Genomic DNA, 129,526 nt, shown 5'->3' with positions numbered 1-129,526 from the left:
CCAGTGGTGGCTCAAGCAAGTATGAGAGTAACCGAGCAGAGATTTCTCCTTTAGTCTACGCACCCTGTGATTTTGATCCCTGCTGACAACTATGAAAGCTATACATCCTCACAACTGCATACTATGGATACATTATCAAAGCCCAGATCTGCATTTAGGACCTAAGTTTTCCTTCTGTTTCTCTCCCTTTCCCCTCACCCCATTTAACTCTTGAGTACTGATCATCCACCGGAGGGGACAATTAGAGAACAAACAGCTCAGAAATCAAAGGGCTGTCGTGTTCCCCTGTGTAGAAAACCTTTCACAGAGCCTCCCCCTGCCTTTTCAGTGCCCCGGCTGCCCCCCGTCCCTCCAGCAGCCAGCCAGCATGCTGCTCCTCTGCTATTCATGGCCAGCGTGCAGCTGCAGCTACTTTCCTCGGCTGACACAGCAGCAGCTGCTACGTGTGTGCCAGCTGGCCAGCCGCTCTCCAAAATCCTCTTGTCCACCCCACTCCCCTTACTTTCCTGCTTCCCCACCTACAGACCTACTTCTCTTTTCCCACCACGTCTCCCACTTGCCACAATCTGCTCCAGTTTCCTATCTCCCCACTGTCCTGAGCCTACCCCTTGCTGTCCTGATTCACCTTACTTGCTCTCCAGGAAGCATCCCTTTCCCTCTTATCCCTCCGGAGCTCAAACAGGAGCTCTCTGAAGTGGAGAGGTGAATATTGCTTTTAATTATTTTATGTGTCCTCTCTTTGAAACTGTGCCTCCCAACATAACTGCATTCAAGCATTTTTTTGGTTTAGATAACCTTTAGGATAACCACCTTTAGAAGGCGGTAGAGGGAAAGAGGGGAGAGCTGAGGGAGGTCTGTCATGGTGGGTTGAGGTGTTATTTTAACATTGCTACATTTTGTTAATCAGAAACTCTTCTGAGCCCATGCTCTTTGCCCAGCTGAGCTGCTTGCTGGCTTCCAACTGGACAGGCAAATGCTCTGGTTTTTAACTACTTTTTCTGGTGGCTGAAGGATAAGAGTTTCTTAGACAAGCTTTCTGCCTAAAGATTATTTTGTGGTGGATGGCAGCCAAAATATTTTGCAAGACAGGTATTTTGTTTGCATGTAGCATCATAAACAAACATAAACCCTCATCATCTACCTTCAGCATTATGCGGTCAATATGCCTCTGGAGGAAGACATTTTTATCACCAAGCTAAACAAATCTAATACACCAGAAAGATGATCCAGTAGTCACAGCATATGCTCAGTCTCTACAGAGCCAAGCTCGGTTACCTGCTGTATCACAGAATTTCTTTGTTACCTTGAGCACACTGCGTGCTCTTTTTGTGCTTTGGTTTCACCTTTGTAAATATTCTACAGTACTCAAAAACTCTGATGCCATTTTAAAATGCCTTTTCTTGCTGTAACCTAACTTCACAGGAGCAGAGATGGGAGGTGCAGCTATTTCCAGGCATTCTCTCTGCTTGGGAAAATTTTCATTTTATTCTTCTCAGTGCCATTGCCCCATTTTCAGCCTGAATTCCTTAGTCCTCCTACTGTGGATATTATTTTTCAAGTGCTGTGGAGTTTCTCTCTATTCTTCTTTGGGTATGGAAAGTCGTTTCATTACAGTTAAGCACAGATAGTGATGGTTTTCAGGTAATGCAGCAAAAAATATTTCTTAACAAATTAACTTGGAGCTTTTAGAAAAGTCTGGTGGCCAGATCTGAAGGTGAATGCTCAGTAAGGCTAAGAGGAGCCATACCTTGTAGCTTGGACAATCTACAATCAGATGAGCCCTGTGTGACCAGCCCTGAAGGACAGGTCAGCCTCAATCACAGTCTTGCCTTCCCACTACCATTTGGAGGCTGGTAAAGTTAGGTAAGATGAAAAGCAAAATCCTGTTCAGCCTTTGGGTGCACTCACTTCCAGGAGGTCACCAAATTTCCGCATCCAGGAATGCGGTGGCAGGATTTGCCCCCTTCTTCCCCCAGCATTTTGCAGGCTCTGGTCCCCTGGTGCAGGACAGCTTGCAAGACTGGGCTTTCCCTGCTCCGAGCAAGCACGCTGGAGGTGGCTGGCTCCATAACTCATTGCCAATCAGCTGCATGCTCCATGGCCTGCTTGAGGCCCCGGCTGCCAAGTGTAACGTGTCTCCTCTTACACCCACACCTGCAGCCCAGCCTGCTGTCACCCAACCCGCTGCCTCTCCTGGCCGTCCTGCATCTGGCTGCACTCTGTGCCAGCAGACATCCTTTTTCCAGTGGGGAGGCCAAGGCCTGCCCTTTCCTGCTGAGGGGACATCCTCCCTTCACCTTCCCCAGAGAAGGTTCCCTGTGCCTTTTCACTGAGTCACAAGGCTGTCTGTGCAGGCACCTGACTACTCTTCGGAGGCAGTTGATATAAATTTCCCTATGCTTAGTACAGCTTTGAGGTACTTCTCTTTTGCTGCCTTCTCACCAAAACAAGTGCTGTCAAGATCCAGATAAAAAAAATCATAAATATCCTCCTCTTGCTTCTCCCTTGCTTCCTCCTCCTGCTGCTGCTCCTTCTCCTTTCTCTGTCAACCCGTGCTCATGGTAGCAAGTGGGAATTGGGGGTTATGCATGAAAGAAGGGTGGAAATAGGGCAGAGAAAACTCATGCTAGACTTTAACTGGGGCTTGAGCTTGCAGCCAGCAGTTACTCATCCTGCACAGGGGACATGACTGGAGAACATCAGTCCCTCTGGCAGGGGAGGGATGCGCTCACCGCCAGTCTTAAGCAGGGTGGAGTGCCGGCATCCTGTACCTCCTCATTCCCAGCCCTCTGGGCGAGAATTTTTGCTGTTGAGCTCTGGCTGTGCACTTGTGCTAAGTTTATGCCTATATGCAACCCCTTTGCAAGTATGCTCATTAAATCATTTGCATAAAATATCCCTGGAGGATCATAGCATGGGAAGTGGCAGGGTTCATCCATGTACCTTAGGGAAGGCAGAGGTATGAGGATGTCATTTATGTGTATGCATATTGATATGGACATACATCTCACTTACACAGGCCAGAATGTGTCCACTTGGGAAAGTTAAAGGCAAGAAGATCACTTTGGATGTTGTCCATGTGAAAATTGGCAGGGTGGGAGTTAACCCTCCCTCTCTGGCCAGAAAGGCTACAGCTGCCTGTCGTGAGATCAAGACATTGCAGGACAGACCCAGATGTGAAGAATTAATTTCTCTCCTTCCTCCTCCTAGAGAAGCTTTATGGGCCAGGGCTAAGAATGTAGATGGAGAACACTATTCAGAAACAGAGCTAGAGGGTAACCACAGAAGAAGGATTTTTCTTTCTTATTTGTGAAACTTGGCCGGAGCGAGGTATTTTGAGTTTTGCTATGGACTTGGCAGGGTAAAGACATGTCTTGTCCCTTGCCTTTGACTGAAATGTTGTATTTGTATGGGTCATGAAATGTCTTTAACAAGTGTGTACCTGCATATGCTTGGTCTTCATGGAAGCAGAGCAGATTTGAACTGCAAAGATGTTTTAAAATACCTTCCAGTATGAGACCAGGGAGTGTTCTCTCTTATTTAGGATTGAGCTATTGGTACAGCCCAAGAAAAGATCAGGTGGAGAAGGCATAGGGTAGTGCTTATGTTTGCCTTCCTTCCCAGCTACTACTAGGAAAGTAAAGTTATGCTTGATGGAAGCTGTGCCAGGAAAGAAGCTAAGATCTTGGCACCACCCTTTCCTATTTCAGTGGTTGCCCAGCTCTGATCTGGCACCAGTCACTGTGGGCTTTAGAGGTAAAAAAAAAAAAAAAGGTGGTTTCCTATCATTCCAGCTTTGCAGCCTGGCATGCTTTCTTCTCGTGGGGCCTGGTCTTCTGCCAGCAGAAGCATATGTTGAGTCTGGCCAGAGAAGACAGTTGGACTCAGTTTGTACAGCTGGGTGCTAAAGGCCAGCAAAATTGATAAAGTGAAGGAGAACCACTGAATGCAGCCTTTGAGAAAAGTTCCTCCCAACTCATCAGCACCTGCGTTTGAGCCCTGCCTAAAATGTGAACACCTGGGATGAGGGTGGAAGTGTTAACTGGTCACTTGGGGGGGGAGGGATATTAGAAAGCCAGCTCAGCTGATCTTACTTCTGACACTCAGTTTGCTCCCTTAAATGTGAAGTTCTTGCACTCTTAGTGGCCTAACTTTTTTGTGGGTTTTCAGAAAACAATCATCAGAGAAGCCTTCTCAAAAGTGACTGAACCATGCTATGTCTGCTATCCAAAACCAGCCTTTACTCCTCAGGTTCATGGTAGTCAGCCTCAAAGAAATCTCTGCCTATGACCTCCCTGGTGCATGAATCACAGAAAACAAGGTCAGATCCAGAGATTGTCTAGTTTATCCCATTCCACAAGGAAGGATAAACAGTGCCTGTTTTGTGCATAACCTGACCTTTTTTAAAAATATCCCCAGATAGAAATTTCCTAGCTGTAATAACCTGTGCTACTGTTTAACCATCAGAACCTGTACAGTACTGCATTACAGTGCTTTGATCCCGCTTCTTGACCTGCTTTCCATGGATGGGGAGCACAGCAAATTCCCTCCCTCTCTGCCATTACCTTTTATGCATATGAAGACTACTGTTGTGCCTCCCTCTGATGACTGTTCTTTACACTGGGAAAAAGAAAAGTATCTTTCTGGTCTTATATGATTGTAGACCCTATTTTCTAGACCCTTTATCATTTGTGTGGTCCTACTGTAGTCACTGTGTCCTGGTTCCTCAATTAACTTGAAATCCAATGTCCCAAAATGAACACAGAATTCTAGTGAGACCTTAGCAGCACTGGATGGATGAGATGAGAGGAATGCATCACAAACCAGGCAGAAGTCACTCCTGGCTATGCACACAACATTTTTATTTTTTTCCTTCTCTTCTCTTTCTTGCAACAACATAATATTATTGACTTCAGATGTTTCTAAAACATTTCTTTATTTGTTCCAATTTTTGCTGTAAGTTCCAATGACATTGGCTTGTGCTTTATTCTTCAGCTCCTCCCTTTTCCAAAGAGGAGTTATGTCTCACTTCCCCAGTATTCTGACACCTCGCTGGTTCTCTGTGGGATCCCAGAGACTGTTAACAGCCATGAGATTGCTTTAACAAGCAGTCTAAGCACATTATATGTAATCTAGGCAAGTATTCTTTACTTATTCTTTCTTCTTTCTAGACTGAGATCTTTCCCTGTCATCCATGGCACTAATTGTGTTAATCATTTGGGTATAAGTGGTTTCTTTACTCAAAGCTGTGGTGAAGAAGGCAAGTGCTTCCACTCTCTTTATATCATACATTGCTACTTTTTCTTCCCTCTTAGTTCTTCCATGACCTTTATGTCACTGATAATCTATTTTATTGATGTGTTGTTGATTCTCTTGGTTGTGTTTCTTTTTTCTATCTTGATTTTTTTCTTTTTTGGTCCCCGTATCTATGTATTTACATTCCCATGCAAGTGAATCACTTTTCATTTTCTGAATGTACTATTTCTCATGTTAGAAGTCAATGAAGTGGTCATGATTTATGTAAATATTCTGTCTCTTACAACAGTTGTTTTCCCTCTTCTGCTGGGATTGTTTGTATTGATGTCCTTACTATTGTTTCTTTAAGGTGCCGCAAACTTTCCTGAATTCACTTTTCTCTGAGACTTGTTTCTCATAATTATCAGTTCTGGAAGGTTTTTGAAATATGTATTCTGGAAGTCCATTGTGTTAATTTTGCTGCTTTCCTTCATTCCTTTCCTATGGCATGTGAACTCTGTAGTTTCATGGTCATTCTCACCCGAGCTGCATTCCTCCTCCTATGTGTTATAAGTGGTTCCTTCTCTTTAGTCAAACTTAGTTCTCATTTGGATTATATAGTGAAGTTTTAGTCTCTTCTTACTTATTTCTTATGCTGTTTGCATGATCTCATCAGGTGATGTCTTACCCTCTTCAGCATTCCTCCAATGATTTTTCTAATGAATAGGGGTATTTCCCCTCATTTATAGTAGCTCTGCCTGAGTACTTGATGCTTGTATTTACCTGTTCACTTTTGAAATCGGTCCTTGTGCAGTAATTCAGTAGGTCAGGCACAGTGATGCTCTTCCTGTCTTGAATGATAGCTCTGATCATCAGTTCTTTTTCTTGAAAAATCCATCCAGGTTCAAGCAAGTCAAAACCCTCCTGATGATACCACCTGTACAGCCATGCATTCATTTCCAGAAATAGTTATAAGTAGCTGATGCCACTCGTGACCAAAATAGCTAGTGCTTTATTCATGGAAGGAATTTTCCCTTCGTCCTTTCATACATCAATTGGCCTCACCAATGCTAAGAAAACCCACTCTGAATATGTTGAATCCAGCCAAATGCCAACACATCAGATCTCTAATTCCCATGGAAAATTCATAGTGCAATTAGCACTTTATCTAATAGAAGCCCAATCTAGATTTACACTAAGTCACTGACATCTTTGATAATCTGCTGTGACATGAGGGAGGCCTGACATCTCTCTCCTACATCCGAACCACTTGGCAGCTGTTGCTGACTGGAAAGTACTGTTTTCCTGCTAAGAGGAGGTGGCAGAATTCAGGTGCAATAAAATATCCAGTGAGTAGGGAAGAAAGCAGAGATCTTTCTATGCAAATTGCTATGGTGTGATGTATTGAGGTATCAGGTGTATGCACACAGATATAATGGTACTTTTCTCTTCATACAAAGACATTCTTTTCACCACATTAGCCATGTGGCTGGTCTTGACCAGCTTGCTAAACTTAAATATGAGTAAGATGGAGAGTATGGTACATGACAGAGGAAAAAATGAGGTAGTTAAAATATTATTCCATCTTTGTTATTTGAAAGCATCCTACTCATTGTCAGTAAAGCAGGGTTCATTCACTCCCTGCTGATATTAGGCTCTTGCACAGCAGCTTCCTCAGCTGATACTGCCCATTATTTCTGATGACCTGGAAAACCTTTTCAGCATTGGAGAAGGAGGGGTTGTTTTTTGTTGGAGTCCTCTGTCACATAGAGACCACTGTAATACAATGTGCTTTGTAGCAAAGCAGTCAGACCTTAAGGAAGTGCAGAGCTGTACCTGGCACTGCTGAACACAGCATAGTGATGTACCAGTGTGAGAATCATGCCAGTCCAGCCTCTGCAGCAAAGAGGCACAAGAGAAGCTCTTCCAGGGCAAAGACCTGGTATTGCATTTACATGGTGACACTGAGAGAAAAAAGAAAAAAAATATGGGGGAAAAAAGAGGGAAAAAGATGGACAGTAGATAGGACATTCCTATAGATTCTCTTCAGTTATGAATGTATTTATCTCAATTTCTATTCAATGCACAATTTGATCTGATGTGCATATTCATGCAATCTTCCTTCACTCTCACTGACACCTCCAGCCATTTATATTTTGATAAATACAATCAGGTATCTTTCTAAAAAGTTCTCTCTCTGGGCCTCTGTATGGATGAGGTTGTCACAAAAGTGATTGTCCACATCATAGCTCTTGAACTAAAATACTTGTGCTCCTATCTCCATTAACACTTGGATCTTGGTCTTTGACTTTTCTTTCAGCCAGTGCCTTCCAGCACTTTCCGTAAGAAGGCATTGTGCAGGAACAGACCTCTAGCTTGCAGAAGACAGCTCAATTCATTTGAGATAAGTGACTGGGAGCCAGGACCATGCCATCCACTGTGCTGGATCAGAGTCATATTCACAACTCATCTGTTTATGCCACAATTAACCATTCAAATAAAATTTTTTATCACTCCTAGTTAAAAGCAGACATAAATGAGAGCTTCCTCTTCTGAACAAAAGGCCTTGCTCCAAACAGAATTCCTTCTTCCTGGAGCCAGGCAAAATAACCAAGTGGGGTGACAGATGATTCATTTACCAGCACTCTTCATCAAAAACGGTAGCTAAAACAAGATTACTAAGAAGAAGAGTGCTATTAAAGGAGGAAACTGCTGCTGTAATTTTGTTAAGGAACATGAGATTATTTAAAAGCCTTTTTAAAAGTGTGTTTGTTCCGGGAGAGGAGGGGTGAGGGAGGATTTTAGAGGAAAGGAGAAGGGAGATTATTAGTCTTTCTTACCTATAAAGATTCATGCTGCCTCCCTTGCCCTAGTCAGCAATGGTAGTAATTTCAAGAACCTTTTTAAGTCATTACTTCAGCCCTAATGAATAGGGGACAAGCTGCACCTTAGCTTTGCAGGGGCTGAAAGCACAGGGAAAAAATGGTTGTGGGATGTAGAGGATTTGGAACACTATACTGCACATAATTGCAGGTTAAGATTTTTTTCCAGCCCGTGTTTTTGTTCCTGATGGTGACAAGCCCTAGAATTTTCACACGGCAGCAGTCTCATATTGTTCAGTGGCTTTATAAACTCTCAAAGCCATGAACAAGTGAGCCTCAAAGCGTGTGCTTGACTTCACTCACCGATAACCAGGTTTGCACCTGCTCAGCACACAAAGCAGGGATGAAACAGGTACGGAAACAGGCTCCCACCACTTCCAGCAGGCTCCACTGTGTCTTGTTCACAGTGAATTACACAGCACACACATGTTAGTGCAGGACAAGGGAGTGCAGGGGCAGAATCCCAGAGCTTGGGGAGCAGGGGTGTGGGTGATTTTATAGGGAGTGATCTGGAGCTGGCTGCACATGTTAGCTGGGCACTGCTCCTGGATTTGGTCTGTCCCCAGTCCACTGGGTTTTTCACCAAGCTAGGCCAGCACAGCTGTCTCTGGCATTGAGGGCTTAACATTAGTCTGGAAAGTTCAAGATCCTATTCTGATTCTTAATGGGGCTTCTTCAGGTACCAACTGAATGTACTATTGGTATTATTAAGAGAGACAGGAAGAGGATTTCTGTGCTGCAGACACAGGTCACTGGCCAGGAGTTACATGTAGTCTCTCCAAAAGGGATTCTGCATAGAGGAACCTAAGGCACTAAAGGCATCCATATAACCAGATACATCAGTTGTACAAAAAGCATTTTGTGTACAGTGTCAACTTGCAGTCAGAGCTGTGCATTTTGATCAGGTTTTCAAGGTCAGATGGAAACTTGGTGGTGATCTGGTCTGACCTCAACTGGTTTTCAGGTTTTGCTCTGTTTGCTTTTATTAAAAGAGAGGCTCTGCACCAGAGTTCCCTGTGATCGGATCAGGACGGGCTGCTCACAGGGCAGAATTTGGCTCAGGGGATGCCTAAAATATTGAGAAAACACTGCTGAGTAGCAGAAAGCTCTAGGACCCAGCAAAGGTTGTGTCCATCCATTTCTCCCAGACAACCGAGGAGTGCTCTGGAATGGAGCTGATACCTGTTCATTCATTGTGCGTCAAAGATGCACTGCTGTCATAAATTAATGGTGTGTTTTAAATGCAGAGCCCCACTGAGCTGAATGCTATAAAACTTTGGCTTTGTGATGTGTCAGGATAGGAGGGTGGGGAGAACTGCAGTTCTGGACTTCAAAAAAAGAAATTTTACACAAAGGAATTTGGAAGTGAAGAGAGGTTCCAGTAGTGAACAATTTTGGATTTATGCTGCAAAAAAAAGATTCAGGATGTGGCTTGTTTTCTGTAGTTAATCCCTTCTAAATATTTAAGGGAAAAAAAAGAGGGAATGGAAAAGTGGTTTGTTTAAAAACAAGATCAGAGGTTCTACTAAACACATGAAGCTTAGGATCCCCTCCCCTCAAACTGGCTCACCCCACTCGATGCATCCTGGAAGAGCCAAAAATGAGTCTGCATTTTTAAAATGGACATCTAGGATTTGGTAGCCTCTAAATTTGTGTTCAGACCTCAAAGCATGTGTCACATACAAGCTGTGATGTATGCATGCAATGAAACAGGGAATCAGACCTGCTGTTACTGTAATGCGCAAACTGACCTGGGGCTGGTGAGAGATCCCCAGCTCCAGCATCAAACCCCCTGTATGACTGCCACAGCCTCCCCTCACTGCCCTGACTTAGGAAATATCTTCACAGCCCAGCAAGGTACCCAAGGCCTCTGAAACCTTGGATCCATCCAGCATGGACCAAAACACATGGAGCTGGCTGCACGCCCAAACGCAAGGATTTGTGGGTGTATTGTGTCCTTGCATACATTTCCAGGGAAAACATATTACACCTAGCTTCAGATGCCAAACTTTTCCAATTATGAGAGAAATGTAATTCACCAAGGAGCAAGTATTCCTTCAATTTCCTTTCCTTGGAACTGATACTGAGAATCTGTTCTGAATGGAGGCAGATGAAAAATGCTACATGTTAATGCATATTCTGGGTTAGCTGTCTTTGTTAAATTAGAATGAATGCTGCTCATTTCCCATCTGGTCCTCTTTGACATTACTTCCAGAATATATTCACAGCTCTTATTTGTACAGTACAAATGGCTGGCTGTAGTACCAACTTTACCTTTTATAGACTGCTAAAATGTTGGTGCCAGATCACAAAATAACGTTCTACTTCTAGGAAGCATCTGTGGGCATTGCTTGCTCCGACAGCTTTCTTTTTTTCATACTCTTATTTTCTTTAAATGTAACCATATATGTGAAGTGAGTTTGTTGTCAAACCAAGTGAAAGTTGACGGTTTGACAGGCCTGGAGCCTGCAATCTTCCTCGAGCAGTGAGGATGCAGCAGGCAGATCAAGCAACGTGCTATCAGCTCTCTCATCTCTTCTGCACAGCCTTCCCCGAGGGCTGAAAGCGCAGATATTTCTCCATCTGCAGCTGCCGGTTGGTGCCTTTGCTGGCTGCTGTGCCCAGGGATTTTTTGCTCTGGATCCCTGCGTGCTCTGCATTGCCCTGAAAAATACCAATGCAACAGCAACAGAACAGCTCTCAGCCAGCGCTGAATCCGGCGCTGCCGACCTGAGCTGGTTTTCTGATTATTCTGAAATCTTCCCATCCGGGAGTGTTTGTTTCTGGCAGTTTCCTTAGCAGGCTCCCCGTTCCGGCAACCTCTGCCCCTGCCCTCCGATGCGTTTCAGACCTACCTTGGTAAACAGAGTGTTGTGATCTGTAACGCCCACGTTTGTCTGACTGGAGTGACCGAGGGCTGCGGCGTCGCGCCGGGAATTCTCACCATAGCAACTACCGGCACTGACAGAATTTGGTACTTATTAAATAGGCTGTTTGTTTACCTCTCGGGCTGCGAGAACAGACTACAACCTGCGCTGAAACACCGCCAGCTGAACAATGCAGGGCTGCCACTGGAAACTTCACGTGTGAAACAGATAAATTACTGTGTTCTGTAAATGAAACAGATACAGAAAGCCTGCGTGGGGTGGGAGTGTTGAAGACGTAGGGTGACATGGTATTATTATCAGAAGATCAGCGAGCATTCTCGTCAGATGCTGCTAGGTGCTCTCGATGGATCCAGCAGAAAGTGAATCCTTCTGGTCACATCCCCTTGACAGAACATCTAAATGAATGTGTTCCCAGAGGTCAGTTCATGGACTTAGCAAGTAGCAAATGCACGGGGCAGGGAGAGAGGAATAAATTATCGGTAGCCCAACAGAAAATACTCAGCTTGCAGACAGAAGCTCAGCCTCTCAGGGGTCCTACGTGTGAGAGTGGTTTTTAAGATGGTTGTCAATGCCCCAAATGCAGAATCTGCAAAAGCGATTTTCAGAAAACATCTCCTGTAATTTGTGCAACCATTTCCCTACCAGCAATGTGGCATCTGCCAGCCTCTGGGCAACTCTCTGCTTCCAGTGGGACATAACCTGGTGCAAGGCTGCTGTCAGCTCCATTCAGCAAAGCATACATGTGATAAAAATAAGAGCAAGCACCACAGTTGAATCTCTTCCACCCACTCCAGAACCGCCCAACCTTCTTAGCAGTGCCTCTGTCAGGGCAGAATCTTTCAAGGACTACACAGGGGTGCCACTGAATGGGTGAGAGCAGGCTGATGATCAGCCTTGGCATGAGATCTCTGAGCTGTGCTGTCTGTCCCATCAGTGCTCTGTGTTGGGTGTAACTGGTTGTGCTGCACCCTGTCAGCAAAGCCTTGAGGCAGTCCTGTAAAATCAGTCCCCAGCACAGCCAAATCCATGGAAAGGAGCATGTGTGCACATTGCCAGAGTACAGACTGGGAGCACTGAGCATCAAGCATCCCGTGGCACACAGCCACAGTTTCTGTCCAGTGTATGAATGCATTGACCTACAAGCCATCCCCTACAAGTCTCCAATCTGAGTGGGAATTCCTGCTTGCTGCTACCTGCCTGCTGCCTCAGCACCACTGGGGTTTAGGATGTTGTCAGCAATGAGGGGCTCAGTCCAGGCAGCAGCTGCAGTGCATGGCTGTAAGACACTGAAAGAAGAAACAAGTCATAGTGCATACCCTCAGCTGGCATTCCCGTTTAAAGGGTCCAGGGCTGTTGCTCAGGTCCCTGCCCCAGGCAGGGAGAGGATAGGAGGTGGACTGAAGTCACTTTCCATACCATCACCTAATTAGAGCATTTCAGTAAGAAGGACAGGTCCAAGCACCATTCCATTTGCCTTTTGGGGAGTACAATAGGTGTCCGGTCACACATGGCATGCTTAGGACTTTGTGCAGGCAGGGGCTTGTAGGAAGGGAGAGCAAAGGGGAGAAATACCTCTGTGACAAAGGTGAGCCTGGAAACCAGCCTCCATAGCTCTGCTGGCTGCAAAAGGCCAAGGATTCTGCAGGCTTTTATTAATACTTTTCCTCAGGTCTTACCTTGAACTAACCTTTCTCCCTTCCCTAGGCAGTAATTTTTGCCCTTTTTTTTCCCTTAACCTTATCACCTTCTTAATAGTCCTCCCTTCTGTGCAGGTGCTAACCCTTCATTTCACTTACCTTAAGTAATTAACAAAATTAAACTCAATAAATTGTACTCAGATATCCCTAGGCTGGAACTGACTCTTCCAAACCCAAAGAAGAGATTTTAGACCTTTAAACTTGCCTGTTTTCTCTAACCATGTGAGCTTGTCTGATGAGGGTCATTATACCTCCATACAACCCTTGCCTTGCTTAATGGCAGGGAGTGGAAAGCCCTGTGCATTTATACCTGTCCCCCCAACTCTTTGAGCATCTGTTCAATTTTAAATGCACAGGGTTTTCCTTAGTGGTGCCTCAAGCATGAGGCTAGAGAGCTGTTTCCACTCTCCACCTTCTGGCACAGTTTTCTTTGTTTCAGCATCACTGGGAGGAGGGATGGAGAATGCTGCTGCATCCCAGCCAGGTGTGGATGCCGTCCTGGAGACTTGCAGTGGGATTGGCTTCTCATCTGAGTGTGCCCATTCTGGGAACCAGAGAGGCTGATCCCCACATCTGGCTCCTCCCTGCTCACAGCAGCAAGGAGAGATCCCAGAAGGCAGCAGGGAATAAATTGCTACTGCAGCAATGATTTCAGCTACCTGGGGCTTGTGAAGGCTGGGCCACCACAGTGTTGGTGCCATCACCCAGGACACAGCTCTGAGCCCAGCTGATCTCAACCAGACCCAGATCTTGATGCAAGGGGTGCCACTCAGGTTCACTTGAACATCACAGCCCCTCACAACTTCAGCATCCTCTGTTTCTGGGTGCTCAACTTTAGATGGCATAGATCTCATATTCCAAGATGTCAGACTCTCCTAATTCTGCTGCAGAACATAGCAGAAGCGTCAAACTGAGCCTCTAGTTTGGATAAAGAATGGGGACAGCAGCAGCATGCCCAGAGGGGAGAGGTTATTGCTCTCCTTTGAAAAGACAAGGATGGAGTTCAGTGAAGGTATGAGGATTAAGCAAATGTTAATGGTGAGCAGGTAAATGGGTGATCAGATTAGAGGGAGAGCTGCAGGCCCTTACATGTGGGGATAAACAGAACTGTGGGGCAGCTACTGGCCACAGGGCTCTTCCTGTAGGTGCTCCTGCCTCTCAGAGAAGTGGTGCTGTGCCTTGTTTCCAGGCTGGTTGTGACAGGTTTGTATGCTGCTCTTGTAACAGCCTTACTACTTACTATGACCAGGCACATTTCATATTTTAAGGTAGCTTTCTACTGACTATCCTGTAAGCAACTGTATCACCCAAAATGTGGCCTTGAATATTTAATGGTGATCATAAGAAGATCTTCAACAGCTAAAATTTCTTTGGTGTCAGACATTTGGTGGAAGTTGAAGATACAGAGATGTTGGAAGATGGTTCCCTGCTATTCAGTTCTGCAGGGAGAGGGATGATGGCATGTGTCAGGCACTGATGGGGTAGTAATTCCCCAATCTCCTGGGGGACTGTTCAGTCATCCTTGCGTGGGGCTTCCTCAGTACAGGACAAAATTGTGGTCCTTTAGAAATTCATGAGTTCCCATGGACAAAAGGAGTCTAAGAAGGTGTATCTTTGCCCAAGAAGTAAACAATGGGCAAAATTAATTACATAAAACAGAAAAAAATAGTTGCACATGTCATGTTTTAGCCTAGGATAATGTGGATTTGTACATGAATTAGGTAAGAGGGTGTTAGGTTTTTTCTCCAGAGTATTTCTTTTTGCTCTCCTACTTCCATGATTTCTGATGAGCTGCCATTCCCCAACTATACTTCAAAACATTGAGGAGAGCAATTGTGGGCAGTGTGGAGTTGAACACCAGAAGAAAACTGGCTTGTTTTTCTCTGTTCAGAAGGGGGTCCTAAGCTGAGTCTTTTGCTGGACTAAGACCATCCCTGAACACCAGCAGTTGTTTCTAGTTACTGCTTCAGAATAACACCAGTGGCTTTCCTGGGGCCCTGTTCAAAGCAAGGGCTGCTTGGGGTTTCTCTGTGGGGAGGGAAGAACCTGACTTGGTGCACGTTAACCCTGCTGGATCCTTCCTCCCTGGCTGCTGGGCTGGGCTGCCTGGGAGGCAGAGTTTGGGAGCCTTTCCTCTCCCAAGCCCTGAGCTATTGGACTGCTTGCACATCCACCTGCCCCCTTTAACTATGTTCTTTCCCACTGTGCAGCTGCACATCCATGGTTTGGGCCTAAATTGAAGCTGGTCTTCAAGGGCAGCTAAGCCCAAACGAGACCTGAAACCCCCAAACCTATCCTGGTTCAAATACCTGGGAGATGACTGCTGTGAATTAGACAATAAGTCCCTTTGTTTCCCATTTTTGACTCATCCTCTTTTACTGCTTCATGTTTCCAGCAAAGAATTGTTCCAACTGCCAGTTTGGAGAATTATTTTTGTGGCAGAGCGTGCCTGATGGAAGAGACACCCATTGCTATCCATTTCCATTAGCAGCCTGTCAATAGAAATTAAATTCCATGAATAAGGCACTATCAGTGCCAACATCACTGCAGGAAAACATTAATTAATCCTCATTTACATTAGTCAGTGCTACCATCAAATAGACTCTTCTGTTGCTACAAAAGACATTTCCACAAATGATTGTGGCTGTCTGATAAACAGATTCACAGAACCTCACTGACTCACTTGTTGGGCACTCGCCATCATGTTCGGGATCTGAACAAAGCAAATGCTTTGTGGGACTCTATTCAAAGCCCAGGTTGAACACTGGGCCTCTGAGTCCTATTCAAACTGACCCAGACACTGAAGAGGTGGGTCTTTGGGCTTTAAAGGAAATAAATCCCCAATTACCTTAAAACAGTCAAAGCAAATTTATTTTTCTAAGGAGTTCATGGTGTGCCTGTCACTGGTGTATCTAAACATCAGCCTTTCAGAGAGTGCTGTACAATAGGAGGAAAATGGAGGGGACTGATCCTTGCCTCTGGCTCGAGGAGGAAGGATTAAAAGCTAAACTCTTTCCTGAGTGAATGTTTAACTCAGACATTTAAAGTCAGCCTTATTTAAATCACAGGATGGCTTTGGGATTTTTGAGCCCTGCTGAAATCCAGCTCTGTCTTCACTGCAGACTGAATGAAGCTCCTACATGCAAACACTGCTGCCCTCTGAGGGCCTCCAAGCTCTGGCGTTGCAGTGTGGCTCACCTGGGAGTGCCCAATCCCCGGCAGTCAGCCCTCTGTCCAGGGAAAGGAAATCAAGGAGCAGTGCAGCTGCATCAGGAAAGCTGTCCCTTGCACCCACCTTTTGGGAGATAAAGAAGACATGGCACATGGTCAGATTCACATCTGGGGCTCACCCAGTGCAGGAGAAATGGTCATAAAGAGTCATCATAAACCCAGACTTCCCTAATGCTCTCACCATCCCATTCATCCATTGAGCTGGCACAACTGACCTCACCACCAAAACCATGGATCTGTAGCATAAGCAATGAAAACCCTTGGCTTCCCTCCAGGGAACTCCTGGGAAGGGAGGGTCTGCAAATGGGGATGGCTCTGAAAACACTTTGGAGAGGTCAGATGCTTGCTTTAGGATTGTAAGCCCAGTTTCTGGATCTGAATACTGGACACAGCAATATTTATGCTATTTCCAAGTCCTCCCATGACTGTGCAGGAAAGACTGAGACCTGATGGAGCAGGTTGTTTCCCCATGAGCTGTGCAGGTGTTGTTTCAGGCACACCTGGTGACTGTGGGTGTTTCTGCCTGTGGTGGAAGCCAGAAACTAAGACAGGAGTCCTGGTGACAAAAAGCAAAGAGATGAAGAAGAAGGAGTGAGGGAGAAGCAAAGAAAACACTAGAATATCTCTAAATCACTACAATGACTTTCTAAACGAGCTGCATTGCAGGGCTGGCTTTACCTGCCACTGAGGTGGCTGTGTACCAGCGCCACAGATATTTTATTCCACTTTGCTGCAGGAGCCAAAATGGCCTAATAGGAGGTGGGAATGGGTGGAAATGGAAATTACAATAATCAGCAGCTTTCGCCAGAGATAAGAAATGCCATTAGCAGCTCTTCTCCGTGGCGGATTGCTGGGTCATGGGTGCTGCTCCTCCTCCCTGAGCATTCAGGAGGGCGTTTCATCCAGCCACCAGCACCACCGGCGACCTGCTTGGAAGCAGAGAGTGCAAATTCTTGTCTCCACTGGAGACTTCTGTGCTTATACTCAGGTTCTTTCTTTTAACCCATGTGCAAAAGTAGTGCTGGTACAGGTCTATACACTGAAGAGCACTGTTTTGAGACAGTAATGAGGGATGGAGAAGTAGCAAAAATCAACCTAAATTCTCTAGGTTTTGGTAGGTTTTTAAATTGTATTCAGTGCTTCAGCTATATAGTATCTGGCACAAACTGCTGGTTACTGTAATAAGTCTTTAAATCTACTTTAAGTGCCCTTCCACTTCTTTTCTTCCTTCATAAGGCATATGTTCAGCTACGAAATGACTGTATGGGGATATATTAAGCAATAAACAGAGGAGTCCAGATAAAAAAGCTTAGCTGGGATGAAGGTAAGGCAGTATCCACAACACCAGTGCATGCATGGGCAAAACTGAGAGGAGGAAATGTGGGATGCATCTCAAGAACACTGTGCATGAAAGAAAAATATACCTCATAACCCTCCTGAGATTTAGATTGGGGAAATGGAAACGTAAACAGCATTTATGTATTGGTCCTGCTCCTGCAGCTGTCCTGGGAGGGCAGGGATGGGCAGCAGTTTCGACCCTGGGTAGGATATGCTTCAATGGGGCTTTGAAGTTTTGCTGGTCCACAGAGGGACCTCTTGCCAGGGGCTTCTTGCAGAGCTCAGCCTGGTCCCCCTGGGTGTAGGTGTGCAGGCATCGACCTCCTGCTCCATCTCTCTGTGCATCTCCTCATCTAAGGGGGAGAGAGTGTTTCGGTGCATGTTTCCCCGACACTGATGTCGGAAAAAGTCTCTGCAGGACCCGCAATGAAAGCTAAATCTGACTCCCAGGGATCACTTGAAACGTGTTACCCAGTCATCTGCTACCTTGCACCATGTGCCAACTTTACTATAATGAACTGCTGATTTGCGCTTAATAGCTACAGTGTGGCTGAAAAGCTGGGGACTCCCACATCATGTAAATTTGCCTAGATTTCCTACGCCTACTGCTGACCTCCAGTCCCTTTCAAAATGTTTTAGTTCCTTGGAATAGAATGGATGTAGTCTGGGTTTTTTGGGTTTTGGTTTTTGGGGTTTTTTTTCAGTGAGATAAATGAAACAGGAGTTGGGTCACTAATTTTATTAAACTGAATTGAAATAGCCATGTCAGAAAAATCTCAGCTCAGGTAAAATGTCAGGTATTTAAAAAATTTAAATGCTAATCTCTAGCTTTCCTTGCATGAACTGTTTTATTTGATTGGGTTTTTTCTTCCACTAAATAAATTTTTACTCACTTTTCCAGATAATTAACCTCTCTGCTTCAAAGCCAAGGGTGAAGATGTGAGGGCTGATCCTCCAGGGGATTTGTAGCAGGTGGGACAAGTAAACTTAGAATCACAGAATAACAGAATGGCTTGGGTTGAAAGGGCCCTTAAAATCATGTAGCTCCAACCATCATGCCATGGGAAGGGATGTCTGAGTAGATGTAATCAGATAAAAATAATGTGGCACCATGAGAGACTGATAGTGTCAAAAGCAGAAAAGAAACTGTGGATAGTCTTACCTTGGCATGTTTAACGAGCAGTGATTTAAAGAAGCCAAGTGCAGTATGTGCTTAGAAATCAAAACCAAAAACCACCTTCAAATTACTCATCACCTTAGAAAATGCCCATTTAATTAAAACCCACCTCCTTAAGTAAGCCTATAGACTGGTTTCCATCAAGACCTTGTGCTATCTGGCCAAGACTACATTCAGCACACAGCTGGAATGTCTCCCACATGGCCAGTATTCCATGGAGTGGTGAACAACTTGGTGTCCATGTGCCATATGCTCCCTGGTTTCTCCCACAGCCTGTGGATAGGCAGCCAAACAGGGTGCAAGGGGCAACCCCTGCTCAGTGGCTGTGATAGAGGTGATTTCCTTCTGCTTTGCTCCTGGACCTGAGGTGAATCCAGCTGGCTGGAGATTGTAAGAGAAGGTGGGAGACTCGCCTCCTGTGCTGTGTGCTTCTTCCCTCCAGCCTCTATCTTTGGGCTCCAGGAGGGGCCGGGGGCTCACTGAGAGCACACAGGGCTTGGAAGGGCTCTTTCAGTGGCTCCTGAAGAAAGCAGGTGGCGGGTTAGATGTGGGAGAACAGATGGTCTGAGGAGTCTGTTCAAATACCAGGCTGTAGAAATCATTTCTTTCCTGTGCCTCCCACCAGGCAAGTTACAGAAAGTATGAGGCAAATTACTTGCATGCAATTTTTTTAGTATATTCCTCATTTTCTCTGTGCCCAGCACGAGACATTCATTTTACTGTGATACATTGCCACCACACTTTATAGCACCTGAGTACTTCCCACATGGAGAGCCAATGTGAAGTCCCTGGACATCACTGATCATTCTGTTTTTCTCTTGTTTGTCCTGTCCCTTTTTGGGTCTGATGAACTGCCATGTACACATGCACCTGGTGAGGGAAGAGAGGGGAGAGGCGGGAGATATCCATTGACTTGGCTGTGCTTCAGTAGGGATGTAAGGGCACAAGCACTGCATTAATACTTCAGATTTCTAGGTACCTGAATGCTCACAGGCAGTGCAAAGTCTTTATGTTCAAACCGCAAAGTCTTTATGTTCAAACCACAAAGTCTGCTCGGTGCTATAAAACATGGAGCATTCAGAAAAATCACAAGCAGAGCACTCTTAGAAATAGGGAAAGTAGCAGTTTTGACCTTAACGTCCTAGTTCCAACTTTTTCCAGCTCTCCAAAAGAGGTGATGCCACCAGGTCTCTCTGGAAGTCATGCTGGTGGACTCCTCAATGCTGGCAACCTGCTCAGCTAGTGCAAAGAGCAATTGTTATGAATGAGGCATGAAAACTGAGATAATCATGTGTTTAAAGACATCTTTAATGTGGCTGACTTACCTGTGCAGCACTTGGTTTTCCAGTTTCAAATATATACAGTTGCTTAGCACTCTATGAGAAGTAGAAGGGGGAAAAATAAGATCATTCTCAAACTGCAGTTTCATGGTTTGATCTTGGGACAGTTGTTTGGACTCAGATAAAGTAACTTGAAAAGTTTTCTGTCTTAAATGTGAGCTACATCTCAAATGAGACACAGCAACATTGTGGGGTTAAAGCTTCTGTAGAAAGGAGGTGGAGAATGGCCAGGATGGTGAGATACCAAGTCCATTTGGATACATTTCTTAGCTGTGTTGCTGTAATACTTGGAGTCCTAGCCGTGGTCCAGCACTCCATTTTGCAGAGTTCTTGTTGGTTCTCCTTCTCTGTTGTACATTTGCTTTGAGATAACAGGTAATTGCATAGGAAGTAGAAACTGGGCAAGAGACCAGGTGGGGCTTTAGTTCTCAAAGGCTATGCAGAAAAAGCGAGGCATTTCTATGGATAAGTACATGTCAGACATCCCATCAGGATCGTGTTTAATCAGTCAACAGTGATGACCCCCTTAAAAATTGCCACTTGCCTTAGATAAGACATATCTCTCTGATAACCTCAGTATTTGCCTTGTTCAAGATAATTCCCATAACAAGTACAATGAACTAGGTGCTATTTATTCAAGCAAAATTATTTATGAAGGGAATGGCTGGTGCTGTGACTCTCACACTCACAGGCACTCTCAGACAGGTGATGGTCACAACAATGGCCAGCCTGGGGCAGCAACCACAACCCCTGTGGCTCTCCCCATCCACTGCCCCTGGGAAACTCACTCAGATGTCTGCCACAGCCATGGAGAGACTAAGCAAAGGTGTTGTTAAAATTTTAGTCAGTGCTTTCAATGCCTTTTTTCCGTTTTCAACCAAAGTCTCTCCTGGTTTCCAGGTGCCTTGGTAGCTGTGGCCAGGAAGAGGCAGTGGGCAGTGAAGGGCAGTGGACGAAGATGTGACTGGGTCCATTGTCTGAGGGACACAGAGGTGGACTGGAGCTCACATGGATGGGAAGGACAAGATTGTGTTCCCAGCTAGGCATGATGTGTTTTTTTTACCTGATAAAACAAAAGGGAATGTAAGAGATAATTCTGTGCAAGCCAAGAAATGGATAAAATAATAAAAAAAGGGAAATAGAAGAGAAAATCTCTTGAAAGCAAGGCAAGCTTTCATTCTTAAGAAAATTTTTGCAAATGAATCAGCAATGATTTTAACTTTTTCACTCTAGTTTATAAATATATCTATCTATCTGTATCTTCATGGATGTGTGTGTGTGCCTATGTCAAATCTCCCAGCCCAAGCCTGGTATGCTGACCATTTGATTGAACCTGTGAGGAACATTATACAGACCTACAGACCCAGGAATGACAAGGATTTTACAATGGGCATATACACACACAGGACCCTGAAGCCTAATAAGGAAACTCTTTACCATTTGTTTAAAGACTACATAATTTATGTTTTTCATCATCTCACAGATGAGAGAAGGTTGTTTACTTTGATTTGTTGATGCAGCAATTTCAAACATACTGTATGGTATGTGGAAAAACCCCACACCTTATTGATCATGGTGTATCCAACCCAAAAGCCATGGCATGTAAAGAAGGAAACTGAGTGTAAAGGGTAGAGAGTGCAGGATTCTCCATCATATTATACACCAGAAGCCTTTATGTGATGTTTGTGATTGAAAACACCTTGCATGACAGGAAAATTAAAAAGAAAGATTAAAAATGCCAGATTTGAGATGTGCCTCGGGGGCAGAAGGAGGAAGAGGTACCCACAGAGTCACCCCAGACTGCACAGTTCCCATAAGCTGTGGGTCGAGGTATGAGCTCTTTGGGGGCAGGCAGTTGTGGAACCAGAGGAATAACAGTGAGGCAAATCCACAGAAAATGTGCAGTGATGAATTGTTTGCTCTTAACATAAGCAGGTTCATAAACCAATCTGATCCCTGAAGCTTGATAGAGACCAGAGACCAGAAAGCACATTTTCAGCTGCAGAGCTGGCAGAAATTCTACCTGGGATCCTGACCCAGGTATAGCATTACATGGTGCTTCAAGCAGGTTTGATTGTCCTCACTAGGTTACCCAGTGCTGTCACGTGCAGTGAGGCTCTCAGAGCTAAAATAAACTTTGATTTTGTCGTAACAGGTAGAGTGCTGTGTCTTCAGTGTGCACAGTCTGTCTGATGGTGCTTTGGGAGTGCAGGGTGCTCTTTGGGATGCCAAGCCAAAGGCCCATCAGGTGTGGGGCTGAGCAAGGTCCATCACCGCTACCTGCAGCCCAGAGCAGGGCAACCTGGACAAGCCCCTGGGATGGTGGGATGGGGCTCTCCCTCCAGCTGCCTCATCTCCAGGGAAGCCTGGCCTGAAGGTCCCCCATTGGTTGCAGGGCAGGTGTAGCAGTGATGCCATGGGTACCATGCCAAAGCTGGGGTGGCCCTATGATTTTCCTCTGTGCAGATCTCATCACCCCATCCTGCCCTCAGCCCCTGCAGCGAGGAGCTGAAAGCCCCTCCCTTTGCTCCGGTATCCTCACATCTCCTCGTTTTCATTTGCAGTACACAAGCACGCTGAGGATCATAAGTGGGGAGAGCAGACCCTCAATTCTTCAAACTTTTTACAAGAAAAGAGTGCACTTTGCCTAATATGGGCTGCTCCCTGGGCTCTTTGCTTACATCTATAATTTTAAACAGAAGGAGTGGGTTTTGCTGGTGGCTTTTATTCCCTCCTTTTTCCCATTTGTTTTACTGCAAGGAAGATGTAGCCACATAATTTTACTTCTTTGTGCAAAGGGTTTGCATTCAGACATCAGATGAGAAGTAACAATTTAAGTTTGATAAAACTTTTTCATATACCTGATAATCAAAGGGTAGGTGTACAGTGAAAATCCAGATTCTGCCCTCAGTTTCTGAGCCAGATTGAAGTGGACAAACCAAACTAAAAATCTAATTCAAACATCTAGTTTTGTTTACAGCAACAACTTTTTTTTTTTATCCTCAATGGTCTTAACATAAATTGTTACTCTTTTCTTTTTTTGTTTGGGCTTTTTTGTTTTTATTTTTTTTTTGGTAATGCTCATCTTTTATGTTTACATCCTAATGCAGCTGGGAATTTATTGACAGTATCTCTTATCTGAACTTCCTGCACTGTGCCAAACATTTACTGAAGCATTTTGTTGAGACTGAAAAAGTAATTCTATCTTGCAGGGACTCTTCCTTGTCCTGTAGCTTAACTTTTTATTAGAGGTCATGGAATCAAGATATCAAGCCACAAAGTGGCTAATGGCTAGAGCAGACTAAGAAAATCCTCGCCTTATCTCTTCCTGCCCTTTTCCAACCAAGATATTTTTTGACAAAATGAAGTTTTAGCTGCAATGAAGAATTTCAGCTTTGCTCAGGAAAACCTGTGGGTTTTTATACAGAATATGAATAGAGAAAGGCTTTTTATTGTAAAATTTACAGTTTCTGCCAGCAAAATGTCTCAGCAGACATGTTTCAACTGCATTGACTAATAGCAGTGTGCCTCTGATCCTATCTATTAGTAAGATATATTCCAGACAGAACTTGAAATTAAGTAGACAGCTATTAATACAATATAGTTTCAGCTTGTGAATTTTTATGTTCAGATGATTCCATCTGGATTTTCTTTGTTCATGCAGTAATCCTTATTTCCCTCTTCGGGACATGGACTTGGTTTACCTTTAGTGTTCATTTTGCACTGAAGTTGCCAAATGTGAACAGCATAAACATGCAAATGCTTTTCAGCATCTTATCCCTCTGTTACTTTGGTTTTCACTGGAGTGGTACTCTGGCTGTGACCTGCTGTTATGATAAACAGTAACAGCTAAAGGAGCATCAGGGAGTGTGAGGGAGGGGACGCCACCACCGTGCTGTCTCTTTCGGAGTCTTTGAAGGCCTGAAGGTGATGCCTGCATGGATGAGCATGGTGAACCCAGGTACCAGAGTGTTACAGGGTGGTGTGACAACCAGCTCAGATGCAGTGGCCCAGCCCCTTCACATCTCTGGGCTCAATAGCTTCAGCCACACTGAGTTTCAGCCAAACCAACCCTTCCCACTCCTCCCTTCTAATAACTTGCTCCATCCTTTTGGCCATGCCTCCAGCATGGAGTCTGATGAGGACAACATCAGAGATCAGAGTTGGTTGTGGGGAAAATAGAAGTTTTCTTTTCTCCATCCTTGTGCTGTATTCCAGCTGGATCACTTTCCCAAGCTGGTGCATGGAACCTGCATGGGCAGGTATGTGGCAGGAGGGTTTTTCCCTGGTGCTGGCATGGGATGAGGTGTGGAGAGATGGAGGGATGCTAAGACCAGCCATACTATTAAACAAGACCCCCTCACCCCCACATTTTGGCCCAGGTGGCTGGAGCAGCCTCTGGTGAAATGGAGCCCAAATGCCTCCAACAGGCTCTTGATTAGGCCATTATGTTTGTGACTAATTTCTTAAATATCTACTTTCCTTCTTATGTTCTCAAGAGCCTCCCGCCCTGCTGTTGACTCACACGTGAGCAGGTGCTGCTGGCAGAGCCAGCACATGCCGGTCCCTCCACCCCTGCCTCCATACCAACCTCCAGCACTGCTCCTCTGGTATCCCCCATTCCCAGCACTGGGGATGGGTTCCACCTAGACCTGTCTTGCTGCTGGTGGAGTCAGGGAAACGATGCCATGACATAGTGCACAACATTCATAGACCCATCTAGCTTGGGAAAAAAAAAGCAATTTTGCTGCTTGCTTTACTTTTTGATGAGGAAGAAAAGGGTTCTCAGTGCACAAGGTGGGTTCTGGAATAAGAAAAAGAAACATTTTCCCTTCAGAAACTGTCTCATAATTTCTGCGATGCATCCATGTTTCAGAAATCTCCATTTTCAGTGCTGAGTACTGCATAGAGCAGGTGATGTGATTAGGGCAGGACAGTGAACAAGCTGGTCAGCTGCACAGTGGGGATGAGAACTGGGTTTAACTGCAGCTGTTACACCACTGACAAATGAACCTGCCCTCATCACCAAGTTAGTCTTTCTTAGGGGAATGACAGGGGGGGCCAAACTCACATGATGTTGTAATGAAATAATCTCCAGAGCACTTGCTCAAAAATTGCAGATCCAGCATTGCCTGAGAATAAAATAATCCAGCAGCCTAAGGCCTGTGGGTACACATCACCATGTCCCAAGAAAAGGCATGGACACCAGAGCCAAACTTTGCTTTGTGTTTACCAAAACATCAAGAAGGAAGGCAGTTAAAGGAAGGAATTGCATTTCTTTGAGTCAGGCATGAAAGGAGATTTGTGTTGCGGTGCTGCTACAGAATGCGTCCTCTGTCTTCCGGCAAAGCCCTGTCATGATTAAGGCACAATTTGGGTTGTTGTGGGCTGTGGTAGAGGAGAGAAGACACTTGTGTGTCAAATGTCCTTTTGCATAGAGGTTCCCTTGGTGGCCCATAAGTCACATCCTGGTGCAGCAGCTCAATCCATCTGGAGAAGGCAAGGAAGGGTTGTGCAAGCAGTGAACATTGCCCAGACAGCTTCCCAATTGCTCTGCATAAATGCTGGGTTTGGCCAACTAGGACCAAAATGGCAGAATCCAACTTTTCTGGGATCTACAGCTGCTCCTTTGCTCCCGCAAGCCATTTGTCAGCCTTGCTCTGCCCTCTCTGCTGCTGAAGACTCAAGGTGGTGTCAGCATGGGCCATGAAAACAAGGTGTCTGTCCCTGCAGCAGCAAAAAACATCATCTCAGAGCTCTGTAGCAAGGAGAGAAAGGGCAGCAGTTGCTTCTCTGCAAGGACCTCACACCACATTATTAACGTCTGGTGGCAAGAAAAACATCACTGGGAAACACTTCCCTCTGCAGCGCAGGGGCAGGGTTGAGCTCTGCATCGACGTTGTGCTGAGCCAGCCAGTGGATCTATACAATTTCCAGACCCCTTCCTTGCTTGTCCGTAGCTTGGGAGAGCAGATGCAGCACCACTGAGCTCATTCCTGCTTTTTCTTCCATATTAGGCAGACCCCTAAGTGTCGTGCCCTTCACAGAGCTAACATGATCTCCAGATAGCAGCAGATGGCACTCGACGGCTTGTGTTGTGTCCGCAACTCCTTATACGTGTTTCACCCTTCTCTGGGCTTCAATTCCCTCCCCCAACATTGTGCCCCATTACATCATCTCTTGGGGGTGCAACCACTGGAGCATGTTCTTTCTTCTGTTTAAAGATATTCAAGTGCCACCAGTGGATGTGCGCCCCTAAGGAGCTGGTACCACTTGGATTGAGCTACTGATGCTGTGGAAACACGTTCCCCAGAGAGGTGGCAGAGATGTCTCTTTGCCTTCACCAGTGGCCGGCCTGTGACTTGTATCAAACTTGGGGCCTTGTATCAAAGGCCCCAAGAGTACTCCCATAAATAGAGAAGTCAGCACCAAGAGAACTGACCCCATCTCACAGGAGGAGATTTCAAGGAGTGTCATGTCACCCAGTTTTATATTTGCCAGGGGTTTGGGGGTGGGGGGCTTCTGTCTGCTTTGTAAAGGGGGCCCACTCCAGAGAGGTGGGTCTGCATTTTGTGGGTGTTGCAGCTTTGGTTGCCCAGGGCCATTATGAGTCGCTGAGCTAGGATGGGGATGAAGGGGCAGGGCTGGCCCAATGATGTGAATAATGAAGCTGGAAATGAAGAAGGTGTCCATATTGATGCAAATGAAGAACACAACGATGTAAAGGAAGTAAAATAAGGCAATTAGGTTGCAAATGATGCAGAAGCAAATGGTGATGTGAATGGGGAGGAAGACAACCATGACAATGAAAATGAAGAAGGCAGCAAAATTGACACAAATCAAGAAGACAATGATGGAAATGAAGGAAAAGAAGGCAATAAAGTTACAAATGATGCAAAAGTAAGCAGTGATGTGAATGTGGAGGAAGTAAAGAATGATGGTGGAAATGAAGAAGGCAGTAACATTGCAAATGAAGGAGACAATAATGTTGGAAATGGAGGAAAAGAAGGCAATGAGGACGCAAAGGAAGAAGTAAATGACAATGCAAATGTGCAGGAAGACAATGCTGTTGGAAATGAAGAAGGGAAATAAGACCCACATAAAGACAAGGACCATGGTGTTGAAAGTAAGTTTGGAAGGCTCTTACAGGAGCACATACAGTGGCCTCTTCTGGACCTGGACAGAGCTTGTGTGATGATCTGTGACCTGATGTGCCTTTGGACACCACTTGCCAAACTGTTTCTACCTGGTGGCACAACAAGCCATTGGGGTGGAAGTGCATTTGAAGGTTGGAGTCCCCGTGAGGAGGGTGTTGTGTACTATGTGGTTGTACCCCTTAGTCCCACCCTGGGGCATGCCTTCCACTTGGAGCTGCACACTGCAGAAAAGAAGATGCTATGGAAGAGCCCACCCTCCTACACACCCTCTGCTCCTGCCTAGATGTGGAGAAAACTGCCCACTGGTTCTACTGACTGGTGAAAGCAGACTGGTTGTTTTTGCCTCAGTCCTGCCACTGACATTTAATGTTGTTGCCCTCCAGCTGCTCCTGCAAATTCCACCTGACCAAAGGCAAGGAAAGCTTCCTGGTTGAGATGCTGTTTGGGGTGCAGCAAGGTGACTCAGACATCTTTCGGAGCAGCAGCCTACAGAGGTCCACTTCATCCAAAACACAACATGGTGGAGACATAAGCTGTGGCTAAGGCAGAGCTCTTAAGGCACATCGCCAGGCTGGCCTTCCATGACAGCTAGCACTGCAAATACCTGAGATCCTCAACCACAGCCTGGTGGGTGTAGGCTTTCCCACTTATACCTTGAAGACTTTTCTGATGCACCTCCTGAACCCCACACCCCTGTCACAGTGGCACAGGAGGGATTTCCCGCAGCAGCTGGTGGATATCTTGGAGTACCTGAGCTGCTCCCTGGAGAAGAAATGCCTCAACAACTTTATCATAGGCAACAAGAGACTTCATATGGAGATAATCCTGTCCCCAAAATTCCACATGGTTGAGGCATCCAACCTCTTCCAGCACTTGGTGCACAATCCAGAAGCTCTCACAGGAGCCATTCAGGAGTACACTGGCCTGAGACATTGGCTCAAACAACTTCTGCTTGCCACCATTGACAGTGGTCCTTACACACAGAGCTGTGCTTGTGGGACTCACATCTGAGGATAGACACTGTAGATATTAATGGTTGTTAATATGTAAGTAGTTAATACATAAGTAGTTAATACGTAGTTAATGCATTGATCCCCAGTAATCCTGAACCTGCTTCCCTGTTGTTTCAATAAAACATACTGTTACAGAATATGGATTGTGCAAGTTTTTGTTGTACTTCACCAGACCTATAGCATTGAATAGGTTCTAATCAGAAATTAAACCTGTTTGCACCCAGCTCGTCTTATCTCAGAGGACAAGCTGGAACTCAAGGAAATTTCTGCTAAATTTTTGTACCTTTAATGCATCAGACACCCTACACTCTCTCAAGGAATCTGGTGCCACCTTAGTGGGCATGCTGGATACAGAGAAGGGGCTGCTGTATCAGCAGTGGGATTTGCTGCTGCATCTTTCCTCCATAGCAAAAGCAGACTCTGGGCAGTCAGAGCCAATGCAACTGAGGAGGTCATGGAGAATGACTTGAATGTAGATGCTGTGCAAGAAGAAATAAGTAGAAATTTGGGAGGGCGTTCAGACATTTTATGGTTTCCCTCTCCTTCACATGCTGCCTTTGCAGCCAAGGCAAGAAGGTGTACACTTAGCTCATAAAAATAAACAGTGTTCTTAGCTGCATTCCTGGATGTAATGTTTGCAGATCTGATTTTCACTTGTGCCACTCCGGCAAGCATTAGTTGGCTCAAATACTAAATATTTACATAGTGTGTGTCACGTGCAGACTCTGAGGAGGGAAAGCATCATCACTCCCACTTACAGGGGAGTTAAGTGACTTTTTCATGACTGCTCTGGAAAGACCCTAGCAGGACCTAAAATCCATCAGGGCCCTGGGGCACAGGTCTGCTCTCTTTCTCTGGGACTCTAGGAGACATCCCTTTGGGAAAAGGTGTTCCTTGACAGGGGAAAAGGAGCAATAGGGAATTCAGCACAGGCAATTAGACAAAGTTTTGGGTGCCCCTGGAAAAAATCAGGCTGCTGTGTACACTGCAATGGCATCACTGAGACCAGGCGGCTGGACCTCATACACAGCTTAATTTCACGCAGGAGATGATGCCAGAGACTTTAAAGAAGCAGCTGTACCCTAATTCCAAAAATCACCCAGCCTTCTGAGAAAACTCATCTCTTCCAGCCTGCACACCAAACAAATTGTTGTTCTTTCTATTGACAAGCTATAAATTATCCCCTTGTAACAGGGAACAGCAGCCAGAGGAGCTGTGCTCAGGCCAGCTAGCAGGCGTTTTGTTTTAGCAAGGAAGGGCAAAACCATTGCATTTAAGGGAGATGCCTCCCAGTTTACCCAGGTTGCTGCCCAGTAACCTGCTGGCTTCTATAAGTTCCTACAGAAAAGGTCGCATAGATGGCTTGGGAATAATGCATTCCCCTTGCTCAGAGGGTGTCAGGCGGATGGAGCTGAAAGTCCCTCAGGACTGGTTGTCTCCTACATGTTTATTTTATTCAGTGGTATCATGTCAGTGTGTCTGCCTAAATATAGCTTCTGTGAAGAGCATTTCTAAGTTTCCTGTTACAGTTTCACTCGCAGTTACCTTACAGTAAATGGAGGAAAATCAATGTAATCTCCATTACATGCTGCCTCTAAATGTGCCCTGCTGGAAATTCTGCCTGGATTGATTCTCCTCTCATGTAAACTGCCCATCCTCTCTGCCTCTCTCGCTCTCTATCCCTCCTTTTTTGTTGGAATAAACTACAATTTTATCATTTAAAACCCCCTCACTCTCCTTTGTCTGATGTGCCCTACAGATAAGGCTTTCACAGGAACTGACAGTGCAGAAACCATGGAGTCCCTGGACAGAGTTGCAACTGCAAAGTCGGGATTAATTGACTCTGTGGCATTTGAACATGACAATTCCAGCAGCTTTGACAGAGTAAATTGAGCAGAAGGGTCAAATTCAAGGTAATCTCTGAATGGCAAACATAAGCCTAGAGATTGCTTCCTTTGTCTTTTACAGACAAGGCGATCCTACAAGTAGCAAGAAAATTATTGATTTAACATTTATTCCCTTTGCTGTGGAGTTTAAATACAGGTCTTTGACCCATCCCACTGACTTCCAGTAAAATGTATTCACAGATACACAGAAAAACTACTCTTATCAAATCCCTGCAGTGTCAGTGTCAGCCGGTCACCAGTAAACAATCACAGCTATAAAATGATCCAGCAGATGTTATGCTGGAGATGAGTAGTCTGAAATAGAAAGTCTAAAAATACATCTCCAGGGCCAAATCACACCCTCTTTTTTTATGCCACGCTCTGCCATTTTTGGTCCACAATTGGCACTTTGGTTACAAATGTAGGTAGTCCCATAGACACCAGCACATGCTGGGATGAGGCAGGACAGGGGGATGTTTTCCTGTGGGACCCTGCCTGCAGTGACCACACAGAGCATAGCCATTATCCTAAACAGGTTCATTGGAGATTTAGTATTATTGTTATTATTATTATTATTATTATTATTATTATTATTATTATTTACCCCTTAAATATCATCGTAATCCAACATCAGGGCTTTTACTGATGCAAACAGACCCTCAGAAATGATCCACACTGATACATATTTTTAAAAACTTAGACCCGAAGTAGGATTTAGTTCTCAGTGGGGTTGTGTTGGTATGTGCAAAAACCAAAGCATGAAAGCCTCAGCTGCTGCAGGAAAGTGGAGTGGGGTTATGGTAGAGACAGATCAAGTCACAGCAGGGGATGACACCACTGAATGCCTAAGGCAAGACTGGGGCTGGGGCTGGGTGTCCTGCACTCCTATCATGGGTCCCCAGTCCCTCAGTCCAGCAGGGATGTTTCATCAGGAGATTTTGTTTTTATCTTGCATCCACATCCCTAGACTCTGAGCCAAAAGGAAAGAACAGATCCCTCAGGGGCTACGCAGCTGCTTTACATTATAGTATCTATCAAAGGCTGGAGATAAATTCAGGGTTGTTTTGTGCTTTTTTGAAAGGAGGGACCTAGAAGATGTGTCAGCAACATCCTCTCTGCAGAGAAGGATCCTACAGACAGGAGGACCCCAAAGATGCACCCCACAGACCTGCCACCATCAGATCATTGGGAGCTTGTTTCTACAAGTGAGGAGCAGATGACACCAGTAATTTTGGCCTGCGGTTGTACTATCTCAGGCTCTGATCCTATCAGACCTCATGAGCCAAACAAGACAAGGCCACAGCAGCAGCTGGCTGGGAGATTTCCAGGAAAAAGAAGCAAGCAAGCAGTCTTTTCAAATCTGACTCTCTATTCAGTTCAGGGCCCCTGCAAAGAGACTGGGATATGAGGCAGAATGGGGCATTAAAGCCTCACATCCAAGGTCAATTCAAAGACCCAGTCCCATCCCCACTTTGTGATGTGGCCTGGGCAGGGGGTAGTATTTCCCAACTCTCCTGTGCTGTTGATAGTATTTCTTTGGCTGTTTAAACATTGTATCTTCAGCTTTGGCCACCATCAAATGGAGATGGATGGACACAACACAATACCTGAGCAGAAATGAAACTTACACAGCCAGAAAGGGGGGATGGGATCAGAGGAAGGTGGAGAAGCAGGAAAGCTCCTGGGAGAGAATAATGTTTGGCTCTCACCTCTGAAGACAAGTGACCAGCTACCTACATAACAAACAGCCATGCCAGAGAAACCCTGGCAGCTTCTATCAGTGCCAGCCTCTACGACAGGAAGGATGATCCAGAGGACACAGACAACACAGGGGGTGTCCCAGTGCCCAGGGATGAGTCTGGCTGCCCTTCCAGTCTGCTTAGGTGTGCAATGAGCCTGACCCACCAGGCACACTGGTCCATGCCAGTGCAGCACAGCCATCAGCTGTGAATCCTTGGGGCAGATGCCCTGTACCAGCTCACACTTAGCACGCTGGTAAGACTGAGCTGAAAGAATCTCTTGATACTCTTTCTTACTGGCTACTGAGTCTGATTGCTGCCTCTATTGCCTGCTCCTGGATGGTCAGAGAAGAGCACTTCCTGCTCATCCCACCTGCACAAAGTACTGGGCAAACCCTGCCATGCCATACTCCTGTTTGCTGCTCCCTGGGTCGCCTGCACTCCCTGGAGCCATTTAAATCTCCCTCAGATGCTCCTGGCACCGCCCTCTCCTTGCTTTTTGGCTGCTGAGAGCTGCCGGATCCTGACGAATCTGGAGTTGCTGCTCACGTGTCCCCAAGTTCAGGAACCCTCTCGTACAGCTCGGTCTCACCCTGTCTCGATGACTGAGATTGTCACTGTTGCTCCTCCCAGTCTGTCATGGTGCAAAGACAACTCCCACATCCCCAGTGAGGTGGGGATGAGACTGAATGAGATGAGGGCCAGAAACTTAGCAGCTGTCTACAGGCATTGCTCCAGAAAGTGCTGATTACTCATGTCAGAGCTTGAATAGACAATTCAGTGTGATAACAGCATCCCCCCACCCCATTCTCCATTGCCTTTGCCACATGGTGAACATGCTTGTGGCCAGTCCAGTTTCAGAGACTGAACCATGGGATGCCACCTCCCTGTGGCAATTGTAGGAGCTCCCAAATACACAGAGGTGGCTTTGTAATGGAAACCAAATGAGATGTCTTCTAAAACACGGTGTCTGGAAAGATCTTGGATGAGTCTCAGGACAGGCAATGGCCCTTCAATGCTGCCTGGTACAGGCTTTACATGAGCTCTCCCTGCCCAAAGGACAGTGGGCTTTGGCTGTCTGCATCTCCCATTCAGCACCTTCTCGAGCTGTTAGCTAGGATGCTCATATTCCTCTATAAAAGAAAATAATAAAACCAGAACAAGTGTTAAGGGATGTCCAGCCTGTGTTTATTTGCATCTGAAGTGGCTCATGCATCTTTAACTTTTCACAGATTAGTTCTTGCTCCCCGTGTTGTGGGGTTTTTTTTCAATTTTACAGAGACTTGAAGCTGAACTCATTTACACTAGAAAGAATGTTTCTTGCTTCAGCTTCCCGACATGGCTTAAAATCAATAACATTAAAGTTTATTTTAAACACTTTAGTTTATCAAAGCAATTTTCTCAGCATTCCAGCCTGCTGTCAGTTTTTTCACTGCTATTTGCAATGCATTAGGTGTAGTGAAAGAGTGTTTCACAATCCCATCTGCTTTCAGACACCTTTCTAGCAAACCCTGCAATGAGGATATACTTCACTTGATGACCTTGGTCAAAAACAAACACAGGCCCCAAGGTGCAGCATGTGCAAAGGGGTTGATATAATCACAGGTTTTGTTATAAAAGAGGTTTTATGTGTCACTTTCTTGCCAAAGCTGTCTGGCCTTGTGCACACCCAGCAGCATCCCTGCTGCTGGCCAGGGAGCTCTTCCTTTGTCTCATTTGGAAATCCTGAAATACAATTTATGGTTTTAAATAAATCTCATAGCCTGGCAAAGTTCTGTGCCTGTGAGCTGATGTTTGTAAATTCCCCCTGCCGTTACCTCATCAGCTGAATAAACACATGTGCAATGTTGTTTAACAGCAGAACTTAAAAAGGATGATCAGCTATTTTTGTGAGTGAGAAGCATTTGGAGGATTCAAGGTAGGAGAATAGATTTGCCACAGATGACACACCTCTGCAGGTAGGTCCCTTCATGAGGGGGGCAGTTGGGTTTTCCATGCATGGAGTCCTTATGTGCTGCAGACCTGCCCGACTGGTGCAGAGTAATGTTTAAGCAGCTGAACCAGAGCAGCTGCAGACTCAGCTGCTTCTATGGAGCATCAAGCCATACATGGGTCAGGTTTTGAAATTTCCCCCCTTTTCGGAAAACCAGATCACCTCTTGGGTGCTGGCAGTGGTATTAAGTCTAATTTTAGGCTCTTGGCTGCAGTGAGCATCCCTGTAAATGCTCAGTTTGTCTGCCAGGCTTCTGTAGGCTGGAGTGGAAATTTGCATCAGGGAGGCTTTACTGTCTGAAGTCCAAGCAGGAATAAGGAAAAAAGACACAGGAAGACCATCTGGATGGAACAATCTTTGAGAGGGCAACACAAGCAGTAGAGAAAGAATTAGTTATTTTGGTTTTCAGCACAGTTTTAGCACCAAATTTATGACTTTTCCCATCTTTCCACCCTTCTCATATCGGTTGCTGGTGCCACTGCATTGACTGTCCCCTGGAGCCCCTGGAGAGATCCATGCTCAGAACCAGTTACATGCAGAAACAAAACTGGACCAGAAAGTAGCGGTGAGCAGCATGAGATGCCATTGGTTCTGTTGTCCCATCTCACATCTGCTGCACATTGGGAAGGAGATGAGGACTGCAGAAAACTTGTCGATTTGTGGGAGGAGGTTGGAGCAGGAAGGGATGGTGGAGGCTTAGAGGAAGGAGAGGACGTGGTTCCACATACATAACTGATACTCTGAGGTGACCCCAGGGTTATCTGAGGATTCAGATTAGCTAAGTCCTTGTTTGAAAGGACAGGTCTTCTGCAGTGGTGTGAGTTATCTGAGATGCAGGCTATATGCATGAAAATACAATACTTGGAGCTCCTCAATTCAAAGCACTGTGATGTGATAGTGAGATACATATTATAGGGTCTTAAATCATGTCTACAGTACTGATTACGAATTCACATAGTCCTGTCTCAGCATGTACCAGTATCAGAGTCAGACCTGGAAAAGATTCCTTGAGGATGGACTATTCAAGTGCTCCAAATTCCTGCTCAGTCTCTGGGAGAGGATACTTCATTTTCCAAGCCTTTCAGCTTGCAGAAAGCCTGTGCCACTTGCAGAGAAGATCCTGCAGATACGTGGGGTACAGCAGTTACATCTAGCCACTGCCATCCTCCTCACACAGAATTACATATACAGGTCAACTGGCAGAGAGTCAAATCCTGCCCTTACAAAAACTTGTGGATTGACTTGCATAGGTCAGAGTTTTGGCAGCCACATTCCTGTTCAACCTCCTACCTTTTTAAATTGTTCATTAGAACTTAAAATTCAGCTGAACAGACCAGCCAGGCACTAGTCAGAGAAATGCATTTTCCAGTTTCTGAAGGAACAAGGATGTTTTCCATGTCCCTTTGTCCTGGGTCTCTTGTGCCCATTTACCAGTCAGGATCTCTATAGCTAACTACAGCACTAACTGCCCTCCAGCTGTTTATTCCACATGTCACAGGGAACATCTGGACCACTCCTGCATTTGCTCTCAGTCAGGGTCTTGTGCATTTTCAGGGATTCTGGAGGATGAGCCTGCAACGGAGCTACCTGGTATGAAAGGGTGGGCTGGTTTGCAGGGTAGCTTTTTTTTTAATACTGTCTTTATATTTAAATGGCAATATCAAATTTTTTGCCATAAGTTCTGGTCTAATATGTCATATCCAAGGGTCAGATCTTTGAGGCAACCACTCTGCCAGAGGATCCAGAGACAGCAGGTAAGGAAGGTGCTGTAGGTATATGAAGAGAAGTTAAACATCCATCCCGACCCCTCCCCTGTGTACACCAAAGCAGACCCCTGAGCAGGGATTGCTTTCAGAAGCTATGTTTTCCAGGACATATTTCTAAAGGCAAGAAAAGCACTCAAATCTAAAGACTGTGCCTTAAGGGCAAAAACTTTTCATCACCTCAAGCCTCTTTGAAAAAACTTTAAATATGTGAGACTCAGTGCTGGTAATGATGCTTTTTTAAAATGAGCCTTCCTTAAAGAAGCCCCAGTTAGTGTGCTGAAGGTGACTTTAGATAGGGGAGACAATTAGTTTGCAACCCACAGCTGTGAATATCAAACGCTGGGAAAAACTTCTTGTTTTACTCAACTCTGCAACTCTGCAGAGGAAATAATGGTCATGCATTGCTGGGGTAGCCTCAAGCCAGAGCTGCTGATAAGCAGCAACACTAGGAAGGCAGACAACATCTTGAGGAGCCCTAGGGCAAGACCTTATGGGGAGCAGCCACCAACAGATGCTGAAGACACTTTCCTGACTGGAAAAAGGTCCTGTGGGGAGCTCAGAGACAGGTATGGCTCTGGAGGGAGGGAAGAGTAGTTTCTCTGCACATTTCCATCCTCATGTCCTTTTTCTGGTAGGCTCTGTGGTCAGAAGTCCTGCAAACCCTGTGAGTGCTCCTTTTCCTCAACAGCAAATCTGGATGTCAGTGTTGACAGTTCCTAGTAAGCTGGACACATTGCTCCCAGAGCTGTGCCAAAACAATTAAGGCAAAGAAAAGTCATTCTATCTTCCTGTGTAATGTAAGTCAACAGAGACCTTTTCTGGCAACAACAGAGCTATATTTATTTGCATCCAACCTAGTTTGGCCCCAAGGTGGCAAATAAAACCATGTAATTTCTGTTAGTGAGGAACTGAAAATTCTGCTTTGCTTTCACAGATCTCTTGAAGTGGGGATGCCTCATGTTTCCAAGAAAATTGATGAAAACTGAAAGGATTAAACCACAGTCCTTAATCATCACAATGTGGGACACTTGGGCTTCTTTAGGGGGTGGCAGAAAAATGTTACAGTTGGAGAAGATCAGAAATGTGACCATAGTTGCTAAGATCACATACTTGCTGCAGTCAAAGATGTGGGGGCAAGCCTGCACCAGGCTCAGGCCATGTGGCCATGTCTGTGCTGGGCTTGTGGGATCCACCAGCCCCATGGTTGCCCCAGCCTGGGCACCTCCATCCTGCAGGAGCCACCCTGAAGTAGTGTTCACTATGACACTGTGAGAGTGACAAGGCACTGGCACAGGTTGACCACAGAAGCTGTAGGTGGATATGCCAACCCTGGAATTGTTCAAGGCCAGGTTGGATAGGACTTAGAGAAACCTGCTCTACTGGAAGGTGTCCCTGCCCATGGCAGGGGGGTTGGAACTAATTGACTGTAAAAGTCCTTTCTGATGCAAACCATTCTAGGATTCTATGATGATATGAGGATGGAGGAAAGGTTTTCATGGAGGATATTTATAGAGTAGTGATCCTTTCTGAGGCCCTCAGGGGTGGGGTGTGCTTTGTGCTGTGGCACAAGTCCATGTCCTCTTGAGCACTCCAGGGTGATGAAGACAGAGAGTTCTGTGCCTCCAAGAGCTTTCCTCCCATCCCTGCTTGAGCAGACCTGATCCTTTGGGATTCTGCATCTTCTTTTGTAATGATTTCCATCAGTGCTGAAAAGCAGCTTTTCAATTAATTCAGTGTAAAAACATCCCCTTAGATGGGTACCAACACACAGCTTACTGTGGAGAACACCTTCCTGAAAAAGAGCCTTGGTTTAACTGCGCAGCAGTGAAGCTCCCACTGATGGCTGTGAGCAAAATTAAGAGCTATTGGCTTGTGCATCTATAATTAGACTGAGCAGAAGGCAAAATATTCCATTATGACAACTTCAGAGTTGAAAGAAGTAGGTCTGAGCAGATGTTGATTTGCAGGATAAACAAATTAATTCAATTCAATTTAGCCCCCCTCTACTGTTATAGTCCTTTGTTCCTCAATTTAAATTGTCAAATACAGCACTCATGCTGTATGCATGACAAAAACCACATGCCGGGATAGACACATAAATCTGAAAATAGAAAATATATCCAGTATCCTTTAGGTCTGCTGTCTTTCTCTATTGTCCCTTAACCTTCAGGATCTTGGCTGTTAATCCAGAGCTGGTGTCCCACAAAGACATACTTGATTTACAAATCTTTCACAGCTTGACAATGAAATTATTGCCTTTGATGCAGGGACCTGTAAGAGCACAGGGCTGCATTGGGTTGGACTAAATAAGCAGACCGAACCTCTCAGTCTGCAGGTTTTCAGGTGAAAACAATGTTGCTTGTAAAAGGCTGTTTCATGGCTTGATGCTGGGAGGGCATCAGACTGACCTGCACACACAGGTCTGGGCGCTGAGTCTCTCCCTGCACATCCATCTGTTACTCCCTGGGATGGCACAGTCCTTTGTGCTGGGTCTTTTCTTGACACTCTGGAAAGTTCAAAACCATAAAGGGTGTTAATGCAAAGCACTTGAAAATAAGCTCGGTTGAAAACACACACACAAACAAACAAACAAATGCGGGATCTCTCCTGAAGCTGAATGCTGTATCTGAAAACTTTAGTTTAAAGGGCTTGACTTCCTTCAGGGGTCTTAGAGAGGTCTGTGGTTTCTCTGACTTCCAAGTTTAGACTGAGACATAATTCATCCCTTTTAATAATTGAAAGGCATTGAGTCTTCTTAGTCTAGAGGAACAGATAAGCAGCTTTCTGGGTACTCGAACTCAGGCCGGTTTTGTAAGGGGCATTAGTGCAATAGTCTTTCTGTGCTTAATAATATGTTTTGCAGCCTAACAGGAATATCAGTGCACACACAGGCTTAGAAGAATTGTCTAATATTTTTATTGTTGGGCATTTATGTTTCTTTAAATGGTAATGCCAAACTGTTGTAAGATAAGACAGCATTATAAGCTGAGATGCACAATCTTTGTTGTGAGTATGTGAATACACTAAACAGCAACAGCTGAATGGTGTCATTTGGGAAAGAAGAAGTGAGCACATTCAGTAAGTCAGTGCTAGATGCCATGGCAGAGTGTACATGGATGGATCAAAGAAATGAGTAGAAAGGAAACTGGGATCCCAGCCTTCCTGCTACAACACAGTTCCTGAAATCCTGATTTATTTTTGCTGACTCTGATTCACATGTTGGACTTATGTACACAAATGCTGAAAATTACTGAAATTTTAGAAGAATTCATTTGATCTAGTGTCTGTGATCAGTATACAAATGGCTGGTGGGTGAGTTGAGCACTGCATCAGTTTAATGACCTGGAATGATGTTAATTGAGCTGCTCTGTATCAGATGCTGTTACATGGGATCTAACACCTCTGAGAGACACAAAGGGGCAGGCACACTTCCTTGTGCCTCAGAAGGACTCAGCTGGCCCAAAACTGGTTAAAGGGAAGGAAATAGTTAGTTTCCAACCTGCACAGATGGCTCCTGTTCAAACTCCTCTGTCTCATCCCTGTGGCTTAGCCTGGTGTTAACAGCAGAGCTTGTGCTGCTTTGCTGGTTCAACGAGAGGGGCTGCAAAATGGCCCAAGCTCCCTTTGATTGCTGTTCTGTAGAAAAGTACTTAGTTTTTGTTCTGAACAACGAATAGGATGGGTATTTGCAGTGGAGGATGGCTGTAGTGGTCAGGCATGTTGCACAAGGCACCAGACTACTGCCCTGACAGCCTTGTGGGCTCTTCCCAAGCACTGAAGGCCTCCTCATGCTGGAATCTTTGCTGGAGGTGGGTTCTGAGCCCCATGAAACATTTAGAGTGGTCCCACCTGGCTCCAGACTCCCCTCCCAGACCTTCCTGCTTCCACTGGCTTAGCAATCTCTCCTTTTCTTGAAAAAAACCCAAAACCAAACCTAAATTCTTATTCCACGAAAAATATCTAAATATAGTACCTGAAGAAAAAAGTTCCTCGTTTTTGTATCAAGAGTAAGTGCTCAGTGTTAATTCTGCACTGCTGTATGCACATTCTGGATGTGCTTTATGAAGCCAGTGAGGCAAAACCAGCCCTGGGAGCACCAGCCTTGCAATGCTGAACTGCCATGCTCAGCTCCAACCCACAAGACCCTCTCTCACCTTGTCCAGAAACAGGGCCTTACAGAACAACACGTTTTATGAGAAAACAACTTCACTACATAAAATGAGTAATTTTGTTTACTGTTAACCTAGTTGTATTTCGTGTTTCCATCTCCCCTCTCTCTTTGTAGGCTGGGTTGGGTGCTCAGGTGCAGATGGGAGACGAAATGCTGGGAGAAATATATCACCCTGCAAGTGGCAGAACTTGTGGTCTGGCTCTGTGGGATGTTCCTATTGTGACTCTGTGGGCTTGCCCTCTCTAGTAGCATTATTAATCCCATCCTGCAGCAACTAACCCATCCAAGAGGTGGAGTTGCTGGGATGGGCAGTAGCTGGAGTCCCTGAACTTGCAGGCAGGCTGCGTAAGTCTTGTTTCTCTGGAAAAGCAGCTAAAAATAGCTGGAGGAGTGGGGGGAGAGATGAGCCACAGGCTGCATGCTCCAAGTGCCAGGTTTGTTTTATATTGCAGCAGTGCTGGGACTTGATCCCAGGACGTGCACAGTGCCTGGGAACCAGGGCTGGGGATGGGAGGGGCAGACACAAGCCAGACAGTACAGCTGGGCTGGGGCCACATGAGATGTCCTGTGCTCTGCTCCACTTCCCTCAGAGCCACACACCTCTCTGGATGCCCACCCAGGTCCTGTGGAATCCCCGACCACAGTTCGGGGGGTTGCTCCAGACAATCATTAGGTCTGAGGAGGTAATGAGGAGGATCAAGGTTGTCTCAGTTTCTTTATCTCCTGTAAGAAGGTTTGCACTATAGGATGATACCTTACTCCACAGCAGCCCGGTCAAGTGGAAATCAACACTAGCTAAGTAAATGCTGATGATCCTGCTTAGAGACTTGAATTAAAAGGTTTGCCAATCAACCTTGATTGACAGAAAAAGGACAGGGCATTAGGATCAGTCATGCTGCTTTAGAAGGCAAGACCTCCACTTCAATCTTTTTGTTTCCCAATTTATCAAACTAGTAACAGATCTGTACCATTAATAGCAGAATATTTACACAACGCTTTTGCCAGTAAGAAAAACAAATCTACGTATTAGAGTCCATCTAGGAGCTAAATCCTGTACCAGAGAGAGCTGTCGCTCTGCTGCGATCAATAAGCCCATTGGCCTTCACTCAGTGCCTTGGCTCTGAGAGAGCCCCTGAAATCAGATCTGATTATTGTGATGTATTGGTGTGATTTTGCCTGTGCTTGTCTGAGAGGCTGGGATCAGATTGCATGGAAGAGCAATAAAAGAAAGAAAAAACAGAAGTAAAATAAAATATCCTGAACAAAGACATTAGAGGTAAAAGAAAACCATTTGGGAAAATGAAGCTGGCAGCATGACCAGGAAGATGCAACAGACGAGAACATTGGGTACAGAGCTCGTACCTGTCTTGGCTGTCTCCTGTGCCTTGCTCTGGCTCTGGGCAGCCCATAAACTGCACAGCATGATGCTGCTGCTGCAGCTGGGACAGTCTCCATGCTTCCAAAATCAGCTGGTTGGGGATGCAAAGGGTCAAGGGAGGGCCAGTGTGAGGCTGTGCAATTTTTATACACACCCTGCACCAGCCTAACCCTGTTCCTTTTTTGTCCTGGGAGCCTGTTGCAAACCCTGCTCCCTGCTCTTTACAGATATTGCATAAATATCAGACAAAAGTATTGGAGGCAGAGGTTGCTCATTCCAGCAAATGGGGTTTTCTGAAGCACTTCCATGACTAAGCACAAACCTTGAATGTGATCTCAGCTGCTTTGCCCTGATGTTTGCCTCCCAACAACACTGACCACGATAGGAGGAGATGGCACAGATCCTGATATCAGTCCTAAAGACCCAGGAGACATGTTGTGGATGTCCCCAGCCCTCTTCTATGGCCTCTGGAAGGTCCCAGCTCCGGTGATTTCATTTAGTCCCCCCAGGCCAGGGGCTCCCCTGTGCTGTTGACACCCTGCTAACCTGCCATAGCAGGAACAACTGGGCTGCAGACCTGCCCTGGGGCTCTGCACATGATTGATAGCAGGACTGAGCGGAGGGGCTGGCAGAGTGGATTAGCAGCTGATGAATTGCTGTAACTCAAGCCTTTGCATCTCTGCTGCACCACCAGCTCCGGGGTCAGCAACACTTGGGCTGTGCTACAAACCTAGCCGGGCCAGCGAGCTTCCATTGGAAGTCTGCTGAAGCTGGAAATCTGTGGAGTGGCAAACCCCAAGTTCTGTCTCTGGGGAGACCCAAGAGGAGTGCTCAAGTCCTCACAAAGCCCCTTGCTTTCACAATGAATAGAAAAGAGGCGCTGGAGATAGCATGGCGTGGGCTTGCAATACCTCTGGTTTTGTTTTTCTGATCTTATTGCAAAAGGAGGACTCTGAAACCCCAAAGTGGGAGCAGGGGGAGCCTGAAGGACCAAACGAAGGAGGTTACAAAAGGAGTGGAGTGGGTTATCGGTGCAACTGCATTCCTGTGGGGCTGGGTGGGCTGGCAGCCGGGGCCCCTTCCACAAACCCCAGGGACCTGTTTGCACAGTGCCTGCTGTTTGTCCCAAGAACATTTCTTAAATTGTTTCTAGCACTCTCAAGCACATGATTATGCCTTGTCCAGTTATTTTAGCAATTGCTGCAGGAGCAAGTTTTACCCAAACACCCCATCCCCACAAGCCAGGGCAGGGCTGCTGGAGGGACCCACATGATGGGCAGGACTTGAGTGTATGTTTTATTCAACACCACCTCCATTGGCCAGGCGCATTGGAAACTCAATGAGTGACTCTGGTCCCAAACCCCATCCTCATCCCCAGCCTCACAGGAACAGCCAGAGCAGCTGCAGCTCCATAAGGGACCAACAGGCTGGAGCACAGCGATTCTCATGGCCCCAGCTCTGCCTTGCAGCTCCTGGGTAGGCTTTGGAGGTGGTGGCTGGGCTATGCAACTCACAGGGCACTGAACCCAGCTGTGCCTTTCATCACCTGTTGAGGACTTTGGAAAGGGCTGGGTATGGGGCCAGTTCTGTGCCAAACACCCCATAGCACTGGGTCAGGGCTCATCAAACATGTTTCCATTGCGCCTAGAGCCAGGTGGGATGTTGTCCTCCTATGCTTATTGTCAGAAGTACTGATGAACTGCTCTTTTTTTTCCACAAGCACCTCTCCACATGTCCAAAGGAACAGGCTCAAATTCAGGCTGTGTTTACAGTGTAGTGGACATGCACTCAGATGGCATTGTTTGGAGGGGTCAGGCTCTCCATATGCCCCCCCACATACATACACACTGCTCAGGGCTCGCAGAGCACCTGGTCCACACCCAGCTGTTTGAAGATGCCCAAGCCTGGGACGACTTCTGACTGCCACAAGCATGTTTGCAGTCATCACAGCAACATTTTGCTCTCACAAAATGATCAAATCATGTTTATCTTACTGTTGAATGCTCTACCCATCACACCCATGCCCTGAGAACTGACCCACAGATGGGCACAAGAGGAGCCCAGACATATTTCTGCTAATGAGGCTGGGGCATGAGGACAGCCGTTAATGATGATGGGTGACAGCCATTCCCACATTGCCCACTCCCAGCCCATTTTCATCATAACCAAATGCCCAAAAGGGGTTTCTCAGAGCACCACTGCTTTTGAATGTTTTTTCAGGGACCAAAGCCAGCACAGGATATTGAGCACTTCAGCAGCAGAGAAATACAGTGCATGGTTGTCAGGGCTTAATATGTATCTGATTGTATTTCCAATTACAAGAAATGTACTGAAGCCAGTCCTGAGGCCAGAGAGCTCTGAGCACCACAAATCTGGGCCATTTAGCTGTTATGAATTCTCCCTCTCTTCCCTCATGATTCATCTCAAGAGCATTTAAAGTCCTTGTAAAAATGCCTTCCCAATTAAAGAGTGAGACTGGCTCTGAAGGACTAGAGAAATTGAAGAGTACCTTTTGCAGCAGCTCAGGATTTGTATGAGCATCCCTTTTTTTGTTCATATCAAGCAAAATCCTGTGTGAGCCAGTGGGAATGAAAACTCCTATTGAAAACCTGCTCTAAAATCCATTATGTCTTTAAATTAAATTCTAGTATTGACTGGCAATGGGGGTTTTGGAGCTCCACCCTATTCCTGTGCTGTGTGAGATGTAGCATCCCAAAGCAGAGAGAGCAAAATCCTTTTCGGAGAGTCTGAGCCCAAACAGGGGCTCGATTGCAAATCACTGGTACCTACTGGCAGGGCCACTCAGCAGCACCCCTGGGGTTGCAGAAATGGGGACCTGCTCTCGGACTGAAACATAGAATGGTTTGTGCTAGCAGGGATCTTAAAGATGACCCAGTTACAACTCCCCTGACATGGACAGGGACACCTTGCATCTGCTCAGGCTGCTCAGGTTGCTCCTGTACCATGTGCCTGCTCAGCTTGTTACCTCCACCTCAGCACAGACACCGAGACAGAAGCTGCAAATCCATCCTGTGTGCACAGGCCTTACTCTGATCCCCCCGAAGCCACTGCAAGCTTCAGGCGGTGGCTCCCAGCAGCTTCAAACAACCGCATTAATCTGTGACAGCCTTCCCTGCCCGGCTGCAGCACAGGGCACACAGCAGGGGCGGCCCAGCCAGACTTTTATGGCCACAAAGGCCACCTCGCACCTGCTGGCGGTTGTGAATAGACTTGCAGACAGCGCCAGGTGTGCCACTGCAACAGATTGCACAACTGGGCGTGCCTTTCATCTATGTATAGAGCCCCGGCGAGGGGATGAAGCTGTGTTCGGCAATTGTCCTAATTTAGCAAAAATCCTGTTTGTCCAGTGGGTCCCCCTGCTCGGTCGGCACGTGTATTTCAGGAGCAATTATCTCGGTTGCCCTTGGCCTGGCCCCGGCCGCAGCCCTGTGGGGAGTCGGGGACGTGGCTTTTATGGCTGGCGGGGAGGGATGGAAATGAGGGAGCGGGAAAAGGCAAGCGGCTGCCTGCGAGGGCAGCGCTTCCAGCAGCACAAGGAGCATCCCTGCCTGGCCAGGGGAGCAAGGGCAGCCAGAACCCGCGCTCCACCCCTGTGCCTGCCCCCACCAACCTCACGGTGTAATCCAGCACGTTTATTTAGTGTTAGCCCTTTAGACGAGACGTTTTAATCATATCAGTGTTTGGTGCTTAATAGCATGAGACCCGGGAGCAGCTCAGGGCTTGCAGCCGCTTTGCAAATAGGGTCGTAAAGAGCGATAACAACCGAGGCCCATGTGCTTGCAAGGTGCTGGTGATGTCTCTTGTGCCACCTAACAGTGAGCCCGACAGTGACACTGCATTCAAGATTTTATCACTTCATGCCTCATTAGAAATCTGAGTCATAATTTCAGGTTCATTAGATTTATTTTTATATCAAAGTCACATCATAAAGATGACAGACATGCACAGATCTGTATTATAAATGCAGACCACTCGACTTTTACTCAATGAAAGACACTGATCTCATGGAGATGGTGGGATGAGATCAGATCAGAGCTCTGCAGGCTGGAGCCAGTATTCATTAGCGACAAATAGGAACCTTGCTTTGTGCTGAACTGTCCACTCTGCATGGATGTATGTGCGGTGGCACGTCTAAAGGATGCCTCTAAAATGCAGATGTGATTTCAAGATTCCATTAGATGAACTTTTTTTCTGCCTAGGCTTGGCCAATGTATATTGGATTTGCTCTAATTATGATTTTTGAAATGAGCCCTCACAAGTCTGAATTGCTCTGGGTTTATTTTTGTAAATATGAATCATCTACTGTTTTTGTAAAAAAAACAAAGTTCTATCCCTTTCTCACATATTTTCAACCCCCCCTAATTACTTATAAGAATCCCCACCAAAACTAATAGGGAAAAAGTAAAAGATTGAAGATGTGTTTATATTTAATATGGCAAATTCAAACACCAGACACCTCATTGCTTTATGTTCTGCTTTTGCTATACTGTATCACTATTTCTGTGGAAAATTCCAAAATTGTGGAAGAAAATTAAAGTAATCCCGTGACTGTTTTGTTTCTGCAGTCCCCAGGATTTTGTAGGTGTGTGCCGAGCAGACCCCAGGGGAGAAGACTTCTTGTCTGGCCTTCCAAGGCATGGAGAAGTGCTGAGGGACTGTCCAGCTCACACAGCTGCCCTCCATCACCATTATCCACAAGTATCAATTGCACAACAGTCTGAAGGCTGTAGTATGCATTGGTGAGGTTGCCTTGGAGCAAGTGGAGCACTGATGCCATCCTGCCATTCATGTACCTTCACAAGAGCTGTTCATTTCCTCCCCACACCCCCGCCCCCCTCCATGCTGCTGCATCATGTGCCCCCCTCTTCCCACACTGTGACCTCCAGCTTTCACCCCACCCTTGGAAAACCTCTGCTGCTGCTCTGGTGGTGGTGGCTCCTCTCCATTGCCCTGCATGGCCCCAGTGCTGGACTGTGAAGAAACACCTCTCAAGCAGGAACAGCTTGCAAACCCTTCATCCTGCTGAATGATGGGGAAGTCTGCTGACCAGCAGCCCAAGTGTGAACCAGATTTTGGCGAGTCCAAAATCCCTTCTCTCTTGGGAAATTTTGGTACATAATAGGTACAGGTGCAGCGCCTTGGAGGGGACAAAATATGTGTGTGTTTCAAACGGCCCAGCTCAAAGATGTGCAGCCAAAGCATGACTGGCTGGCACCAACTGTGTGATGCACACAGAGATTTTAGGACTTCCATCCTCCCTGTCCTTGCTCGGTTTATCCATGTGCTGTCCCTGGCACTAGGCAGCCCATGACATGCACCTTGTGTGGTGGCACAACAGACCCAGCAGTGGCTGACCTGCCTCCCCAGGAGTGCTCTGATGACCCCAAACTGAATACAGGTGCTGGGATTTGAAGGCATTTCCAGATGGAGTAATCCATGAGCTGTGTATTTAGTCTGAGGAATCACACCCTGAACACCTGTCACACACAGGGGTGGATCAAAGCCACGGGCTCTCACCAAGGTCATCACAACAATGTGAGTGCACCTTGTGAGGCATCAGCTCTGGCTCCTGGATACAGCAGGAGAGGGAATGTCTGACTGGGGGAAAGCTCACAGCACCACATGAAGAGCCTCATGAGAAGTGGAGTTGTGCTCATTTGTTAACTCTTGTGCAAACAGTATAAATAAACAAATGCTGCTTTGAAAATAATCAAACTCTGACCACTCCACTGCACCAATTTATTTTCCCAAATTACTGCACTGTACAGAAAGAAAGTCTTTTGACATGTATATGCTCACAGTTATTAGGTTGACACAGACTGGATAACAACGTGCTGTGCAATTAATAATTGCTGATGAAGTCAAATAGATACCTTGGTAACTACAGCATGGAATAAAAGGCATTATTTATTCTACAGACTCAGGCCTCAGCAACAATCAAGATATACTGTACTAGACATAGCAGTGGAGACCCTACCTTAAAACACCTTCCAATGTAAATACATCAGACAGACAGAATTTATTTGCCTCTCACAATAACTCAGCCCTTGACTCACCACAGACCAGGCCCAACTCAACACAGCTGTGTCTGAACTTTCACAAAAAGTGTCTGACTCCACAGATGAAGGCTGCTCCTTCCTCAGTGGCTTTCCAAGGACCTTTTCTCCCTGTCAGCAGGAGAACCAGCAAGCTGGAATTCTAAAAGCTTTGTTTTAAAAAAAACATTATTGATTTATACACCTATTTAGCTATGTAGTAATTTAAAATCAGCCACTGGACACCACCAGGCACCTGTGCTGCATTTATTCCAGTTGCTAAATTCAAGCTTGCATTTTTGCAGTCCTCACCTTCCAAACACACTTAGCACCTAAGTACTCCTGGAGGCACATACAATATAGGCATGTTGATTAAGTCAATGAATAACATAAACCAGTGCATAATTAAATTGCCAGACTTGATTTCTTTCATGCTCTTTAACAGTTTCACATGACAAATAGTCCACATCTAAACTATGCTGATAGAACAAGTAATGTATGTTCTAATTAGGCCACTTTATTAAATCAAATTGTGTTGCTCAGTACATCTGTGCAGGTTGCACAGACTTCTATCTAAACTGCACAAATCATGATAAAATCACAATAAAGCACTTCCAATCATTAGATTCCAAGAGTGTTATCTGAGGGGTAAGTCCCAGTCTTCCCATTTGGGTGATAAGGAAACTAAGACCACAGAAAACCTCAGAGAAATCAATTGTATTAAGTCATGTCAGAGTCAAATTAAAAGAATTTGGCCTCTCTAGTCCTGCTCTACAGGACAAAGTTTGATCTCAATAATCAAGTATTACCCATAAAGCAAACAAAGGAGCATGTGTTCCAGCAGAAGCCCCCATCCTTCACCCCTCTATCACCATCACTGCTGCTCAGCATTGTAGTGGGAACAAACAGAAGGACATAATCTTACAGCTGCTCTATTGTCAAAATGACACATTAGCAGAAGGATTTACAGACATGTTTGCTTAAGAAATAAAGGTTTGCATGTTCAGAAATGCAAACGCCTCCTCTGCACGGGAGCCACTCTCCACAGAGAAAGCTGCTCCCTGAAAGCTGTGCTGAACTCAGGAATATAGGGTATCTGTGACTATTGAAGTTTGCTGCTTTCCTCCAAGAAATATCAAAAATTACAGTGAATACACAGTTGCCAGTGTGTACAGACCACAGTGACAGGCTCAGGTGGCAGATGCACTGAGGGCCTGAGCAGTTCTTCAAAATAGTGCTGTGGAAAAGCAGAACTGGACCCATTTATGTTTAACCTTTGCACAAAAATCAACATTTGCCTCTCAAGGCTAATCATGGCCCCAGCGATATCACTAAGTGTTTTGTTAATAATGGAGATTGGGTCAGGATTTTAATTCAAATTTTACTTCCAATTTATTTCAAGAAAGATGTGCTTTGTGAGAAGTTGAGTTGATCAAGGCAGGCAGCTTTGCAGCTTTCTGTATCCACAGAACCAGTAGGAAAGCTTTTCTTAAAATCATGGTGCTTTACTTTTTTGGTAGATTGGGTGCTATATTGTTTTGGAACCACGTAAAGCTGAAGATCACACCCATGGTCTTCGGGAAAGTCTCATCATAAGCAAACTTCATGGATTCTTCTAGAGGTATTTCCACAACTTCAATCAACTCTCCTTCTTCGGGCTGGCCACCTCCTCCACTGGTTCTCATCTCATCTGTTACTTCTGCATAAAACAGTGTCTGCCTGGAACCTGTCACACCAACTCCAGACCTGGAAAAAAGCAGAGAGGAAACTCCCTTTTAGATAAAAAGCAGGCAGCAAAGACTTGGGAATGAAAACCTGGGTCCTTAACCTGTGTCACTAAGCAACATCAAAATGCTTGTCCTTACTCTCTGCTAATGACAATTAGAACCCATATTTTCAATTTTGTTAAGACAGAAATTGATTGCAACTTTCATGCAGAAATATCAACACTTTTGAATACAGCTGCATGTGAAATGGATTCATCCTCCAGTATATTCTGCAATACAATGTGAATTTGTGAGAATGATTTTGTATTGGTGAACTGCTGTTCTACAAATACTGAAGTCAACAGAAGTTTTTCCAGCTGACCTCAGGGGAAGGGGAACTGCAGGATGACTCACAGAGATGCACAAACAAGAGGATGAAGCTCCCCAGTGTATCTGTGTGCTATCATGCCACATTTGTTTGCTTGTTTTTACACAAATATTTAGCTGTTTTACTCTTAAGAAGATTATGTCCATTCACAGCTGGAGTCCTCCACTCATGGACTGGATAGGTACAAGGACAGAAAGACAGTCTGAGACTCCTTCTCTATCCTTCCTGAACTTTAGCCTTGACCCAAATGGACCACTGTAAGCACGCACATATCCCAAGTAATTCAGTCTCCCTGCTAAATTTGCTTCAGTGGATTTAGTTCAGGATATTTTAGATTATGTAGTCTTTCTTCAGCTAGACTGCTTGCTGTGTATTATACTTCTTATTTGTTAATCCTCTATTTCCTTAGGACTATTTAATTTCGGTATTATTAAATAAGGGATAAGAACATAATCCACTCATTTAGTCCTTCCAAGAAAATATTCACATTATAATCACAAGTTCTTCATTTCACATGATTACAAGCGACTTTTCACATTAAATCTGAATCCAAAGTTCACTGAAACTATGAATGAGGCATTAGGGCAAGCTGAAAAATTAGCTTCCACATTATTACACATACAGAGGATTCTAAGATTTGTATCAGTGTTATGATCTTTAGAGTGTATATCCAGACTTATCCAACCATAAGTCAACTAAATCTTTCAGTTAATCCAGCACATATCACACCCCACAGCAGGAATTAATCAATTGTCTCTCAGTGTTCTAAGAACACTGGCAATTATTTTGAGGATTAATAGTGACTATTGAAGTTGGTTTATTGCATCTATATACACTCTTTTTTAAATACTGAGTAGGGAGCAAACCAGTGAATTTATTTCCTAAAATTACTTCTGATTCACTCTGTGACTTTGGACAAGATGTTTCAGCTCTCCAGGATCATTCCTGTACATATAAGAGGACAAACTTAACCACCTTCGGCACTTCCACATAAAAATAAAACCCCTATGTTAATATATACTGTAAAATTTTTCAAGACAAAGAATGCAGCTTGGTGGTCTCCAAAGGGACCATAAAACACACAGGACTGAGGATAATATATTTAATGTTCTGTTATTTCTGATGAGTGTCAAGCCTGAGCTTCATCTAGGATGCCCCACCACCTGGAGAATGAAAATGATCCTAAATTGAGTACTTCCGTGTCTGCTTGATATTAAATAAAGGTTATATACAAAAACATAGAGAGTTTAATTAAGAAGCCCTTCTATGAGAATGTTGGAAAAGAGTTTCTTCCCCTAGAGGGTGGTTGGGCACTGAACAGGGTCCTCAGGGAAGGGCTCACAGCACCAAGCCTGGCAGAGCTCAAGAAGTGTTTGGACAACACTCCCAGACACATGGTGTGATTCTTGGGGTGTCCAGTGCAGGACCAGGAGTTGGACTTGATGATCCATTGATGGGTCCCATCCAACTCAGCATACTTCATGATTCTGATTCTAAAAGTTTATTGCAATGGTTTCAGAAAGTAGAAAAACACAGAAATACACCTGAATTCATAAAAGAGGCATATTTTTTCCTTTTTTAACTTGGTATTTCTCTAAATGTTCTGGCTTACATTGACAGTTGATCATTTTTTGACAGATCCACATGAAATGCCCTTTACTAAATTAAATAGTCTTCAATATTGCTTACAGTTTTCTTTGATGACATTTCCAGACTCCTAATGTATCCTGCTTATCCTTAGAAAATTTCGCCAAAATCAATGCTATTCACATTTAATCCGTATTAGTACCTTTGGTTTGTATAGAAATCAAGAGTTAAGTTCGTTCCTTTGAAGCTGTTCTGGCTGGAGTAATAAAAGTGTTTTAACACATACCCTTGGAAAACCTACATTTTAGGTGATTTTGGGCACTGGAGAAGAAGTGGAAGAAAACAGAGAGGGAACAAGTGGGTCTGACTGGTAAAGAGGCACTGTGATGTTTGCAGCATCCTTTCAGGTTTATCTGCCACTATGAACTTCCTTTTGCACAACTACCTGTACTTTCTGAGTACGATGTTTAAGGAATTTTGTTGTGGCTTTTAATCATGGTTATATTCCTTTTTCTGCTACCCTTTTGCCTATCCCAAGTCTGTGATACACTTTTTCTTACCCCAGTATTTCACATTACAAATAAAATGCTTTTGCCATGGTCTGAAATGAGTCACCTATTAACAGATTACAGCTATATTCATTAGCTTTGCATCTGTGCAAATCACAGGGGTCAGCACACCCGAACTGCAAGTGATGAGTTTCACCCTGGGAAAACCACCTTTCTGATAAAGGTGCCTTCCCAGGACAAGAGGGGCTTGGTTTGGGGGAGGGCGAGCAGGGTCTGAACTCACAGCACCAGCCCATGGTGAGACTTTGGGCTTCAGTGTCAGCCCAGTGGTTTAGCACCGTGCGTGTCATGGCTCATACTGACCCAGACCTACTAAGCCTGGCTTGACCCAGCTGATTGTTCCAGATGTACTTTGATGTGTCTGTATGGTGCTTGGCTCTAATTTAAAACTGTAGGGCATATGCAAATAGTTTATACAAAACACAACTCTGTTTTCCACCTCTCTTTGAGGATCAGTTTCCTCTGAGAAGTTTATAGTTGTTTTAGTTAACAGTTACATAGTTGACAAATATCTTTGTCAAATCATTACAATTTAAGCTCACAAGCCCTGTAACTTCAAGAGAGATATTTTTAAAACCAAAAGTCTTTTAGCACTGTACTTTCAGCCTTGCTTCAGACACAGTTTGAAACCTTCATTACCTTTGACAACAGCAAGTCTAGGAATGTAAGCATGTCAAAGTAAGATACCAAAGTGGTATGGTTTTCATCTCAGTAGTAACTTAAATATAAGTTTAACACATCAAAACAAGATTGTATGCTGCCTTCCCATGTTTCATTTTAAATAAAACACTCAAATACTGAGATTAAATCATGCAATGGCTTTCAAAGCCCTGAGCAACACATTTGAAGACAACACCACACCAGAGAAGGAGTTTCTGCAGAATGGCTGAGAAGTGCTTCTCCTCACCTCTTACCTGGGAGTGGGACTGGCTGGCAGCATGAGGCTGGAATTAGACTATTTCTATCTACTTCCTTCTTAGACCAGGGAAAACACAAGAGACAGATTGTCACTCCAATCTGTTTTTGAAACATGGCAATAGCAACTACCACAAAGCCTTTGTTCAGCTCTTCCCTTTTATCAAATGCATGATGTAATAAAGAGCACATGAAATGGAGCTCACAAAACGGGACTTTTCACTGGTCATATCTAAGTTCATAAGCATAAAGATACAGCACAGACATTTTTTTATCCCAAGTGCATAACAGTTTCTTATTGCTTAAAAAAAGAGACTCAGCAGTGCCTAAAACCCACAAGTGAGATTGAGTCCATCTCATATGTTTGCCAACACTCGGTAACAGCGAGTTTCTTCAAACCGAGTGTGTGCACACGCAGGCACGTTTGTGAGCAGGGTCAAATTCAAAGCATGTATTTCAGGTTATCTTTGCTTTTTTCTCAGGTCTGGATGCTCACACCTATGCCAACCACTTATTGCATTCATAAGCACCACATTCATAAATACTACATTTTTAATTAAGGAACAAGCATGTACAAGAAAACAAACAACATTTTATACTCTTCTGCTGCAACATGGAGAAGAAATTATTGACTTATCATTGTGAAGACTTATTAGTTTAACTCAGATTTCTGACAGAGAACAATTAAAAGCTAAACTTCTCATAATTTATTTATATTTAACAAAAAATCTATAAACAATCAACATTCGTCTCAGCCCAGAAAGACATTTTTTGTTCTAATTTGGCATAGTTAAAGTGCAATTTCCTTAATGCAATATATACTATCATAAGATGTAAACCATCTGAATGCAGAATTTGGGTATATAGTGAAGATATAATTCATGTTTGCAAATAAAAATGACATAAATCTCTGTTATTTATGCTGAAATCAAGATCCATTTAGGCATGCAACATGTAAACTGATGATCAGTGACATGCAAGTTCTATTGTCACTTCTTAGGACCTTTGTATGGTTCTGACATTATAAGCAGCAGGTGCAGGGAAAAAAGCATAGAAGTGATTAACATAAAATTATATTACTTTATACCCTCACCCAACAGGTGTACTAGCAGGTGATCTTTCTAATTATAATGCACTCCAACATTTTCAGGGCTATTATTCCTTCTACATAAAAACCTATGAATACAAACTATTTTTACTTCATTTCACAGAGGGTAATAGCCATGGCACAGTAATTGAACATCCAATATTAATTCTCTGAATGCTCTTCTTTGTTGTACACTTTTGGGAAAAAAATCAAATGTAGAAAGATTAAAGTAAGTACCTATGTTAATATAGTTAGGCCTTTAAACTGATCCATCTGATTTCTTTACAGCAGGGCTGATAACCTACAGCTCCTGCCATATCCGGTTCATAGCCAAGAGTTTTTGACAACCTCTGATAGAAAATATAGAAGGAAGGGAAAAGGAAGTTGAACCAGAAGCTCTGGTTCAACTTTACTGTGATGCTCTGAGGTGCTATTGAAGTCCAATTAATTTAGTAAGTATTCTTCAAGAAAACCAGCGTTTTCAACAACTAAAAGAAAATATTCTGGCAACAGCTTCTTCTGCACCTTTAAAAACAGTGACAACAAATTACCCTGCCCCTGTCTTGTAAGGAAACAAGTCTCAAGGAAGACAGCTGGAAGTACTTCAACCTAAGAAACTAATCCATAGTTGAATTTCACATGGGATTCAATCTGAACACTGCTGGGATACCATGAGAGCTAGAAGATTTGTTATATATAAGTCCAAAGTAATTAATTCACTTACAAAATTTTGCATTTGGGAAAAAAACAAACAAGCCTTGACAGAAGCTCACAGATTTCTTCTAGAGCTTTTAAAAACAGACAATTTAACTGGCAACATTCAACTTTCGTGAAGCCTCAGTTTACAATTATACTGCCACAGAATTAGTTTCATTTTATTGTTGAGCTAAGTAGTTTCTTGACACCGCTCACCACTACTATCTATGCTATTTTTGACTGATGCCATGAACACAGCTGGCAAGAATTCAGGACACAAGTAGGCATCAAAACTTTCAGAAAGCCTCCAGAAGTGGATTAGCTGCTGCCAGAACAGAAAACAAACTTTTTGCAATATCAGAATGAGGTTACTTACTTAATGCCCAGCACAAAAGTAACAATTTTTGTAGTGATGATGAAAGAGGAAACTCACCAAACAGGATGCAAACAATACATTTTTTTTCAGAATGATCCCTGCCTCTGTCTGCACAGCAACATGAACCAGCTGCATTTAAATTCATTGTCTGTCTGGCATTTTTCTATAATAGGAGCAAATGTATCTGGTTTTGAAAGTGAGATTCCCATGTCCTCCTCCAGTCAAGTTCCTCTTAATAGCTTTGAATTTTTTGTTATCTCCCCCAGTCCAGCCTCCTTCATTCACCCATGCTACACTGTCCTCCTGCTGCTGGAATAGCTTCTTCCAAAGACTGACTCAACTGGTGTACATTCCCCAATTCCTGGCTTCTTTCCTAATTCCTCATTGATTCCACAGCTACTCTGTGGATCATTCGAGGTAAGTCTGAGATGCTAATTCAGTGCCTGACTTCTATCTGAAGAGCATTATGTCACAGGAGCTTTGACAGAGCTTAATCATGGGGTCCAACAGGCTACCTGGATGTGTGCATGAATTACTTGTGGCAATAGTGTGGCCAAACTTTTCTCGCTAGCTGAGAAACATAAAAAAAATTCCCCCAAAACCACTGCTACAGGCCTTGATAATAAAGGAGGAAAACCCCCACTATCTTCAGATTACTCCAATCTATACTGCTCCCACTGCTTGAGAATGGAGCAAAGTTCTGTTGAATGTAGTCCAAGTACTTTCCTCATTTCCTTACAGAGAATTCTTCTCCACCACAATGAATGTATTTTCCCCAGGTCCATTTAGTTCCTAGCCCATGATTTTTCCCTGCATTGTTCCTTCATCTCTTCTTCCTCTTTTTCCACTCTAGGATTTTCTATTCCATTTTTTCTCATAGTCTGAGTTCTCCCTATGCATTGTCCATGCCCTCCTGTTCTTACTTCACTAGCCACAGAACTGTATTGACCTTCCTTCACCATTTCTCCCTTCACATTTGCTGGGTCTTCTGCTTTCCATGTCTTGTCAGATCTAACTCAACTCCTGCTTTTATTCCAGGCAGGCAATTTCCTTCTCCATGATTCCAGAAAGTGGTTTCATTAGGAATAAAAGACAATTCCTTGCTTTCAGACCAGAGGCTGTGATGACACAAACCCCCTTGTTTGTACAAAGCCTTTTCATTGTGCACAGAATAAGGAGTTTTTAACTACAAAAATTTAATAGACTTCACTCTGTAATTATTAATCACAGTTATCTAAGTATTTTAATGTGGTTTTATTTGTATCAAGAAAGGAACAACAGCTAACAGATTTATCATAAATAGATCAACTGCAGTCAAACATCAGCTATAACTGGATAACAGGTCTTGTTGATGGGACAGCAACACAAACAATACAACTTCAGTTTACTGAGACTGAACCCTCTAATGTGACAGGCTCATTAAGAAGTTAGGAGATTATGATGTACTTGGAAATTGAATAAACTGTGAAATATGTGCAAAACTAGTAGGAAAATGGCACCCACAGAATGGATATCAGTGTCAGATTGGAAATAAACAGAATTCCACCAAGGACTATCCTTTGTTCAATATAATTCAATATTTTATCTTAGGACTTGTATGTTGAAATACAGACTGCAGGTAGCAAAGCTGAGACAGATTATATAGATGAAGCTAGAGATGAATGATATAATTCAAAATCATCCCTACAACTTGGAGAAATGGTCTGAAAAAAACTGTAAGCAATTCAGTAAAGGCAAGTTCAGGGCTGTGTGTTCAGGCAGCAGTAACAAGTGGCACAAATACAGACAGGAGATGAATGACAATGCAGTACTACAGAACCACAGATTATTCTGAGTTGGAAGGGACCCACAATGATCATCAAGTCCAACTCTTAGTTTTGAGATAGGGGAGGCATTGTGGATGATAAACACATCAACAATGTAATGCCTCTGCAAAAAGGGCAAAGAATATACTACAGTGTAAAAGAAAATGCTCTGTAAGACTAGGGAGATAAAGCTTCCACTCCATCGAGGAAAGCCTGAAGTACAGTGCTCCACTTTGGGCACTAAGTTTTTAGGAAATGTGCGGACCAGATGGAGAGAAAGCAGAGAACAGCAGAAGGAATGATCAGATATCTAGAAAACATGATCTAGAGAGAAAGCTTAAATCAACTAACACGGTTTGCAAAGGCAAAATTAACATAAAGGGGAGATATGTTGTAACCATAGATGGAAGGTGCAAAAGTACTTCATGCTCACTGAAAACAGGGTGGTAGGTCTTGGACTTAAAGTAAAGAAAATTTAGGCAAGATATAGGAAGAAACTTGCTCATAGTACAAACAGATAAGACACTTCAGAGAGAATGCTGGAAGTCTCCAGGAGAGGCCATGAAATGATTAGATTTTAGAGGAATCACAGATACATATTTGTCATAATGGATGTCCATCCAGCTGAGACTGAGTTTTGAAAGAGGAGCAGTCTAGATGAGAGCCCCCTAAATTCTTTCCAGTTCTGTTTTCCAAGGCTTGTTTCTGATCCAATGCACTGGATCAATAAATAATAGAGCACAACTATTATACAGATTGCTGGAATGGCAGGCATATGAATTAATTTAATGCTTCATGCCAATGCTTTGTATTGACAGTCACAGCATGAAACAGCAGCATAAACCATTTGGAAAAACCTGCTAGACTTGGGAAAAGCACATAAATTCTTAAATGTAATATAGACATCACAGAAAAAAATGTCCTTAGCAGACCATAAGTGAACCAATTACTTCCTGTCTTTGCATCAGATCCTCAAGGATGAAAAAGATATGCCAATCCTTGACTCAAGAAAGAAGAACAGGACACTCCTAATAGAAAGACAGTTAGAATAAAATTCTAATACAGAGCATGGGAAGTCAAACAAAAGAAACAAAAAAATAACCATCTTTCAGGCTTCAACCTTTCATATTAATCTAAAAAAGTGAATACTATACAGGCCCTTCTGACTTCAGCGTGGATCTCCATGGGCAGAAAGCTGTGTCCACAGAGACAATGGAGGATTAAAAGCCCTTTGCATGGGTCTCAACAAAGAAAACTCCAGTTGTATACACTCTTCACAAGTCAGTGCAATTTAAAAAAAAAAGCCAACTGAAAGAACAACCACCTGTAACACACATTTATCAACACCAAAACATAGAGTTTTAGACACATATAAATCATTAATATCGAGTCAAACTTCTACACTAAAGAGACAACCTCCTACAGCTACAGAAATTATACTCTACTTTTCTTGTTTTGCATTTGTATACATTGTTTTCATTTGCATACACATACATACATATACATATGACCTGCTACAGCCTGTCAGTGTCACCCAAGCTATGAAATTCTATAGACAGCTTTTGCTCATAAATCTAGAAGACACTTTGTCTTTCAGCAGAACAAACCCTTAATCTGGTTTCAATGAGTTGTAAAAGGCAGCTCCTGTGATTCACCCCCTCCCCTCAACAGAAGCACTGGTTGTTAATCCATCAGGAAATAACATTTGCCAGGATTGACAGCTGTGGATTTGTATTCAATTCCCAAATTAAAAACCAATGACAGGGCCTAAGTTCAATGGATATGTCAAGCAAAATAAAGAAAGTAAAAATCCTGCTGCTTTCTCTGTAAAATACAAACATACATACATTTTGGATAACAATACTAAAAGCTGAGAATGAGATATAATAGGATTAAAGCCCCGTGCTAAGTTTCTCTTGAGGGTTTTTCCCCCTCAACAACAACTCACATTTTGCACTTTTCCACTTATATATTAAATTCTCTTCTTACTCCTAATAAATGTCTTAAAACATGTTAAAAAATCTATTTCAGTAACTATTGGAAACCCTGCAAAAATATAATGTAAACATTTTCACAGTCAAATCAGCGAAATCTTCATATATAACAACTATTGTCCAGTTCAAAGAAGGTTTAATTACAGACTGAATATTATGAAGAGATCTAATGACCTGGTTCTCGTGGTTAATCACGGAGCATCTCAGGCAGTTTCTATTGTTAATCAGAAAAATAAGAATCAGAGATGTAAAACACCACATATAGTAAAGAAGGATTGTTTCCTAGTGCTGCAACAAAAGGATTTGAAGAGCCCAATGCAACTTTTCCCAGTTCTTGGAATAAGTCACAATAGTATGATTCTTCCTGTGAATTCAATTCCATAATTATGAGTTTATAATACCTTAAGTCTCTGTGAATACTCCTCTCACTCGCTGAAAATTACACCTTTCATGTACTTTCAGAGGTCCACGTTCCTCCAACACACTGCTTAAAAAAGGGAAGAGGAACACTGAGGCCACTGCAGCAATCTGTGAAACAATGAGATGCTATTTACCTGTAGGAAGTGATCCTCCTTAGGTCTCTAATGGAAATACGATAGCCACACTCTTCCAAGACTTCCTCACATGCAATTTGTTCTAAAGAAAGGTTTGGTTTGTCCACAATGCCAGCACAGAGTTCATAGGTCACTCCAACCACAGCAGGTAAGGGATCCTCCAGGCAAGGGAACTTCTTGTCCTCTTTCTGAAAGACTTCAGGATGATGCCGTTCTACTTCACACATATAAACAGCTTAAAAAAAACCCAAAACACAAAAGAAAAAGAAATGGGAGGGGGTATGTTAGTTTATTAATCTTAAATAGAAAACATTTGCCTGGAAATTTGTAACTATGAGAGCACTTGAGAGTAAGGAATTCAGCTGTGTTATCTATTAAACACTGCAATGGGAATTTTAAAGGTTCTCTTGCCATGTTTGTAAAATTATTCTTTAAACTCTATTTGTGCTTACATCATCTGGAATGAATTCATACACACCTTAAAATAAATAAAAATTGAAAAAGGAAGCTAGTTCATCCAAGAAATTCCCCTGCCAGAAATACCATACAGCTTCCATTTGTTGGGCAATGCGGAAACTGGGATTTAATTTAACCTATGCAGTTATCTTGCAGGAAAGTTGGGTTGCACATTAAGTACCATGGGCACAATGATAAGTCTTTCAGCCTGTCAACTCAGCTGTTATTTAGAAAGGGTATGAAAAGCATGTATGTTTGTTTGAAAAAAAAAATCCTCTTTTGAACATAGAGTTCTTTGCACAGATTCCTGTGTGGAGTCTGAAAAAGGTTTCTTGAATTAATCTACAAACAGCTGCCACTGTAATGCACTCCTAAAGAAAGTGCAAATGCCAGATTTCAGTCCTTATTTAAGCAAAACCTCTCACTGATGTCAACAAAAATTCTGCCTGAGTGAGAACTGCAGGGCTGGATGTTAATACACAAAGAATCCTTACTGACAATTCCAGATAATTGTAACTTTAATTTACAGCTATAATCCTGCTTGTTTCTTCTTTGAAATTCTCTTATGTCGATTCCCATGCTTTTCATGGAAGCTGACTATGAGAGTGCTATAAACCACCCCGAATAAAACTATTTTAAACTTTGAAACTACTTTTATTCCATTAAAATATTTTATATGCATATTTCACATACACATAACATGGTTTTCAAATAAGTTTATCTTTTATTTCCCCTTCTAAATCTCATAGAACTGGTATATAAAAACTCAGGTTGAATGGACAAGGTACTGGATTTAGCCTGTTATTTCTAAAAACAAGGTCTCTAGAGAAATGCAGTTGCATATCAGGAAAGTACCACAGTGACTTCCTAAGCTCTTGGTCTCTGAGGCAGAGTCTACATCCCAGAAATTCGTCTCTGGGCTCCTTCTGCAATGCTTGTTTTGACATCTCAGAAGTGGAGAATAGCAAGATCAGTCCTTGAAAGGGAGATGTCTGGATCAGTCCATTGACCAAACCCTAGTCTTTCTCCAGAAGTTAAAACTTTCAAAGCTGCTTGTCTTAGGTACATCCAGGCCTTTGAGAATTGAACAGGTAAGCACAGGAGCCTCTATTTTTACTTGGAAGACATGAGGAGAGCTCAATTTTCTTTTTAAAATGCAGCATGAAGGGAGAAAAAATATTCCCTGTCAGCTCTAAGGGACAGGTTCCTAAAGGGTGTCTATTGTCATTATTCAAAAAACTTCTAAAAGCTATTACAATAACCATAAACAACAACCACATCCAAGATTTTTCTGAGATGAGCCAAATGCTCTCTAAGTTTTATTTCTCTGTACTGATGTATCCATATCAGAAAATATGAAAAGGAACAATACATTCATCTCATTAAAGGCCTTGGGCATCAAAACATGATGTAGGTAAATAGTGTAGGGTACAGAAATATGAAACTGTGACTGAAGTAACCCTCTGTTATAAGTCTGTTGAATCCCTGAAACCCATCCTGTCATTCCATAAGGCACCTGCCGTTCTCCTTCTCCCTCGGCACAACTGGGCTCCACGTAGATCAAAATCTGCATTCCCAGAAGGACCTAATCCAGCAACCCCCTTCAGAGCAAAGTCCTGTGATATGCCAACACTCCAAGCCCAGTAACAGCTTTTCTCTGTAGATAAGGAAGAAAAGAAGCAGTACCAACCACTTCTGTAAGAGTCCAAATATTAGAGCATTCACCAAGGAGTCTGATTATGAATTTAATATCACTTGGCTCACAAAGTTTCAAGCTCAATTTATCTCTCACAGATAAGCAAAGCCTAGAAAACCAAGCTGCCTGCCTGCTTGGGAACAGAGAGTCTCCCATACCTCTCCTGAAGGTGTAAAATGGACTGCACAAGTGATGCACCATATGGATAAAGAGTTTGGAAAGCAGAAATCAGAAGTGAGAGCTCAGCTCCCAGCACAGTCACCCACCCACTAGTCCCATGTCCAGCTGCTCTCTTATCTTCCAATGGCTTGTGTTTCTTTGGGAGAAACTGCCACTTCATCATCACTGGGCAGTTTCATCCATCATCAGATGGACACACACCATAAGCAGCAGGATGGTGAGGAATCAAGCTGTGCTAGAGAAGGCTCAGTTTCGACATCAGGAAGAATTATTTAATGGAAAGTGTTGTCAAGCATTGGAACAGACTGACCAAGGACGTGGTGGAATCACCCTCCCTGAATTGTTCAAGAAACAACTCAACAAGGCACTCAGTGCTATGGCTTAGATGATAACGGGATGTTCAGTCAAAGGTTAGACTCGACAATCTTGAAGGTCTTTTCCAACCTTCCTAACTTCATAATTCCACAAGTCAAACAACTATCTAGTGCTTATTAAACATCTTGACAAATTAGTCTGGAGCCACTCAGCTGTAAGAAGACTCAGAGTGGAAACTCCAATTGACTTGATGTTCTTGCTTTCCTGTGTGAAAGCTCCTGTCTGATGGCTCAACCAAACTCAGCAAGTAAGATCACAACTGTTATTCAAAGCAGCCTTGTTAGGTGACTTGTACAGGGACCTGTTTGCTATCCATGAGAAAGAACAGTACAGACTGAGGGGTTAGTGTGGTTTGGCTCACTGGGGGATGTGCTAGCTCCTCTCTGAACTTCTGACTTCTCTTTGATTACAGTGGTGTTTTGCACCTCTTGAAATGGAACATGGCATATGATTCAAATATTTGATACTGTTTATTTTAAGTCAATGGAAAAATGAACATCACAACCCATTGAAAGGTCATTATAGTTACAGCGAAAAAAACAGGGTGCGTGTTCATAGGTGCTAACCCCAGCCCTCCCCTGGAACATATCATTTTATTGTATTTGAAAATGTGTGGTTGACTGACTACCTAAACAAGCATTGCCCAAGACCTTTGCCAATCAGTCATGAGTGAGGAACTAATATGGAAACTACTGTAACATTCTCTTCTCTGCTCCACCCAACTGTGTGACTTCATAACCATTTAAGATGATCTAAGCCCAGAATACACTGAAAAATATGGTCCTGCCTGTGTCACTGGTTGTGTGCTCCTGCTACCCCTCAAATCAGCACAAATGAACTCCTTCAGGCCAGTCAGGTGAGCTGTCTAACCCCCAAAACTTTGTCTGCAGCTATACAGGACCTCTGCTGTCACTGCGTAAGGGCTGGTGCTGCCAAAGGGAATGAGGTGGGAATGTTTGGGCAGGGAGGGATGACTGCCGTTACAAGTAGCAGAGAAATCAGTGGGAAAACCTGATCATGACACCACAGCCTAAGGAAAGGGCAGCACACGTCACCCAGCACACGTGCAGGGGACATGCCTGGGGAGCAAGCAGCAGCTGTTTGCTGACAAGCAACAGCTTTCGCCTTCCTAGTGGGACTCTGGTGGGATCCAGCCATGAGAAAAGCCTCAGTCTTTGCTTTTGCTTTGTGGAACAGGCACCAAGGCAGACAATAACCATTGAATGGAAATATAATTAAAGGGATTTGAGTAATGTCAGGGCATGGTTGTGATCACTGAACTGCTGTGGGGTGTCTGACTGACCACTGTCCCTAAGACCAGGTTTTTGAGCAGCTCCAGCCTCTGGAATGGTTAATCTCCACAAACAGTCCAGTCCTTTGAGGTTGATTTGACACTTCTATACCGATAATGTAATGAATGCTTTGCTGGTTAGTACACACATGTATATCTATATATGCACATATATTGAAGGCTTCTGCCTAAGATTGCCTCAAAGAGAGCAACATCTATAGGAGCCATTTTATTCAGCTGGCAAATAAACAACATTGGATTATTGATAAAAAATAAACAAACACTTTATAACAGTCAATTAGCACATCACGAGAAGCATGCACTGTCAGAGTAACAGTGCTGCACAGCACTGGAGAGCCTGTCAATCGCTGACAATAAGAAAGGGCAGCGAGACACTACCCTAAAAAGTTTCCTATAAAGTCTACCATGAACAGTCTTGAAATGGTTTCTTAGCAACAGCCAGTGAAATACCTTGTGATTTCTTTTAATTAACATGCAGGAAATATGCATTTCTTTTAAATTCCATAAATTAATTATTACTTTGAATTACAATAACAGATATAAAAACTCAGGAAAAAAGGCATCTTAACCTAAATTCATAATAATAACTGATAAAATGAAGCTGTACACTTGCTGATGAAAAAGCATAGAGTCTTAAATTTCCCTCATTTTAAATTCCCAAGTATACACTGCACAGTAAGGCAGTAAAATAAAAAGGAATATTTAAGACAAAATAAAAAAAAACAAACACAAACCCCCCCAAAATACTGTGCTTCTTCACAGAAGCTTTAATTTGAAGGAACTTCAAATTAAAGCAATTTCTTGCATCATCATTGTAGAGCTGTTTGTAAAAGAGGAAAAGAACCAGTCCAAAAGCAGAATCTAAGGCTACCCTGATCATTCGTTTCATCTGTAATGGAAATTTCCTGTTAAAAATTCTGAACAACTGAAAAGGATGGGCTATCATACAAAGAAACAGAATACAGAACAAAGATTTTATCACCACAGATGCAGCAACTTTTAACTGCTAAACCCTTAAAAGCCTGCTTCACTAGAGAGCAAAAGTAAATCTAAAAAAGAGGATTACCTGGGCGGAACTGCTTCACCACAACAAAGCACTGCCGAGAAGTATTAAAGATCAGGATTGACACACTGAGAAGGAAGACAAAAAACCAAAAGATCAATGTTTTATGAAGGATTAATGCAGAAGTATTAAACTTACATCTCGCAAATTTAATTTTAACTACATAAATACATGGAAGATTTATTACTAAAGATGTAATGCAACAAGATTTTTGTCCAAAATCCATCTAGAGGGATAGATAATGGGTCATGTTTCCAAAGCCCATGAGAATTTACTGAAAATTAAGTCCCTTTTGTCTCCTGCCATGCAAAATAAGCACCAATTAACTCCTTCTTCCCAACAGCAAAAAAACCCCCATCCTTCCAGCCTAAGAGCATAGGAAAAAACCCCTAAAATTAAAAGGATTTTCTTTTATGAGTCCCAAATTATGACAGTCAAAATCTTAGGCAGAGTCTGGTGTCATTCAGAGCCAGACACTTCTGTATAAGCACAGAGGATTTCTCTGCAGCTACTTCCTGAGCTCAGGTCTTAAAGCAGACACTATCCAAGTCCAATTTTGAACAAATTTTAACCAGAAGTAGTTTCAACTGCTACCACATCAATTGTTCTTTCCTTGCTTGAAATACTTGTCATTGGGAAACCTGATGGGCTGTTTGGAGATGCTCTATAAGTGTGGAGCACTGATGTTCTCTGCACACTTTCAGTACTCTCAGATTTTACTATTTTAAGAAAATGCAGGCAAAGACTCTCTCTTTAGCTGGTAGCTCATTGTCATCTGCAAAAACCAGTGTATGTTTTGCTCATTGCCATGGCAGCATTCTCTTATTTGTTATGCCTCACTATATGCAACTAGAAAGTTAATTCATTATTCTATTAATTCTACAATGGATTAGACTAACAATGGCATATTTGCAGGGTTGAGTCAAACTTTCAACTTTCCCTGTAAAAGAGCTGGATATTTATTTTCACTATTAGATTTAATAATGAAGTCTCCAGCTGCCAGAGAAACTGCTATTTGATGATTATTAAAAATAATGTTAATGTTTATTATAATAATATATAAAAACCAAAACAGAAGGGAGAAGTCCAGATGTTAACATGTATATTCATGGTTGCTGTTCTCACAGACCTGTACTGCATATTGATGTCTTCCTGCCCCAGAAGGTGCCATTTGCCAGCAATTTTAAAGCAAAGGTTTTAGCCTTCCGAGAGGCTGGAGGAGAACATTCACCCTGTTTACTGACACAGGGGTTCTTTCTGGCCTAGACTAGAGTATCTAGGAGTTACAGTGTAGGATGTTGGAAGAAATGAAGTTAAACCATGGACTGCATTATTTTTAAGCTTACTTAAATATTATTCTTTTATTCTTTGGTATTTTCTTTTCCTTTGCTTGATGATCCCTTCCCCAAATCAGTACTATCTGAGGGCAGACGCATGAAATAAAAATGGGAAAGGAATTATTGCTACTGAACCTTTGTTGTTTTGTGCATGGACCTAAGAATGTGCCCTGTCTGAAACTGGAGACAGCAGCAGCCTAAAGCTGTGGATGAAAAGTGAAATCTTCCTGAAACATATATTTGCTCTTTACCTTTCTTTACATCCACCACGCCAGGGCCAATCTTCCCCTTGGCTTGCCTTGTTTCGGCATGTCTCATTAAATAACTCATAGCAACTCATTAAAAATGGCTCAGCTATTAGACATTATTTTTTCCTAAGAGTCAATCACTTGAGATTTTTATGGAACAGATGGGAAAATTAAAAACAATCTGTCAGAAATAAGGAACAAGATCAAATTAGCTGGAAAGGAGTAGCAGCAAGTTATTTCAATTGTCTGCTTCTCACACCATCTTGAGATGAGAGGGTACAGAAATGGCAGAAATCTGTAGAACTTTCTATTTAATTACTTCTAATTTTCTGAGAGACTGACAATCAATTTTGAACAGAAATTTACATCTTTTAACAAACCACAACACACAAGTTCTAATACTGCCTGTCAGAGTTGGAGAGTCATGAAGGAGAAAGTTCAGAATTGCACCTTCTTAGGAGGCGTGTGACACTGGGAATGCCATTTTGTGTTTCTTACTCCACAAGAAAAAATACAACATGAAATACTTTCACAGGTCACTGGCTCTGTAACTTCTGAGACCCCATCTCATCTAAGGCAGCCTTCAGGACAGTTACTTAAGTATTACAGAAAGTTAGAGCAAGTCATTCAATTGATGTAAGTGGAGGATCCCCTGAGCCACTGCTTTCAACCGATTTCTTATTGCTGCAATGACCCCAACATGTGTGTTCAGCTGCTTGGTCTGGTTTATAAGATAAGGGAAGTATTTATCTTCTGGAGTTCTAAACTATTATTTTTAAAATTCACTACAAAATTAGTTTGAGATTACTACTTTTACAAATGATACAGGCTACTGAAAAGAACTATTACAAATTCATTAGTAGATTCAGTGTATCATACCACAGGACATTACAAAGGTATTTGATGTTTCAAGGCACTAATTACAGTAGAGTTGTTCCCAAAGAAAACATGCAGGTAAACAGCTTACTGTGAAAAAAATGCAGGATGCTGTTCTTTCTATAAATACAGGAACAATTAGGGTAGCCTTAAAATATTTTAAGGAAGATACTTACCTAAAATGTCAGAAAGACACATCCACAAAGAGCAGCTAACCTGCACCTGAGCTTTTATTGTACTCAAGTTTTCAGTTAAAGTGTGCCTGGTCTTCATACCTAACATCATCTTTTCTGAAAGGGATTCCAATAATTCAGCCAAGGCCCTCATGTAGCATTTAACCATTTCAACTTCAACCTTGTCTGAAATAGGGAAGTATTAGGATTCTCTAATGGATATTTGGTTTCGGTAAAATGTCTAAATCTGCAACACAGCAGTCGAGAAGCTTAATTGCTCCTCCACCTCTAAGACTTTTACTGAAGGAGAAAATATCCACCTGACTACAACCATTACAGTTAAAAACACTTCCTGGAAGAGTTTAGAAAATTACTCCATCGTGTGTCATAGAAGACTATTTCCCAACATGGCACAGCTCTGTATTTACTGAACTCACACTAACTGATGCTTTATCATATTCCAGCCCAGCAGACGTTCACACAGAAATACTGTTACAGCTTCACACTCTCAAACCTGAGAAGGGAAGGTGGTGTTTCATGGAGCAACATAAAACATTTGACCACAGCAGTTACGAGGTAGGGACAGATGAAAACTGACATCCTGTTAAAATGTGCACCACACACACATATGGACACATGCAAAGTTAATTATTTGGAAATACATCCTAGCAATTAAGATCAGCAAATGAACTTTACCACAGCTTCACGAACACATACTCTTATGGAGCTCCAATGCATGAAGGAAGGTTCTGGGGGTGGGGAATAAGGGAGTTTGATTGGGGTATTTTTTTTGTTTGTGTTTTGGGGTTTTTTTGTCTGAGGGTTTGGGGTTTTTTGGTTGTTTGGGTTTTATACAGCTGGAGATATAATTTCACCTTTTAGTCATCAGTTTGGTAATCTGACTTCATGATTTGTCAGTTGTTAACCTGAACTACAGTTAATTCACAAGTAACTGCTGACACTTATTAATTGCTTTTCATGACGCAAACTTTTAAAATCCTTTAATAAATGAAGATTCAATCAGCCTTTCGTGATTCTTAAATGTGGCCTAATGTAGAATTTAAAAAGTTGAATTTGTAAAACTAAAAAATAATTTTAAAAAATCTCCCACAGTACAGTAATAGCAAAGAGTCATATAAGACTTTCCTGTGTTTCTGACAATGAACTAAGAGTCTCAAGGCTGGAGATGATGATTTGTAATTACAATCGTATACTAATAACTAAAATCCTAATATGCTAAGTAATTGATGAGCTAACAGAGCCAAAGAAACGGACCTTTCTTAAATAATTGTAAGAGCAACTCAGGATCTCTTTGTGGCAAGCATGGGTACATGTGTAACACACAAACTGTGATCAGAATTAAATAATCGAAGCTAAGCACCTAAAAAGAGACTGACAGCAACAATGAAAGCCAAGACTTCTCAGCTATTAAACTCAGACACTTTCACCTAGTTTTAAATATTAAAAAGTATCTCAAAAGTAGTTTAAAGCCTGTAATACTGTTATGTGATACTCACAAACAACAACCTCAGCTCTACAGGGGAGACTTCAGGAACTAATTATATATATGATTTTTTAAAAAACACAAGAAACAAACCAAACCAAGCTCCCAAAATCCTTGCAACAATGTCAGAGTGTGCAGTAGTTCAGTAACCATTCTCAAGGACAATGAAAAAAAAATGGAAGACAAAAATGGCATGCAGAAATAAAAGCAACTAGTTGATTTAATGAGTTCCCTTGACTCTCAACAGATATTTACCTTTAAAAACCCCTTTGATACAAGCAGAAGAAAGTAATCAAATGTACTGTGCAATCACAGAAGCATTTAGAGATGCATTCATTTCAGCTGGAGAGCATACATACAACATACAATATTTTTGCCTATATGGCTCATAAAGGAGAAAATGTCAAGGCTTAAAAATTATATTAGAATAAAAGTTAGTAATAAAGTAAATAAATCACTTAGAAGTCCTATAATTGTTTTTAGCTTTAACGTATATTTTTTCTTTTTCAACATCTATGAATTTGGCTTTCTTTGTTCATAGTGTTGACAAACTGATTTTTCATTATGTTTTCCATGTCAAGACTATAATTCCATCTAGTTTTTTCTAAAATACTATGGTTGAGAAACACTCTAGGTCAGGATTAAAGTATGTTAGTGAAGATGTGTCTTTTTCTTGTTCAAATCTAAAATTACTGTTCTTTCAATTTTAAAGTGATAATCAAAAAAACCCCAAAATTTTTGAGAGTCAACATTCCAAAATAATTCTCTGGGAGGAGTCATCCTTCAAGGGAGTATACTTCATCTTATTTCAATTATTTTTGATGTTTGTAGGAAAGAATTGCATGTGGACCCTGTGTCACCTCGGTATTCAAATTAACCATCCATTTCACAGCTGGACATGTCCCTGGAAACTTCTAATGTGGTCTCTAAAGTGCTGTCTTCTTCCTTTTATCAGCACAGCACCCAGTACCTTAAGCCAGGGAAAACAGTCCCTTCACTTTCAGAACAGACATGTAATAAAGCTGTACCCTTTGATTACTCTCCAGTGCAATTCCTTTCGTTTCCCAGAGCTTTAACTATAATGTAGATAGTCCTGAGATTAAATGTGTGTGCTTGCACAATAATCTTTGCTGGTTCATTTAAGTCTTCCTTCAAAGCATTCTACATTTTTCAAAGGACAACACCAATCCAACTGGCTGTTTAAAATGCAGCCTATTACAAAAGCAAAGCTATAAGCTCCTGACAAAAACATTCACCCTTTCATACTAATCACAGATAAAGTGGATTTGGCAAAGATAATTAGAGACATCTAGAAGACTTCTGTATTCTGATGAAGTTTGAATGCTTTCTCCAATACAATGTAAATATTTAATACTGAGTAAAACTGGAATAAATGGTGAGCCATGTATGCTTAAGAAAATGAATATTACTTTGGAAAAAATCAAGAGGAAGATTGGTTTCAGTAAACTGAACTGCAGCAGGAAGTTTTTCATGACACCCTAAGTTTGGTTAATCATCAGACCAGTGCAAGAATGAATTAAGAAGTGGTAACAAACCCATGTATGTGCACTTCTAAAACATAGTTTACATCTACTTGTAAAGCAGCAATTTGTACCCAACCAGAGAATATGAGCAGGACAACTTCTTTGGAATAAACAATCCTTCCAGCACCCTGTTTTCATGTAACAAAGAAAGTAGAATGCAAATTCAACTGCAAAATAAATGAGACATCAAAGCACATTGCTCTCAATAACATTCCTTAAGTGTCATATCTTGGCCAGTATCCCAGGATACCCTTGGAAATGACACATTGCATCTCAATGGGTTTCTTTCAACAAAATATTTTAATAAATAAATTCAGGTTTTATGCTAACTTATTTGATTAAATAAAGCTTTGTGGGCATTATGTGCAACAGATGTCAGAGCCTAATAAGCTTTTGTTCCAACTCCTAATTATTTGTGAAACTGCCATTTATAAATGCTATCACACAGTAAGACCAATAAATAATCCACCTAAAAGGCCTAAGTATGACTCCATTCTGAAATGACAAAAATCAAAGATTTAAAAAAATACCAGGTTTCAAAGACAATTCATAAAAAGTTCAAGTGTTCTGCCCTAACTAAGGTAAGGAAAACCATCAACTTCATTTCTCACCTACCAAACCCCACATATGATGTGACTAACACAGCCTGTAGCCAGGTATAACTGCACAGTCTCAGTACCCATCAGAGAGAAACACAGACTGAAAAACTGGCAGCTGTTCACATTTCCCCCAATTTTCCCATTTCTAGAATAATAAGTTTCTATAGTTTTCTTTTTCCAAGAAATATTTTCAGTGGAAATTGTAAAAATACATGCACTCCAATTACAGAATGTTTCTTAGTTTTCTTAAGATTATTTTTACCAATCCCAAATGCATGTCCTGACCATGCTACTGTCTCCAGGCCATGTAAAAAAACTTTTGGCACTCTTCAGACAGAACTAGTTTATTTCAAAATCACCTGGAAGGAAAGGGAAGACTCTTCTTGATTGCAATGACTATAAGAGAATAAACACATCTTTTGCATATTATTGCAATTACTAATAGATTAAATCCCTAAAAATGTAAAAAAACAAGACACTTGCAATCTGGATACCAGAAACCTGTATTTAGAAATTTATGAGTAATCAGCCAGAACTCTTGTGTACCTGCTTAGCTGTAAGAATTTTCATGGATTCCAGCCTTAAAATTAGACAATTAACTTCCCAATGAAGCAGTGCCCTCAACAGAGACGTTATTGCCCTTTTATCCTGTTTCAGTGATACAGCAGAGAAGAGTTTATATGCTATAGGATACTTTCATATCAAATACTTAAAAAGGTGAAATGAGAATCTGAAAATTTGGCTTTTGATTTTGTTTTTCTCTCTGATAAGTTTACAGCATCAAATACATTTGTGTTTGCCTCATTGCTATGCTTTTATTTAGATTGAATCCTAAGGTAACAACATAATAAGACATTTTAAAAGACAGTAAATACGCCTGCAGAATTCCTGGCACACAAGCAAAGGATCTGTCAAGTCTTCACTTTAAAAAAACCCCAAAAATGAACAACAGAAAACACAGCATTAAGTGCATTTTATTTGCAAATATCATATGCAAACAAATAGTGTAATTACTTGGGTTGAAGGAAATTATTAGGCTACTACATTTTTTTCTTTCTAATACCAGAAAAATTATCATTATCCTGATAGCATCCTTGATAGACAGATATCAAGCCTAGACCTGAGCGTCTTCAATGACAGTGATTACAAAACCTGCCTTCCCAGATGGTCTTATTGTTTATTGGTGGAAACAGGTTCCTAGTGTTTAATTTAAAAAATACTTTCCACATGATCCACATTTCTTCTTCTGCCATTGATCACTGATGAAATTAAATTATTCCAGCCTGCTCTATAATGTTTCTTTACATTTTTGTGCTAAGTAGTAAGTAATTTTTCTCCTCAGTTATGTTATCCTTTGCATGAACATGCCCAGCCCTCATTACATTCTCTCAGCTATTATTTCCCTAAACTTTTCACGATTTTTTTTGTTTGTTGAACTACATCCAGTTGATTTGAAACAGTGCATTATCTTCTGCACCATCTTTGAAGATAATCAAGAAAATTCCACATCATGGACACCCCAGAGGAGACATTACAAAGACAGACAAGGTTTACAGCACAACAGCACATCACTGCATGTAAAAGGCACATGCCACCCAAGAAAGACTTTTTTTACCTATAAAGATGTTAAAAAGCTGGTTTTCAACCATTTTAAAGCTCCTGTGATAATTCTTGCACAACAGAAGCATCTGAGTTAAATTTCACAGTGTCTTATAATACACTAGGACATAAACCAGAAAAATACATAGAGGATTAAGTTTCCATAAAGCCCAACTGATCTGGCATATGAAATAGGAGAAGGAATTTAATCCACTCCCATAATGTGGTCAGGGCACATGACTTCCACCCTGTCTCCATAGCTGCCTGCTACAGCCACTGAGCCAGAATAGCAACCCTGGCTTCTGCAGGCCACTCGCCCGCCAATAGTGACCCATCCCCTGGCCAGGGCTGGGATGCAGGAGGCTCCAGGTGCAGCTGTTGGGCAGCCACATTCCTCCCTCCTCCTGTGCAGCCACATCCCCCGATTTCAGCAGTTTGCAGCAGCCAGACCTCGGCCAGGTAACTTCAGAGCACAGAGGGAATGGCTGAGTCTATTCAGCCCCTCGTTCTGAGTTATGTTCTTTTTTAACTTGCCTCAAGAACTACTTTCTGTTTGCCCCCAGGAGTGGTACCTGCAGGAGTCAACAAGCAGAGGTGCTGATTGCCTCAGTTTCCTTCACCCTGATGGAAAACTCCCTCCTGATGGAAAACTACACTTTTCAGTTGTCTTTGCAATGGATAAAGTATTAAACCCCTTTTCTGAGCAAACTAATTAAATTAGCAATCAGCTTTTTAAAAATGTGAAATAAATTAATCTCTTTACTTAAAAGACGAAGTCCTATAAGGCAGAAATGCTATTTCCGTCCTCTTTTTAGAGAGATAAGAAAAGATTTTCATTAAGAATTTTTAAGTCAGGAATTATTACTGAGGTACTGTGACATGTTTTCTAAGGTAAAAACACGACATAAATAGGATACAATGCATGTGCAGAGTTTTCAGCTTTTTAGTCCAAATGCCTTTTCCTTGTCATGTGATTATTTTCAGAGTTGAGAAGGACTCGCATAATAATCTTGCACACAATCAGGTCTCCTCAAATTTATATTCTTGTAAATGTAATGAACTTTACAGTGAATTCTTCATACTTTTAAATGGAGAAGTAGCAATAATTCTGCTTTATATCCATTCCCAATGCAATTGGAAAGCTGTCCTTGTACTTGTCAACTTGCAAAAGGTACAGTTGTGTCCCTGTTCTTGAGCATTATTACTCAAAGCACAGAAGGGAGCACATGACTGTACATTGACCTTCATCTGTTCCCAAATTATGTCTTTTAAGAGCCTTGAATCTGTTTAAGGGAAGCTGCTGAAACCTGAAACGAACTTGGTCTATTGCTTTATAAAGTAGATGAATGTAAAACTAAAGGATTACATTTCAGGCTCTTACTGTACTAAATATAGCAAAATTAGATGAGGGAGAATATAACGGTAACCTGAGTCTGGTTTTAGAGAATAATTTTTTGTTACAGGTATTGATGGTTACTATGTAATAATTGGTATGTTTCTATTTCCAACAAAAAACCACCACAAATTTACAGAGGGAAAATTCCCCCTGATCAAGATCTTTATTTTTAAAAGCAGAATCCTTAAATAAAATTAACAACTTAAAAAAAATTAACCCCGCAAATCACAGCCCCACAAATTGCTAACCAGTTTTGACAAACCCAGGTCTAAAAGGAATCTTGAAATACACCTTGCATCTGAATTTCCATGGCTTGCACTCTGCTTGATTTTCATAAGGGTATGTTTAATAATCAGCAAACACATCAGCTGAGTATTAAAGGGAAAATTACACATAATTGGAAAAGTAAGCAGTTCATTAAATAACTGCAGAAAGCACCTTTTGCTGTGTGTCACTGCCCAACACAACAGGCCAGAATTATATTAACACTTACAAGCACCACCTCAGTATTGTTCAGTAATTAAAGTGGAAAAGAGGTAATCAAGTATTTTTATTTTTATTCACTCATTTTTAGTAAACTTCACTGTTGCTTCTAATGATGTAAGAAAACCTTCTAATTAGTTCTGAACATGTTCATCTGCATGTTTCAAAGAAAGATTAACTTAAATGTAACTTCACAGGATAAGAACAACAGTAAACTCCTTATTTTCCAAAAAAGAAATGGCTTAGAAGTTGACAGATTTCTTGACAGGGCTGAAAATTTTTGACAGTTGTCAGATAGGAACTGTAACATTCATTAAGTATTTAATCTACTTAAATAATAAAAACCTTCGGGTGGTAAGAGACTTTTAGAGATCATCTGATCCCATCTCCAGCTCAAAATCAGGTTAAATTCTAAGCTAGGTCTGATTTCTCTGAGCCTTGTCCAGTCAAGGTTTCAATTTCTCCAAGGATGGAGGTTCCTCAGTTTCTCTGGGCAAAAGATTTTAGGACTAAACTACTGTCTATGGGTATGTCCTTGTGTCCTGGGGTCTTCCTTATGTTACAGTTTAAACTTAAATATGGTCAGAAACGCATTGTCTATGCACTCAGTTGACTTTTGACAGCACAGGTTTTTAAGGTCTGCCTTGACAACAATTTATTGTGTGACCAGTAATAAATGGTAGAAAACTTATTTTTAAGTGACATGGAGGGATTAAGAATAAGCAATTATTTGTTTAACATAAATTATAGAGCTGACTCCAGGACTGACAGTCTAGTTCTGAATGGCGTTGATCTTAAGAAAGCTCAGGACTGACTCTAGACTCATGCCTAGATCTGCAATAAATGGGGAGGGGGAAGCGGGGGGGGGAAGAGAAAAAATTCTGCCCAGGAACACCTGATAACAATTCTGTTACTGTAGTGAGTGCTCATGGCACTCCAGCATACAGTTAAATGATCTTGCCCTTCTGCAATATATACTGACATTTTAAAAGGTGACTCACACTTTGGGCAAATGAAGTGACTACTGCAGTCCTTAATGTTTTTGTCTTTGTATAATTTAATCAGCTGTTCACCTGAACAGTTGGAAAGGATACATTTATACAAAAATAACTTCATCTCTCTTGGTAAATATTTTCCTGTATCGAGTCTATCTGCTGATACAAATCTATTGACTATTGGCCTATATTGACCTAATCTGAAATGAGAAAGAACACTGGTGTCCCAAAGGAACCCAGCACACAAGCTCTCAGTTCATGCACCAAGGAAGTTAGTCTTAAGCACATTTACTTGTGCTGCTGAAAGAGGATGACAAAGACATGAGACACAATGTCTGGTTTTATATAGCACAGTTGTAGGTTTTTTATTCAGCATCATTAAGTTCATTATGCAGACCAAATGTATGTAAGTATAAATATATACATATGTGTACTTTACAGATCTGGCATTCCAATGCATACCTTTGATTTAGGTAAACAGCCCTATTTAAAAAACATTGAGCATTTAACAGTATTACAGCACTTTCAGAAGTAGCACAACTTTTGAATACTTAAAAAAAAATATTATGATAAAGAGATCTTAGCTATGGGAAACATCTTCAATCTTCCTCAAGCAGACATATGCACTAAGAAATCCTGACCAACAGGACATGTGTCACAGAAAGCTCTCTCCTTCTTCAAGATTTATCCTTCATTAAGAGTAATGAACCCTTAAGAGCTCTCTAAGTATGACGTCCCCTGTAATCCTCAGCAACTAGTTAATGTGACTTTTCCATACAACAAGCCACACAGCTGACTATTAACACATAGCAAAATGTAGGGTTTTAATGAATTATAAGGGATTTTGAACCTGACTAATGTATCTGGTTTCCTATTCGCAGGCACAATTTATGTGAAACCATGGATTTTCTATACAGAAAGTTCACATTATTACCTTTGGTGTCAGAAGCTGCAATGAGTTTCCCTGTGAAAGAGTGATAGACATTCTGCAGTTCAACAGTAGTCACTAATAAGTTTGGGTGGCAGCTGTTGTACATCTGAAGCTAACAAATGTTATGTGACCAGAGATGACTGGCACGACATGTGGCCATTGCCTTTTTATAAAGTTATGTTCTCAACTATTTTAAAAATGCCCACAAAAGTCCTTCAGAAATACTGTTCCCAAGAAGTTCATGGAAAGCTGATCCTTTAATACTTACCCCACTCAGTTGCATATATTCACACATTATCACACAGTGATAAACTAAAGTTTAAACAAAAATAGCAATACAAATTCATCTGTAAGTCATGTTCTCAGCACTGTGACTTGAGGCTGGATTCATTTGCTACAATGGGCATATATTAAATTTCCAGCAATCAATTATCATTTCAGCCTTTGTATCTGCGATCATAAATTCAGGCACATGCCCATATGGACAGACAAAGTGCAAAGAGAACTGTCTTCCAGGCAAATTCCAACAGCAAGTGTGAAGTTCAGTAATGAAATATCATTCCCTTCTCTGTCCTCATTCTCAAGCAGTACAGGCATTTTTAATCTAGCTAATACTTTCCCAGTCTTCCTGGAAATTTTACCTTCTTAATATTTGTACTGATAAAAAATGTTGCCATCATTTTATGTCCCTCACAGATACCTACATACAAAAAGACTCGTATGTAAGGATTTAGAGGGTTCCAACAGAGAAGAATATCCAATAATGCAACTGATTCTACTTATTTCATGCACAAGAAAAACACCTCTCTTGACATGTTTCTGGTTATGCCACAATATTTTTTCCCCAGTAGTGTTTTGCTGCATTCTTTACATTTACTAGAAAAGCTTTCTTTAGGAAAATGTTGTTACCTACACTTTTTATTTTTATCTTCTATGAGCAGATGAAATAAAATATTTATATGTCTTTCAAAAGTAAAAGAGATATAAATATTTTAGTTTTTAGTAACTCTGAGACTAGGTCTGTTTCATATATATGTTATTTGTGGTAATCTTGTATGAACTGATCTTGGAAGTCAGGAGTTAATTGATCTTCTTCCCCAGCAGAAGAAATACAATTAGAATGGCAGAGGAAAGTCCTTCCTTTAGGTGATATATTCCCACTCAAAAAAGAAAAATTCATACAATCCAAACTTTCATTTCCATCTTCTGTGTAACAACTAAAATGTACAATACATGATGTGCTAGAGCTCTTAATATTTGAATAGTCAAGCACAGACAAAACTTACTGAAAACATAATAAACCATGAGGAGATTTTAAAACTTCTGCTAATTCTGTCTAAAACAGTGAAGAACTACCTGCAAGTATAACAAAAGAAGAGAGACTTGAAGAGGAAACTGGAGAAAAAAGAACATCAACAACATTTAATCAGTGGAAGAGAATAGGTATGAAATACAACATACAGACAATGGGAAATAACATGGTTACATCATTACCTGTCATGTGTCCTCATAAAATCCCAGAACTTCTTAGTACCATTCTGGGGGGAAAAGATTAAAAAAATCCATCAGTCAAATTAATTCCAAGTGAAAAATTACTATAACAAAATTTAACAGACATTTATTTATGAGAGCATCCTTCTGGATTTTGACAGTAAGTTTTACAGATACTGAGAACTGTCTTGGGACAGTTCAGAACCTTGAATAAGCAATAAGGTAAGATTATTGTAGTCTTCAGGCCCAATTTTGGCCACAGCATCAACTTCAGACACTCAAGCTAACCACTCAAGGTGTCAGGAAGCTATAAACAGCTATGTTTTAAACAGTAGCCAACAGATCTATGTTTTTCCATGTCCAGATATGGTCTGAGGTGGACAGCTCAGCACTTACCTCCTAACTAAACTTATCTGGGATCTAGGAGCCTTCCCTCTCACTCCTTATAAGGCCCAAAATAACAGTTTTTCCCACACCTGACATACTCCATTCTACACAGCAGCTGTTCCTCTGTACTGCTGGTGGTGCTGAGGGCACTGTTGAACAGCAGGCTTGAAGTCACAGCACTCATCAAAGAACTTGGAGACATAAAATGGATTATTTTCCCAAGCTGGACCAATTTCTGTCGTTCCCCTAGCTTAAAAAGAGTTATATCCACTACTGCACAGCTGACAGGGATCCCTGAAAACAAGTATTCTTCCACAATCAACAGGCATACACTTGCTTACATCTATATTCTATCTTCTATAGTCACCTATAGCAATTCATACACACCTGTTAATTGAGACATGTATATAATTCTTTACCCTGCTCATTAGAAGTGTGATGGTATTTTTCAGCCGAAATACAAGTCAAGAGATTTCACTCCCAGGTCAGTTTTAAGTCTGTATGAGGAATCACTATACAACCAGAGGAAATTCGTGTTGTTCACACCTTTTCTTATTAGCAACACAGAAAACTGCAGACCAAGAATATGTCTAATGTGAACAGCAGCACTAGGTTTCCATTATAAAATATGGTTAAATGGATGATCAAACCCTGAGCAACTGGTTAATGATTTAAAGCAGGTAAATGTGAGCAATGAAAGAAGAATCAAGTTCAGTTGGTGGGTAAAGGTGCCAACCAATATAGGCAGGCCCCTCAGCTCTATTACAGATGTCATGGCTACCAAGTACACAACAGCTGGTGGGGATTAGATAACAAGCACTCTGGTTCAGAGATTAAGCTCCTGAGCTTTAGGAGTTGACCGAGCTTTTGGGAAGAGTGACGGTTTGCTTGCTAGCTCGTTTCTTCTTCATCCCCACAACTCTAATTATAAACAATTGTCCACATCAAGAAAAACTGTAGTCTAGGCTTCCACTGATGTCTGCACATCCCTTCTGTGAGCACTGACAGCAATCAAATGTGTGCATTACAGGAGAAGCCCTGTCATTGTTCAAATGCATTATAATGTTGAAAGAGAAATAAAGACAGAAAATTCTCAATGTGAACTGAAATGTTAAAGAGGAGTACTTATCCAATCCATCCCACCTGGTGAGAGATGGATGAACAACTTTGACAGAACTATGATACAAGACACAGTTGCAACACTTGAACTTAATAGCATAGGCTGTGTTGTGTGGTAAGATAATTGAAAGTATTAAATGTTTAAGGTCAGCTCAATTCTTCTGGAGCTCTACTTCTACCTGTAAGGCAGGATTTTCTTTTGTTTGCAGATTGTTGAGCAATTTTCCATTTAACACTAGTGAATTGCAAAACTGTGCACCAAGGATAATGTCTTCTGCATGCACCTTCATACTGTTTATCCAGTTTCAACCTTCCCCTGCTCAAAATGGTAAGATGTGCTCCCATCATCCATTCTACCTTTGCAGTGTCCACTTGGGAGAAATGAGGGTGTTCAGCTGATGGAGAAGACAAAAAAAAGTGTCTCACTCAAATCTTTCACTGCATTAATTTAGGCTGTTAGGCCTGTGATACTACTTTCTAACATATGATCCCAGCAACAATCTTCCTGGCTCTTTCCTCCTGCCATCATTTTGCAAATTACAGAACCTGACTGCTTTGGAGCACTTACAAGAGGGTTTCAAATAGCTGAGGAAAATTACACCCTAGAGATTCATCCTCATCCAGATGGGATCCATCAGATCGGAACGACCTCTTCTCAAGGATGAACTCCATTACCATTACCAGAATCTACCTCACAGACAACCACATAATTTTTAACAGAAAGGAAAACAAGGAACTTAGTACCTAAAAAGAAACTAGTGAGAAAATAAAATCTGTACTTTCTTTTTTCTAAGCCCATGTAATGTGGTTTCTTCAGAACATGATCTGATTAGTGTAAGATCCAAATTCAAAACCAGCCACAGGCTAAATTAATTTGAGTCTGTTCAGTCAAGATGTTGGTTAGCATCATACACTCTGACTGAGCAATGCTTGTTAAGCTATTTTCTGCCTATATTTGAATAAAAAAAATATTTCATATGATCAACCTGCACCTGTCCAAATAAATAAATCAATAAACAAATGAAACATTCCAACATCTCTTTGTTTACAGTGGCAGAAACTCAAGTGAGCCCCATTCACTCCCTATTGTCCAAGTCAAATGTAATTTGAACCCAACCGTATGGAGTTGAGTTTCTATTGTACCCAAAGTGTGGTTCTTTCCTAACAGACTAGTAGGAAGGTTGCTAATTATTAATAGCATGTAAACAGTTACCAATGGTTCTTATAGTGCTTTACATACTTTACAGAACATTAATTCCAGCCAGTTTCTAACCAACTGTATCAAGCTCTATGTCGTACCTCTATCTTATCTTTAAGACAAAAGTACTAATTGCTGGATTGATCAAGATTCATGCTTTAAAAATCCAAGTGGCTATGATTACTTGTTGAACTGTTCCATTCCATATATCCTGGCCTTTGACAAGGCTCTGCTATTACTGCAGTTACAGATAGTTGGAAGATTAAAGGTATCAATGGTCAACATCACTTCTGAAAAAGTATCCTTGTGAAAGACAAAAGCTCTCTCAAACTCTTAATGCTCTTTATCTTAATAAACATATCATTGCATAATTACAAAGTAGTCCACTCTCCAATGTCTAATAAGGAACAATCACAGTATCTTTCAATGCAATGAAAGCAGTAAGTATAGCTGACTGCTGGGAGATCTAAACGGTGATGACAGTAAGAAGAAAGCAGTATATTACACTGGAGGAAGATTTTTAAAATTATTCTTCAAATAAGGAATGTGTTCTGTGGTGTTTTATAAATATGTCCAAATAATTTTATAGTAGTTTTTATCTGTTCAGAATAGCAGTTCTGATACTGCAACAACCTTGTGTAACACATAATCAATTTGGTAAATCTTTAATCACAAAGCAATCACACTCTAGTTCTGTGCTTAGTGATCAGGTTCTGTGATGTTGCAATGCTGAACTAGTGCATATAGTATGTGTAAAATAATAAAGCAGTATTCCAAGAGAGACAGCATGTGAGACAATTTTGTTTCATGTTACACAGAAGACAGATCACTTACATAAGTACTAACTGCATAAGAAAGCCATACCAGGTCAAACAAGATGCCCATCTTGCCTGGCATCCTGGCTCTAAAATTTACGAACAGAGAAAGCACACAGCAATGCTTCCCTAGAACACCCATCCAAGCCTTTGACAAAAGGCAGCTGAAGAGTGGCAAAAGACAGTCCCTCAAAAAGGCATCCAAATTAAACAGTCCTCCACTGACCCCAAAAACCTAGCAGAAATAGCCATTTCCATACTATCTCAATGTACAATAGTATGCCATAAGTCCTGCTCTGGCTGTCTGTAAAACTGACCTGATAATGGCATCAATACCTTAGTCTGAATTACAGCAGCACGCTCCCAGCTTGACAATTTGCACAAGGAGACTCAATCCCTTTTGGTTCAAGTGATTCCAGGACAACCATGCATTGCAAATTGCTCTCTGCTAGACAAGTGTTGACAGTGGATGCAAGTTCAGCAATGTGACTCCTACCTGCACAGAACTATTTGCTACCCATACTTGATCTTCACATTCTCTGTCCTGCTTCCATCCTTTAAATAATTTTCCTTTTATGATTGCTTCTTGCATCTGCTCAGTGCCATAATTACAGGCAGGAGCCTCTTCACACCGTCTGTTATAGATAAGTTAGACTTGTCTGCAGCCTATCAAAACCCTATTCTTTTTCCCATCTACACTCTGTCTGTCTCTGGCTAAAATGCCTTAAGAATCACTGTGCCAGGGATATCACTGTCCTTTGCCTTCCTGCACTACCTGAGGCAATATAATGTCTGAACAACAAGGTCAAATTGCTGTCAGGATGCCTGTGCAAAGGATAACTTTTGCTTGCTAGAGAAACTCACGGAAGATTTAGCCCAGGCTGTACCATAAAGAAAAGAAAAAGGACATGCTATGCTAATGATGTAGGAGGAAACATCCCCTGGCATTGCCTGTATGGCGATACTGGGTGTGCTCCACATGTGACAGACCCTGAACATGGTCTGACACAAGTGACTCAAGTGTTTCTACTCTCCATTTGGAGAATGGCAATGCTGGAATGCCTTCCTCCTCCTTCTCCCTGAGGGCTGTGCCCATGCAAAGGCTGCCACCCGAGCAGCTCTTGAATGAGCTCATATATGAGATGATGTGTCTCCACAGGTACTCAGCGTTGCACTGATACCATCCTGGGCCTTCAAAAAAACCCCAGCCAAAACAAACCAGCTGCCCTCAGTCTGGCTGGGGTGTACAGCTCTCCTGGGACTCACAATTTCTCTGTAGATGAAGATTTTTCAAATTGAGGGAATAAGTACTTTAATGCAATTTTAGAGAGACATATGTAGGCCTTTCTTAAGGACCATATCCAAGGACCTTCCTAAAGAACAGGATCTGTTTTATAAATAATACAAGTGAATTACAGCTGTGGTCATGACATGCAGCTTATGCAGCTTATGGTAACCTTGGTACAGTGCCACAATAAGAGCTGACAGCAGAAATCTGTAAAAATATGAATGACATTGAGATGGGGAATGTGACACAATTATTCACTATTTTTTGTAATACAGAAGCACTATGTCATAACTGGCTACTGAGGAAAAGGCTGAGATTTACCTGGGGACTGACCTGTCTCCTTTCATGCAACCAGCAAAGTCCTGCAGCTGCACAGAGAGCTTTGCCTTCCTTATGTATAAAAGAACTGACAGCTCCTGAAACAGCTACATACAAACTGTATTACATGTATGTTTTAAACACATAATTAAAGGCTTATACGTCTTATATTTTATTAAAAGTTTGATTCTGAAGAGTAAACTGAAACCATGTTAATATAACGGTGAAAGAACATTCGCTATTACTCTACGAAATAACAGTTTCACATTACAGAACAGTGTATCAAAAAATCCTCCACATGCAGGTTTACAGTTATAGATTTCCTGAAGTTACTCTGTTGGGAGTTCAGACAACTCTAAACCCCAAAATTTTTGTTGGATTGTCACTGATTTAATGACTTCTTGCAATGAGCTCTGGACAGACAATATGTGACTGAAGCAAAAATGATCTTTACCCAAAATCTACCTGAAGTTTTTCCTATTTGCCTTATTTAAATATTTAATAATTTTAAGAGCGACTGAATTAAAGGCACTGTCTTATGTCATCTCCCAGAAGAAAACTTCTTGGACAAAGTATGACTGGCCAAGAACTGTAAAGTTACACCAAAACCACCTTAGTAAAAAGGCTTCATACCTTGTATTACATATTTTTGAGGATAATGTTAATGGGCCATGCAGGCGGATCACTTAAAATGCAGGCAACATATGTCCAAAATAAGCAAACTAACTTCACATATGCCGCTTAAAGAGAAAGGAAAAAATCTGTCCATGACAATGATTAACTTCTGACTGTTTACATTACAGGACAGACAACATGATGTTTGGCGACCCATTGTGAAAGGCACTAAACATATGTAGTGGGAACAGTTCCTGTTCAATAATCTTACAATTTAGTTAGAGCCCAGACAAAAGTTGGTGTAAACAAACAGAGGCAGTTAAGAAAAATGACAAATACGTTATGGTATAGATAAGCTACTGCACAAGCTATGAGGGTTAAAATGACAAACAGTCATGATCCCCTAGTCTCTACCAGTTGGACTGGGTTTAAAGCAGTTACTCAAGAAGTAAATGTTCCATATTTGTGAAAAAATCCAATTTAAGAAGTTGAAGCAATTATAAAAATAACTCTGTCCTCATTGCTTCATTTACTCTGTTTCCACAGTCCTAAGACACAAAAGCAGTTAATGTCCTTAACGTAAAGGGATAATGAGCATTCCTCATGTAATAAAATAATTACAGTATAGGTACAGAAAAACAGATAAGAGAATTAATTGGTAAATAACGGTCTTAAACCAGAGTCAGCAGAGCCAAGCAAGTGTGCGGTCTCTGTTTAATGATTTACATGGAATAAAGCAGTAAAACTACCTAGATGAATAATGAGGGTTTGTTTTTTTCCTGCTCTCAGAAAAAAATTTTAAAGGTAGGAGGCTTATGTTTTCCTTGAAAAACTTGTGTAAAAGTTGATTTTCTATTGCACAAGTTTTTCAAGGAAAACATAAGCCTCCTACCTTTAAAATTTTCTACAAATGTAGAAATCTTCTACAAATGTATCTGCACAGTTCCATATCGATGTGCACAGCAGTGCCTGTATCTGGAAATTCACCACATTCTCCTGCTGAGGAGGTTACTTGTTGTCCAGAGCCGCACAACAAGACAACACCAAACTTGCCACTTTATTAGACGGGTTTTCATCAGGTTAATCCAGACGATGAGCGTGCCTGGGGAATCAAGTAACTGACTCATGAAGACAGACAAAAATCTGCACCAACGCAGCAATCTCCTGCCACTTTCATTTCCCTAATGGTCTTAGCTTAATACTTTTCACCCATATTCCCCTTTTTATGACCAGTAAAAGCTGCCAAGAGCTAATTTGCAATAAAAGCAACTCAGTAATTCAGTACTTTTTGGCTTATATGTGGTTCTGCAATGGGAAAGATGTGTATTAGCTGCTGCTTCTTGAGTCACAGTTTGTGGGCTAAACAGAATGGCCTTCTATGATAAACCCATGGAAGCCAAGCCCTTACCCCTCTGTAAACGAACCTTTCCCTTCCTTTCTCCACTCACTACAGAAATGCTGCTATCAGTTGAGATTTCCTTGTTGCATTTCTTTTTTCAGCTTAATGGAACCTGCCATCACATCTATAGCAGTTTTCAGTAGAAACACAAGGATTTATAACCTAATATAAACAATTTCTTGCCAGCTGAATTATTAATGCTATAACTCTCTGTTATATAGAATCAATACATAATGTTTCCAGTGCCCATAGAAGCTCCACTTCCAGGACAAAATCAGGACTTTATGCTTTTCACTTTGCTATCAGACAATTGCTCACCAAATTACCTTGCACTGTCTGAACATTTTTCATAGTATTTTCAGCACATGCCATATACAAAAACTATGTGAATAAATAAAGAATAAACCACCAGCTTTGACACAAAAAATCCAGAGTTTGGGATTTTTTAAAAGAAATAAAGCATTAGTAGTCATCATGATGCTGTGAAACCTGCATGAAGAACAGAAACTAAACAAAAAGACAGCTAAAGCAAGTTTGGACTTGTAAAGTTCTCCAGATAAGAAAAAGTACCTGTTCCATACACTGTTAAAGTTTCATTGTTTCCTATTGAATATTCTTTTTGCATTCATGAATTAGTCGGATATTCTTTTGTTTATAGAAGCCAGAGAACTGCCATGCTGTACCTAAAAATTCTCATTCACACACAAAAAAGAGTGCAAATGAACAGTCAAAAGTAAGATAATTAATAATCAACCTTTTCATCTCAAGGGAAGACCCTGTCCTGAACAGACTATTTTGCATCTGTAATCTGATTGAAATAAAGACTTATCATAATTTTTTTGTCTACTTTAAAGGTTTGATTTGTGGCAAGCAGGAAGAAAGCTGTCTTCTTTTTATATAATTACAGACTTCATAGGAAGTACTAAATATCATTCAAAATGAAAGGGAGCACTTTCAGCTGGCATGAACCTATGTAGCACAGTTAAAAAAACCAATAAAAACAATAAAATTTTAATTTGCATCAGCGGAGTGGGGTTTTTTTCCTTTTGAATGTACACATCAGTAGTAGGGAACTGTCTTGTGCTGGGCTATCGTATGACATAACTACTAATTGAAATGCAAAGCGTTGGCGTTGAACCCGCTCAGTCCTGGGGTGCAGTCAGAAAACAGAGCAAGTCAATTGAAACCAAGGCTTGCCCCTTTTCCTACTCCAGCTGTGCATCTTTGCTCTACCCCTACCCCACTATTGATATTTGCATAACTACACAGGAAGATGGTTCTGGGAAGTGACCTAATTAGAAAAAAAAAAAGAAAAAAAGAAAAAAATGCTTTACAAAAAAAACTGATGAAAAAATCGTATTTAGTAACCAACATGAAAGTAATGCCATTATAGATGTTGCGAGGTTTCACCAGTGACCATTAAACAGAACAGCCTTGGTCTATCCACAACTCCTCCAAGAGGATGGAGATGTATCTGATGGGGAATGTTCTACAGAAAGACTTATGCACATAAAAAAAGCCTAAATTACAATTTCACTCCACACCCACTAATCCACTCCATTAGACTGCACACGCTGGAGTAAATGAAGCTGCATCTTCAAAAGCAATTTGCAGAATTACTTGCTGATGTTGAAAAACTACTTCAAAAGAGTTTAAGTGTTATGGAATTTTACTGGTTTTTTTTAAACAAGCCACTGTTTAAGCTCAAGAGGAAGGGGGGGAGTGTTTGCTTTTTAAACAAAGGTTGCAAGATTTCATTACTAAACTATTCAGTGTTTATTTTCAAAGCATCATAATTACAAATAATGGCATTCTGCAGTTCTTAACTTCCCCTATTCAAATATTTCAGTTAGAAAGGACTACACTTAGTGCATCCAAAAATACACAAAATTATGACTTTTTAACAACATTAAAAGTGAACATTCTACCTGAAGCACAAATACTACTTCTGCTAATTGGCTTTAATTGGCAATATTAACAATTTCAGAAGTAAGACTGACCTAGCCAAGCTCATGGGGACAAATCACCAAAGAAGGACATGCCAGCTCCAGCTGACGCAGCAGTTCTGGGCAGGGCAAGACAAAGTGCTGCAGTCTCATAATGCTCATTTTAAGGCTTGAATAAGAGGCAGGAGTGCTCAGCTCTGTGTGACAGCCAACTCTTTGATGCATGAGCTTCTTATCTGAAATTAGCTAGAAGACATAAAGGTACTTCTTGAAGAAATCATAACGTATTCCAAAGTAGACCACACCAGGGCTACCTCAGGAGACATAAAACCTAAGGTCATAGACTGTAATTTTTACAACCCATATCAATTTTCTCTTCAAAGTGAGGGTTATTCTGGTAGGAGTTTGTAATGAAACTGCAAACAGATGGTTATAGCAATAGAGTTTACTGTTCAAAGGTGCAATTTTTTCACACTTTGGGAGGTAAGATAAACAATGGAGAATGCATTAATTTATTCAACTGTTAATGCAAAACTGGGCCAAGCCACTTTGTTCATTTTATGTACATCAACTGCCAGAACAATTACAACTAAGATACTTGATGTGTAAGTAAACTTTCTCCTATAATCCTCTGGAAGTTTACTTTTCAGGTCACAGTTTGTTTTTTGTGTGTACTTTTCAACAATGGAGTTGTTGCAGTTTAGCCTGGCAGTCAACTATCAGTGAGATCGCTTACGTTTGAATGAAATTTATAAAACACACGAATTAAGTGCATATAACTACACTAAATTAAGTCAAATCTCCTTTCCCACCTTGTTTTTCTGTTTTTGATATCCATCGTTATCAACAACAATTGCACAAACAGATCTAACACACTTTTTTCCCAAGGCAAATCTGTAGTAACACACTGAAATCCATAATACAAAGAATAAGGATGCAGAGCTTGCCTTAAGAAACACAATATGCACAGAGGTCAAATTTATGACTTTTCTCTCATCATTTTACTGCCAAGCCAGCATATAATTTAAGGTTATAAGCTGAGATACAGATGGGAACTTCTTAGTAGTGAGTTAAATCCAATTCTGTACAAAGCAACCGATTGCTCACACATAGAGTTTTCAGACTCCAGTGTCAGTGTATACAAAAGACAAAAATTAAAGCGAGTATTCAACTGTTCTTTTATTTAAATTCTTGTTGTATTATTGAATTTTTCTGCACGTATTATGCCATTTTCACTAAACTGTGGGAACTTTTAAGTCTGTGATGCACTTTCTTATTTTGCAAGGATGAAAAGAGCATACACTTTCCACATTTACCAAATTATTAACACTACTTTTTTCACAACATTATAGTAAAACATGAAACCTGAAACTTTGACTGAACATAGTTAAGGAATATATTCCTAATAATGAAAGATGTTTTAACAGAGATAATATAATTTGCAAACTGTGCATTTCACTGATGGGACAGAAAAATACTTTACAGTAAACAAGTGCTGCACTTTCAAACAGATTTACTGCACATCTCACACAGCCACTTCCACCCATACTTGCCAAAAGCCTCCACAGAAAAAGGCCATTTCTCTAATCTTTTACCAATATTTTCTATTATTGCTAAAGAAAAAATCTCACACAATTTGCAGTAACTATAGTAAGAGGCTGAGAAACAGGACCAGGAGGCTCCAGCTTAGAGAACAAAAGCCAGGTAACTACCTCAACAAAAGGCTGCTGGGATCTCCTGGGTGTTCTGCACTTCATTTCTTTTTCTGCAGTTTTCCCTACTTGTATAAATTGTTGCAAGTTCATTTAAGAAATGTTAGAAACAAACAAACAGAATGGCTGTAAAGTTCAGTAATAAATGAATCTGGGAAACACAGACATTGGTTCGTATTGCTACTCCAATTTTAAATAATTCATGAACAACTCTAAAAGACAAGATTCAAGTAAACATTTTTGACATTCAATAACCTTCACTTTTAAGGCCTTCACTGGAAAGATGGAAGAACTTAATTTACTCTGAGTCACAGCCATTTCAACCAAAAGCCAGAACTCCCAAATACCACCTAAACATCTTTACTGAACAATGTCTTATTCTGTAGTGAGATTTAAATTGCAGTATTTGTCTAAGATGTCAGAACTATTTCTGCTCCAATACCTGATGGAGTTTTAGTGAAATTCAGTGAGACTGAATGCTGAAAATTCCTTTGGAAAACAGCACCTAAACTCCTAAGTTACTAAAGACAACATTTCCCAAACTGCTAAATTTTGCTGAGACACAGATACTTATAAGAATTTGTTTTTTCAAAGACATCAGAAGAATTACAAACATTTCCAGGAAACCTGTTTCCATCTTTTCTGGTCCACTGGTAGCTGATTCTTTTGACCACAGAGTTACCAAGATACAGGGCCTGACTGAAATTTTAGATGAGTGATATTTAATGACAGGGGAAATAATTCTGCACTGATCATAACATGCCTTAATCAATCCTGTCTGTCTGTAGTAGCTGTTTCAAGACAGAGTAAAATTTAATATAAAGTCCCCATTGCAAGTCCAAGATCCCATAGCTGATGAGAATTCTCCCTAAATATTCTTGAGCAACTTCCTGTAACACTCATTAGTCAAAGTAACCTTTCAACCCCATAGGAAGAGGACTCTCCAAATGCTACACATTGGGCAAACACTGCTTTGGTCCACATCACATTCCCACAGCTCATGAGTCCTCTGACTGCTATAGCCCTCCAGAGCATCTGGGACTGCTGCCTCATGCAGGATCTCTGACTCAGAGACATTCACCCCTCTGACTTTGCTGGGATTTAGGGCTCTCGCCTCACCCCTGCAGGCACAGCAGGGAGAGACACAAACACAAGTAAAGTAAGTAGAAGCAGAAAATGAATCTTAAAATCATCAGTCCCAAAGCAACCACTACGCCTACAAGCATAATTTCTTCTTTGCTACCCTAGGTCATGACCCTCATCCCTAAGAGGAAGGAAAGAAACTGTCCTTTCATCACTAATTTCACTATGCCATTCAGGAAAACAACACTGACAACACCATAAAACCACAGTTTAAGTTGCCACTGGTATTTCAGCCAAAAGCTAATCACCACCATCAATTGTCTAATATTTCTCATTAGCTCTTTAGTCATTCTAACAATCCACTGCAACTTACATGGGATCTGATTAAAATCTTCTCTGGCTGACAAAGTGCCAGCACAGGAAAAAAATTATCCCTCTGCTACCACAGTACTGGACCACTTCATTTATAGATAGATAACAAAACTGCATTCAAAAACTATGCAGTTGATGAACATTGTTCTAATTTCAGAAACAAAACCTACTGACCACGGCACCTAAAGCAGAATACCGATGAGAAAAGCCCATGCATAGACTGTTGTCTCATTAAAATTGGATTAAAAAACCCCCAACACAGAAAACAATCCATCATGCATAACTGCAAAGTTACTTGGCAAATGCACCTGAAAAGCAATAGTGTGGGTCACATGATTTTAAAAATAACTAACAAATCTATTCATTTATATATGACTTAAAAAGGACAAAATATTTCTGATGCCGAATTAAAGTCAATGCAGGGACAACACAGCTCAATAACTGGACACCTTCCTCACACACCAGGCTGTACAGGCCAACAAAGCAACAGCATTAACAAGACTGACCAAGGTTAACAAGCAGCAGCCAGGAGATCCCGAGTTTCATCAAAGTTGGGAACAAAGCCAGGTGCAGCACTGCTGTGATTCCATGAAGTAAGAGCAGGGAAGGACCCTCCTACACACCAGGTCTCACAGTAACTCCAGGCTACCACTTCCTGCAAGGCTGTTCATAGACAAGGTCCCAGGATTTTGAGCATGTTTCCTCAGCAATACTCAATATTGTGAGCATGTTAAAACTATTTATTGGCCATTTCTTTGGCTCCTTCAACAGAACACCAAGACACTCTAAGACTTTATCCAAAGCATGCAATGGCACGAACCCAGCACATACAGAAGAGCCTAAAATCTCAGACAAAGAATGAAGGTCACAAGTTCGCTCCACAGGGTCAGCAAGGCTGGTCTGAGAATGCAGGTTTAACATCCACAAGTACTACAGACAATTACACACCTTCCCTTGCAAGAGCAAGACACCCTTTCAGACCAAGAGGCATAGAAAATACAGCACCGCAGAAAGTTCTTTTCCCTTTCATCATCTCCCTAAGGCACAACTGTTAGGTGTGGTTTGTCATCCCACTTAATGCAGGACTGGAAGGCATGACACTGCTCCACCACAGGGGCTGAAAGAATGTAGAGACAGAGGGGAGGGAAGACACAATGCCAACTGGTGTTCATCTCATTTTTTTGAGAAACACTTCAAAAGCAAATATTTCAACAGTTTTTCCGTTTTGTGAAATCGTTTCCCTGACTTTTTTCAGCCACTGGGCATGATTAAATCTCTACTCTCCCACCCCCCAACATAATTCTTACACTTTATATTGTTACTTTTACAAATTAATCTTTCTCTATGGAGGGTACCATAATGATCTAGGGAGGCTTGTACATTCCCATGAGCCTTGTAAGAGTTCTGCCAAGAGTTTTAACTCCTAGACAGATCACAGAGAAAGTAATGAGCTAAAAAGGAACAGGGTTCTCCAGACTGACAGGTCAACCATCTCTCCTTGACAAGAAAAAAAGGATGGTTTATAGAAACAACGAGGGAGACACTTAGGTTTCAAATTTGGCAGAACTATCCCATAAAGTACTGTAGCAGTACTTTCTGTACTAATGATTAGTGAGTGACTCGTTTCACTGAATAGAATGCCAAAACCCACAGAATTGTTTGGGCTGGTAGGAGCCTTCAATATCATTGCCTTCCAACCCCTCTGCCATGGGACACCTTCCACTAAGACCAGGTTCCTCAAAGCACCATCCAACTGGCCTTGAACACTTCCAGGGATGGGGCATCCACCCACAACTTTTGTGGGCAACCTGTGCCAGTGCCTTGCCAGCCCCACAGTAAAGAATTTCCTCCTAATAGCTGATCTAAATCTATCTTCTTTCAGTGATAAGACTCCTTGTCTTATCAATACATGAAATAATCTCACACTATTTTTTAACTTATCTCACATTATTTTTTAACTTATCTAAGCAGTGCAAGTCAGATGAGTTACCCAACAAATGTTACACTGTACAAGCTGCAGTGGTGTGGAAATGTTACTCTGAAGAGTAACACGAGCCTTGCAAACAAAGTAAGCCAGAAATCTTCTATGTCCAATATTTTCAAGTGTCAGAAATATTACAAAGCTGAAAGCAGAGTGCTAAGTGCAGACACACATATGACATTCTAAGAGATTTGCCAGAAGATTTGACGGCAAAATTTTCTTCTAATCCTGTTGCTTCAAAAGCTCAACAAGTTTAAGCAGTCAAATGATAACAAAGATCTTAAGATAACTAGATCTTAAAGCCAAAATGAAACTGAATGAAGTCAACAGTGATAGTTTATTTCAGCAGTTCTGGATAAAAATATATACAAGAGCTACTAGGTCATATCCTAAATATTTTCTTTAATTATTTACAATGTTAAAGTAAATAAACAAATTTACTCATTTCCCCTATCTTTTTCATATCTTGACTTCCAGTTCAGTTTGTCAGAACTTACAATTTCTGGTCAAAAAGCACTCAAGTGCTACTACTCTAATAATTGTTCTTACCAAGTAAAAAGAAAACCAAAACAAACAGATTACTTTTGAATTTGCCTAAACTAGGACTGAATAGGAATAATGCACGGGAAGATCTGGCCTCACCAAGGAGAGAAGCAAAACCCTCATTTTACTCAGCAAGGCTGGAATTTCAGAAGGTTATAAAAACACATACTAAGGGTCTTAATGTCTGGCCAAGTCTCATTTATAGTCTAGAATCTTTTTATGCAACAAACCAAAGTGGTACCTCCATTCTGAGTTCACAAACAGCCATTACAAATAAATAAAACATCAGCTAAAATGACAAATTGAAAAGAGTCCTTAAAACAGTATCACCAAGTTACCAAATTCTATATAGTTGATTGCATAGTCAATATTCTTACTCCCTATTTAAATGACCTCATACATCATGAAAATCTTATAGAATCACTCAAATAATGTCATGATTTTTGATGATAAATACCATCTTTAAGCCTGTCATGTGCACGAAATCCAGTAATTGCCATCACCATATAATTAGGCTCTTGGGTAAAAAATATTTTTAAATTAAAAATCAGATCTAGAATCAGAATCATGCATAGATGTAACTGGTTAACTACAGAAAAAACACATTAATGAAAACTAGAACTACAGCACTGAATATTTTTGAAATCTGAAGATAGTGAATAGTGCACAGTGTGCTTTATCAGCCTCCTGAGGAATTCTTCTAGTCTTTTAAAACAATTGCTTGCATTTGCTTTCTAAATGTGCAACTTGATCATATGCAGCATAACATCCAAACATGCATTTAGCTTAAAAGAATGAAGCTCAGAGTCTCACTGGAAACACTGTTTTCTAGGCACACTTTTTTTTTAAATGATTACTACACAATTCTAAACAACGTACTATTTACTGACTGAGAGGACTGAGGAGGTAAAAGAGAGCAAGGAGAGGATAGGAAAGTGAGAGGAACAAGTTCCAGAAGAAACATACAATGATACACAAATGTGCTTTGCACACACTGAACACACAGAGGAAATATTATGTACTGCAATACAAAGAAAACCAACTATTTCAGAAATAGGTAAGAATTTGAAGCATTAGGGGATTAAAACCACTAGAACAAGGCATCCCTAAGCACAGAAAGAAAATTCAAAAGCACAGGAACCACCATGCACATTTTTCTGTTTTGTTACTTTTCCCTCTGTACTTTGGAAAAAGAAAGAAGCCATGGATCAAACCCATTACACACTCTCAGAAAAAAAAAATCTTGCAGACATACAGAGGGTCACAAAAGCTATGAAAGAGATACTTAACACAGGTTCCTGAGCAGATGACAAGCCATTAAACTTTCACCTTTAGGTAGTTATGATGATATGATGTCTCTTTTATGGTATCTCCCATTTTTAAAAATTAAATCTACAATGTGTTTAACAAGCAATTCTTCCATCAATCTTTGATGTGTTTCACTTATAAAGCCATGACAGTTTTCAGTTCATGCTCCTTAAAGTTCCAGAGAAACCATTTTCCACTCACTTGCTTTGAAAGCCATTAAAACAACTTGATGAAGAACAGCAGCAGGGGGCTAACAGAAGCCAAAGCTTAAGAACAATCTTTAGATTTTTCTCCTAAGACTTTCTCACAGACCCTCCTCACAAAGATCCTCAGGGCTTTTCATCCTCTCCTTTCTCCCCATCCCCCCAAAAATCATTTCAAAGTGACACACGCAACTACCTCCAGGTTCTGTTATTTTCTTAATTTCATCTTTACCTCCCAATTTTGATAGATTCAAGTGAAATCTGATTCCCATAGAGGTGCTCATCTCATCATCATCTTCCCACTTAGAAAAAATAACATGAAGAAAGATTCAAATAATTTGTGGGAACTTGTGAACATCTTCTAACCTGTCACCCATTCTAAAGAGAGCACTACTACAGAAAAATGTACCTGTTACTTAAAAGTCACACACAACTGTCATTGAATAAACTGAATTAACTCTTGATTAATTGATTGGTGATTTACATACAGTTCCATATCTTACTGCAGTATTTCTGAAACTTCATGTGAAACTGACACTGCATCAGTTTCAATATTGGGGTAGGAAGAACTATGCAAGGCAACTGCAAATAATCTTCAACCACTTTTTCAAAATGGGATCTGTCTGTAAAAATGAAAAGTTCTTTGGTTATAGTTTAATGCAAATGCAGAAATCAAGGTTTTATAAAAACAGAACTGTTAGGACAGTACTTATGCAGATCAGAATCAGTAAAGAATATTTTTTAACGGAGATTTGCTGTGCTCACCAGCACTTTATTTCTTTGATCATGTCCAGCTGCAGGGCAAACTTTGTTGATCAGTAATTCTGGGCAACTTCTGAAACTCCAGAGCTCTACAGTTCCTGTATTCAAGTGATGCCACTGTGGTCAAAATACTGCACAGAGGATTTTGGAACATGAACAGCTAAATCGATGAATGGGCCTCTAGGACATATTAATCCAAATTCTGGTTACAATTTGTCGTTCTTTTAAAAACTAGAGCTACAGTTACAGGGCACGTGGCTGGGACCAAGCAGGGACTAAAGCAGGTCAGCTACTTGGCTCCTCATCTGGAGGACAGGGGCAGCACATCCGAGGTCAGAGAGGACAGATGGTGGGCATTCCCATTACAACTCAGTCACCTCTTGTCCTTACACCATTGAGCTTTATGTTTTTCAGTTGGTGACTCTCACAGTTTGTGTATATACATTACTTTAGCAAGCTCAGGTTTGTAACTCAAACTGGGAGAATACATTGTGGAATAAATTTCTAGATGTCTTGTGAACAAATCTTATTGATACTTTCTCAGAACAACACCAACAATCATACCTTCTGCACCTCCCCCCTTCAGCTAAAGTAATACACTATAAAAATGTTAGTGCAAGAGGTTTTTTAAGGGTTTTTCCCTAAAAAACTTGTAAAAAAAAACATGTAAGAAATTCGAAGTTAAAGAACTGACACACAGTCTTACCAGTAAACATACAAAAAGTTTCTGTTGGCTTTCTGAGACAAATATATCATAATATTGAAAAAGAATCCCTCAAGAATATAAACTAAGGAAGTCAAAGACGTACAGAAACGATACCCTAAGGAACAGGAAGAGTTATGTATGATTTTCTGCAAGCATTCAATCACTTTATAGAATTGAAAAAATGTTAAGGCTGAAAGGACCTCACAAGATCATCAGTAAAGTCTCTTAACAGTGGCAGGATCGAACATATGTTATGTGAATGCTATATAATACATGCCAGATACAAAATATCTGTCTCTAAGCATTATCCAGTCAGAGTCTCCATCCCAGGCTGTGCCATTATTCAAGCTATTCCACCATTTGTGCAATCTTCTGACTAAAATAAATCCTATATATGTAATTGCACTGCAAGACTATACAGAACTTAGAGGTCATGGTGAATGCTACTGTGGAATAATAATTTAATTAAAATCACCATTAATATTACTTCTTTATGTATTATTTTTCAAGTATTAATGCTTACTTCTCTGTGGGGGTGCAAACTTTTATTTTCCCATATTTTCTGTTTTCAGAGAAAGAACATCTCTCACCTTCAGGAGTTTAGCCTCATTTCCCTATAATGTATTCATCACCGCTCAGCACATCTGTCCCAGCAAATCCCATTTCCTGTTCTATTCATGAGGCTCAGCAACCTGGAGCTTTAGTGATTGCCGCCACACTTTTCCCATGGCCTTCTCACCTCTCACCCCCCCACGCACCCCCGCTCCCATTGTTTATCATCTGTTCTCCCCTGCTGCAAACTGCTGTCAGATGTTCACTTATCCCTAATCTTACTCACTGCCTTTGATATTCTTTCTAATCCAACAACCTGTCAACTGGGGCATCAGCCCATGTCCAGACCAGCTGCTCTGTCACAGGCCGTAAGATTCCCTCTCTGCTCCAAGAGGTATTTAAAGGATTTTGACACAGCAACCGCAATGTGAAACAAATAATTAATGCTGTTTTGATCAGTGATCAGGGCTTTAGTGTGACATGAGCGGACCACTAAGAAAAACTGAGCTTTACTTTGTTTAAACTTCAGTAAACTTCGGGGTTACTCTATTAACAAGATTTTGATCAATGTCTGAAGGACAGTACCAGAAACCTAGATTCTTTTAACTTGTTTTAGTTACAAATGATGAAGAATAATTAATCTGAATGCAAGTCAGAGGGGAAGATAACATTCTATGCCTGCTGTGTAAAACATGCTTATTTATGCAGTATCAACTTGTGTAGAGTTTTCAAAGCACAGGAGATGACCTTTTATGAGTTACAGCTGAAAATACAAATGTATTTTAAATATGGCAGCAGTTGAGGTAAAATTGTTATTTAGAACACACTTGTATTTTCAGGAATACAATAGGATAGTTTCATCACATATAGACCATCAAACTCAGGTATTTTAAAGAATACTGCCATTTACAGAAAATGTCTAATTTCCCTAATATTCAGATTTGCTATTAACACTTAAAATTCATCTGCTTTAAAACACATCAAATACACACAATGTCATAGCTAGATTGTTATTAGGATGACAGATTCCTTGTAATGAAAAAGAAGTTTCTGCTGTTTAAGCAACACATATATTTTGATCCAAACTGAAAAACAAATAAAGCAGTTAGCTGTCAAAGAACCTGAGCACTATTTTATTTCTTAGATCTAACTACAATTACTACAAAAGAGATGGTACCAAACAAGACAAAATAGCCTACTTTATACCCTACAGTAGTTGTATTTCACACACAAAAGTATAATAAAACCTCAGTGGTGGATTTTTTAACATGGCTCATTCACTTAGAACTAAACCACTTTTATTCTTAGGGCTTGTCTATACCAGGACATCAAGAAAACGAATCTGAAATAAGTACCTTGATGAACTTGAATTCTGCTACTTAAACTCCATTAAACCCCAGTGTGGACACAGTCATCCAGTTTAGTTTACTGCTCCCTTAGGGCACACACTAGAAAGTTAACATGGATTAAGGCAGGGTATGAATTCAAAGTGCAATCGTACTTTGAAAATGGTTTAACGTAAACAGAACCAGACTCTTTGTTGTAGAACGAGACACGGAGTTAATCAGGAAAGTCCTGTGTAGACAAGTCCTTGCAGATGAGGCTACTGGAGAGGTGTACAGTAAGAGCTGATGGTTTTCAACTTCTCCATCTGCAGAGCTGGAAACATCTTACAGTGAAGCTGCAGACCTTGGTAGCATATTAAAATCAGCTAATAATTGATCTGCTTTCCTTAGTTGAACTCCCATGGATGACCGACAAGTATTCCAATGGCTCTCTGTGAGCTACATACCACAACTTGAGAAGTACTGGTTTAAACTAACTAAAGCTTATGTACCTCCCCCAATACTCAGTCTTAATTTTATAGTTATTGTGCAGTAACTCAAAGCAGTCTGGCTGCTGATGGCATTAAATGAGATTTTACTGTTCATTTATGCAAATACAGACACATTTCATCCCTGTGCAAGGATGCTACAAAAGATGCTCAACAAAGCCTTATTCTATCCAATACGTGACATTTGCTGTCACAAGTGTTTTAAATTGCAATGTGAGTGACCCAAAAATATGAAGTTTTGTCACTGTTAACTACTTTTCATGCAATTACTTCAAAGAAGCCTACAGTCACTTGGCAAAGCACGCTGGATAAAGAAATGAAGACTAATATAACATAATATTCACTGAAACAAAAACAAGTACTAGTGTTCTTTTCAACTTCTACTCTCATTAACTAATGCTTCTCATTTCCCCCTTAAGAAATTCATAGATGTCTTATACAAAAATAACTTGTACAATTTTCCAGAGCTGGATTCAAAGCATATGGCAGAGCCAGAAACAGATACACATAGATTCTGTAATTCCTTTTCTTAAATCTGTGCTCTAATTGCAGAGAACACCATTTCTCTCAAAGGAAATTATGTTCCCTCTGTATTTACCTCCCTAATGCTGTCTTTGCAAAAACTTAATGTTTCTTTTCTTTCACCCATATAAAAGAATTACAAGGCACTTTAACTGTAATTCCCAGTTAATACAGCAGCAATCAGATCAAAAATTAGTCTTATCCAGGATCCTACCTCTGACAAGATGCCCAAGGAAGAATATATTGTTAAAACACTGTCAGATTCCTGCAATTTGCAGCTCAGGGAGCCTCTGAGCTAGAAGCAGTACGTTTCCATTTAAGATTAATGCTATATACTGACATATCAGACTTGACAAGCTGAAGAAAATGAGACAAACTTTGCAGCAAAAAATGGCATCTCCTTTCACTGCACTACTGCTTTGAAAAAGTGAACTGCAAATAAATGTATTACTTGGTAACATATTTCCTACTGCTGGAATCTTTTGAAGATTCAACAGAAGACTTACTTGTTTGAACAAGTAACTTAAAAATCTGTTTACTCCCTAAACAGTATAATTTTTAACTGTCAAAATAGAAAAGAATGTTTTATGTTTATAAAAAAGCAGACGGAAGTTCCAGAGAATATTTCAGGCAGCTGGGCACATTCATGTTGCTCCTACCTTATAAAAAAATCTGAAGGCAAAATAAGATTATTAATATTATTGTAGCACTGCCTTGCTTTGCTTTTTTCATCTTCAAAGTTTTCATGACATCAATGGTACTGGCCTCACTTCTTTCTACACGTATTTTAATCTTCATGACATTTCCAAGACAGTTAAGTTGTAAGGCACAGAAACAGTGGTTGCTCATAGACACAAAAGAAAGCAGTAGCAAATCTCTGATTAGAAATAAGAAACTCCTTCTTCACTGATGGTTTGAATCCTGATCAGCACATTTTCTACCCATTACAAAGCTCATTATATTTTAAAATCTACAGAAGCCTTGAAAATTCCTTTAGAAGAACTTAGAAAACTCAAAGATATAATAATATAATTTCCTTAAAAGTGAATGAAATCATGCATTAACATGAACTCGAAGGGAGCATTTTGCATGTTTAACTTTAAAATTAATTATTCTAAACACTGCATCTATGGAGGAAATGTGATGCTCAGGCATTGGCCTGCTCTGAAGTGTGGAAGGAATGTGAAGCTCAGAAAAGAGCACATAGTTCCCATATACCACTACTGACTGCAATGTTCAGGGATATGCACGGAGTTTTTGAGGTTTTACCCCACATCACTGAAACAGATGCCCAGCCACCATTCCACAGATTCAAAACACAAACTCACTCACGTACATAACACACTGGGAGAATTACCGACAGTTGATTCTAGTCTGGTGGCAAACTTCTAAAAATTCCTGGGCAGAAAGCACATAATATGTTTATACAATGCAAGGAAACAGCGGCAAGAGCCCCCTTGCCAGAACCACCCTCAAAAACAAAGGTATAGGAGTCTGGGTGAGACCCACAAAGGCTTTGATATGTGAGCTCTGGACAAAAGTTTCTGTAACAGCTCAAGGTATTATTCCCTCAGATAGATGCTTTGACCCAGCTCATGCTCTGCCTCCCCTTTGAAGGGGACTGTCCCTAGCACAGAGGTCATCAAAAAGAATAATCAAAGGCAATTCACTTAGTTCTATGTAAAGCTCAGTGATTTGACTTAAAGAGCTGATGGAGGTGGGTTTGAACTGGAACAGCAGGGTAAGAGCTGGAGCAAACCTACTTTATGCTGATTTGCAAAGGGTAAGAACCACTGGCATGGGGAAAAATTGCACACAGTCACTTCTTAACTACTACACAAGATCCACCACAGCTCTGCCAAAACCCCCATTAAGGGTCCAAATACAACTTGCAGAACCACTGAAATCTCTGATCAGATGCTGATTAAGAACACGACATTGAATCCAAGTTCCCATTTGGATACTTAATGCTGCCTAAAATCCTAACAGCTCTCCTTAACTGTTGTTACCCAGAGTCTACTTCATGACTTGGAGTCTCTGCAGAATTCTTAAACTTGGTATTTTTTTCCCTAACATATAGGCCAGTGCCTGGCTAGCACACACAAAAGAGAGCTGAAGATTTACACACAGATGTGTTTCCCAGCAGTGAGCACACTCTCCTGTGATGTGGGAAGCAATATTAATTGAAGTTAGATCTTGCAGCCTGACTCTACCACATCCCAGGGAAATGCCCTAGCCCTTGGGCATTGAGTTAATCTCTCATTAGCCATCCCTCTGGTCTCTTGAATAAATTATTTATGAAAAGCAGAAAAGCTTCAATAGGAAAAAGTGAAAAGACATTTACCATGGAGTTCTTGGTAAAAAAGCCAATTCTTCAGGAGGTGATGAATGTTTGAAAAAAAAAAAGCCAATTTAGATAACAAGTCAATTTGCACTTTGGGGCCAAGTACACAGTAAAGCTAGCCAGATGCCATCCTGTATGTAGGAAAAATGAATTCTCTCAGTACCAAGCAGAACAAAAATACATACACAGGGTTCCCACTGACAAAACGAAGAGGATATTCCTCAAACTGATATTCCTTATCCATCTCTCAACCCCAGGCTACCTCACTTTAGAGAACATGCCTTATTTGACTGAAGGCCCCACCTGGAGCAGGGTTGACAGCTGAAAATCCCAACTAGAAAGGGAATTCCCTTTTGAGGTACTGTCAGATGCCTATTTTGAAGAACGTAGGTTTAATCTGTACCTTCAGGAGGGTGCACACCCACTTTTATGCTCTATAGGCAAAATTCAGAGCTCATGACTTTAAAATATGAGTGGGTAGAGGAAGAGGACGATGAAAGACCTCATATGAAAAGATCTCATGGCCCCTTATGGGAAGGGCAGATGCACTGAGGGCATAAATTGCTGTAATTTCAGGAACTACCATGACTTACAATTCTCACTACTGCTATATAGCCAGAAACTGACATTTTTATTCATGGTGGTTTGAACAGTATTTCTGTATGTCATTAAGTACAATCCAAATGATGACTCAAGCTCTTACAACACAGCAAAACTTTGGACTCAAGCACAAACCTACAAGGACACTGCTGGAGTTTTCTCTAACATGATAGTAACTGTCTGACTGATTGCATATATTACAAGCCTGTTGCTCTGTGTGTCCACAGCTTCCTGTCTGAACCATCATATATCCAAGGAAAACACTCAGCTGGTCAAAACACTAATCCAGTCCTTGAGCCTGCAACTGTAAATGTGTAAAGTGCCTCTGAGAACAGGCAGATGACCATCTGGGTCTGTGGCTCCTCCCTTCTTCTGTGACCACCATCTTCTTCAGATGTGTAACCTGTGTGGGTTTACAACAGTATTTACTCAGCATTTTGTTTTGATTTCAGCCTCTAGATGGATCCCTTTCTGATGTCTTGCAGATTTTGAGTGGTTTGCAAACCTGCTACAACAGTGGCTCACAACTCAGAAGGGTGCAAGCTGAATGGATAAAATCAGACCACCAGGGTAAACTGAGATATAAATCACCTACCTAAATTTATGTGTAACTGCAGAAGACTTACCTGTCTTAGTTACAGCAATGGGATCCAAATTATCTCCACATAAGTAGCATAATTTTGATTGAAATGTCTATAACTCAATGATGTAACTTTAGTATTCATAAATGCTTAAAAATAATCATAAAATCATATGTTGTATGAAAAAATTCTTTCCATTTCCTATTTGTACAGCAAAACAGAAGTGAAAACCCAAACAAATAAAAAACCTCTCACTCTATATATGTCCTTGGACAGAGGATTTATGTTAAAATACCAATGCCTATTTTAGGAATATACCTGTTTGAAAATAGATTTCAAATTATCAGTCTTCAAGGCCCAAATTATCCTTCACTCATGTTACATAAATACAAAGAAAAAGGCATCAATGAATCTTCCTCAGAGTTTAATGCTTGTAGGGATGTAGGGGACGTGTTACAAATTCACAAAAAGTACCTGCAAGACCATCCCAAACTTTCCAATTACAGCATGATGCCCCATATTGCATAATGTAAGTACCCAAACTAGTTTCAGTTTTCACAGTGCAACAAATACCATTATTTGTGTTTTCCCCATTTAGATTATTCTGTTTTTTAGCAAGACATCTTTATTGGATTTTACTTAAGTTCAGCAAGCAAGTGCAGATAATTTGTGGAAACTAATGCTACTGTAAGATACAGCACCATTTAGGACTGGGAAGAAGAAAACTTTCTTTTCTTTTTCCATCTAGTGAATTAATAAATGCTGTACAAGGAGAAGCCCTACTCTCCATAAACCTTTAAGATCAAGGGCTAGATTTTGAAAATAATTGTCAGTTTTAGACGAGTGGTGGAATATTCAAAAATTCTTAAACAGATCAGGCATCTAACCCTCTTATATTTCTGACATTTGACTGTTTGGTGGGCTTTCAGCAGACCTAAATGTTTTTGAAACAATTAGTCAAATAATTGAAAATATTTAGTATTCCCTTTGGTTAGCAAGTCAGTTTTTGAATGCCAAATGTGCTCCTAATAAACACAGGGCCTGTCTCTCAGGTCAGGTGCAGACAGTCATGCTCACACCGAGGTTATGCTCTCAGCAGGCTGGACCCAAGCCAGGCTCTGCAGAGGTGCCATAGAAACTACACTTTCAAGTTCATTTTAAGACATTGCTGTGGCCAAAAGAATCAACCTCTGCCCTCAATAGGACCCAAATAATCATCCCTAAGCACCACGTTACCACCTCCCCTCTGCCAGCATAATGAATCACTGAACTTGTTTAGGCTAAAACTAACATCTTTTTTTTGTCCAGATTGGGTTTGACCCTAGTCCAGCTCACTTTGTTGCTGCACAAATACTTGTGCAAGCAGAGGACATAGCAAGAAGGTCGAGTCTACTTCATTTGGTGCCATGTTGGTCTCTGTCAAATCACAGCACATGAGCAAACAAATCCTTACTCCTTCTTTACAATACTCATCACATTTAAGGCATATCTATTCAATTAAATGTGATCTTGTAATTCTGCTTCATACGTTTTAATTAAATCTCATTTTTCATGTAAATACAGTATGACTGAGATATGAAATTAAGTAGTAAGATCTGTCACTTGTGAACTGAGCCAGCAAAAATTCAGAACATGAATGTTCTTGAGGATTACTTCTGATACCTATAAATCCATCAATCAACCAATCAATAAATGGTTGTAAAGCTCTCAGCTGTTCACAAATCCAATTATTTTAGTTATTCCAACCAATGAGAAGAGAGCTTTCTATATGAAAAAAATGTACAAGAAGTCATTTAAAAAGGTAAAAAATCAGTTCATCTGCTTTGGTGCAACCTATTTGAACCCTTGCTTTTTCTCTTCTGTGCCTTATCTCACTGTTGGACGCCTCCTCCATATATATTCCTGTTTCCAGCTGAGGTGTCTAGAAGTAAAGCAAAGAAGGAGTAAGAGATGTGCTCTGTAGCAGGCCTTTCTAGGGCTGCCCAAGTTCTTCTGCATTTCCCTTTCCACCCCTTGGTAAAACCTCAACCTGGACCAGACAGAAAAACAACTGGGTTTGTGCATGTCCAAGGAAAGCACCCAAGGAACATGCAGCACTTTTTGCTGTGAGAAGCAACTTTCCTTTTACACCTTGCATTCCTCCTACTGCTGGAGGTGCCAGTTCGGTGCCAGTTCTCAGTGATCCTGTGAAAGGTGACTCATGCTGATATAATAAACATGATAAGGGGCAGGATTTACTCTCCTGCTTCCCAGCTTTGGATGCTGAGGCTCAGCTGGCAGAGCAGTGGAGCAACTCACAGAATCACAGAATTGGTAGTATTGGAAAGGACCTATGGAGACCATCTAGTCCAAGGCAGAGTCACCTGGAGCAGGTGACACAGGAACGTGTCCAGGTCAGTCTGGAATGTCTCCAGAGAGGGAGTCCACACCACCTCCCTGGGCACCTGTTCCAGTGCTCTCCCACCCTCAGTGTAAAGTTCTTCCTCATGCTGAGGCGGAACTTCTTGTGTTTTAGTTTATGGCCATTGCTCCTCATCCTGTCACTGAGCACCACCACTTTGGCACTACCCTTTTGGCACCCACCTTTGAGATATTTATATGCATCAATGCCATCCCCTCAGTTGTCTCTAGACTGAACAGGCCCAGCTCCCCCACTCTCTCCTTGTAAGAGAGGTACTCCAGACACTGGAACATTTGTGGATATAAGCACCGAGCTGGTGAGGGCAGCCCGCAGTGGGCACAGGGTGTGAAGCACGGCCCGAACCGCCCCACAAACCAGCAGGGGCTGAAGGCCCCGGCCCAGCCCCGGGCGGGCAGGGGGCACAAGGGGAACCCTCCGGCAGTGCCCGGCGTCCTCTGGAGCCCATCCCCAGCGCCACATCCGGGCGGGTCCGCGGGGCGTCCGGGGGGGTGTCCAGGTGATGTCCGGGGGGTGTCCGGGCGGGCCCGGGGGGTGTCCAGGGGGTGTCCGAAGGCGCTGCGGGGCGGGCAGCACCAAGAGAGAGGCGGCACCGAGAGGCGGCACCGCCACTGCCACAACATGGCGCGGGCGGGGGGGCCGGGGCGGGGGGAGCCGGCGGTGCCACTCACCTGCCGGTAAGAGAGGCGGAAAGGCCGCAAGTAGAGGGAGGAGGTGCAGGGCTGCAGCGCCAGCTCCTCGATGGCCTCCATCCCTGCCGGGGAGGAGGAGGAAGGGCAGGGGGCGGGAGCCGCGCGCAACCGCCGGCCGGGCCGGGCAGGGCCGGGAGCGGCCCCGGGGCCAGGAGTGCTGCCCTGCCCGGCCCTCCTGCTGCTGCCACGGCCGAGTTTCACCCCCAAAAAGGGGACACAACGGCCACGTCGCCTTATTCATAGAATCGTGGAGTCCGCAAGGTTGGAAGGGACCTTTAAAATCAAGCGTCAACGCAGTACTGACTGCCACTGTCACCACTAAAGCACAAAACCTCATCACCCGGCGCCGCATCCAGACGCCTCTTAAACACCTCCAGGGACGGCGACTCCACCATCTCCCTGGGCAGCCTATTCCAATGCCTAATTATTCAAACAGTGAAAAATTCTTCCTAGTACCTAATCTGAGCCTCCCCCCGTCTCACTCTAAGCCCATTTGCTCTCGCTGCAGAAGGGACTGGCCCCTCCTCGCTACAACCTCCCTGATTCAGGGAGTGGAATTGTTCTGCACAAATACCGATTTGCGATGCTGTTTACTCGGAAGGCTGGCAGATGTTGTCGGGGTCATTTATTTTCTAGCATTACACCAAAACTTGTGGAGTACTCGCCACACTGAGCTCAAACCAGCCTCCAAAGCCTTGATGGCTCCCTTTTTATCACAAGTGATCCCAATCCTGGACATCCATCAGGCTTTGCAGGATGAGCATCTTGCTGTTTAAAGCACAGTCCCTCACGCCAGCCTGCCAGGTGGTTTCACATCAAAATGGGGGTTGTATGAGTGGTGTGTAAAATGCAGGTGTGAATACAGATCCATTGGTAACCTGCAGTGCATCTCTCAGTGCTTCTCCAACTTTCCTTTTCAGGGTCAGTCGTGCCCATGGCAGAGGAATAAATGCTGCTCTGTTAGATTCTTGTGTCTGTTTTCATCAAAGTTACAAAATAATTACTCTTTCTCATTTTACTTCTTTTTTATTTTAAACATATCACTATTAGATTTAGCATCTGCCGATTTTCATAGGAATTTAGTCCTTGTTATGCAATATTAGGTTAGATTACCCTCATTGTTACAATGGTCCTAGTAATGATTTTCTAGGTTCATGAGCAACAGAGCTCACAATTTGTAGTGGTCATTTTCTCCCTGATTTGTGGTCACTTTGCACGCACATATTCCTGTGTACAGCTATTTTGCTTGCTGTATATATCAAATTATTTTTTCAATGTATCGATGGCACTGAGAATAATCTGAAATGTCTTGCATCTGTTTCTTTTTTTGCCTTCCAATGTACTTCCACTGCAATACTAAGAAAGTTTAGTATCTTGTCCTGTGGTAGTAAAAATCTCAGCAGTCTGGCTAAAATGAACAGATCCAGCAATTACAAAACTCACTAAGAAGTAAATGAGGCAGCACTTACATTGCAGAATGCTTACCATCAGTTCTGATAACACAAGTGGCAAAAAAATGTTTGGTGGGGCTGAAAAGTGTGGTTTTAAAAGTATGTTTGCAAAGCTATCGTAAAAAGTAGGCAAGAAAATGTATTTTATTAGCTGACTTCAAAAATATTTGTGTAACTCAGTTGGCATCACTGTATATGTCCATATATTTCTGGGGTTTTTTTCCGAATGATCCTGAGGTCATTCAGAGCTCCTGGGAACTTAAGCTATATTATTCTAGTAAGTTACTTCAGTCTTCTAAGTCCAATTTAAGTATAAACACAGTTTCCATGCACAGCAGGTTTACAGTATCTCTGTTTGCTTATGTTAAAAGTTACCGGCTACCCAGGTCGGCTCAGCCAGTCAGATTGCCCTCTTCAATAAACATTCTGACACCACTTTCAGGTTTTGAGTGTGTGTGTGTTTTGGGGAACATGTCATACTGTCTGATGGATTGCTTATTCCATTCCTAGTTTTAGGTGGGAAGCTTTTGGAATTGTAATGTGTCACAGACCTGATCTCGTTAATGTACCTGGAGCAATTGAGTGCAGTGTCACAGGAAAGCACATTTTGGGGTTCTCTGGTATTACAAATGAAAATTGTTGATTTCTTTGTTGGAAAATCTTTGTGACTATGCCAGCTGAACTCAGGATTTAACAGGTTGAGATTGAGGAGCTGCCACAGTGTTCCCATTTTACAGGTGAAATCTGAGAAGAAAATAAATAGGAAAAATATGTCCTGCATAGTGGGACTAGCATTCAGCACCTGGACCTGAATTTCATTACAGTTCTTCACTAAGGCCTACCTAACCTGTGCAGCAAGTGGCTTTGCATTTGCTAGTCCAAGAACAATCCCAAGAAAGAAATTCCCCTTGGCTCCCACTTATTCCGATGGATAATAACAAAAGGGAAAAACTTTTGGATGAGTGAGAGACACTCCTTTCCTGTTCCCTTTCCCTGCTTTTGTGCCTTGCCTGCGCTGACTGGAATAGTGATTTCAATCTGGTTCTAAGTGCACTGGTTTCGTAGCAGTAATTGGGAGATGATACAATGCAGAGATTCCGCTCAGCAGCTCAGCTCAGGGCTTGGGAGAGCTCTGTTCCCACCTAAAGACTCACCAGGGGATGTGCCCACCATGCACACACCACTTTTTCTAGAGTAACTTGATTCCAAAGGACATGGAGAGACCAGGCATATTTGCTGTCAGAGCACTGCCCCAGTGACTCTGTTGGGTGTTACTTGACATCCCCATGTGTCTGCTCCTATTTAAAACAGCAGTACTAGTGGTAGTGCTCCTCCAGAAACTTGGGAAGACAGGCATCCATTATTCCAGAGTGTCCAAGGACTGAGTTAATGTCTGTCACCTTCAATGAAGTGGTTCCAGTACTTAAGTTTAAGCCCATGTTCAACTACTCGAAAAATCTTTTGGGTTTGATTATCACAACTTCATTAGGTATCATTTATGTTTTCATGATACTGTCCCTAAATCATCAATTCCCAAACTTCCTACATCCTGGATTACTCTTGGCTATCACAGTTTCTTTGCAAGAGCCCTATCCAGGTTTACTCTTGCACTCCTAATTGAAATGGCTAGTGATGATACCTTTCCACAAACCAACTGCCTCGTGCCATCACATCTGCCTTGTGAAGTGCTACTGTTAATTTGACTCCCAGTAACCAGTAATGTGTCAGAATGACAGGTTGCCTTTAATTACATTAAATACATTTCTTTATCCCCCCTTGCACTGGCTTCTGTGTATTATATGTTGTTTTCTTGCCTTTTAAAATAACAAATAAAAGCATGTGAATGTTGCCATGAGTGATTTGCTTGTGAGTTCTTTAGTTTTCTGGAGCTGCTGGTCTCCTGTTGTAAAATACTAAAATACAAATATTTCACCCACACAGGCTCTAGTGGCTCTGAGAATGGTTTGTGTAACAGTGTGATAAATCACCTAAGAAAGAAAGCAAAAAGCTGAGTAGAAGTTTGTTTCCTTCCTGGAAAGGAAGATAGGAGAGTACATCAGCAAGCAGAGAGAGAAAAAGGAGACGTGTAGTGTCTGCAGCTGAAGAGTCTTAGGGGAAGATTCAAAGGGGTTTCTTACCAAAAATGAAATGTTAACATTAGCGTTAAAAAGGAATTCTTTCTGCAGGGTAAGGTTCTTCGTTTAACAGACGTCTCTTTCCTTCAAAGCGGTGTTTGCTCTGTGTTACTTCGTGAGTAACTTTTATTACCAGCAAAGTACCCAGACATTATTTTCTGTTGGCCTTTTAAAAAGTCCCCTTGAGCTTGAAGTTTCCGCCGATACAGTCCTTCCCTTCCCCTTGCAGCCACACAGTCCTGGGTATTCACTCTGCAGAGGGTCAGGTTGCATCCTCATTAGCAGTTTGTTTTATTGCTGTTTGCTTTGGGACACAACCGGGAATGTTTCCGTCAGAAGCCTCCTGTACTGCCCTCCTGCTCGTGGTGGCTCTGGGAGGCAAGCACTCCTTCCCGCCTCCTGCACACAGACTTACTGTGGGTGGACGCCCAGGAATGTCCCTTGCAGTACTTCCCTCTGGAGCTTAGCAAGGTGCCTGAGTTGTTGGATTCATTCATATACAGCTGGGCAGCACATTTTCCATAGAGATTATTGTGTGTGCGAGTGTCTGCATATGCATTTAATCTCTCTCCGTCCCTGCCAGGCTCAGTTTGCTCTTTGACATGCCATGGCTTATGACCAAAACATCAAGTTCTCAGCTTTCTTTTTGTCTGGGGGACTCCTCACTACACTGCAGTGTATCAGTACTTTCTTATATATTTTGATAGTTGTGAGTAGTTACAGCAATAGTAACAATAGTTACTGAGATGCTACAAATATGGAAGCTGCAGGAACTTGAGGCACACTGACTTGCACTTCTCAGCTTTCATTTTTAAAAAGCAATTTCTAACCCTCATGGCCACAGAACAAAAATCCAGGAAATTAAACAATGGCAAACCTATGGTTTGTGAGCTGTTAAGTAGAGGTCCTGTGCCAAGGTGATGCCATATATTTGGTAGAAAGGCTTTGCCACTGGGGTGACAGATAACCTGAATCCACAGCTCTGGGCAGCAGAATGCAAACAGAGGCTGTGAAGCCAAGGGGCATTGGCTGACCCAGGATCCAGCTGTGTGCCTGGTTCAGCTCCATTCAGCAGCAGGTGGCTTGGAATACCAGCAGAGCCATTTTCTTCTACCTGGAAGCTGCTCCCAGAATTTCCTTCACCTCCTCAGGTCCCCAGGCCACATGTAGTTTTTGTTAAGGTCACATAAGGTATCAGGAAGGTTGGACACCGTTGCTATACAGGTTTAGTGAGAAAGGTGGATGAATGTGTCCAAAATCCAGCATATTTTGTAAACTTATTTGGTAATCCTTATGGTTGACAGCATGAAATCTTATCCTCTTCATGTGGGTCATCCTTGCATTGCCACATAGGTGTTAGTTTTGAGCACCTTTCTGGGCATGAGATGTTATGTTCTTTCCCTAATGCAGTGGCTGTTGTGAAGTTTGCCTTCTAAAATTTACCCCTTAGGCTTCTGTGGAAAAGCAAGCCTGAAGCTGCCAATATCTAACTTTTAATTATTATTCAGTTCTGGGGCATAACCACCCTGGTTAGATTCATGAAAGTCAGGAATCGTGCTTATGCAATTCTTTTGGCATTGTAAATAGAGCCTTAGAAAATTTGTTTTGATTTTAGTAGTAACTTTTCTGAGAGACTACTTTTTTTAAAATAAATTATGTTTCAGTTACAAAATACAAAATTAGATGTCTGCACTGCAGCACATAACATTATATTGCAACAATTTTATTCACAATCAGTTGGTCCAGAGCTGCTTTAATTCCATGAATAGCCTCAGTCTGAAGAGTTTGGAGCAGTTATTCATATATGGGTTTGCAGAACTGGGTTGTAAGGACTGACAGCATGAGCAAGACAGACATGGTGTGTGGTATTGCTGATGTGCACCACAGTGAGTTAGAGGAATATTTCAGTTTGTTTCCCTCTAGATGTTTTCATTAGCTCCTCCTTGTTTGCAGAAACTCAATGTGTGTCTCTCTTAATGAGAGCAACTGTCTTGGTCTTTACTTTGTGAAGTCAAGTACTGTCTCATGGTTGTAGTAGGAAACTCACCTGTGTCTAGTAGAGTTGTGAGATTTCCCAGAGGAACTGAAATGTACCCATCTGCCTTGTGAAATGAAGGTCTTATAAAAAGCTCTTTTTTTAGTGCATGTCATCATTAAAAGCCTTGAACTAAATATGGTAAGGAAAAAACTTAAACATATTCAGTATAAATATAGGTATGTATATCATGACTTATAAAATTGATCTATCTAAAACTAGTCCAGGGAAAAAGCTCTTCAACATAAATATGTAACTAATATGTCAAATAGTTCTAAAGTTATTCACTATGTAATATGACAACTTGCAATATGGTATCAAATAGAGGAAAGGAGGTGAGAACATGGGAAGTAAATTCTCATTTCTAGCTTTTCAGCTGGGAGAAGAACAAACACAGAGTCTGTGAAAAAAATAAGAAACAATATGCATGCAAAATTTAGATACTTTTTTATTATTTTAATTACTATCCAACAAATGTTGCCTACAGCTATCAGAGTGAAAATGATTAGATGGAAGGCTTTGATTTTTCCATAAACTTCACTCTAATGAGGGAAAAAAGAAAGTGATAACACTGTGTTGTTTGTATTACAGAACCATGTACATTAATATCTAGATCTCATTATGCTGGAAACTGTTCAAATACAGGTAGAAAAGTGGCGTCTTTTCACAAAAAAACCAGCAAACTAATTCATGCAAAAGAACAAACAAGATGAACCTACAGTAATAAGGAACAGCTGAAGGAGAGTAAAAGATCAAGAAGAATCTTCTTTTGTTTGCCACATATGTATGCAATAGAGCTGGAAGGAAAAAAGTATTTTGATTTCTTGGGGAGCCTTGATGTTCCAATAGTTTGAAATTGCCTGTAAAAAGGACTGGAGCCTGGGCTGTTGGATATTTGAATGTTGGCCATGGCTCTAGCTATGACCCTGGTATATCTGAGCTTGCCAGTCACCACAAACACTGTGCTGTGCCTGGTAGCTTGTCCTGGACTGTAGGCATTATAAACCCAAGGGTCCTTAACCTTCAGGCAGTTTTGTTTAAGCTGTGGGAACTGGAATCCCTGGTCCTCAGGAGAGTACCATCTGGGCTGCTCAGAAGCTGGGGCTGGCATGGCTCCAGTGGAAGCTTGCCTGTTTTCTGAAGGAATTTAATTGAATACTTGTCTAGATGAAATCTTTCTGTTTGGTAAATTGAGACATTCCAAGGAAAAAGTATAGTCAGAGGGGTTTTTTTTCACCAGATGTAGGGAGCAGATATCTGGCTTCTGTTTTGACACATTTAAATATAAATATATGTATATGTGATTTATGTGATAGAAAGGTAAAGAGACACAACTGACCATTTTCCTGCCTCCTCTTCATTAGGCATACTATATTATTTCTGTATTTATTTCTGTTGCACCAATACTTAGGAATCCAGAACTTTATTGTGCTCATTGGTATCAAATCCCAGAGTAAAACAGACTACATGCTTTAGAGAGAAAACCTTGTGGTTAAAAGTGAGTTGGAGGAGAACTCAAAGGGAGGACAGGGTAAGTTCTCCACAAGTTACTTCAAGAGGTTGTAACTTTTCATCAGAAAAAAAAAGCATGTGATGGAAGGACAGCACGGACAATGATTCCAGGAACACTATGGCAGCATGGGTTGTGAGCTGGAGATATTGAGCAGCAGGATTTCATTATCAGTGACTTGAAGTCAGGAAACAATATAAGGCTTGGACTGATTGAGTTGAGGTGATTTATCAAGTAACCTGCAAGCAGATGAGCTAATCTGCTGTTGAGAGCTCATTGGAATGTTAGTGTTTGGGTCTTTAAAAGGTTGGGTCTCCAAGAGAATGTGTCTCCATAAAAATCAAAGTTCTGAAAAGCAAAATCCAAGGCATTTTATACTGGCCTCTCAAAGCCATCGGCATCAACATTTCCTAACTTATGACTACTTGACTTTGAAACCTTGACAATTTTTTTTAATATATGTTCTGCATAGACATTTTCAATTACTTGGTTATAGTCCCGAAAAAAAAACAAACCACAAAAATCAACCCTTCCTCCTCTTTCCTAATAGTGAATCATCTTGTTGGATTTATTACTTTGCACTGTGTTCTTGGAGGCTTTAGAGGTTTCCAGAGCATTTAAGTTGGAGATGTGGGCATTAGTATGCTCTCAGTGAAACTGAGCCCACGGATATCCAGCCCTAATCTCTGTCATCTCCTGGAGCAGCCTATTCTCACTTTACTTTTGCAAAACTCCCTCTCTTAATGCCTCTTTCTTGTCTGCAGCATTAGAAAGTCTGCAGAGTGGAAGAGACAGATGTGTTTCATTTTGACAGGAGTCAAGAGAAAAGGAAAGACATTGCTTGTTTGGCTACCTGCTCATGCGTGAGGATGTTGCACCTCAGCTGAACAGGAAGCACAAGGTTTGGGGCGTTAAGGGTATGAAGCTGGTGTTGTGCAAGGGATATCATTGCTTTCAAATTGATAGGGCGCTTTTCTCTGTGTTGACTTTTTGCCTACATTAAATCTGAGATTCTCATAACTAAGCAAACTGTATGAACAAAATTCCCTCCTCCATCAAGATCAGGAATTATTCTTTTTTTTTTTTTTGACCAGAATGCTCTACAGTAATGACTGCAGCTTTCTACTCAGTATTTTAAAGATATGCAATACATGTATGCTAATATATCTGCATAAGAGATTGTCCTGACTTAGAGCCAGTTTTTGGCAGAGACTCACAAACAGGTGGTTCTCATCACTGGATGCATAATGCTGTGTTTATGCATGTTAGCCCCTTGCCTAACACCCTGATGCTGTAGAGAAGGCAGTTCTGTCTGGACACAGATTGGCATGCATTTGCTGGAGAGGGTAACTAAGCACTTCCTTCACTGAGGTGTCCCACTGAGTACCTGTATAAATATCTCCAGGCAAGCAGGTGAACCAATAGCACATAATCTGTCACTGCTAAATACAGCATTGCTGTACTGTGTACGTAAGAAAGGGAAATACACTTATGTGGATGTTCTGTTGTTCATTCATGTGTGACCAAATTCTAATCTCTTCCAGTGTGCCATAAATCCAAAATAACTAACTGAAGTCAGTGCAGTTCCTGAGGATTTGTGCTACTGTGAATGAGAATAGAGAATACTTTTCTCCCTCTCTCTTAATAGTGAGAAGAAATGCTGGATTGTCAGCCTGGCTGTGCTTCTTTGCTTTGCTGACACTGTCAAAAAATGGACATAATTTAAACATTCTTTATTTTTTATAAAGAATATAGCATAAGGAGAGCCTCGATGCCTTTTTATTTTAGAGAAATATAAACATTAAAGTAATTTTTCTTTTATACGTGAGTTAGGAAGCATAATTTACTTGAAAGGACCCTATTATATACTCACTGCTGTATTTGTTTATCTAATTGAATAGAAGAGCATTTACTGCAGTTTCAAGGTTAAGCCAATAAACATTTGTCTTTGTATTGCAGCAGCAATGTTTGACAATTGGGTTGGGCAACACCTATTTTAACTTGGGTTTATTTTATAGTATTGACAAAGCAAAACTCCAAGTTCATTTTCACTCCCTTGCTTGCACTTTTGCCACAAGTTCGCTATTTGGCAAAAGATGCTGAAAGCCTTTCTTTCAAAGTTGCCTGTGTTACTTATGTCATCCTTGTTCCCATCACCATTAGGTCGTCTCACAACTCTGCACTTTGTTTCACATATCCCTGGATACCCTTGTTGTGTGCAACAAGACATAGAGATGTGAGCAGTGGGATTTTAAGTGAATCTACATTTATAATTCCAGTTAAAATCAAGAAGAAAGCAGCAGAAAACAAACTGAACCTTTTTCTCTTATGTGCCATGGTCTCACCAAAACATCTGTCCATCAGCTCTACTTAGAATCATAGAATCATAGAATCGATTGGGTTGGAAAAGACCTCCAAGATCATCGAGTCCAACCCTTGGTCCAACTCTAGTTCATTTACTAGATCATGGCACCCAGCGCCACGTCCAATCTGTGTTTAAAAATCTCTAGGGATGGTGAATCCACCACCTCTCCGGGCAGCCCATTCCAATGCCTGATTACTCTCTCTGTAAAAATTTTTTTTCTGATATCCAACTTAAATTTCCCCTGGCAGAGCTTAAGCCCGTGCCCCCTTGTTCTATTGCTGAGTGCCTGGGAGAAGAGACCAGCCCCCACCTGGCTATAACTTCCCTTCAGGTAGTTCGTCCAGGAACACCATGATTACAGGAGTGCTTAAAAAGCCTTTATTTTCACTGTCAGTTAGAAGATGCTGTTGGCATTCTTAAACATAAAAATACTTAAGATTGCTGGGTTTGGGTTCTTTTGGTTTTGTTTTTTTTTACTCCATAAATGGCATTCTGGATTGTGCTGCCTGTATCAAATAGCTCCTGGAACATCACTCCTAATCAGTTCTTTTTGGGAGCAGGATCATCGGGCTCGTTCTGAAGCTGTGCCAGTGCCGGCAGTGAATGGGGACTACAGATGAGAGCTTTGTTACAGAAGCATGAGATCAATTCACCATTCCGGGCCATGTAGTAAATGCATTCCTGACTGAATGTTACATCGTTTTTATTTTCCTGGGACAGCCTTGCACTGTGTCTCCTCTCTGAAAGAGCTATGTTCATTAGATACAGGAAGTCCTGCTAATCGTCCATAACGCTGCATTAACAGCTGTTGGTAGGTCTTTGAATGCCCAGTGATCAGGGGAGAGTTTGCAAGAGATTTGGTGCTTCTTTGCTGTGATTGTTTTCTTCAGCATGCTTCAGAATCCGAAGTTCTGTAAAAAAAAGGGGCAGTTAATCCTTAGGGTTGTGAGGAAAACTTTTAAAACATGCACCAGATGGAAATCAATGCAGTAGTGTCTTGCAGGCAGATAGGCTGAAAAAAAATCTCAAGGCTGATACCATTTGGATTAAAAGAGCTGCAAAGCAGTCGTGCAACTTAGATATCATCAATACAGTACAGGGAACCTACAAGTCTGTGGTGAGCTCTGTCTCATTTCACATAGTTGATACGTTTGTTTTTGCCAGTGGCTCCAGATAACCCCAATATTCTCTCCTGTTGATTTGTTCTCCTTTTCTTTTGCACAGACAGCTTCCATTACTTCCTTTGGCAGTGCACACCATAGCTGACTCAGGAATAGAGCTGACCGGAAAAAAAAGATTTCCAGTCTATAGACAATAAGTTTATATTTCTCCCCCTGTTTTCAGCACATTTTTTCATAGCAAGGAAAAAAAAAGACAAAATAACATGCCTAATAAATGGTGACATGTTTGATTTAAACTGGTTTGACATATATGAAACCCTTATGTTGGAGCTGGTAAGCTTAGTGCCTGCTTTATGTGTAGTGAAATCTTCGGGAATCTGTCCTGGGTGCCAGTGGTTACTTCTTAGCTCCAGTTTGGGATCTCTGACACCTCTCTGTGGGTGAGACAGAGCAGGATTTCTACAGATTATTCTCCAGAACCCTCAATTGTTGATGTCACCAGGAGTCCTGCATGTCCAGCTCCAATCCCGTTTATGGGACGAACTCTCTGATGACAGTGTTACTGCTTTTGGTAGAGGAAATGTTAATCCAAAAACCTCCTGGTCATAGTAAATAAATGGTAAGATAAATCCTAAGGTGGTTTACAGTGTTTGGGAGGAAAAGTACATAGTAAATCACATCTTGTACCCTTGAATCCAGATCATTCCTCAATGTCAGCAGTGAACAGGGAAGGTGATTTCAGGGAGCTGGATATTCCATGTGCCACAGAGGTGATGTGGGCCAAAACCACATGAAAACACCTTCATTCCTGGTCTTTCCAACACAGGAATATGCCCATTTACCATAATAACCTGCTCAGAAGTGAGAGCTCTGCCAAATGAACAGCATGGGACTGATAGCAGCTGCTGACTGAAACAGGATGCCATGGAGGGAAACTGGCCTAAGACATGGCAAAAGTAAAACAGTAATAACCAAAAAAATGCCTATCTGATGGGTGTAGGTATTTGTATGCAGCACCTTGCAATGCACCTAGGTAGGTACTTCTCAGTTCTAGGTTGTTGTTACTCTGCAAGACCATATATGGTACCATTTGCTTTAATAGTAGGAATTAACGGGCCAGTAGAATAAACAATGATTTTGTGAAAATGAGGACTTACCCATTCATGGATGGATCTGGGACAAAGATTGAATCTCATGCTTGTCATCAGTCAATGCCCTCCTCAAGTTGTTCAGTGTCCAGTATGTATTTTGCAAGAGATCCTTACAACAAACCATTTATTTTTGTACATTAGTTGCATTGCACAGGTACTCTGGGCTGTCAGTAAAACCTGCTGTATGTTCTATTGTAAGCAGGCAGAAGAGCAGGACCCAGAATCTGCTCCGAAAAAAAATTTGCAGTATCGTTGTGTCCCTCATTTTTGCCTGCTTCACCCTCGCAGGGAGATGCTGTATGGCATTGCAATAGAATTAGCAGTAGGAGGCTATAGCAAGGCATCTTCAAAAGAGAAATAAGATGTGTGTTTCCAAGAGTGGGCATCATTCACCACTGAAGTGCAAGTTCCAAGGGAAACCATCTCATGGTAGTTAATATGAGATTTTTTAGTAGTTCATAGACAAGTTAATAGTTTCCACCAAGTTTCAGCTGCTTGCAAGGCAAGCAGGGGTTTATCTGGAGAGAAGTGCATGGCAGAAAACACATTGGTTCCAGTCCTCCACTACCTCCTGTCTCCTGTTCCCTGGTGTCCCTTCTGTGTTCTCACCAGGGAGCCTCAGAAGGACAGACTGCAGAGATGGCATCTTTTGAGCTCAGTGACAACAGGGCTGCTCCCTCGGTATTTGAGTTGATGTAGGAGGAAGAGGATTAGGTGTCATGTTTCTGCCTCTTCACCCTTCCTTTCACCCTCACGTCTCTGCTGCTGGGTGAAAAGGGTAGAAGACATGGCTTTAAAGGAGTTTAATCCTAGAACAGAACCGGAGTCTTCAGGCTGTTATTTCTACCTGGTCACGGGAAATAAAGTAAGTCTCTGCTGTTAGTGAATCCAAGATGCCTGAAGATGCCTGAAGCTCTCAAGTGCTGTCAGCCAACAGATAAAAAATGTAGCACTCGAGCTCCAAGTCCTGGAGATTGCCCTTGATTTAATGAGGATTCACAATAAATAAGCATTTCAGTTTCCCTGCATTACAAGTCTTTAAGGGTTTGGGGCTTTTCTGCACAAACCTGGAGGCTTGAAATGAATTATTTAGATGAAAAATGACTTTCTTATGATTATGTTTTCTTGTCTTTTTATACTTAGACACTCACTACTGTGGAATAAAGAAACATATCAGGAGACTTGCTTTGACATCCTTAAAGCTGAAAACAGCTTTTTTAAAAAATCTTGATGCTGTCGTACCAGAGAATGAGACTGCTGTGAATCCTGGGTTTAGTTGCAGAAGTAATTCTAACAAGCACTCACATGTGTTTAATAAAGCCAGATTTCCACCTTTCCAACAGCATATTTTGCAGTTTTCACTGAAACCAGGCATTATATGATAGTAATGGCAGTGTTGCTGAAGCAGGGGAGTTGAATCAAACACTGTTGCAATCGATCTCACACTTCCCAGGTAGCAAACTGAACAGGAAAGTGTTAAACCTCTTCCAGTCCTCTTTGCTAAGTAAAGTAGATCCTCCAAATTAGGTCATCTTCATAGGTTTGCTTCATTCTGAAAGATTTTCATTAAAATGAAAAATGTTTACTGTTTCTTCTTCCAGAGAGGAAACAAACATTGGCATCTAGAGTGGTGGAAGAGAAACACTTGGTGCTGGGCAACTTGATTAAAGACTATTCCTTGTAATGAGCGGTGCCTCCCTTATCCTGCCATTGTGTTCAGACAAGAAAAAAAAAAGAGGAGGGCCTGCCCTTTCCCATTGTATAGTCACATTTTCCAAGTGCAGTGAAAATGGGTTTTATAAAAAGCTCTAAAAAATAAATAAAAAAATATTAACTCTGTCTTTTAGTAAACCACTAAAGCAACCCTTCAATAAAAACAATCTTGTGCACCTTGTATGTAGGAAAACTGTTGAAATTAATGCTCTTTCTAACCTACAAGAGAAGGACAATAATACTGATAAAAATAGGTCTGGGGTAAATGCTATCTGAGCTTTGCTTAAAGGTTCACTACTAGAATCAAAGTTGAATTTTACTTGGAAAAGATAATAAAGGAAAAAGTGATTTTCAGCAGAAGACTGTGTTTGCACTGTTATATTTTTATCACTGCCATCACCAATACCAACATCTACATTCATCTACCAGTGTACATTAACCAGTAGTCCACTAATATATTAACTGACATTATTAGCTGTAATAGCCCAATGCAGTCATATTTAATGGGAGAATCACAGAGTCTCTGCATTGTGTTTGCCATTACCCAGAGAGAGTTGCTCATGGGCATTCAGCTGTGTGCAAACTGTGTAGGAAAAACTAAAACTGTGCATCATATGCTTACAGTTTGGAAACATGAAAAAGAAGCTGTATTCAGTAGACAGATACAGGTATCAAAAAAACCCCCAAACCAACAAAGAAAACCTGAGACCTGGGCTAAGGCATGTCCTCAGCTCTATTTTGTGGCACTTCTATTTGTTTTAAAGACTCAGCATGGATTTTCCTTGGTGTCTTTATGTGCTGAGTTTTACTGTTCGGTTCTACCACCACCACCAGACTCAGTAAACAAGGATATGCCCAGGGTAAAACAGACATGGTTAAAAAGTTCTGTGTTGCCAGCCAAAATCTGGTTAGGTTAGTGCAGGCTTCTAGCAGCCAAAATAAAACAGTTGTGCAGGGCCAAGAATTTCGGGATAGAGAGGGCTGGAGGAATTCTAAATATGCTACAGAAGTGGAAGCAACAGGACTTGGCAAAATCCTTGGTTGAGATAGAGAGACAACGTGTCTCACTAGCCAAACAACAGGGTGGTGTTGAAAGAGAGAGTGAGATGGCAAAACCCTTGGGCAGAGAGAGGATATCCAGGAGACTGCGACTTGGGCCTGGATGGAGATTAAAAGTTAACTCTAATTAAATATCCATTTGCTCAGATGTTTCGTTCACTGTAAATATAAATTCTTGACCTAAAATTGTTGTTTAGTATGATCAAGGGATCTGAACTGACCAAGTAATCCTGAGATCCAACAAAAAGAGAGCACTCGAGTTACACATAGATAAATATAATGTTTATGCCTCCATCCATACTTACAAATATGTGTCTTAAATGGAGATGGTTTTGACATAATAGTTTAAATAATAAAGATAAATATTTCATACTATAACAATATTAAAGAATTACAGTGAAGAATCCAATTTTCTTGTGCTTTAATTCTGTATAGAAACATTTGGTTTTAGATTTTCTTCTTTTTCTTCCTTATTTTAAGGATAATTGCATTCCCTGTAGCTGCTTCACAAATAGAAAGGAATTCATCCATGGAACCTGCATCAGACAAGCTTAACATAGAAGTGCTTGTGCCTATTTGGCAAGAGAATTAGCAAAGTGATGTGGATATTTTTATGGTTACCAATCACACACTAATGTGTATTGATTGAGAGGGAGGCCGTTCACATCCCAGTTTTTCAGCACAAAAGAAACATGCACTCAGCCAACATGGCATTTTTGCTGTATGATTTGCTTTAGCACCAAGTCCAATATAAAAGGCAGGTACTTTCAGTTAATTAAAATTACACATTTTATCCAGGAACACATCAATAGATAGGTGTGTAAAAGGTAGAGATTCTATCTCACTCAAAGAGAACATGGGTTTGGTTCACTTTTAGTCTTTGAATTTGTGTTTGTGGCTTATTACCATTGTAATCAACCAAATATAAATCTCCTTCTAGATGCTTGCTTGAACCTGACAGCTCCAAGGGAGCATTTCACAGCAGGACTGCTCTGTCTAGACCCCTGGTCTGCTCAGGGTCTTTTTTTTCTTCTTTTGTTGGAGCTGTCAGAGCTCACAGATTTAGCATTGGGGTTAGTCAGCAAAAACTAGCCCTGTGTTGCTCTGCTAGTGTCTGGCACCCAGGGCCTGGGCTGCAGCAGCAGAAGAGATGCACGTGCCCCGCAGGGCCTGGAGCCCGACAAAGGGTGGAGACACAGCTCATGCCAAAATATGCAAAGAATTGAAATGAAGATTCTCCTAACCCTATTAACATGCATTTTTAAAAAATGCCTAGATCTCTCATCAAAGTAAAATGTAATTAGGGGTATTATTGCATGCCTTCTTAATTGGAACAGCTTGTGACAGAAGTATTTGGGAGGAAAACAAAGTGCAAGCATTGTGTGTGCTCAGCTCTGTTGGAAGTGCTGCCTGGTAAATCCATGTCCATGCAGAGCAGCTGAATGGTGAGGGTCAGTGGGACTGCCTGGGTGCACAAAGTGATTCATGTGCAGGGCTTATGCTGTAATCACAGTAAGATGCTCTTAATATTCCTCTGGACTAAATGAGAGTATGTAATTTCCCTGTGAGCAGTAGGAAGCATGTTAACAAGTCATGTATAACTGTAAGTGACACCTTTTCTCCAGAAATATAAAGCAGTAATGAAATTTTTGCCTTGTCTTGCAGTTACTGTCCCAAACTCAAAGTCAGTGGTGTCAATGAAAGAACAAGTACACAGCCTGTTCAGAAAACTTTATTCCCATGATACCCAGCCATGACAGTGAAACACTCACAAATGGATAGGAGGAATTCCCATAGACAGGGCAATGGAGACCACAGACAGGATTTAGGCTCAGTTGGGGAGAGATTGACACTAGGCAGGTAAAAGGTGCCTTCATTCTTCTGGTGTGATGGCTCTGCACTGCCCTGGCCAAGGGAATAATACCCCAGGGGACTGCTCACTCAGACAGTCTGGCCATAGGCCAGGTATTAATTCCTCTGGGTTCCTGTGTGAAAGCAGGGAAAGCAAAGCAAAGTGTTAGAAATTAAAATAGGATGAAGATGTTAATGTCTGCCACAGGGTTTCTTCTTAGGCAGTATGCTGCTTGCACAGCCCCAGAGTAAATATAGAAACAAGTTTGTTATATTTCATTTGTACTACTACTGATTTTCATATGATTAATAAAATATTCTCTTTTTTTCTTGAATACACAGAGGAGTGTAGCTGGAAAGATTCATTTGAATGCAGTGCATTGAGAAGAGATATTCCCTGACATTCAATAGCTAAGTTATGAAGTATCGGACACTAGAGTAATAAAAACCTACTTGCTTTGATCTTGTAGTTAAAAAATGATTAAAGTATAGAATTGCATGTGCTGACATTAGACCTCCACCCACAGAGAGATTTAAAGCTGTTGGGGGAAAAAGGAAAGTTGAAAGACAGCTTAAATATAATAATTCAGAAATTGAGCTACTTTGTTATTTCAAAGATGGTCAGAGTAAAAGGGATTTTTCATACCCTGTTTGTTATACTAGATCTAAGAACCCTGTCCCAGGACTTTTCCTCTTGCATGCAACCAAAAAGCTGAAAATTGCTAAGAAGAAGTAGCATAGGAGAGATCTGAATTTCCATATTTTCTGTTGAACTGAACTCAGTGCATTTACTGCTGTGAGGATTCCCTCTTCTCCTCCTGGTACCTCCACGCTGAGTAGGGTGACCCCTGACCTCTCTTCTCCTGAGTGCTGCAAATAGAAAGGACTGTAGAATTCAGTAATATAGTTTGCAGGAATGAAAAGCTTTCTTCTTTTAATTGTATGCATATGGTCATCTCCGAGGCACATGAAATTACCTTGTGGAATTGCAATTATGAACTTATTACTGGTTTATCTAATTGTTAAAGAATACAGAGACTTGAGTTGGGTTTCGGGCCCCTGCCATGTAAACTGCTCCAGCGAAGGCACACCCTTACACCCACACACAATCCTGATTTAAGTCAGTAGGAAGCCTCTGGTTTTGCATAAGCATTTTGTAGCCAGTATAGACACTAAAAAAAAGTGTTGGCTGATGCTTGCATGATTACATCTGCCCAGCCAGGCTTCTTAATTCTTTTGTAGTGACAGCTTTGCTAATGTAAAGTCAATATTTGATCTTGCACTGTCTTTGATTATATAGATAATTTTGATTCTCTGGCCAATTACAGATGCTTAGCATTTTGTCAAACATTCCTCAGTAAGAGGACTTCTGTAATAAAAAGCCATAGTAGCATTCATTGCAAATGACCCTGGAGATCAGACAGAACATTAGATCAGGGTTTCACTAGTGTTGCTTCATTACTATCGACATTTGATCCTGGTCAGAAATTGCAGTTTGACTGATGTTATTGTTGCTGTTCTCTGAGAATAAGGACCCAGAAAACACACCATGTCATCTCTGGGGCATGAGATGTACTAGGACAAGGAGATTCCAGTACAGCTTTCTGGAGTCAGCTTCATTTACATAGGATTTAGCATTTTAGCATTTGAATTGCTTCCCATGTTGGCAATGCTCTGCTGTTCTTCTACTGTATTCTTTACCAGATGTTCATTGCTGAAGCACACCCTTCAGAAATCATGTTATTTTTAAGGATCAGTAAGATTCTTGCAACTCACTGTTTTGCCCTTCTCAATATCAAAATTTAAACACAGCTCACCTTGTTTTTCCAAGCAGCAAGGTTCCACTTGACATTTGAAGAGGTCCCCAAACTGCTGCAGAACAAACTCCTGAGGCACCAGTATTGTCTTTAGGGAAAGCCACTCTCATCATGCCCATGTGGACAAGGGAACTCTCAACCATGAAGAGTTTCCCCCATATTATTTGCGTGAAGGATCATTTCTTTCCTGATCATCTGCAAAGCACACTGAGATCCCCGGGGAGAAGCCAATTCGGAAGAGAAAAACAGTGTTAAACTCTTAGATTCTTCTGTCTGAAAGTTTGTTTCCTGGATAATTTTGAATTTTCATTGCTCCGTGAGATAGAAGTTTCTCACAGAGACACCAACCTGGCATGATGAGGCAGGGTTGGCCTCTTGGAAGTGCAGGTGTGTTCTCCAGCATCTCAGTCCCTTGGAGGCATTGAGGAACTGGTTTAGGATCTCATTTATCCTTAAGTTAGTCTTAACAACAGTTGGAAGTAGAAGTATAAAAGCACAATGTAATAGGGGATGTAGTAGCAGTGCCTAACATACAGATTCGGTATAAAGGGAGAAAAAAGTGATAGTTCCATAGAAAAGTGTAGCAAAAGACATCTCCCTGTTTGGCCAATGCCACCTGAAATGACTCTGGCTTTAAGGATATGTCCACTGGGAAATGGGCACTCTCAGGCAGAGCTGTAAAAAAAAGGTACCCAGTCAGATTTGTGGAGAGCAGGACATCATATGCCTTTGGGTTCCCCTGAAAATTGATACAATTAGGTGTTTACAGTCCATTTCAGAGGGCTAAGGCTTGTCTTGGGATTTTACTACAGTGTGGTGGAAATGAATGCATTTTAAATGGTCATATCCTCTATGCCAAATGCAAATAAACAACACTTTCACATTAAAATAGCAAAGAACATCTTGAAGCTTATATCTATAGAAATAAACCTTCTAAGCTAATAGTAAATTACTGTTTATAATTGCCTGTTGGGATGCTTGACATCAGATGGTTGTACGAGTAACATGAGAATGGTATCTGACAGGTTGGGAAAAACACATGGCAGGAGATGGGAATATTGATTTGTAGGCAAAATTTGGAAGGAGGGGGAGGGAAACAACAGCCAAGAATGTGCTTTACTTTTTAAGAAAGTGACATTCCTACCACCAAAACAAAAACCTGAGAAAGAAAGCACATTCCAAAAGGATATCATCACATTCCTTCTATACAGACAAACATGCAGCACTGTAGCTGCTGTTTCCTGCATTTGTGATCTCCCTCAAAGAATGTTTCAGTGCGAGATGTTTTCAGATAGGAAAAGAAATTCAGTTCAATGTCCTTAGGAGCCTCTTGGCAAAGTTAGACCTTCTCTCTGAGACCAAGATTGTCTTAAGCAACGTCTGGGTTGGCCAATACACCAAGTCGTAATTTGTGATGGAGGTAGAAAGTAGGTTTTCCTGTCTTCAGTGGCACTTGATAGAGAATATCCATATATTCTGATATCTGGTGGATGCTTTTGGTTGAGTAATAGACCCAACAGGAGATTTTTATTTGAATTGTACTGGAACAGAATCTGCAAAATGTCTTGGTTTCCAGGTTTGTGAGCAGATAGGAGGCCTGTGAAGCTTAAGAGGATTTGTGTTGAAGTGACTCACTAAGTGTAGCAAACCACAGCGATACTTGACCAGGGATATGGTGATTCTCCATTATCAGGAGACTGGAACCACCATTTTTAAACTACCAGCAACCTCAAATTCAGACCACAGGGTTGAGCAGGAGTTTCTGCATGAACTTCACCTTAGGTTATTCCAAAGGTCAGACTATCAAATCACAATATCACGAGACCCTCTCTGGCTTTAAAACCTATATGATGACAAATGCATGAATTGCAATCATTGTCCAGATTTATGCTTCTACTGTTGGAGAAGGCATTCAGGCCCAGGGAGCTGTGAGTGCATGAGCTGCCACAGTCACAGATCAGTGTGGGGCTTTGCCTGTGCTGTACCATTTAAGATGAGGAGAAAGGGACGAGGGGACAGATTCAGGCTCATGTGGAAATAGTTTACAGGCTGAAAAATGTGTCTTGCAGCAGCAATGCAAGCAGTCTCACTTTGACTCCATGGCAGATGACTTGCTGTTTGTCTGCTCTCTGCTGAATTCCATTCTGGAATAACTCAATGGTTTCCCATAAAGTTGACCCTGCTGTAACTGAAGGGAGAACAAATTCTTGATCAATTAAGAAAATAAAAGTCTGAGATTCCTATGCTTTTTTGGAGTATAGACTGCAAAAACATGGCTCTATGTATATTATTCACAGAGCGTGGTATTCTGAATTCTGTTATTATGAATAACAGAGTGTTCTTCAGAAACCCTGGATTTCATCATCAACTATGGCATGAACACTTGGGAGATTTCTGTGATTTTTTTCCCATATTCCAACCTTCTGTCATTAGCATCTTAAAATCAGCATTCAGGTACAGCCACTAACCTGTTGTGTGATTTCTGACAACCTAATCCCTTCCTTTCCATTTCTGTTATGTTTGTCATACCACATCTCTCCCACTGATTTGACAAGCAAGGGGCAGCATCTGCCTCTGTAATTATGAAGAGGTCTTGTTCTCACTCAGTGTTGCAGTGCAAACAATAGTATGAAATAATAGTAATTTGAAAAAGGACAGACATTTACTCAATCCTTGCCTCAGGTGAGTAGCTCAATCCTTATACCAAAAACATACTTTTTGTGTGAGTGATGCCAAATTCTGGCATCTTCACAAGCACCAGGATCATTGTAAAATCTCTCTTGGCTTCAAGGTATTTTTTGGGTGAGGAATGACCTAGCACAGCAGAAACTTGATGGTCTAGTAGAAAGAATTGCCATGACAAAACTCTGCCCCTCATAGCTTTTTCCAAACCATTCCCCTGCTGATTACAATTTCTCTCGAAATCCTATTCTGCTTTTATATAGTGTGTGATCCTCCTTCATCCTGCTGCCCCCAGACTGACAGCTGCTCCTTCTGTCCTTGTAGCACTGAGGGAAGTGTATGACTGGCATGTAACTCTTCCTCCTCTCAAAGCAAATGACAAGGCTATGTGGCAGTTCCGTGTTTCCTTTGTTATTTTTTGTTTGAAGAAATAGGAGTTGCACCTGACTAGGTCTGCAGAGGCATTCAATTAAACAAAGACATTTTATTTTAGCAACTGTTTAATGAAGAGGAAACCAATAGACAATCTTCTCTTCCTCTGAGTGAGGAAAGCATTGACAAGTCCTATATTTAGTTGTGAACTATGCAACCTGCAAAAGGATTTTATTCAACTTACCAGGAAATTAATCCGCCTTCATTTCTATCAACTTGAACTTCAGGGAATGTGAGCAGCTCACACTGCACTGGAACGTTTTGTTCCTAAATGCATTTGTGTTTAAGGGGGAAAAAACCCCAAACCAAATAAAGAAAACCCACCCAAAACCAAACCCAAAATTAGAACCGACCACCTAAACAAACAGAAACCCAACCCAAAACTGGGCCAACCCCCCATTTTTAGGTAAGAAATTCTGTCTATGTCATAATTTGGGGTACCTTTGCTGACATAGGAAGGCAAGGTAGCTTTTTGCTCTTGTTCCTATCAGTGCTAAGATAGCTCAGGGCCAGGGACAGCTGAACTGGACTGGATGAGAGACTGTGCACAAGGAATGGCATATATAATGGAGCTCCATTTCCAGGGATAAGAATTGGCCTTGGTTATGCCAGACAATACTCCTGAGCTACAGGACTTTGATGTATTTATTGCTCATGATGATTCATAAGACACTTGAGAAGACAACTCATTCCTCATATCCCAAAACAAGTTTCCAAGTCTGGATAGTATAGCTGTAAAGTGGACTAATTAAAGGTAATTTTTGTATGTGACAGCAAAAAGCTGATGGCATAAAACCCTAATGGAGGGAGATGGGAGAATTTTCCTGAGCCACATGCTTTGCTGCTGAGAAAGTGGAGCTGGGCAGATGGAGGAAGATGGAACTGATTTCCAATTTAGTCTTCTATTAATGTTTTATGATTTTAAATTTAGCATAGTAATTCACTTTTCTGTAATCCATACAGGACTCCTATTTCCTTTTTATGGACTGCTAAATGGAATTCTGTAAAAATATCCATGTACACACATACCAAAAGACTCTCCTGTCCAAAGGAACAAGAGAGTCCCGATTCAGATTCCACAGCAACTGCCCTTCCTACCAAATGAGGATCAACATCCCCACTCTGTCAAAACCTCCTCTGAATGTGGCTTAGATCCAGGTCTGTCTGGGTTCAGCTTTTCAGGTACAGACGGGTAAGATAGAGCAGAGGACACAAGTTGTTCTTCCTCTTCTAATCTGGCTGAGCAATTAGGCTTTGGCAGAGAAGGGCGAGAGATGCAGTGAGAGTCCTTTCCTCCCTGCTCTGCGTGGGTTTGAGCTACAGGCTGTGAGATTTTATCCAGTGCACTCTTAATGGCATATGGGGAGTGCTCTGGCATCAGGCCATCAAGGCATAGTGATGGCATCCCAGGAAATCTCTTTAGAGAAATGCAGGAAAGTAAAATACATATCCACCCGTCCTGGGCACTAGGGACTATCTGAGAGATGGATGCTAATTCATTCTGCCCAAAAAAAGGTACACAGAGTGCACAGCATGAATTGCCTTCTGCCTCTCCCTTCCCTGATTATCATTTAATTGTGTAGTGAGCTGGCTTGGACTCAGCAACCTGAGATTTAGGCAGGTGAAACTGGGCAAAAAGCATTCAGCTCCAAGGACCAAGATGGAAACAACAGGCAATTCCTCTCAGAGCATGTTGCATCCTATGATTGATACAGTGTCAGTGTCTCGGGCTTAATCCCTGGGAGCATCCCCATTGCTTTCCTACTGCCAGGCCCTATACAGGTTGAGGGGCTGATGGGTGAAGAGTTATTACATGCTGGGAAGTTAATTAGAGTTTTGGTTATACTGGCATGAATCTAGAGCAGCTCTCCCAAAGCCAACAGCAGTTGCTCTCGGTCTGTGCCACTGACACTGAAACCAGAGAACAAAACGCTGTGAATTTGGGAACTCCAATTAGCAGTTCCAAAAATGATGAAATCCCATGAGGTAGTGTGTCAGCCGAAAGCAAGCAGAAGGAATCCCAAAATATGATTCTGTAACAAATCAGTAAGAAAAACAGACTGGGGAGGGAATTTTGCCCAGCAGGGTCTCCCCAGAAGGAAAGGAATCTTTATTTGGAGAAACATGACTTCATTGTGTCGATTGTAGCACTTTTTCTTATCTTGTGCTGTTGCACAAAGAGAAAAGAGGCGTCTGCAAGAAGGCCTAATATGCTGGTGCTAATTTAAGTGTGACTGGGTGTGACAACAAAATCATTTTAGAGCTGGGTAGCTACTGCTGGTGGTTTAGCACTGCATATCTCAGAGTCTGTCTGCTTTGCCCAGCTTCCTGCCTCTGCCATTATGTATCAGCAGGAAATTACACTTTTATGAGTGATTTACCTTTAAACAAACACTACTACACAAACAATATGGTATTGAATTTGGTGGTTTGCCTTTTAAGTATTACAGTGAAAGACTGTAACAGCTGTCTAAGCTGATAACTACTACCTAGGGTAAGAATAATGTTGACTGAATTATTAGTCAATTGTGTAACTAAATCTAGCTGCATCTCTCTCTTTTAACTGTGTGACATTTACAGTTTCTTTAAACAATATAGTTCCTTGAAGCATGCATGTAACTGGTCCCTTGGGTGGGAACTTTATGGATTACAAATTGTTTTGGAGATCAGATCACACTTAAAATTTAAATTTTCCTTTTTTGTTGTTGTTTTTTTTTATTGACTTATTTTTTTTCTGGCTGATCCTTGGATGGAATAGTCTCCTAGAAGTGAATTTCCATGTGGCTTTCTAAGTTCATCTGGTCAGTTGCAACCACACCTTGTGGCTAAAAATTACTAGACTGCACAACTGGACAAATTTTGACAGAGACAGATTGAGACAATGTAGTGAATGCACTGCATATCTACTGCAGTGCCTTTTGTGAGAATTTTTATCCTCAGATGGGAGGTCATTTTACAAGGTGCTGAATGCCTTCAGCCTTGGAGGAGACTCTCATGTCATTGCAAAATAGGACACAGCATGTATGGAGGTTGACCTTGCAAAATTCTTACTCTCTTTTTGAACAATCAGTGCTAACTTCAAGCTCAGTTGAGACTTCCAGACTTCGAGGCTCCACAGTTTGGACCAGATCCAAGGCCCAGTGGAGTCACCTGGAGATTTTCCATTGAGTTCAGAATGCTTTGGACCAGGCACTTTGAAAGGCTATTCCCATGAACTCCAAGGCCTAAAGTCAAACACGGCTTTACACAATTGAAAATCACCTACTTTGCGTGTTTTCAAAGGCAGCTCCACCACTCAGCAGTAACAATGTAGAATTGGGTTGAAAGGGTGAAAATAGATGTGGATGTGGAGTGACTCTACAAAGAGCCCATGGCAATGGTCTAACTGCTGCATTGAAATGAGAATTTTTAATGCTGACTTTTTATGACCATTCCTGAATTAGATTTAAAGTGAAAAAAATCATGTCGATATCAGAACAAGAACTCTCCTCGTGTTTTATAGATTTGAACAATGCTCTCTGTGTTCTTTGAAGAGAGAAATATTTTAGTGCTTCAAGGCATTCCTTTTGTTCCATCAGTTCTACTACCATTTTAAAGCCAATTTTTGGATATGAGCTCCGGTGATACTCTGGAGTTGGTCTATAACAACAGCCCATTTTCATCAAATCACATGTGGAGTGGTTTGTCCATTGCGTGAAGATTCAGTGCTATGCTTCAGAGACAAACTGTTCTCTGCAGCTTTTCTGGCAACAGTCTAGTTCCCAGGAGCCAGACTCACCCCTGATTTCATGTACAATCCACAAATAAAGGCAATCTCATCTCTTTTGTCCCACCATTAGTTTTTTTGAAAGGGCAGTTCCCTCTTGCCTGTAAGTGCTCTTTGTAACAGAAACACTGACTTTTTAGGTCAAGCCAATACCACTGTCTTTATGTTGTTTTTTATTTTGAACAAGGTCAGTTTTAAAAATTCTTTGACATTTGTGCATTGGATATGTAGGTCCTTATGTGAGTGCCCAAAGCTTA

The 129,526-nt window shown here is 41.5% G+C and overlaps 1 protein-coding gene and 1 pseudogene across 2 annotated transcripts; one reads left to right on the top strand and one right to left on the bottom strand.

Moving 5' to 3' along the window:
- The first annotated feature begins 25,494 nt into the window (after positions 1 to 25,494).
- On the top strand, positions 25,495 to 27,956 carry LOC139673087 (inositol 1,4,5-trisphosphate receptor-interacting protein-like 1; annotated as a pseudogene).
- An 18,674-nt stretch (positions 27,957 to 46,630) lies between these two features.
- On the bottom strand, positions 46,631 to 104,620 carry NUDT14 (nudix hydrolase 14). 2 transcript variants are annotated; one of them, XM_071557371.1, is made up of 5 exons: positions 104,161 to 104,319; positions 76,886 to 76,929; positions 63,710 to 63,774; positions 58,625 to 58,859; positions 46,631 to 48,693 (listed from the first exon to the last, which is right to left on the bottom strand). In XM_071557371.1, exons 1-5 carry the CDS (start codon positions 104,239 to 104,241, stop codon positions 48,453 to 48,455), a joined length of 666 nt encoding a protein of 221 aa, XP_071413472.1. In that variant the 5' UTR covers positions 104,242 to 104,319; the 3' UTR covers positions 46,631 to 48,452. The 2 variants fall into 2 exon arrangements, with proteins under 2 accessions (XP_071413472.1, XP_071413471.1); XM_071557370.1 differs by lacking the exons at positions 63,710 to 63,774; positions 76,886 to 76,929 and having other exon boundaries at positions 104,161 to 104,620.
- Positions 104,621 to 129,526: the final 24,906 nt, after the last annotated feature.

Source organism: Pithys albifrons, chromosome 6 (genome assembly GCF_047495875.1).
Source record: "Pithys albifrons albifrons isolate INPA30051 chromosome 6, PitAlb_v1, whole genome shotgun sequence".
Taxonomy (NCBI): Eukaryota; Metazoa; Chordata; class Aves; order Passeriformes; family Thamnophilidae; genus Pithys; species Pithys albifrons.
The sequence above is the reverse complement of the archived record's forward strand: the minus strand, read 5'-3'. Positions and strand labels throughout refer to the sequence as shown.

What these genes read in the sequence shown, in the direction of transcription:
- NUDT14 (XM_071557370.1), bottom strand. Translation starts at nt 104,533, where the DNA reads ATGCGGCGCCGGGTGATGAGGTTTTGTGCTTTAGTGGTGACAGTGGCA. An exon ending in TCCGCCTCTCTTACCGGCAG is followed by an intron (nt 58,860 to 104,160) that starts GTGAGTGGCACC and finishes GTTTTTTTTAAG; the next exon opens with CTGTTTATATGTGTGAAGTA. An exon ending in AGGAGGATCACTTCCTACAG is followed by an intron (nt 48,694 to 58,624) that starts GTAAATAGCATC and finishes GCTTTTTTCCAG; the next exon opens with GTCTGGAGTTGGTGTGACAG.